The sequence below is a fragment of the Budorcas taxicolor genome, chromosome 9 (genome assembly GCF_023091745.1).
Source record: "Budorcas taxicolor isolate Tak-1 chromosome 9, Takin1.1, whole genome shotgun sequence".
NCBI classification, from domain to species: Eukaryota; Metazoa; Chordata; class Mammalia; order Artiodactyla; family Bovidae; genus Budorcas; species Budorcas taxicolor.
In genome coordinates this window covers 11024667-11168845 of record NC_068918.1, presented here as the reverse complement: position 1 = coordinate 11168845, position 144179 = coordinate 11024667, and the positions used below count along the sequence as shown (strand labels likewise).

The 144179-nt window shown below is 42.6% G+C and overlaps 1 pseudogene; it reads right to left on the bottom strand.

Annotated features, from left to right (window-relative positions):
* Nucleotides 1-46547: 46547 nt before the first annotated feature.
* Nucleotides 46548-120614, bottom strand: LOC128053560 (mitochondrial import inner membrane translocase subunit TIM44-like; annotated as a pseudogene).
* Nucleotides 120615-144179: the final 23565 nt, after the last annotated feature.

Sequence of the window (144179 nt, the reverse complement as noted above, 5' to 3'; positions counted from 1 at the left end):
TTTAAAAAGGTGACTCCTTCAACAGGGTCTGCCTTTGACTTCTTTGATTTTGATTGGTTTGGATCTTAGGGACCATGGCTCCAGAGAGCACTCCAGACATTGGGAATTGTCCTGCTTATAACAGGATAATTATATATATATAATTCAGATTATATATATATATATATATATATATATAAAATTCACAGTAGTCTTCCTAAAGTGCTATATTCTCTCAAGACTTTAAGTGCCTGTTCACGGCCAACAACCACCAAGAAAATGATCTCCCTGAGCCTGGAGGATCAGAAAAGGAATGAACAGGATGCCTGACTTAAAAATCGTGAACCTGAAGTAATAGCCTGTGACTATCACAGAAATTAAGCCAAAAAAAGAAAAAGTCTTGACCTGTGAATACAACAAACGTTCAACAGAAGCTTGAAAAATTTTGGAGCAGTAGCTGCTCACTAATGCCTTAAAACTTTTTTTTGAAAATTAATTTTTATTTATCAAAATAATAGTATTAAATGTTTTATTGGAGTATAGTTGTTTTACAAAGTTGTGTTAGTTTCTACTATACAGCAAAGTGAATTGGTTCTACACATACACATACCCCCTCTTTTTTGGCTTTCCTTCCCATTTAGGGCACCACCGAGCACTGAGTCGAGTTCCCTGTGCTAGCCAGTATGGTCTCATTTGTTATCTATTTTATACATAGTATCAATAGTGTATGTGTATCAGTCTCCCAGTTCATCCCACCTCTCCTTTCCCTCTTGGTATCCATACATTTGTTTTCTACATCTGGTTCTTTATTTCTGCTTTGTGAATAAGATGGCCTGTACCAATATTTTTCAGGTTCCACATACATGCATTAATATACAATATTTGTTTTTCCCTTTCTGACTTACCTCACTCTGTATGACAGTCTCTAGATGCACACGCGTCTCTACAAATGACTCAGTTTCATTCTTTTCTATGGCTGAGTAACATTCCATTGTATTTATGCACCACATTTTTATCCATTCCTCCATGAACTTTTAGGTTGTTTCCATATCCTGCTATTGTAATTGAAAAGTGAAAGTGTTAGTCATTCAGTCGTGTTTGACTCTTTGACATCCCATGAACTGTAGCCGACCAGGCTCCTCTGTCCATGGAATTCTCCAGGCAAGATTACTGGAGTAGATAGCCATTCCTTCTCCAGGAGAATCTTCCCAACCCAGGGATTGAACCCAAGTCTCCTGCACTACTGGCAGATTCTTTACTATCTGAGCCACCTGGAAGCCCACTATTGTAAATAGTGCTGCAATAAATATTGAGGTGCATGTGTCTTTTTGAATTATCTTTTTTTTTTTCAGTATATGCCCAGTACTGGGATTGCTGGGTCACACGGTGGTTCTATTGTTGGCCAATAAGCATAGGAAAAGATGCTCAACATCACTAGTTATTCAGTTCAATTCAGTTTAGTTGCTCAGTCGTGTCTGACTCTTTGCGACCCCATGGACTGCAGCACGCCAGGCCTCCCTGTCCATCACCAACTCCCGGAGTCTACACAGACTCACACCCATTGAGTCAGTGATGCCATCCAACCATCTCATCCTCTGTTGTCCCCTTCTCCTCCTGCTCTCAATCTTTCCAAGCATCAGGGTCTTTTCAAATGAGTCAGCCCTTTGCATCAGGTGGCCAAAGTATTGGAGTTTCAGCTTCAAAATCAGTCCTTCCAAGGAACACCCAGAGCTGATCTCCTTTAGGATGGACTGGTTGGATCTCCTTGCAGTCCAAGGGACTCTCAAGAGTCTTCTCCAACACCACAGTTCAAAAGCATCAATACTTCGGCGCTCAGCTTTCTTCACAGTCCAACTCTCACATCCATACATGACCACCAGAAAAACTGTAGCCTTGACTAGACGTACCTTTGTTGGCAGTGTAATGTCTCTGCTTTTTAATATGCTGTCTAGATTGATTGTAACTTTCCTACCACTAGTTATTCAGTTCAGTTCAATCACTCAGTCATGTCCTACTCTTTGCAACCCCATGAATTGCAGCATGAAATGCAAATTCAAAACTACAATGAGATATCACCTCACACAGGTCAGAATGGCCATTATCACAAAATCTACAAACAATAAGTGCTGAAGAGGGTGTGGAGCAAAGGGAACTCTCTTGCACTATTGGTGGGAATGTAACTTGATATAGCCACTATGGAGAACAGCATAGAGGTTCCTTAAAAATGTCCTTGATTTTGGTCGCATCTCAGTGAAACTAAGAGTCTGATCAAAGCGGGGAATTGTTTAAAAAAAGGCAACCGGCCCAAAATGGAGACACCATGCTAAGCCCTGGAGAAGGCAATGGCAACCCACTCCAGTACTCTTGCCTGGAGAATCCCATGGAAAAGGAGCCTGGTGGACCTCAGTCCACAGGTTCACAAAGAGTCAGACACGACTGAAGCAACTCAGCATGGACACACATACATAATTGTCATTTCAGTCTTCCCCAGAGTGTAATCACCCATCAGTCTAGAATTTCCTGGTCAACATTAGTGAGAAAAGCCACTTGATAGAACTCTTTTGTTCCCTAAAGGAAGGGGACCTTACCTGAAACAATCTGCTCTTTCTTTGGTCCTCCCTGCTTCCGGCATAGAAAACTTTTCCATTTTGTCCAGTTCATTGGAGTTCCTATTTGCTAGATGGGATGCTGCCAAATTCATGCATTGTTTTTAAAAAAGCCAAGTAGATCTTTAGGTTTACTCAGTTGATTTTTGTGTTTTAACAGCATCCATGGACACACAGGTGGCCATGATGAACTTGAATCTCACACTCTGATCTGTCTCAACAGAATCCATACATTTAGCACCACACTCTTATGCTCTGACTCATTATCAAAAATATCACAGCTATGAATTTGATTAAATGAATAGAAGAAGGTAACAGAAGAGACTAGTGTCTGTGTCTGTTACTGAACCCAGGTCTGGCTGCTTGCCGCTCAAAAGCCATTACAGAGGCCAGGTTGGCAGAAAGGGAAGTTTGCCTTATTTCGGATGCCAGTGGCCAGGGACTGGGAGAAGAGAGGATGTCTGTCCAAAGGCCGGCTCCACCCACTGACAATCAGTGGGCAAGAGCTTTGTGGGCTGAGGGAGGGGGCTACATGCAGAAGCAGCAGTCAGCTCTGACAGTTACCTTGAATTTGATCATCAGTGGTCTGACTAGCATCATCCTGATTGTTTTAAGTACAATTAATCTTCAGTTCCCTCATAGCTCAGTCAGTAAAGAATCTGCCTGCAGTGCAGGAGACTTGGGTTCGATTCCTGGGTTGGGAAGATTCCCCTGGAGAAGGAAATGGCAACCCACTCCAGTCTTCTTGCCTGAAGAATCCTATGGACGGAGGAGCCTGGCGGGCTATAGTCCATGGGGTCGCAAGAGTTGCTCACAACTGAGTGACTCTCACTACTACCACGATTCTTCAGTTCCAGAGTAGGTTTGTTTCCATTTCCTCGAGGCCAGTTCTTAGCACTGTGGCAGTTTATGTCACAGCCACAGCCTAGTCATCATGTAGCTGACTTCTTCCACCTGGTGGGGGTTTCAGTATCTCTAAGACCGCTCACAGGCTGTGGCTCAGAGTATTATCTACAGCCCCTGAGAAAAAACTGAAGGTCCTTGACTAGGTTTAATGACTAAACTATAATTATTTGGTCTCCTTTGACTGTTTTCCTTTGTTCCTTTGTTCTCACTTCTCTGATTAAACTTATTCTTTGGCTAAAGTTTTTCCACAGAAAAAAGGCAAGCTGAGGACATGGGGGGGCAAGGACCATAGGCTCCTGCTCAGTTTCATGTCCACTGACTGATACTTATGGGAGCTCCCAGTTCAGTGGCTAGCATGTACCAAGGGCTGCAGAAATCTCTGTTGGATAGAAATTGGATTGCATGATATAGGAACAATGGAGCAAATGAAGAAAAGTTATCGAACAACACAGTCTCTTCACTGCAACCAGGAGGAGAAAAATCACATCACTCTCTGGAATTTCTGGAATGATTTTGAGAGCTGTGTGTTTCACCAGGTCATAATTTCCCTGTTGGCTCATGGAATCAGAGAATCAGTCACTACAGCTGGGATGGGCGGTCATCCTCGCCACTCTTTATCGTCTCTCTGTTATTACACAATGGCATTGCAGCTGGCATGAGTAAGGCATGCTTACACAATCTTGAGTTTCTTGAAGAAGTGCCTGTTAATCATACATCAACTCCTCTCCAGCCCAACAAGTAGATTTAATCTTGGATATTTAAGTAGATGACATGTCAGCAATATAGACAGAAGTTTTATAAGGAAAGAAAGAAAAAGAAGAGGTAAAAATCATTTTCCAGGTAGCTTATTCAATTACAAGAGAGACAAATAGCCAATGTGATGACACCATCTTCACAGGGAAGTGAATCGGTGTATTAGACGAGTTTCTCACACCAAGGTCAGATAATGAAGTATACATATTGTGGGTGATGATTGAAGAAGAAATCAGTAATCATTTAAGAGTAGGAATGGTGCGAATAACCAAGGATTAAATAGGAAAAGCAACAGATTGTTGGCGGGGAAAGCACACTTAGTCAAAGGGCTTGAAACTATCCTTTTTTAGTTCTATTCTTTAATTTATTAGTTTTTAAAATTGAAGTATAATTGATTTTCAGTGTTGTGTTGATTTCTGCTGGACAGCAAAGTGATTCAGTTAAACATATATGTACTCTATTTCATATTCTCTTCCATTATGATTTATCACAGGATATTGAATGTGGTTCCCTGACAGTCGTGTCCCACTCTATAGTCCATGGAATTCTCCAGGCCAGAATACTGGAGTGGATAGCCTATCCCTTCTCCAGTGGATCTTCCTGACCCAGGAATCGAACCAGGGTTTCCTGAATTGCAGGCGGCTTCTTTACCAACTGAGCTACCAGGGAAGCCCCATCTGTGTGGTAGAGTAGGCCATTATTGTCTATCCAGTCTATAAATTTTAAGTCTAATCAGGTGACCACCACATGATTCAACAAAATGGGATTCAAAAACTCCTTATCTGCTTTCAAAAAATTCTGCACTTCTTAAAGCAGAAGATATTCAAAAAGAGCGTTGCTGACTCCCTTTCCACTCATGTATCCATTAACATAAGCCCCAGTGTCCACAGTGATTGTTTTCACAGCGAGAACATCTCTGTGATCTGTTTCATTTTTATTTGTTGACTTAATTTTACTCAGACTCTTTATGGACAGAATTTGAGGAGATGTGCATGCTAAGTTGCTTCAGTTGTGCCCCACTCTTTGCAACCCTATGGACTGTAGTCTGCCAGGCTCCTCTGTCCATGGGATTTTCCAGGCAAGATTACTGGATTGGGTTGCCATGCCTTCCCCCAGGGGACCTTCCTGGGATAGAACCCATGTCTCTTTTGCCTCTTCTATAGGCATGTGGGTGTTTTACCACTCGCACCACCCGGGAAGCCCAAGGTTAAAGAAAGCAAGCAGTTCTTATTCAGCCTACTCATATTCCTAGCATAGCCTGAAGCATGGTAAGCAGTTTAAAAATGCATGTTTAAGGAATGAATATAGGATCTACAGGCTTCCCTGGTAGCTCAACTCGTAAATCCGCCTGCAATGCAGGAGACCCCAGTTCTATTCCTGGGTTGAGAAAATCCCCTGGAGAAGACTTAGGCTACCCACTCCAGTAGTCTTGGGCTTCCCTGGTGGCTCAGATGATAAGAATCTGCCTGCAATGCAGGAGACCTGGGTTTGTCCCTGGGTCGGGAAGACCCTCTGCATGAGGGCATGACAACCCACTCTAGTGCTTTGGTCTAGACAATCCAATGGACAGAGGGGCCTGGCAGGCTGCAGTCCTTGATGCTGCACAGAGTCGGACGTGACTGAGGCAACTCAGCAGCAGCAGCAAGGATCTAAATGACTAAGGAAAAATCTAGCTAAAACAGTCATTACTATATTCTGGTTCCAAAATCATTCTTTTCATGAGGCTAACAATTCCTTGGAAGGCATGCAGGTTCTATTCCTTATATAATCTAGTATCAAGTGGAATTACTGGTTTAAGGAGCTTATGTCTCTACTGGGGCTGTAAGTAGCCAAATGCCAGTGAAATATCGTAGAAAACACCACCAGAACATTCACATATCAATACTGCTCTCTAGAAATATACCAGTTCCATCACCAAGTACCTTAACTTTTCCTTTCCCGACAAAGTTATATTAAAACAACAACAGTAACCTTAACTAGAAAATTCCCTTAAAAATGTAGCAGAATTTAGAAGAGGAATGAACGTGAGAGAACATCACATCGCTGAGTTTCAAATGTGCTAAAAATGCAGATTCCTGGGTCGCTCTCCAGACCTTCAAGATCAGAATATTCAGGAGATGAGGCATGAAAACGTACATAGTTTAAAAACTAAGTAATGTTTTCAGAAGCACTGCCGTCTCCTTTGTCATCTAAAGGACCTCTGGTCTAGAGGGGCGAGCTGCTGAGACCCAGGATGCAGAGTTCAGAGTTCCAGGCAACCAGGACAGAGTGGTTCTTCTGCCTCTTTCCCACCCACTGTTCAGCTGACCCCTCCATATTTTCTCTTGATGCTTGCTTCTTGATTTCCAGCATCCATTACCTAATGATTTGATCCTCCTTCTAAGCATACAAGTATCCTCCTCTGGTATTCAAGGATCAGTGCCATACACTGGCAAGAGATGAACTTGGCAGATGTGGGTTTGTGTCTTGGCACTCGCTGAATGACCTTGGTCAAGTTACTCCACTTTTAACCTGTGATTTCCACATCTGTAAACACTTGCGCAGTAATGATCTCACAGCATTACTATGTGCTCTGGACTGAAACTTTGTGTAGCCCTTTGCAGACTTGTATGTTTAAGTCCTGGCTCTCAATATAATAGCATTTGGAGGTGGGACTTTGGGGAGGTAATTAGATTTAGATGAGGTCATAAGGGTGGGACCTCCATAATGGGATTAGTGCCCTTAGAAGGGGATGAAGAGAATAAAGCTCTTTCTCGCTCCTCCATGTGAGGGTACCTTCAAGCCAGAAAGAGGACTCTCACCAAGAACCTGAATATGTTAACATCCCAAGCTCAGTTTTCCAGTCTCTAGAACTGTGAGTAATAAATATCTGTTGTTTCAGCCACTCAGGCTAAGGCATTTTTGTTGTAAGAGCCTGAGCTGGCTAATATACCATGAAGATCACACCAGAGAGTGCTTGGCACATATTAGATCCTCAATAATTGTTTTCTTCCTTAAGAGTTATTCTAAAAAGGGTTAGTACTTGAAATTTTAATTTTCTGTGCAACCACCTACCGCCCTACCCTGTGGGATGATGGATCTGGACTAAGATGGATGCCACGTGGCAAAAGTCCAGCACATTTCTGTAGCAATGCTTTCAGAGAGGCAATTTGGCTAAAGGGGGGCAACTTCTAGGGTATTTGTCTTGAAAATTCAAAGCAAGAAGATTGTTTTTGGATTCTGCGCTCTTCAGGTGGATTGAGGGAGACTTATGGAGACTAAAAGTCACCTTGTCCCCTGTTCAGTTCAGTTGCTCAGTCATGTCCGACTCTGCAACCCCAAGAACCGCAGCATGCCAGGCCTCCCTGTCCATCACCAACTCCCAGAGCCTACCCAAACTCCTGTCTATTGAGCTGGTGATGCCATCCAACCATTTCATCCTCTGTTGTCCCCTTCTCCTCCCACCTTCAATCTTTCCCAGCATCAGGGTTTTTCAAATGAGTCAGCCCTTCGCATCAGGTGGCCAAAGTATTGGGGTTTCAGCTTTAGCATCAGTCCTTCCAATGAACACCCAGGACTGATCTCCTTTAGGATGGACTGGTTGGATCTCCTCGCAGTCCAAGGGACTCTCAAGAGTCTTCTCCAACACCACAGTTCAAAAGCATCAATTCTTTGGTGCTCTGCCTTCTTCACAGTCCACCTCTCACATCCATACATGACCACTGGAAAAACCATAGTCTTGACTAAACGGAACTTTGTTGGCAAAGTAATGTCTCTGTTCCTGAATATGCTGTCTAGGTAGGTCATAACTTTTCTTCCAAGGAGCAAACATCTTTTAATTTCATAGCTGCAGTCACCATCTGCAGTGATTTTGGAACCAGAAAAATTAAGTCAGCCACTGTTTCCACTGTTTCCCCATCTATTTGCCATGAAGTGATGGGACCAGATGCCATGATCTTCGTTTTCTGAATGTTGAGCTTTAAGCCAACATTTTCACTCTCCTCTTTTACTTTCATCAAGAGGCTTTTGAGTTCCTCTTCACTTTCTGCCAAAAGGGTGGTGTCATCTGCATATCTGAGGTTATTGATATTTCTTCCAGCAGTCTGGAATCCTGCTTGTGCTTCATCCAGCCCAGCATTTCACTCTGCATATAAGTTAAATAAGCAGGGTGACAATATACAGTCTTGACATAGTTCTTTTCCTATTTGGAACCAGTCTGTTGTTCCTTGACCAGTTCTAACTGTTGCTTCCTGACCTGCATACAGGTTTCTCAAGAGGTAGGTCAGGTGGTCTGGTTTTCCCATCTCTGTATGAATTTTCCACAGTTTATTGTGATCCACACAGTCAAAGGCTTCGGCATAGTCAATAAAGCAGAAATAGATGTTTCTGGAACTCTCTTGCTTTTTCGATGATCCAGCAGATGTTGGCAACTTGATGTCTGGTTCCTCTGCCTTTTCTAAAACCAGCTTGAACATCAGGAAGTTCACGGTTCATGTATTGCTGAAGCCTGACTTGGAGAATTTTGAGCATTACTTTACTAGCGTGTGAGATGAGTGCAATTGTGCAGTAGTTTGAACATTCTTTGGCATTGCCTTTCTTTGGGATTGGAATGAAAACTGACCTTTTCCAGTCCTGTGGTCATTGCTGAGTGTTCCAAATTTGCTGGCATATTGAGTGCAGCACTTTCACAGCATCAGCTTTCAGGATTTGAAATAGCTCAACTGGAATTCCATCACCTCCACTAGCTTTGTTCGTAGTGATGCTTCTTAAGGCCCACTTGACTTCACATTCCAGGATGTCTGGCTCTAGGTGAGTGATCACACCATCATGATTATCTGGGTCATGAAGATCTTTTTTGTACAGTTTCTCTGTGTATTTTTGACATCTCTTCTTAATATCTTCTGCTTCTGTTAGGACCATACCATTTCTGTCCTTTATTGAGTCCATCTTTGCATGAAATGTTCCCTTGGTATTTCTAATTTTCTTGAAGAGATCTGTATCTTTCCCATTCTATTGTTTTCCTCTATTTCTTTGCATTGATCACTGAGGAAGGCTTTCTTATCTCTCCTTGCTATTCTTTGGAACTCTGCATTCAGATGGGGGTATCTTTCCTTTTCTCCTTTGCCTTTCACTTCTCTTCTTTTCATAGCTATTTGTAAGCCCTCCTCAGACAGCCATTTTGCCTTTTTGCATTTCTTTTTCTTGGGGATGGTCTTGATCCCTGTCTCCTGTACAATGTCATGAACCTCCGTCCGTAGTTCATCAAGCACTCTGTCTATCAGATCTAGGCCCTTAAATCTATTTCTCACTTCCACTGTATAATCAGAAGGGACTTGATTTAGGTCGTGCCTGAATGGTCTAGTGGTTCTCCCTGCTTTCTTCAATTTAAGTCTGAATTTGGCAAGAAGGAGTTCATGATCTGAGCCACAGTCAGCTCCTGGTCTTGATAGAGCTTCTCCATCTTTGGCTGTAAAGAATATAATCAATCTAATTTCGGTGTTGACCATCTGGTGATGTCCATGTGTAGAGTCTTCTCATGTGTTGTTGGTAGAGGGTGTTTGCTATGACCAGTGTATTTTCTTGGCAAAACTCTAGTAGTCTTTGCCCTGCTTCATTCCACATTCCAAGGCCAAATTTGCCTGTTACTCCAGGTGTCTCTTGACTTGCTACTTTTGCATCCCAGTCCCCATAATGAAAAGGACATCTTTTGGGGGTTTTAGTTCTGAAAGGTCTTGTAGGTCTTCATAGAACTGTTCCACTTCAGCTTCTTCAGCATTACTGGTTGGGGCATAGACTTGGATTACTGTGATATTGAACGGTTTGCCTTGGAAACGAACAGAGATCATTCTGTCGTTTCGGAGATTGCATCCAAGTACTGCATTTCAGACTCTTTTGTTGACTATGATGATTACCTTGTCCCCACTCACCCCTTAATACTGCCACTGATGGCCTGGTCTCCTACCACCAGACTTCCGTCATTAAAGTCTCTACCTGTCTTGCCTTGACCGTACTAAAGCCAGTGTGCTCTGCAGCAGGTCATCTTTGGTGTGGAGATGGTTATCATAGATATAGTTTCATTCATTTATTCAACAAGCAATCATCAGTTCAGTTCAGTTTAGTCACTCAGTCATGTCCAACGCTTTGTGACCCCATGGACTGCAGCACACCAGGCCTCCCTGTCCATCACCAACTCCCAGAGCTTGCTCAAACTCATATCCTTCAGTGATGCCATCCAACCGTCTCATCCTCTGTCGTCCCCTTCTCCTCCTGCCTTCAATCTTTCCCAGCATCAAGGTCTTTTCAAATGAGTCAGCCCTTCGCATGAAATGGCCAAAGTATTGTAGTTTCAGCTTCAGCATCAGTCTTTCCAATGAATAATCAGGACTGATTTCCTTTAAGATCGACTGGTTGGGTCTGCTTGCAGTCCAAGGAACTCTCAAGAGTCTTCTACAACACCATAGTTCAAAAGTATCAGTTCTTCAGTGCTCAGCTTTCTTTATAGTCCAACTCTCATATCCATACATGACTATAAAAATGACCATTAAAAAAAATGAGCTCAATTGAGCCACTCAGGCCACGAATTATCTCATGCTCAGTCATCCCCTTCTCCTCCTGCCTTTGATCTTTCCCAGCATAAGGGTCTTTTCCAATGAGTCAGTTCTTCATATCAGCTGGCCAAAGTATTGGAGTTTCAGCTTCAGGATCAGCACTTCCAATGAATATTCAGGACTGATCTCCTTTAGGATGGACTGGTTGGATCTCCTTGCAGTCCAAGGGACTCTCAAGAGTCTTCTCCAACACCCCAGTTCAAAAGTATCAAATTCTTCAGTGCTCAGCCTTCTTTATGGTCCAGATCTCACATCCATACATGACTAATGGAAAAAAAGATAGCCTTCACTAGATGGACCTTTGTTGGCAAAGTAATATCTCTGCCATTTAATATACTATCTAGGTTGGCCATAGCTTTTCTTCCAAGGAGCAAGCGTCTTTTAATTTCATGGCTGCAGTCACCGTCTGCAGTTATTTTGGAGCCCAGAAAAATAAAGTCTGACACTGTTTCCATTGTTTCCCCATCTATTTCCCATGAAGTGATGGGTCTGGATGCCATGATCTTCATTTTTTGCATGTTGAGCTTTAAGCCACCTTTTTCACTCTCCTCTTTCACTTTCATCAAGAGGATCTTTAGTTCCTCTTTGCTTTCTGCCCTAAGTGTGGTTTCATCTGCATATCTGAGGTTATTGATATTTCTCCTGGTATTCTTGATTCCAGCTTGTGCTTCTTCCAGCCTGGCATTTCTCATGATGTACTCTGCATGTAAGTTAAATAAGCAGGGTGACAATATACAGCCTTGATGTACTCCTTTCCCAATTTGGAACCAGTCTGTTGTTCCATGTCTGGTTCTAACTTTTGCTCCTTGACCTGAGTACAGATTTCTCAGGAGGCAGGTAAGGTGGTCTGGTATTCCTATCTCTTTAAGAATTGTCCACAGTTTGTTGTGATCCATATAGTCAAAGGCTTTGACATAGTCAATAAAGCAGAAGTATACGTTTTTCTGGAACTCTCTTGCTTTTTTGATGATCCAATGGATGTTGGCAATTTGATCTCTGGTTTGTGACTTTTCTAAATCCAGCTTTACATCTGGATGTTCTTGGTTCACATACTGTTGAAGCCTGGCTTGGAGAATTTTGAGCATTACTTTGCTAGCGTGTGAGATGAGTGCAATTGTATGGTAGTTTGAGCATTCTTTGGCATTGCATTTCTTTGGAATTGGAACAAAAACTGACCTTTTCCAGTCCTGTGGCCACTGTTGAGTTTTCCAAATTTGCTGGCATACTGAGTGCAGCCCTTTCACAGCATCATCTTTTAGGATTTGAAGTGGCTCAGCCTCCACTAGCGTTGTTCATAGTGATGCTTCCTAAGGCCATTGACTTCACACTCCTGGATGTCTGGCTCTAGGTGGGTGATATCACTGTGATTATCTGGGTCATTAAGACTTTTGTACAGTTCTTCTGTGTATTTTTGCCACCTTTTCTTAATATCTTCTGTTTCTGTTATGCCTGGGTGGTTTCTGTTCTTTATTGTGCCCATCTTTGCACGAAATATTCCCTTCATGTCTTTAATTTTCTTGAACAGATATCTAGTCTTTCCCATTTTATTGTTTCCCTTTATTTCTTTGCATTGATCACTTAGGAAGTCCTTCAAGGAACTCAGGGTGTAATCTGGGAGTAATCTCCGGATCCTAGAAACTGTGCTCTGCTTCCATTCCACCATCCTTGACATTACCCTTGTTTCATGCAACAGTACAAGCCAGCCATGCCCTGAAAAACAGACTCATATTTATCAATCCTTCCAAGCAGGTCCAACAGAGTGGAAATGAGGGTTTCCTTAGCGGCTCAGTGGTAGAGAATCTGCCTGCCAAGGTAGGAGACACTGGTTCAAGCGCTGCACCAGAAAGATTCATGTTTCACAGAGCGATTAAGCCTGTGCGCCACAACTGTGAAGCCAGTGCTCTCCAGACAGACTGCCATTACTGAGCCATGTGACCTAGAGCCTGTGCTCTGCAACAAGAGAAGCTACTGGGATGAGAAGCCCCCACGCAGCAATTAAAGCCTTCTTCTCACTTCTGCTCACTGCAACTAGAAAACAGCCCACACAGCTAAGACCCAGCACAGTCAAATATAAACACATAACAAACAAATAAATACGACTTAAATGTTAAGGAAAAAAAAAAAAAGGATGGAAACGAAATGTAAGACCGAATTTCACAGTCACGGCTGCCGGTAAGCACTTCAGCTTTTTCCTCTCCTGATACAGCAGTCATTCCCCGAGGGTAAGAGCAGGTTTCTTCTTTATTTTTAATTCAAAGCCGGTAGTGAATTTCAATGTCAGTTCATTTAAATGTATCTGAGTGCCAGACACATTATAGATAAGAGTCTCTTGAGCTTGAAGTCTAAAGGAACACACTTTGACAAATCACTCGGGGTTAGCAGGGAGAAGGGCTTAGATTTCTCCCCTGCAGGAGATGACAACAGCGATCCCACAGTCATCAGTGATGGAGTGAGTGCAGCTCAAGGTTAGACCATCACCTTCAGCACAAGGTGACGGATCAGTTCCAGGGTACTTTTAATGGAAGAAAGGGAATCTCCATTTCTGCTACTGGGAACAGGGCCACTTTCTTGCGCAAGGGCACCGAGGAAAATGGATCTCGGTTTACTCAGCTATAAGCTTGGCAGGTCCCTTTTCCCTGTCCTCCAGGACCACCGTGAGAATGTGGACTCAGGAGCATCTTACTCCAGGGCCGGCTGCCCGCTCGGCTGGTGTGATGTCCTTGGTGGCCGCTAGAGGGCGATGAGCTTCCGGACAACCACGGTGCCTGAGGGACCGCGGTGGTCCCCTGAGCCCAGGGCCCACTTCCCTCTGACCCAGCTCAGGTGTCATTCAGGTGTGTTTAGAACGCCCTGGAAACAGAAGGCATGAAAACAGTTAAAGACAGGATTTCCAGACAAAATACAGGACCCAAGTGAAATCTGAATTTTAGACAAATAACAAATACAAATGTTAAATCATTGTTTATTTAAAATTTAGATTTAACCACGTGTTGTGTATTTTTCTTCTCTAAATATGACAGCTCTCATCAAAGGCCAAAGGGGCCTGGGAAGAATGAAAACCTTTCTAGGGGATGGGAGGTGGGGGGCAGGAGGTGGGGTGGGTAATGCGGAGAGGCAGTTTTTACTGCCTTCCTATTTCTTGAATCTAGAACAAAGCTTTGCATCTCTCAGACTGGAAAGACTTATTCTCTCCATGGATGGCAGAAAAGCAGAGTTGCGGCCTGCAGCTGTGGCTAGGAGAAACATGTATTCTCTACACCAAAACACCTCCATGATCTTTTCCATGGACAAATGGATCATCAAAGTCCTTCCTGTGTTCAGAATTTCTCCAAAAGGTGTAAATATTTTTTTAAGAGAACATCCCAGCTCAGGCTGCCATAACCAATCATGGACTGAGTGGCTTAAACAACAGACATGGGTTTCTCACAGTTCTCAAGGTTAGACGTCAAATATTAGGGTGCCAGCAGGGCTGAGTTCATGGTGAGAGCTCGCTTCCTGGTTTGCAACAGCCACAATCTTACTGTGTCTTCACATGGAGGGAAAAAAGCTCTGTTCCCTACATCCCCTTATAAAGGCACTAATCCCATTATGGGGCCTCAGCCTCAGGATCTCATTGCACGCTAATCACCTCCCAAAGACCCACTTCCAAATACCATCGCCTTGGGGTTAGGGCTTCAACATATGGCTTCTGGGAGGATAAAAACATTCAGCCCATTGCAGAGGAAAAGAAGGAAAGCTCTGTCAGTGAACTTCCTGAAAGATTGCTGAGCAACCTGTGGAAAATCAGTACCAGGCCAGAAAAAGGTATAGATTTAAAAGCCCAGGTTGACAGGCAACAGGCAATGAAGGGAACCAGGGGTGAAGACAAAAAAAATGAGGACCCCCAAGAAAAGGAGGGTGGGGTTACGATTGCTACATTTCCGGTTGATGCTTTCGTCCAGTCCTGGAGTGCTTGTGGGATCTGAATCCGTGGCTCATAGCCAGTTAACAATAACTTCGGAGGCCCCAGTGCGCCATCATGAATTGCTATTCATCAGTGATAAGTCATCTCACACTGAAGGAAGTTAGTCAGTCTCAAGGAGCATTTTCATTTCTCTGAGCACCTAGAAAATAAGCGTTGTGTCCTAATAAAGGGGCCTGTGCTCACTGTCGGCCAGCGCATCTCTCCAAGCTTCGCTTCTTCCCTTGTTTCATCTTCAGAGGTTACAAAGATGCAGGAAATAACGAGAAGGTTCTTAGGACAAATGTCTTTATAAGCATCCCAAAAGGAAGCATTTCTTCTTTGCTTCCTCTGCCCCAAGGTCGGTATCAAGCAGAGTTCCTAATTGCTGGAAGAAACTGCATCTGAGAGGACATTTAAATGACCTTGAAGTCACAGCACGATCCTGCGCTCCTGCAGGTTGAGCATTTTTCCAAAACAATTGTTAAGCTGGTGACATTAATATCGAATTAAAGCAGCAGGGGGCACAATTTCTTCACAATGTGCTGGGCTTTTTTTGTATTATTAGGAAAAAAAAAAAAAAAAACCCCAGCTAAGCTGTTTCTTTGTGCTGTTTTTGAGATCAACCCTACCGGGTAAATAATCCAGATCTCAAAATGTCACACACGTATTCATTTTACACAGAAAAAGGCAAACTAAGCCATCTAAGAGGAATAGGTGAATTTACTGACAGTGCCCTGCTAATGATATCATTTCTGCACTAGTAATTCTTTATTTTTATTTTTTAAATAAACAATTACAGAGTGAGAATGTGTAGGACTGTACTGTACATGCAAAGTCCTGCAGGTGAAGGCTTTTTAAAAATTTTATTTCAAGTTTCTTCCTAGAAACTCCAAGCCTGGTGGTGACCCCCATTCTCTGGGCCTCTAGGCCCAGAAAATTAGAAGGAAGATTTCAAACAATTGATTTCACCAAGATCAGGGGTTGTGTTTGGTACCTGTCTTGCATTTTGAAACAGGTTGTGTATTTAGAATACCTCCAAATTAGGTTGACGGTATATTCTTTTCGATTTGCTAAAATGGAATAGGAATCAGTGCACTTGACTCGTAGCTGCGTTCATATGTGTATACATATACATACACTGTTCATGTACAGAGCCCCGCTGCCAGCTCCTGCATTGTCCCACACTCAATGCTATCTTGAATTAATCACCTTATTTCTTTTGGCGTTCATTTTATTATCTTCAAAAGCGAAAACAGCTTATCCCTATCACACAAGAATACTGAAGATTCTGAAAATCTCACCATGCGTGCATGCTAAGTTGCTCAGTCGTGTCCATCTCTTTGCGACCCCATGGACTGTAGCCTGCTGGGTTCCTCTGTCCATGAGGTTTTCCAGGCAAGAATACTGGAGTGGGTTGCCATGCCCTCCTCCAGGGGATCTTCCTGACCCAGAGATCAAACCTGCGTCTCCTATGTTTTCTGCACTGGCAGGCGGGTTCTTTACCACTAGAGCCAACTTTAATCACTGAAGAGGTCACCTTAGCAAGCTCTTTGGGCTTCCCTGGTGGCTCAGCAGTAAAGAATCTGCCTGCAATGCAGGAGACAAGGGTTTGATCCCTGGGTTGGGAAGATTCCCCTGGAGGAGTGCGTGGCAGCCCACTCCAGTATTTTTACCTGGAGAATCCCATGGACTGAGGAGCCTGGCAGGATACAGTCCATGGGGTCTGAGAGTCTAACACGACTGAAGCAACTGCGCACACATGCCTGTAAGAGCTCTTTAAAATAAGTCTTTCTAAATTCAGTACTAATAACAGCCCACACTCGCACAGAACTACTTCTGTTTCAAGTCTGAATTTTTTTTTTTTTGCCTTTATCAACTCATCAAATTCTTTTTCAGAGGGGTTAAGAAATTTGCCCAGATTCACTGATTTTGTAAAAGGTGCAGCAGAGATTCAAAGACACACACTGGCTTTAAAACTTATGGGCAAGATGTAGGATTTTAAATTTTTAATTTTTGGAATATGTAATAATTCACAGGTTTTAAAAGCCAAAATGGTACACAGTGAGAAGTTTTGATTCCACTCCATCCACCCAGTTCTGCCATCTGCTCACTCCCTTGCAGTACACACGACCGGTATTTTCTGCAATTACAAACAAAAACAAATGTGAAAGTTTATCCTCCCCTTCATGAAACAGAAAGCACTGCATTGTGGTCACTATGCTAAACTTTGCTTTTCCACTGAACCATTTGCCCTGGGACCTTCCCAGAACACAACAGAGAAGGTATCCTCTTTTGAATTCAGCTGCATAGTATTCCATTGTGAGGACCTACCATAGTTTACTTATTTATTTTTGAAAGATTATTAATTAATGCCTTTAGTTATATTTTTTTGGCTGCGCTGAACAGCATGTGGGGTCCTAGTTCCCCAACCAGGGAACAAACCCTTGTCCCTTGCATTGGAAGCATAGAGCCTTAAACATCAGACTGCCAGGGAAATCCTGCCGTAGTTTAATTAACCACTCTCCACCTACGGAAATGGTTTGCTTCTCATCTTGCTATGAGATGCTAAGTCGCTTCAGTCATGTCTGACTCTGTGTCCCCATGTACTGTAGCCCACCAGCCACCTGCCAGGCTCCTCGGTCCCTGGGATTCTCCAGGAAAGAAGACTGGAGTGGGTTGCTGTGTCCTCCTCCAGGGGCTCTTCCTGAACCAGGAAACGAACCCACACCTTTTACATCTCCTATTTGGCAGGCAGGTTCTTTACCACCATCGCCACCTGGGAAACCCTCTCATCTTACAGTGCTGGTCAACTCCACATCCCGCGCCTGTGCGTACCATTTTGTAACTGTACAGAGATTTCAGCAGGAAGAGTTCCCAGAGGAGGAGAATTGGGTTAAAGAGTGAAAGTGTTTGTAACATGTATTGCATAGATATTGCCACACAGTACCCACTCAAGATAACACTGTTTCTGCCTCTCCCAAAAATATTGAAATCACTCATTTTCTAACAGTCTCACTAACAGAGTATATTTTTGAACTTTTGGATTTTTGCCAATATAAGTAAGAAGAGCATCTTGACATATTTTTAATTAGCATTTTAAAAATTATGAGTAATATTGAGTTTATTTTCATTGGATTAGGGGCCATTTGCGAAGATCCCCTGGAGGAGGGCATGGCAACGCACTCCAGTATTCTTGCCTGGAGAATCCCATGGACAGAGGAGCCTGGTGGGCTACAATCCAGGGGGTCGCAAAGAGTCGGACATAACTGAGCAACTAAGCACAGCACAGCATACTTCTTTTTATGTGATTTGTCTATGTCCTTGCCTGTTTACCTGTTTTATCTCAACTTTTAGCAGTTAATATGTATTAGAAAAATAAACCATTTTCACACGACAGGAGTTGCAAATATTTTTCTTGCTTTGCATTTGCTTCCTATTTTGAGTTTCTGAGTGTATTTTTAAATTTGTATGTGCTTGAATTAAGATGTAAGACTTTATCTTATATCAAGTACTGTATGATCTCACTTATATGTGGCACTAAAAACACAGCAGAGTAATGAAAAGGTCAGAAAGAAGCGGCTCATTGGAGAAAACAAACGAGTGGTTTCCAGTGGGGAGAGCCAAGACAGAGGGAGGGGAGCAAGAGGTGCAAACTATTGGGCATAAAATAAGCTTCAAAGACATATTGTACAACACAGGAATGATAGCCAGTATTTTATAATAGCTATAAATGCAGTGTAACCTTTAACATTTATGAATCACTGTATTGTACACCTGTAACATTATACTGTACAGCAGCTATACTTCAATTTAAAAAAAGGTGTAGGACTTTAATGTTACAAGTTAACAATTATTCAAAGTTTAAATAGATTTTATTCAATAAGATTATATTGAGAACTTACTACTGTGCTTCCAACCTTGTACTAAATGTTTGGGACAAAGCTTCTCCCTTGGGAATGTTCCTAATCCAGTGGGTGAGATGGCTGGATAAGCCAGTCATTCCCATGTGCCAGTGGTAAAATGTCAGGGAAAAGAGAAATATGGGAAGGGGCTATAAGATTACAGATGGTTGGACTAACTGAGAAATTTGTGAGTGATTTCACAAAACAAGTTATTTTTAAGCAGGGTCTTGAGGAGTTTGGCAAATAAAAGGGAAAGTAGGGGGTAAGTTAAGTCCTCATAGCCTGTCTCCTTAGGATTAGGTCCATTGGTAGCATTTGAAAATTTTCTTCCCTCCTGACCAGATAGGTTAATACTTCTTGCATCAATCTGCCAAAACTCAGGTAACAATCCCAACTATCTCTTAATTGAATAGGCAATATAGTACTCTTACCTGAAGGAAACTTAACCATGATTAGAATTCTGCAAAAGGAGGTAAGCTTGCAGTGGCTTCAGACCCTTAACGTCCCCCTAATATCATCCTCTTCTAACCATTTGATGTCATCTCTGGCATTTTGGACTTCCCCTGTGACTCAGTTGGTAAAGAATCTTCCTGCAGTGTGGGAGACCTGGGTTCGATCCCTGCGTTGGGAAGATCCCCTGGAGAAGGGAAAGGCTACCCCCTCCAGTATTCTGGCCTGGAGAATTCCATGGACTGTACAGTCCACGGGGTCACAAAGAGCCAGACACAACTTGAGTGACTTTCACTTTCTGGTATTCCACCTCTAGAATGAGGAAAAGAAAAAAGGCTTCAAAAGGCATTCAAGGCTGGTGTGTCTGTAGTGTTTGATCGTGACAACTCTAATAGTTTTTTGTTTCTTTTAGGTGAGTCTCACAGTTTCTGCAGAGTTGGAAATTGTTTTCACAAGGTTCCCCAATCACCTTTTCCAGTTTGAGCAGGAGCTACAGTTGAATCACCAGCAGGGACAGACTGGAGTCAGCTACTGATCAGCCTTTGGGAGCTGAGAAGCGGGGACTGTGGCAGACACAGCTGTTGCCCACCCAATCCATTCTCCCCTCTGTCTCACCAGTGAAGTTCCTGTCTGGTTATGAGAGGCAAGGAGACCTGCCCAGCAGCGTATATGACCAGTCTGATCTAGTCTAGGCCAATCATCCCAATCTAGTTCCCCTCTTTCAAAACTGGATCTCTGGCTTCCCCTGAAGCTCAGGTTGGTGTGACCCTGTTAGGGCCAATAAGACACAAGCAAAAGTCTGCAGACAGGCTTCTGGAAAAGCTTTTGCTTTCCTAAAGTAAACAGATGCATGGCTGGAACCTGCCTTTACTGCTTCATCCTGCCTTGAATGCAGATGTGATGCCTGCCACCACAGCAGCTACCTTGGGACCAAGAAGCCTGCTGAACAGTGACACCAGCTCTGACATCATGTCCGTTACTTAACATAGCAGTTGCCCATGTCCACACTTCTTAGCATGTGAGGAATATAAACATCCTCCCCCTCTTAAGCTACTGTTGATCAGGGTTTCTACCAAGCTCTCATCTACCTGCCAATGCAGGAGATACGGGTTTGATCCCTGAGTCAGGAAGATTCCCTGGCGAAGGAAATGGCAACCTGCTCCAGTATTCTTGCCTGGAAAGTGCCACGGACAGAGGAGCCTGGTGGGCTATAGTCCTTGGGTGTCACAAAAAGTCAGACATGACTGTGCAACTAAACAACAGCAACTCCAAGCAGTCAAGCACTCCCTAGGCAGCGGCGTGGTGGCCACTTAGAATGCAGTAAGATCAGCTTGCCACACTGCTAAGGAGACAGCAAGCCCAGGTGGATTTAGGCAATCTTAATAAGATCAGCGTGTGTCAGTAATCTGCGTCTCTGTCCCACAGGACAACACCAAACCCACAGGGCCCAATGATGAAGCTGACATGAACAGGGGGATGCTGATCCTGAGGACCCCAAGTCGCTTTAGGGTCTGCATCTGTTTCTGAAGGCTAGGGGCCAGGTGGAAAGTCCCATGGCTCCTGGGGACCAGGGGAACAGATGAGAAACTGCCCTGTGGCTTCTCCCACAGGTCGGGCAGTGGATGGGACACGGCTCGGGGACATCTCTCAAGACTGCCTCTCTCGCTGAGTCCCTGAGAGGATGATCGATGCTCACTGAGACAAGTCAGGCTGCAGCGGGGCCTTGCCTCCAAGGCTTGTGTGGGGACCCAGCATGATAGCAGCCACGATGGAGCTGGTCCCCTACAAATTGCAGATAAGAGCCTTTCTGACTGAAAGAGTTCTCATCCCAAGGCAGCATGGGGGAAAGAACTTAAGCTTGTTAAACGACACAAGTTTTTCAGAGGAATAATGTATTCTGCTTAGAGTTCTATCTTTCTGTGAACTATTTCCCAGTATCTCATAGGATTAATTACAAGGACATTTCCCTTGTATGTCAAAGTACATCCTAGGCATTTGCAAGGACCAATTCCAAGGTCTTGAGTGTGTGTGTAAACACATGTGCATGCAAAACATTAGCAGCATACTCACAGACCCCATGCACTATGTTAACTTGCTTTCTGCAGCTGACTTCGGAAGCAATGTGTCTAATGACATGTTCCAACTTATCCCAGCCATGCAAACTGGCTTGTCTCACTCTGCTTTATTAAATACATGATGCAGATGTTGAAATGTGACATTCCAATCCTAACAACCCTTAAAAGAAACATTTTTATGCTCTCGCCTCTCTGTACCTGAAAGACAAGCTCAACTCACTGCCAAAGCAGAGGGCAAGTAACAAGGCTTGTTCATTTGCCACCCAAACTAGCCCTGCTGATTCTTCAGTCACACCTACCACATCGGGAGGAGACGTTACTGTTACTCATGAGTCAGAGTCCGCATAGCCTATCACCTCAACTTCCTGAAGTAGAATTTATGACTGGTTATGACTCACTGCCTGTTGCTTGCTCTTGGCTTTGACTGACCTTCCTTTCCCTTAGAGGCATTCCAAAATCATCCCTTCTCAAAACACAGCTCTCTGAGTTTCCAATGCTAACTATGGGTTTAATTTTCCAGTAGGACAATGACTTAAAGATAAATATGGGTGGAAGAAAATCCATAAATTGGGTATATGGATATCCATATACATCAACATATATACGATGACTGGAGCAGGAACTGCTAACCCACTCCAGTATTCTTGCCTGGAGAATTTCATGGACAGAGGAGCCTGGCAGGCTATGGTCCATGGGGTCACAAAGAGTCAGACATGACTGAGTAACTAACACACACACACACACACACACACACACACGACTCACCACAGCTCTCCACAGTGAGAAAAATGAGATGAGCTTATTATTGCTCAGTGGAACAGATGCTCTTTGAGTTTGGTTCAGTTCAGTTCAGTCTCTCAGTTGTGTCTCTGTGACCCAATGGATTGCAGCACCCGAGGTTTCCCTATCCATCACCAACTCCAGGAAGTTACTCAAACTCATGTCCATTGAGTCAGTGATGCCATTCAATCATCTCATCCTCTATCAACCCCGTCTCCTCCTGACTTCAATCATTCCCAGCATCAGGGGCTTTTCCAATGAGTCAGTTCTTCACAACAGGTGCCCAAAGTATTGGAGCTTCCGCTTCAGCAACAGTCCTTCCAATGAATATTCAAGACTGATTTTCTTTAGAATTGACTGATTGGATCTACTTGCAGTCCAAAGGACTCTCAAGAGTCTTCTCCAACACCACAATTCAAAAGCATCAATTCTTCGGTGCTCAGCTTTCTTTATAGTCCAACTCTCACATCCATACATGACTACTGGAAAAACTGTAGCTTTGACTAGATGGATCTTTGTTGTCAAAATAATATCTCTGCTTATTAATATGCTGTCCAGGTTGATCATAGCTTTTCTTCCAAGGAGCAAGCGTCTTTTAATTTCATGGCTGCAGTCACCATCTGGAGTGATTTTGGAGCCCAAGAAAATAAAGCTTGTCACTGTTTCCACTGTTTTCCCATCTATTTGCCATGAAGTGATGGGACCAGATGCCATGATCTTTGTTTGTTGAATGTTGAGTTTTAAGTCAGCTTTTTCACTCTCCTCTTTCACTTTCATCAAGAGGCTCTTAAGCTCTTCTTCACTTTCTACCATAAGGGTGGTGTCATCTGCATATCTGAAGTGTTGATATTTCTCTCGACAATCTTGATTCCAGCTTGTGCTTCATCCAGCTTGGCATTTCTCATGATCTAGATTCCCTGGTGGCTCAGACAGTAAAGCGTCTGCCCGTAATGTGGGAGATCTGGGTTCGATCCCTGGGTTGGGAAGATCCCCTGGAGAAAGAAATGGCAACCCACTCCAGTACTCTTGCCTAGAAAATTCCATGGATGGAGGAGCCTGTTGGGCTACAGTCCATGGGGTCATAAACAGTTGGACATGACTGAGTGACTTCACTTTCTTTCTTCTTTCTTTCTACTCTGCATATATGTTAAATATGCAAGGTGACAGTATACAGCCTTGACGTATTCCTTTCCTAATTTGGAACCAGTTATTCCATGTTTGATTCTAACTGTTGCTTCTTGACCTGCATACAGATTTCTCACAAGGCAGGTAAGGTGGTCTGGTATTCCCATCTCTTGAAGAATTTTCCACAGTTCGTCATGATCCACACAGTCAAAGGCTGTGTGGATGAAGCAGAATTAGATGTTTTTCTGGAACTCTGTTGCTTTTTCTATGATCCAACAGATGCTGCCAATTTGATCTCTGAAATATGAACTCCCCAGGTGGGTAGGTGCCCAATATGCTACTAGAGAATAGTGGAGAAATAACTCCAGAAAGAATGAAGAGATGGAGCCAAAGCAAAAACAATGTGCAGTTGTGGAAGTGACTGGTGATGGAAGAAAGTCCGATGCTGTAAAGAACAATATTGCATAGGAATCTGGAATATTAGGTCTATGAATCAAGGTAAATTGGAAGTGGTCAAACAGGAGATGGAAAAGGGAACATTAACATTTTAGGAATTAGTCAACTAAAATGAACTATAATGGGCGAATTTAATTCAGATGACCATTAAGTCTACTACTGTGGGCAAGAATCCCTTAGAAGAAATGGAGTAGCCCTCAGAGTCAACAAAAGAGTCCAAAATGCAGTACTTGGGTGCATTCTCAAAAATGACAGAATGATCTCTGTTCGTTTCCAAGGCAAACCATTCAATAGCACAGTAATCCAAATCTATGCCCCAACCACTAATGCTGAAGAAGCTGAAGTTGAACGGTTCTTTGAAGACCTACAAGACTTTCTAGAACTAACATCAAAAAAAGATGTCCTTTTCATCATAGGGGACTGGAATGCAAAAGTAGGAAGTCAAGAGATACCTGGAGTATCAGGCAAGTTTGGCCTTGGAGTACAAAATGAAGCAGGGGAAAGGCTTAACAGAGTTTTGCCAAGGGAATGCACTGGTCATAGCAAACACCCTCTTCCAACAACACAGGAGAAGACTCTACACATGGACATCACCAGATGGTCAACACCAAAATCAGATTGATTATTCTTTGCAGACAAAGATGCAGAAGCTCTATGCAGTCAGCAAAAACAAGACCAGGAGCTGACTGTGGCTCAGATCATGAACTCCTTATTGCCAAATTCAGACTCAAATTAAAGAAAGTAGGGGAAGCCGCTAGACCATTCAGGTATGACCTAAATCAAATCCCTTATGATTATACAGTGGAAGTGAGAAATAGATTTAAGGGATTAGATCCAATAGACAGAGTGCCTGAAGAACTATGGACAGAGATTCATGACATTGTACAGGAGACAGGGATCAAGACCATCCCCAAGAAAAAGAAATGCAAAAGGGAAAAATGGTTGTCTGAGGTTGTCTTACAAATAGCTGAGAAAAAAAGAGAAGCAAAAGGCAAAGGAGAAAAGGAAAGATATAAGCATCTGAATGCAGAGTTCCAAAGAATAACAAGGAGAGATAAGAAAGCCTTCCTCAGTGATCAATGCAGAGAATAGAGGAAAACAAAAGAATTGGAAAGACTAGAGATCTCTTAAAAAAATCAGAGATACCAAGGGGATATTTCATGCAAAGATGGGCACAATAAAGGAGAGATACGGTGTGGACCTGACAAAAGCAGAAGATATTAAGAAGAGGTGGCAAGAATACACAGAAGAACTGTACAGAAATCATCTTCACGACTCAGATGGTGTGATCACTCACCTAGAGCCAGACATCCTGGAATGCGAAGTCAAGTGGCCCTTCAGAAGCATCACTATGAACAAACCTGTGGAAGTGATGGACTTCCAGTTGAGCTATTTCAAATCCTAAAAGCTGATGCTGTGAAAGGGCTGCACTCAATATGCCAGTGCATTTGGAAAATGCAGCAGTGACCACAGGACTGGAAAAGGTCAGTTTTCATTCCAATCCCAAAGAAAGGCAATGCCAAAGAATGCTCAAACAGATTTGTGAAGGTCACTTGACAAAATGGCCAGCTCTTCCCAAAACCCCACAGGGAGGTTCACCAGGACATGAGGCAGCCCTGCACAAGGCTTCCCCCAGCTGCTCTCACATGGATGAAAAAAGAGAGCAGAGGGCAAGTCGATGCTGCTAACACGAAAGAGACAAAAGAGTGAAAATGAAAAGGAGCCCAGACAGGGTGGGGACCATACAGAGAGGAGAGGAACAACCTCCCCCGAACATTGTAATTGAACTCCTCCGGGGGCAACAAGAGGATACGTTACATCCGCAAAACAAGAACTGGAGACTCTTGAAATCGAAATCTGAAAGTGGAAATGGAAAAAGTCAGTAAAACTGCTAGGAGATAAACTTAAGGAAATAGACCAGGAAGTAAACCAACATGAAAGCAACACCACCACCGTCACAACCACCACAACAAACCCAAGAGAGCTCCGAGAAGAAAATAGAAAAGAGACCACAGGAAAGCGGGAGGGCCAAACTGGGAGGTCAGTCTCAATAATTAGAACTGCTTACAGAGAAGGGACAACATGGAAAGGAGGAAATGACATGAAGAAGTCATGAGACCACTGCTGTATTTAAAATAGATAACCAAAAAGAGGGGCTTCCCTGGTGGCTCAGTGATAAAATCCACCTGCCAGTGCAGGAGACGTAAGAGATGAGGGTTTGATCTCTGGGTCAGGACGATCCCCTGGAGAAGGGCGTTACAACCCACTCTAGTATTCTTGCCTGGAGAATCCCACGGACAGGGGAGGCTGGTGGGCTACAGTCCATAGGGTCTCAGAGAGTTGGACACAACTGAAGTAACAGCCCACAAGTGTGCAGTCATGTATAAGTCAGAATTTTCCCAATATCTCAATATATAAAAAAATTTTTTTTCTCAGTACTATTTCTGGACCATATATTTGGGCCAGGAGGAACTCTAGGCCTTAAACTGTAAGATCTCAGTAAGCAAATACCTATGTTAAAAAGATTGGAGGACTTCCCTGGCAGTCCAGAGGTTAAGACTTGCCTTCCAACACGGGACGTGTGGATTCAATCCCTGGCTGAGGAGCAAAGATCCCGCATGCCTCATGGCTAAAAAAACCCCCACCAAAACATAAAGCAGAAGCAATATTGAAACAAATTCAATAATGACTTTTAAAATAGTCCACATCGGAAACATTATATTAAAAAAAACAAGATTGGATTCCCAGAGAATTTGTTGGCCTAAAATATTTCTGAGTCCATAATTAAACACAGAAGCCAAATCACCCAAACAAGGTTACTGGACAAAGGCGGCATTGAAACACTATGGGGAAACCCAGGAGGACTGCACGTAAGAAGGTTAGGGAGCCCCCTGCCACTATCTTAGCACTGGGAATGCACAGAGGGCAAAACAGGTCCTTTCCTCACCAACCTCATGTTCTAGGAGGGGAGACGCTAAACAAGCAAACATGTCTCCCTTACCTGGTTTGTTCATTTCACAAACATATGACATGGCTGTGTGCCACATTCTGTCCCAAGGACTTTCAAGAGGAACTTAGTTAGTCCTCCCAACAGTCCTATAAAGCAGGCATACTAACATCTCCAGGGCTTCCTCAGTGGCTCAGTGGTAAAGGATCTGCCTGCAGTGCAGGAGACACGAGTTCGATCCCTGGGTGGGAATGATCCCCTGGAGAAGGAAATGGCAGCCCGCTCCAATATTCTTGCCTGAGAAATCCATGGACAAAGGAGCCTGGCGGACAGTAGTCTGTGGGGTCGCAAAAAGTCGGGACTAAACAATGACAGCAAATTAACATCTCCATTTTTCAGAAGAGGAAACTGAGGCAGAGAAAAATAAGTCCCTTGTCCAAGGTTCCACAGCTGGTAAGTCACAGGTGGAAGCTGCACACAAAGGCTGCCACCTTCCCAGCCATTGGCCTGCCCTCCCAGGGCAGAAGAAGCTGGAGAGTCTTGTGGGGCACGGGCTGCTTTCAACATGACTGTTGGGGCAATATATCTGAATGGCTCTCCATGGGCTTTGGAGCTCAAGCTTCTCTGCAAATTCTCATGGTTAAGAGGAGTCTTTTCTTACTTTCCACCCTCATGATTAATTTCAAAAGGAACAGGAAGTTTCTTGTTTAACAAGTGATGTCAGACTCCTTAAATTAGTCAAGGCCACAGTTACCAGGAGCCGTGTCCACAATCCCCTTGCCAGCAACGGTTACCGTGGTTTCTTGGGAATTATTTTTTTTTCTCTCACGACTATAAATTAGATTCCGCCAATGCAATTAACTCTTGCCCCATTTCATACATGTGATAACACACCTTTGCTTCATTTTCTGGTGTGAATGGTTTATCACTATGTAACTGTTTTTATGCTTATATTCACATACCCTCTTTGGATGTTTTTATAGTTGCTATTAAACATCGAATCTGTAGGAACCCAGGAAAATATCCTAGGCATTATCTACCCAGATAGATTACCCAAAGGTTTCATCTTCCCTTTACTTTGGCCTTTACAGTTCATCTATCAGTGTTCTTATGATGCTTGCTAAGTCACTTCAGTCGTGTCCGACTCTGTGCGACCCCATAGATGGCAGCCCACCAGGCTCCCCCGTCCCTGGGATTCTCCAGGCAAGAACACTGGAGTGGGTTGCCATTTCCTTCTCCAATGCATGAAAGTGAAAAGTGAAAGGGAAGTCACTCAGTCATGTCTGACTCTTCCTGACCCCATGGACTGCAGCCCACCGGGCTCCTCTGTCCATGGGACTTTCCAGACAAGAGTGCTGGAGTGGGGTGCCATCACCTTCTCCCTTATGATGCTTACTAGTGTCTGAATCTTTATTTATATGGCTTGGTAAAGAAACTGAAGAATGAAAGTCCCCAACATGTCCTCAGTCTTCCTGTGCTTTCTTCAATTATATTTTAGAATTAATTTTTACTGGAGTATACTTGATTAACAGTATTGTGTGTCAGATGTACAACGAAGTGAATCAGTTCTGCATATACATATACCCAAAGAATTGAATAGAGTTCCCTAAGCTATACAGTGGGTCCTTATTAGCTGCCTATTTTAAATATGTGTGCGTCTATGCTCAGTCACTTTGTGTCTGACTCTGAGACCCTGTGGACTGTAGCCCACAAGGCTCCTCTGTCTGTGGGATTTTCCATGCAAGAATACTGGAGTGGGTTGCCATGCCCTTTTCCTGGGGATCTTCCGAACCCAGGGATCGAACCCACATCTCTTGCGTTGCAAGTGGATGGAAAGCCCGTATTTTATATATGCATGCATGCTAAGTTGCATCAGTTGTGTCCGACTCTTTGGAACACTATGGACTGTGTACATTTTATATATAGTAGTGTGTATATGTCAGTCTCAATCTCCCAATTTATGCCTTACCCTCTTTCTCCCTGGTAACAGGAGAATCTTAAATGTATGGTGAGAGCCTCTCTTGGCAATCATGAGGAACTCCACCCATGGCAAAGGTCATGAGGAAGGAGGCTTCGGCATACGCAAAGGCGAGAACGAGCCTCAGGAAACCCCCTGTTCCCGAGCATCTACCCCCCAAACCAGAGTCTGTTTTATGCTCTCACCTACACCTCTGACTTTACGGGAGGCTCTCCCCCATCACCATTTCTCTCAGAGAAGGAGTTAACTTGCAGCTCCAGTTAATAAAAATTCCTGGGCGTGACAAGAGTGTTTCAACTTACAAACTCCTCTGAAGGTTCTCTAGCCTGCCTGAGCAGGTTCGTCCAGCCACATGTGATTGTTTACAGCCTCCCAACCGTGAGAGGCATGAGATGCTTTAAAACTTTCTAAATACAGACCCTTTTGAGAAGTTAGAAAATTATTAGTATAGTATAGTGGGTTGATTAGGAATTATATTGGTGAAGGGTTTTTCATTTGTTGAGCCAATATTTGCTGCTAAATCTCCATATTCCCTGCCCTTATAATGAATATAACTAGCATATAGGAGAAATAAGTATTAACCTTTAAGATTAATCATGTTAAACCTTAGGCTAAGTAAATTCCTTTCTTGATTGTAACCCACTACACCCTCACGCTATAGGAATGCAACTTTATTTGGAGGGTGGTGCCTGGTTTAAGAAAAAATCACCCCCGGAAAAAATAAGTTTTCTGGTTGACTGACCATTATCAGAAAGGGCCATAAAATGTCAGCAGGCCTCGTGGCCAGAAGATGATGTAAAACCCATAAGACCTTTGTATAATTTTATATGAAGCACCTGATTGTGACAAGGGTCAGGTCTGCTGACCCCGCGTGACTCTGTATTCATCCCTATGTATAACAAAAAGTATATAAGCAAACCTGAAAAATAAAGAAATGGGATCAGTTTCTGGAAAGACTGGTTCCCCCGTGTTGTTCTTTCTTGCTCCCCGTTTTTCTGGCTGAATTCCCATCTGGAGCATGGGTGCTCGCCATGTCTACTTACTTGCCCCAGCTTTTAAGTTCCACGCGAGAAGGAGTCCAAGGAGGGGCACCTTCCAATATTCAAGTGGCACCGGTGGCCCAACGTAGATGGTACAGATTCCTTGTCTTGGAATTTTATTGGTATCCCATGTAAACCAAGTTATTCAGCCTCTTTTTCTCCACTAATATTTCCTACTACACTATCCGTTTCTAATCTCTCTATATATCTGTAATTAAATAAGTTTTTTCCTAGGATGCCTACTCCATCTCCCCTTCGAATTACCCTGGATCCACCAGGGCTGGACCCCAACAGATGGAAAGCCCCTATTTTATATATGAGTGAGTGCTAACTTGCATCAGTTGTGTCCAACTCTTTGGAACACTATGGATTGTGTATATTTTATATATAGTAGTGTGTATATGTCTCAATCTCCCAATTTATGCCATACCTGCTTTCCCCCGGTAACAGGAGAATCTTAAACGTATGGTGAGAGCCTCTCTTGGCAATGGTATGAGCACAGCTATGGCAGCTGGGAGCCCCAGGCAAACTTATCTTTTCACTGTTAAATGCCATACATTTTCATTAGGTGGTCAATAGAAATGACATGATGGCTCAGAAGCTCAACCCTGATATTTAAATTTCCTGTTCTCGACCTGAGCGAGGGCTTATATCAGAGCCGTGGAGAGGGGTGACGTTTATGACACTGCAGCTCTGCTCTGAGATTAGACCCTGATAATTCAGAGGTTAGCCTGTGGGCCAGGGGTGATGCCAACATCTTCTAAGTGGCATCGCGGTCATTGCAAAGCTTGCAATAAGAATGACAAATAATATCTTGCTTTGCAAACTGCAGCTCCATTCTCTGTAGCATCACACTGTCGGTGGTTTGTGAAGAGGATCTACTCTGTGTCAGGCCCCCAGCCCACGGGTGGGAGGAGGGGAGGGACTTCCGGGAGGATGAAGAAATAAAGAATCGGAGGAGGTAGCGGAAAAAGGTAAAAGTCACAGAAGCGAGGTGTGCTCATCTGAGTTCTCCACGAAGGGTTAAATTAGGTCTGGTAAAGAGAGCAATTTGTGAACTTCATCTGATTTAAGTTTTCAGTCAGCTGATAAAAGTCGACTTCACGACTTCCCTGTTGGTCCAGTGGTTAAGACTCCATGCTTCCCGCTGCATCTGGCGCAGGTTCTGTCCCTGGTCAGGGAACAAAGATTGCACATGCCTCGCAGCATGGCCAAAAATATACATAAATAAATAAAAATTAAAAGGTTAAAAAAAGCCCTTGACTTTATAGCCTTTAGGTCAAGGTATTTCTATGTTTTTTAATCCAAAATTCCAAACAAAGGAGAGACCAACCAATTCAGAATCTCAAGCGGGACGTATACTTTACCATGAAGCTGTATAGGTTTCTCAGAACTGCAAGAATAAATATTTATCCCAAGAACGTTTGGGATAGCTGAGTGCCAGTACCACAGCATCCCGTTTCTGAACATATGGATCCAGACAAATTCCGTCATCCTTGAGACAGTTCTTACCTTTAGCAAATGTATCAACTAGTGAACCATCAGGCAAGAGCCCCAGCCGATCTTTGAACTGCCAGGAGGGACCCTGAACCAAAAGTGCTACAGCCCGGCCCCTCTGCTCCTAAGACCTGCACTTACAGGGCTGGTTACCACTCAACGAAGAGCTCAGTCACTGTCATGCCCTCGGACTGTACCTGCTCTTTCTTGCTCTGAATTACAGTTTCATTTTCTCAATGGCAGCCTTGCTTTTGCTTTTCATCTGATGGAACAAATTCCAGATCTTGTAGAAAGTCTTTTGCGTTAAGCAAGGTCTTCAGTGAGATGTAGCTGGCTGAGTTAGGACCTCGGATGCAGAGATCCTTTCTTCTGGTCTGGGGGAAGCACTTGGCCTCAGAGTTGCCCATGGTCAGGAATCTGAGTCTTATGGGCAGAGGCATCCTCCTTTGTTACAGGTTTTCCACGGCCGGCTGGGGGTGGTGGTGTGGAGTCAGTTTTGAAGCCTTCATTTTCTTCTTCTCCTCTGACTCCTTCCTGGCTGTGTATGTTGCAGGCAGCTGGGAAACGTTACTTGGTAACACAGAATCCACAGGTGCTGTATTCCAGCCAGTTCACCCTTCAGGTACAGTTCAGTCTTCTCTGGCCTTTACAGATGGAAGAATTGCAGAGAGATTCTTGGAAACAGTTGATTGTACTTTGGATTCTCCTTTCTCCCCTGGTAACAAGATCTTGAGTCACAGTTAACTTCAGCATCCCCCAAACACCTTTGTTTTAGGCCAGTTATATCATCATCTAGATCGATTTTTTTCTTTTTTATAATTTTATTTGTCTATTTATTTATTTTTGGTGGCGCTGCATCTTCCTTGCTGCACAGGCTTTTTCTCTAATTTTGGCCAGGGGGCTGTGCCAGGGTCCAGCCCCAGTGGATCCAGGGTAATTCGAAGGGGAGACGGAGTAGACGTCCTAGGAAAAAACTTATTTAATTACAGATATATAGAGAGATTAGAAACGGATAGTGTAGTAGGAAAATTAGTGGAGAAAAGGAGGCTGAATAACTTGGTTTACGTGGAATACCAATCACCACCTACGTAGACCACAGGCGTCTTTCCATTCTCCCGAAGGAGAGGAGGCACTGAGGCCTCCCCGGTCCGATCTTAGAAGCCCAGGCAAAATTAGCAGGCTTGGTGAGTACCCACGTACCAGATGGGAATTCAGCCAGAAGGGGAAAGAATGACATGGGGGAATCAGTCTTTCCAGAAACTGATCCCATTTCTTTATTTTCAGGTTTGCTTATATACTTTTTGTTATACATAAGGATGAATACAGAGTCACGCGGGGTCAGCAGACCTGACCCTTGTCACAATCAGGTGCTTCATATAAAATTATACAAAGGTCTTATGTGTTTTACATCATCTTCTGGCCATGAGGCCTGCTGACATTTTATGGCCCTTTCTGATAATGGTCAGTCAACCAGAAAACTTATTTTTTCCGGGGGTGATTTTTTCTTAAACCAGGCGCCACCCTCCAAATAAAGTTGCATTCCTATAGGGTGAGGGTGTAGTGGGTTACAATCAAGAAAGGAATTTACTTAGCCTAAGGTTTAACATGGTTAATCTTAAAGGTTAATACTTATTTCTCCTATATGCTAGTTATATTCATTATAAGGGTAAGGAATATGGAGATTTAGTAGCAAATATTGGCTCAACAAATGAAAACCCTTCACCAGTATTCCCCTTAGGATCTATTTAGTTTTAAGATAGTGATAAAGTTACATTTTTGCATAGCAAGGACACAGTGATTTATAACAAAGTACAGTGATCTATAACAAAAGAGAAAATTCATTAACTCAAAAAGTCTAGTGTTGCTAACATCAAAACCTACTATATTTCCTTTTCTATATTCCAAATACATTAATATATTCCCAGGTGCCAAGGATATGGAGACCTGGCGTCAATCATTGATTCAACAATGAGAAAAGCCCTATGCTAATTAAGACTTTCAAAATACTCCAAACTCTCTGTGCTGTTTATGGTTGAGAGGCTGTCATACAAGCTAGTCTGTCAGCAGAGAGGTTTGACCTGAGACACCCTTGTCACACCCAGGGCAGGCAATGAGCAGTAATTATTGGCACAATAAATGAAAAACCCTTCACCAATATAATTCCTAATCAACCCACTATACTATACTAATAATTTTCTAACTTCTCAAAAGAGTCTGTATATAGAAAGTTTAAAGCATCTCGTGCCTCTCACGGTTGGGAGGCTGTAAACAATCACATGTGGCCAGACGAACCCGCTCAGGCAGGCTAGAGAATCTTCAGAGCTGTTTGTAAGTTGAAACACTCTTGTCACGCCCAGGAATTTTTATTAACTGGACCTGCAAGTTAACTCCTTCTCTGAGAGAAATGGTGATGGGGGGTCAGCCCCCCGTAAAGTCAGAGGTATAGGTGAGAGCATAAAACAGTTAAGTAGGCACTCTAGTTTTGGGGGTAGATGCTCGGGAACAGGGGGTTTCCTGAGGCTTGATCCTGCCTTTGCCTTTGCCGAGGCTCCTTCCTCATGACCTTTGCCAAGGGCAGAGTTTCTCATGCTGGCTCCCGGCAGGGCTGCTCTCTAGTTGCAGTGGGAGGGCTTCTCATAGCAGTAGCTTCTCACACTGCAGAGCACAGGCTCTGGGCTGTGGGGCTTCAGTTGCTGCTGCACGTGAGCTCAATAGTTGCGGCCCACAGGCTTAGTTTTTCCGAGGCATATGGGATCTTCTCGGACCAGGGATTGAACCCATGTCTCCTGCACTGGTAGGCAGATTCTTTGCCCCGGAGCCACCAGGAAAGCCCCTAGATCAGTCTTGATTGGAGATCATTTCTCAGCCCTAATTTTGACTTTGCAGTAATGTTTTCCACAGGCTTAGCTTTGGACAAAAACCCAACCTGTTCTGTTTCTACAGTTCATACACTGGACCCATCTCATGTACCCATTTTTTTTAAGGGTGAAAAAAATGATTGCTTGGATTACAATGTTTTTAAATTGAAGTATGAATGATTTACAAATATTGTGTTAGTTTCAGGTATACAGTGAAGTGATTCAGTTATATATGGATAACTGAATATATACATTCTTTTTCAGATTCTTTTCCCTTACAGGTTATTACAAGATATTGAGTAGAGTTCCTTGTGCTACACAGTAGGTCCTTGTTGGTTATGTTTTATATATAGTAGAGTGTATCTGTTAATCCCAAACTCCCAGTTTGACCCTCTGCCCTCCCTTTCCCCTTTGGTAACCATAAGTTTGTTTTCTGTGTCTGTGGGTTTCTCCCTCTTTTGTAAATAAGTTCACTTGTATCTTTTTTAAGATTCCACATATAAGTGATATCACATGATACTTGTCTTTCCCTGTCTGACTTGTTTCCCTTAGTATGGTAATCTCTAGGCCCACCCATGCTGCTGCCAATGGCGTGATTTCATTCTTTTTATCTGTGGGTCGATCTCTATGAAGGTGACACAGTCTTCATCTTCAATTCACAGCTCCTTTGCTTCTGCTGAAAACTTGTTTGCTACTCAAGTAACTTGAGCAGATCTCCAAAGACTTATTTCTAGGGGGCACTTGTGCCTACATTCACCGATGTTTCACCATGTTTCACCATGGATATCCAAGTTTATCTTTCCAATCGGATTTTCTAACCACAGCAGTGTTTTCGGTGGCTGCAGTCGGACACGAACAGCAAGACGAGGGAAGCGCACTTGGTAAAGTGGAAATAAGATAGGACCCAGGGTGTGGGATTCTCTGGGTTGGCTTCCTTTCCAGTCTCCCAAACCACATAGTTGGTCTCATATTCTTGGGCTGCTAGAGGGCCTGCCAGTCGCCTTGACTGCCTCCAGTGCCCGCTCCTGGGAGTTCTACTATTGCAGAAGGCTGAGCACGTGTGTACCCCCCAGTCACCAGCACTTCAACAAAGTAGCAGCTGTAACAGTTGTCTGCGCCCATGAAAGCAGCCGGGGCTCCCAGCGCCCCACACTGTGAGATAATCTTACTGGGCCTTTTCCTTCTTGATGTCTTTTGCACAGGAGCAGTGTCCAAAGTGCCTGACTGCCATCGTAATCACCTTCATTAAGAGGGCTTCTCCAAAGATTTCACACTTTGTCAGTCTACAATTGGCCTCTGGATTACCTGCTCACATTCACCCCAACCGGCTTCTCTCACAGTCTTGCCCGTCTTAATGAAGACAGTTAGCTCTCTAAACTTGGAGTTTGCCTCTGTGGATGTGACCAGCCACAGATTGAAAATATTCAGGAAACAAAAAAATCCAGAAAGTTCCAAAAAGCAAAACTTGAATTTGTCACACTCTGGTAACTACTTGCATAGCATTTACATTATATTAGGTATTTCAAGTAACCTAGAGATGTTTTAAAGGCTACAGAAGGATGTGTGTAGCTTATATGCAAATAGTATGCTGTTTTACATGAGGAATTTGAGCATCCTTGGATTTTAGTATTCACAGGGTGGGGCTGGGGCACTGGAATTGATCCCTTCAAATGAGAATAACTGTAGTCCTACTCGGGTGATGAGGCTCTTTACCAGAGTTATTCTTCATTTTTCTCTTTTTCCCATGCTGTATCCAGCACAGCCAGAAATGCTTTCTGGTCCAAACCAGTCATCTCTGGGGAGGATTTCTGTAATCTTATGTGGTTTTCCAATTTGTATTTCTAGTGTCCCTCCCAGATTCAGCTCACACATAGTTCAGTGTGTGTGTTAAACTACAGCCAGAGGATCCTTTTAAAAGGCAATGTGGATTCTGAATCTCTTTTGTGACAACTCTCTAAATGCACTGACCAATCCAAAGTCCTTCCTAGGGTCTCCATGCCCCACATGCTTGTTCCCCTGGGTGTCTCTCTGACACAATTCACACACTCAACTCCTCGCTCACTCTGCTTGACACACTGGCTGGTCCTCGCACATCCTCTGCCTGCATCTGCCCTTGTACAAGCCTGCCCTGGATCCCTTGCACCTGCTCTTCCCACTGCCTGGAGCTTCTGCCTCTAGACAGCCCAAGGCTGGCCCCTCAATTCATTCCCTTCTCTCCTATAGAGAGCTCTACCTGGAAGGTCACTCCCATCACCTCATCCTTCTTTGTCTTTTATCATAGCATTTGTGGTGATCCAGTTTCATATTATATATTTTTATTCATTTATTTATTGCATCTGCCTAATAAACTAGGACCCATGAAAGCAGGAGCTCTATTTTGTTGTCTTCAGGATCACCACACTGAGACAATGCATGGCATCTCATATGTGCTTCATATGTATTTGTTGAAGAAACGGCAAAGTGGAACTTAAGACAAACCGTCCTGATTTCTCTGCTTTATTTTACCCAAGGACAATTCTGCCAAAGGTAAGGATAATCCAGTGTGCAAATAACGTGGCAGTCCATTATCAGAAATTGACTGTAATTTAAACTCAAGCCCTGTTGCGTCCCTTTGTGGCTCCCTGTTCAGTTCAGTTCAGTCGCTCAGTCGTGTCAGACTCTTTGTGACCCCATGAATCACAGCACACCAGGCCTCCCTGTCCATCACCAACTCCCCGAGTTCACTCAGACTCCCGTCCATCGAGTCCGTGATGCCATGCAGCCATCTCATCCTCTGTCGTCCCCTTCTCCTCCTGCCCCCAATCCCTCCCAGCATCAGGGTTTTTTCCAATGAGTCAACTCTTCACATGAGGTGGCCAAAGTATTGGAGCAGATAGTTGTAATAATATTTTATAATAGTCTGCCAGGTAAAACTTTAAACTCTAAATTCTTTCCCTCTAGAGTCTCTGAGTAACAGTCCCAGGCCTGGTCACGCAGAGGATGTGCAGGAGGTGATTTACTGGAACGGCCTATATGCCAACCTGGGACTAGCACAGTGATGTCAGTGTCGTATTTGCTAAATTATGTTGCTAATGAAGGCTTTCCAGGGGGTCTCAATGACGGACTCCTCATTTACTTCCAGAGCTGCAAACTCAACTCCAGCAGCCCTTGAAACAAGCTTGGCAACATAAAGGCATAAATCCCTCTTCCATTGAGCAAACAAATTATGTCACGACTCATGTTTACCCCGTGTAATAGCAAGTGAAGGTGAGCATTTATTATTTACTTACTTGGGTTCTTTCAGTTTTTTAAATCATTCTAGTTGGACTATAAAGCTTTATCAACTGTCTTAGACTGACCTACATAGCAGAGTGGAGGAGTTTTTTAGTGGCAGTTAGAAAGCTTAGATTTGTTTCCAGCGATGTGCAAACTTGTGGAAGCAGCTTGTCTCCCTTCTGTCCCTTTTTATAATGGAGGATAATATAATTGAAAACTTCCCCAAATCCCATTTTCAGGAAATAACAAGTCTCATCGGCTTCCCCTTCTCTAGCAAAAGAAACAGACAACTCAAAATATAAATAGAAAATATGGAATAAGATTTGTCTGTGTACAAATGTACAAATGCATGTGTAAAGAGTGTGTGTCTCTAAATTCTGTCAGTATTTGTAAGTTTCCTGCATGTCTTCATGCATCGAGCACATAAATATTTATTGAGCATCTATTATGTTCCACTTCCTTTGCTAAATAGAGCCAGGGCTAGGCCATGCAGAGGACAGGTAGGGATGTATACATGTATTGCTTTTATCAATTAAGTTACAAGAATATGTTTTCTCTGACAAAAATCTGCTTGAGTTTGATAAAAGTTTGAGGGGAAGATAGAAGGGGTTATCAATATTTCAAGAAAAGTCTTATAAACCAACAACTGTAACAAATTGGATAGTTGGGTTGTATCTACATCACTACTGCAGAATCAGATGGCAGAAGTTCAGAAAATATTTGCAGCTTTTGAAACTGGCCTCTGATATTCCTCTTAATAGCATTTATTTCATATCTGTGGTTTGTTTTGTAAATCTCTTCCTGAGGTTCTAGGGACCTAATGACCCCCCCATTGCCAGAGTTTTCATTACCCAGACAGAGCAAGGCCTAGCAGCTCAGGAATGATGAGGTCAAAGGTCCCATGCCTTCTGGAGGAAATGTTTACCATGCTTGTTTGGAAAGTAATTTGTAAGTATGCATTCTCCATCTCACATGACATTTGTGGAAAAACTTAATTCAGACTTCCTTTAAAAAATGGAAAATAATTTGAAAAACAACAGACACGTGTATCTGAAAAGACACCAAATCACTTTGCTGTACATGTGAAATGAACACATTGTTAATCAACTATGTGTGTGTGTGTGTGTGTGTGTGTGTGTGTTAGTCGCTCAGTCGTGTCTGACTCTTTGCGATCCCACGAACTGCAGCACGCCAGGCTTCCCTGCCCTTCACTATCTCCTGGAGTTTGCTCAAACTCATGTCCATTGAGTCGATGATGCCATCCAGCCATCTCATCCTCTGTCACTCCTTCTCCTCCCGCCCTCAGTCTTTCTCAGCATCAGGGTCTTTTCCAGTGAGTCAGTTCTTCGCATCAGGTGGCCAAAGTATTGCAGCTTCAGCTTCAGCTTCAGCATCAGTCCTTCCGATGAATATTCAGGGTTTATTTCCTTTAGGATTGACTGGGTTGGTCTCCTTGCTGTCCAAAGGACTCTCAAGAGTCTTCTCCAGCACCATAGTTTGAAAGCATCAAACTTTAAGGCGATGTTCTAAATTAAAAGAGAAACGAGATGTTGTAGCACTGTGCTCAACTTGCACATATAAGAACTTGCCTGTTCTTATATTTTCTTATATTTTTAGTTCTTTAACTTGAATTTATTCTGCTAAACATCTTCTTTAATCAAATCTGCAAACTTGCTAGAAAAAGCAATGGAGCTTTTTTTTTTTTTTGGTGGAGCTATCCTCTCTCACTAAAATGGTCCAAAGAAGATTATATTCAGTTTTATTCTCAAAATCTCCACTTACCAAAGGCTAGCATGCTAAGAAAACAGATGGTTTGATCTAAAGCTTCTTTGTTGGAGGCAGGCTAATGTTTTAAACATCATGCCAAGATTTGATTTGAAATTTTAAAATTGTTGTTTTCCCAGATTAAGCTTGGGACACTATCAAAATTCTTAGACAGTCTTCATGAGGGGAAAGCAAAATTTGTGCATGAGGGCCAATTTAAGAAAAATAAGAATGTTTAAAAAAACACATATTTCCCAATCAAAATGAAAATAGCTTTATTGATCCCCAAGGAGAAAAAGTCTCTATTTCAGGACATATGGTACCTATTGCATTCAATAGAAGAATATCAGTTTACAAGTTCTCCCTTTTTTATGAAACAATTTAAGAAAATATTTTTATTATTTACAGTTGTGATTTCCTTTCTTTTTTAGCTGCTAAAATATTGATATATTCAGTTCAGTCGCTCACTCGTGTCCGACTCTTTGCAACCCCATGAATCGCAGCACGCCAGGCCTCCCTGTCCATCACCAACTCCCGGAGTTCACTCAGACTCACGTCCATCGAGTCAGTGATGCCATCCAGCCATCTAATCCTCTGTCATCCCCTTCTCCTCCTGCCCCAATCCCTCCCAGTATCAGAGTCTTTTCCAATGAGTCAACTCTTTGCATGAGGTGGCCAAAGTACTGGAGTTTCAGCTTTAGCCTCATTCCTTCCAAAGAAATCCCAGGGTTGATCGCCTTCAGAATGGACTGGTTGGATCTCCTTGCAGTCCAAGGGACTCTCAAGAGTCTTCTCCAACACCACACTTCAGAAGCATCAATTCTTTGGTGCTCAGCCTTCTTCACAGTCCAACTCTCACATCCATACATGACCACAGAAAAAACCATAGCCTTGACTAGATGGACCTTAGTGGGCAAAGTAATGTCTCTGCTTTTGAATATGCTATCTAGGTTGGTCATAACTTTCCTTCCAAGGAGTAAGCATCTTTTAATTTCATGGCTGCAGTCACCATCTGCAGTGATTTTGGAGCCCCAAAAAATAAAGTCTGACACTGTTTCCACTGTTTCCCCATCTATTTCCCATGAAGTGATGGGAACAGATGCCATGATCTTCATTTTCTGAATGTTGAGCTTTAAGCCAACTTTTTTATTCTCCTCTTTCACTTTCGTCAAGAGGCTTTTGAGTTCCTCTTCACTTTCTGCCATAAGGGTGGTGTCATCTGCATATCTGAGGTGATTGATATTTCTGCCGGCAATCTTGATTCCAGCTTGTGTTTCTTCCAGTCCAGCATTTCTCATGATGTACTCTGCATATAAGTTAAATAAGCAGGGTGACAATATACAGCCTTGACATACTCCTTTTCCTATTTGGAACCAGTCTGTTGTTCCATGTCCAGTTCTAACTGTTGCTTCCTGACCTGCATACAGGTTTCTCAAGAGGCAGGTCAGGTGGTCTGGTATTCCCATCTCTTTCAGAATTTTCCACAGTTTCTTGTGATCCACACAGTCAAAGGCTTTGGCATAGTCAATAAAGCAGAAATAGATGTTTTTCTGGAACTCTCTTGCTTTGTCCATGATCCAGCGGATGTTGGCAATTTGATCTCTGGTTCCTCTGCCTTTTCTGAAACCAGCTTGAACATCAGGAAGTTCATGGTTCATGTATTGCTGAAGCCTGGCTTGGAGAATTTTGAGCTACTTTACTAGCATGTGAGATGAGTGCAACTGTGCGGTAGTTTGAGCATTCTTTGGCATTGCCTTTCTTAGGGATTGGAATGAAAACTGACCTTTTCCAGTCCTGTAGCCACTGCTGAGTTTTCCAAATTTGCTGGCATATTGAGTGTATTACTTTCATAGCATCATCTTTCAGGATTTGAAATAGCTCCACTGGAATTCCATCACCTCCACTAGCTTTGTTTGTAGTGATGCTTTCTAAGGCCCACTTGACTTCACATTCCAGGATGTCTGGCTTTAGATTAGTGATCACACCACCGTGATTATCCGGCTCTTGAAGATCTTTTTTGTACAGTTCTTCCATGTATTCTTGCCACCTCTTCTTAATATCTTCTGCTTCTGTTAGGACCATACCATTTCTGTCCTTTATCGAGCCCATCTTTGCATGAAATGTTCCCTTGGTATCTCTAATTTTCTGGAAGAGATATCTAGTCTTTCCCATTCTGTTGTTTCCCTCTATTTCTAATATTTCTAATTATATAATAATATATTTCTAATATATTGATATATTAGCATCATCATAAAGGAGCAAACTTAAACTCATCTTTTTAATCTTTCATCTTTTATAATTGGATAGAGTTTGAGTTCATGAATTTTGCTTATACACAACATTTTGTGTTATCTTTTAATTCACCTGCCAAAAATATTTTTTTCCCATTTATAATAAGAAAACTGAGATTCAAAAATACAAATAATTTTCCTAAGGTCACAGAATGTTAGTGATGGAGTTAAGGCTAAAATGAGCTTGTCATACCCACTGCAGCTCTTACTAGTGTCTATCCTATGTCAAGCCCCATTTGACACTGGAAATAAGAACACAGTAGTAATCAGATCTAACATTTACTGGATGCCAGGCACTCTCCTAAATATTTACATGCATTCCTTCACTTAATCTTCACAAAAACTCTATGAAGTAGGAATTCTTGAATTTCTCACTTTGCAGATGTGGACATGAGGTCTAGAGTTTCAGATAAGGTCATATTGCTAGGAATGGGGGCTTTTGGGTCCTGACCATGTAACAAACACAGACCTGTCAGTGCATATAGGTTACGGGAGCTGGCCACAGGCGGGGCTGGAGCTGTGACTGGCTGCCGTGATATTCGGCTGCTCTTTGTACCATCGCTGCATTTTTTCCATGACTCTCAAGTTGCCATGGTGTAAACCCGACTCAGAGAAGCTGATGCAGAAAGGATGTCTCTGACTCACAGAATCCAGGTGAGGGCTGAACAGCCAGACCACCCACCACGAGAAGGACAAGGATGCCGCTGGTCTCAGGCGCCGCTGGAACCAAGAACTTCAGTGCTCATTGAGTGTTTGCCATCTCTTGCTTTTGTTTCCTTGTGCCCTGGCTCCATTCTTTTTTGCACTACCAACGGTTTTTATCAAATGGTAAGAACCCTAGTCACCAATAGTTTACAAAATTCATCATTTGACTTTCGCCAACAGAGAAGGTCTGACTCTCTTTGGTCTAGTCGGAAAAAAATTCCACCAAAGAGCTCTGATTGGCCTGGCTTATATAAGATGCCACCCCTGGACCAAGCAAATGTAGCTAAGGAGACACATCCTGTAAGAACTGACATGTATTGTTGTTCTGTTATTCAGCTGCTCAGTGGTGTCTGATTCTTTGCGACTGCATGGACTGTGGTACGCCAGGCTTCTCTGTCCTTCACTATCTCCCAGACTTTGTTCAAACTCATGTCCTTTGAGTCGATGATACCATCCAGCCACCTCATCTTCTGTCTCTCTCTTCTCCTGCCTTCAGTCTTTCCAAGTATCAGGGTCTTTTCCAATGGGCTGGCTCTTCGAATCAGGTGGCCAAAGTATTGAAGCTTCAGCATCGGTCCTTCCAGTGAGTATTCAGGGTGGTGCAGTTTGTGCCTTTCACAAATTGCCTGCCTGAAGGATGCGCAGGATTGAAATCAAGCCAAGACTCTGCTCACCACACCATGCAGCCTGGAGCAGAGGTCTTCCCAGAGCAAGGGTTGCCCTCTATTTCTCTTAGACACTGGGACTTACCCAACTGGGCACCCATTGTGTTGAGTCTTTTTTATTATTATTATTGAGCTATAATTGACACATATCATTATATTAGCTTCAGGTGTACAATGTAAGGATTTGATACTTACATATCTTGTGAAATGAGCACCACAATAAGTTTGGTTAATATCTGCCATAGCTATAAATGTTTTATCTTGTGATGAGAACTTTTAAGATCTACTCTCTTAGCAACTTTCATATATGCACCATATCAACTATAGTCACCATATTGTACATTATATCCTCTGGACTGACTTACTTCACAGCTGGAAGTTTGTACCTTAAAATCCTTTCACCCATTTCAATCTCCCCCACATCCACCACCCCGGCAACCATCAATTAGTTCTCTGTGGATAAGCCCTTCTGCCTTTTTTCCACACAAAGGCACTGATTAGGTTTGTGGCTGCCCTTTGTAAAATATGACCGCTTCCAAGGAAATACTATATTGGTAGCTGGACAAAGAAAAGGCAAGTATCAATTTCAGGACAGAGGAGATACTCAACAGAACAGTGAGGAAAATTATTTCCATTTCATGTAAATTAAAAAAAAAACAATTCCACAATTAAGTCATGAAAAAAGATGATAAATAGAGTCTATGATGTGAGCAAAACCCAACTCCCCCTTCAAGGCCTAACAGATCTTGGAGAGTGTCTCGTTACTTTCCTAGGCAAATACATGTCCTCTCTTTGAGAATTCAGAACCTCTCTTGCAATGGATTTCAATTAAACAATTTCATGGTTTTTATATGAAAAGACAGTCTGACATTTCATAGAGATGCCTATTAATCTGATAGTCTCTGCTAGCAAAGTGCTACAGAAAGCAGCTCTGGTTACATTAAAATGATATTTTTAACACCAGGTTTGTGAAGGTGTAAAAGCTTTATTTTCAATTTTTTCTTACTTTTTAAACAAACTAGTGATTTCTCATGGATCACAGCAAGGTTTTCTCTGGAATACAGTCATCCCACCTCTACCCAACAGCTCCAGCCAGTTCTCCAAAGCCTTGGTCCTCATGGAGGTAGTACGACTGGATGTGTGTCTAATGATGGACGGAGCAGGCTGCCCTCAGAGCATGACCAGACTGCCTTATTCTGGGCAGGTCAATCCCCAAACCAAGGGCTCCGTAGATTTCTTCTGGGATGACCAATTCCCAACCTATTAGTAATCTTCTTCCCAGAGACAGTCTCAGGAGGGTTAGCTTCACCATCATCGTCAGGCAGAGGGCAGCAGAGGAAGAATCTGATATTTCAAGAAGATGAGCAGTTTCATCAGCTGCAGTGTCTCCCCGGCTTAAGCAGATTCTGAATTTTAGACTCTCCGTGGCCACTTCCATTTTCCTTGGCCCCTTTCTGTTCCTTGTTCTTCCTCCAATTACCCATCTTGGAGAGTCCACACTCAGGCATCTTTGAGTCACCATCTCCCCGCCCCCCACCACAAGTTCCATTCTGAGTGCACGTCTCTTAAACCCAGTTTGTTCATAAGTCCAACAAAAGTTACCCTAGGTACCCAACTAGCACAATCACAATATACACATATATACACATTATATATACACTATAGTGCTGCGCTGTAATTGGTTTATAATACTTTTCACACAATACATAAAAAGCAAAAGTAAAGAAAACATTTTTAACCTTATAGTGCAGTACCTTGAGAAGTACAGTAGTACAGTACCACAGCTGGCACACAGGGGCTGGCATCCAGTGAACAGACGAGCTATGGACTAGAGGAGGAAGAGGAGGTGGGAGATGGCAGAGCTGAAGGATCGTCAGCAACAGGAGACGGAGGGCAAACTGCAGTCTCACTCACGCCTGATGTTGATGGCACGTTGATGGTTCTGGTTCCTTGCTAGAGCCAGATACACACTTGCATCTTTGATAGTTAGCAACTTCAAGGTTCATATGTAGGAGACTTACTGTGCCCACATCATCCTGCACTTCCTTTCTGCCTCCTCTTGCCTACAGGTCTTTCTTGGTTCAATTAATTAGTCAGAACCTAGAGAAATGAACAACCATGGAGCATCAGAGGAGGAGGGGAAAGCTGTACCAAAGCCACCTTGGGGGAAGATGGGCAATACTCACTCTCATGAACCTCCTTCTTGCCTTCACTTCTCTTATGTCTTTATTTGCTTCTCAAGCTTCACTCATCCTCTCTTCTCTGCTTATTCCGTCATCTCTCTTCCTTCGCCTTCCTATGACCAGACCATCGTTACAGAGCTATTTTGTCAGGAAAGCTAACTGCCTGCTCAGTACATTTCAAATTTGATCATCATTTCCCTAATGAAAACCGTATACTCTTCATCCAGGGACTCAAGAGATTTCCTTTGGAATATGGGGTTGGGGTCCGTGGCCTCCATCATTCTGCCGCCTTTGCGCATGTGTGGCATCACTTTGGACCAGCAGAAGTCACACCCACCACTGCTGGGGGGAAGCTTTAAGGGCCTGAATAGAGAACAGCTTAAAGCAGAGGCCACACAATGCACATGCCTGCATTAAACATGTGGATGAACAAGAAATAGACATTCTGTTTTATGCCATGGAGGGTCTTGGGCTGTGTGTTACTGCAGCTAATGTTGCAGCCTAGCTGTTACAGAACAGGACCTGATGATGACCATGCAGACAGAATGACATGTTTCCTACTGAGTAACCCTCGTGGAAAATTTCCGTCTGCAGCATGAAACTGCAGCTTGTGACTCACTGAGCTCAGGAAGGCAGGCCAGCAACAAAGGCTACTTCTGGCGCTGAGTGTTTTAGTTTTACTCATGTGTGTTGGTCGCTCACTTGTGTCCAACTTCTTGTGAACCCACAGACTGCAGCCTGGAAGGCTCCTTCCTCTGTCCACGGAATTCTCTAGCAAGAATACTGGAGTGGGTAGCCATTCCCTTTTCCAGGGGATCCTCCAGACCCAGGGATCGAACCTGGGTCTCCTGAATTGCAGGCAGATTCTTTACCCTCTGAACCATCAGCCAGGCCCTACCCTCATCCTAATATCAGAAAACCTCCAGGAATATCCCTGCCTTAGACCCTTAGCCCAAGAGAGAAGGAAAACATTCTCTCCTAAGTGGCTTATAAAATCATTCTTTCTTATCCCAGGCCTGACTGTTTCCCAAGATGACTGATTCCAGGAGTTTCTTCTCTTTTCAGGAAACTCCATCCTCACCTTCACATACTGTGATCTGATCTGTGACTCCAACAAGACCATCACACAAGTGTACTGGAAAGAAGAATCTAGGCTCTGCTGTGGTAAGAACCCAAGACTGCAGACGCATAGTTCAGGTTCTGAAAGGGTCTTTTGTGTGCTCTGCATACTGGTATCAGGAAAAGTTTTTTGGTTTTTTTTTTTGCTCTCTTGTACTTTGGTGTTTTATTATTTCGAAATATGGCTTATATACAGGATAACCAGGGCACTGTTAAGACCAAAAAAAAAAGAGCTAGAACAGCTTGGCTGATGTGGCCAGTGGGCCCAGCCCCCACGGCTTGGCCCTGGGAGGGAGTCTCGGGGCTGGGGGCCTCTGGGCCCTGCCTGGTTTGTGCATCTGTGGCCCAGCAGCCACCAGCCTGCCAGGGGCAGGGCAGCAGTGCAGACTGTCCCCTCCCCACCCCATTCAGCAGGGGTTGCAGCCGGCCTGGTAGGGCAGCAACAGAGCTGACGGTCTTGTCCCCAGAGATCTGGTTGCTGCAGGTGGACACCAGTACCCAACGTGTCCTGAGTGAGGGTCAGTCCCAGAGGCCTCAGTTGTGGCCACCCTGCTCATAGGAGCTGCTCTGTGCTGGAGGCTGAGATGTCCGGGAGCCGCCAGGTGACAGAGGGTTTCAGCTCATCCTGGTCTGGGCAGAGCGCCCACATGTACAACATTAGCGGTACCTTGTCCAGGTCGTTCTCAACCACCTCGCCTTTGGGGTTCTTGATCACCGTCACCAACTGGGCCTGGAAGGTGGTGATTAGCACAGGCCTCTGCATCCATCATCTTGCTGTGACCTTGACTGTCAGCAAGTCCTTGACCTTGACTATCAGCACTGTGGGACACCCAGCCTAAGGCGTTGTTGCTCTTGGCACGCTTCATCTTCAAGAGCCGATCAGGCACCACATTGCTGTCCCTGAAGTCCTTCAGCTGCTGCTCCCACTTGGAGTCCTTGTGCAGCGACCCCAGTGCCTCCTCGTTGGCCTCAAACACTTCCTCTTCCTTGAACTTCTCTCGGGCCGCAGGTAGGCCCGGTCTGCCCGGGGACACTCGGGTCCATCTTCTGCTGGAGGGACTCCACGCCCTGGCAGGCGGCTTTGAAGGCAGCGGTCCAGTCGAGCTTCTCCCCGCCTTCGGACAACAACTTGGCCGCCAGCTCTGTGGTCTCGGATGCTTCTTCCACACCCTCCTTGATTTTCCCGCCAAGGTCACTTTGACTGACTTCATCAAGACTCTCCTTCCCCGTGCCCATGATCTCCCCCAGCTTCTTTCCTGATTGCCTCTTTCCTTCTCAGAATTTCTGATTCGATGGTTCTGTATCTCCTTCTATGGGGTCGCACAGAGTCGGACACGACTGAAGTGACTTAGCAGCAGCAGCAGTATCTCCTTCTGGCTTCTTGACCTTGACTCGGAACTTGTTAAAATTTTTTTAACTTTCTTTCATTTCTTTGTTTTCGGCTAATTCCTGTTTGATATTACCGAGCCAGCCAGAGAGAAAGCCTTCTCTGTTTCCCAAGGCACAGGATTTGGACAGGGTCTGCTCTCCGCTCAGCTGGTAGCAGCACCAGGTTCTGGCTGGACCGGAGGTGGACTCTGCTGTGGACCATCTCCGCGGGCACGGTACCAGCCTGCCCGCAGCAGCGCCGGCACCCTGCTGCAGGATCCCGTGTGGGGAAAAGCTTTGATTGTGTTTTTAGAGCATTTACTTTTTAGAATTGGAGAAGGAAATGGCAACCCACTCCAGTGTTCTTGCCTGGAGAATCCCAGGGACGGAGGAGCCTGGTGGGCTGCCGTCTATGGGGTCACACAGAGACGGACACAACTGAAGCGACTTAGCAGCAGCAGAACTTTATTCATTTCAGACCTTTTCTCTTTCTTGTCTGGTGAAATCCTATGCCTTTAAGGGTCCAGCTCTCTGTGAAGTCTTCCCTGACTTCAGGAAGTGTGGATCTCTCCATTCTGAGAATTCCACAGCACTGCTCTCCATATCTTCATGACAAAATTACTTCCCTTACTATATTGTGATTTGCCATTTTTAAAATGTCTCTCACCAGTTACTTAAAGATGCCTTACTGAGGACAGGAATTGGGTATATGATTCCTGGGTCCCTCCTAGTGCCCAGCAGGGGTACATGGGACACAGGAATTATAACATGTATGTCAATCATATGGATGAGAGGCATCAAAAGACACCGTCATTTCTCCACTTATTCTTGGGTTGTGCATGTGTGTTTCTGTATTGTGGGAGTATGGAATACAGTTATGACCATGTAGCCATCAGATATGAAGGGTGTGTCCATAATGGTCCATAGAGAATCTGTGAAAATAGTTCTTGGGCTGAAATATACAAAGGGCTTGAGAACTGTTTATGCAGGCAATCACACCCTGAAAAGGAAGTGTGAGAGCCTTATTTGCCAAATAAGGCTAACATACCATGTAGTTATAACCCCATGCTTATCCCTACACCATTGCTTTTGTATTTAAAATCAGAACTTCTAAAAACATTTTCTTTTTTTTTTTTTAATGTGCATTAAGGGCACATAATACATGATTATATACTTAAACTGACAGTTGTGATTTTTTAGTAGAAAATAAAGGAAATGGTCAATATTTTTTGGTAGTTAGTTTTAAGCCCGTGTGATAAATCAACATTTTAAACAAATTTATTCATCTGACTTCTTGTATTCTGGTTTCATCTCATTGTGTGTGTGTGAGAGAGAGAGAGAGAGAGGGAGAGAGCAAGAGAGATGAGCCTTGTAAACCTTGCTGAGAAACAACCACCAGCAAAGCAGTGGCAGATTCTAACTGAGTTATCACAGAGTTGCATTACTACATCCTTCCCCCTAATATAGGCCATGCTATTTTGTCATTTGTCAACTCCCTGAAAATATCCTTTTCCCCCCCACAAGTCAAAAATGTCTTCTTTAGGGCATACAGGATAAGTTGTAATAACACATTTGATAGCTCTAAGTAATTCTCTGCTACCAATGTACACAGTGAATGTTATTAATGGGAGAGTTTTTCCATGGGCCCTGAAAATAGCCAATAACTCAACCTGTCAGCATTTTGATAACTACAGCCTTCAATTTAACATGAAGAAATATCAGATTCAGTTTAGTAGTCTCAAAAGCAATGAATACAGATGATGAAATCTCTTCTTTCAGGCAAAGAGACTGCAAATTATACATAGACACTTATTTCGAATAATGTCATTTCAATTTGCTTCTCAGTTGCCTGATATTAGAAGCATTTATTCAGGAATTGGATGAGAATTTAATCATCATTTCAGAGCTCCAGGCCCATCTCAGGGACCGATGGAATATCGTTATCAGCAACTGAGCGGCAATTCTTCCTACCCCCTTCCTGCATTTCCTTATCTCCTTTTTCTTCTTACTTTCCAAGTTTTATTTCTTTGTTTAAAAATTTTTCATTGGAATATAGCTGATTTACAACGTTGTGTTAATTTCAGATGTACAGCAAAGTGAATCAGTTATACATACACATATACCCTGCCCTCCTTTTCAGATTCTTCTCCCATATAGATTATTACAGAATATTGTATAGAGTTCCCTGTGCTATACAGTGGGTCCTTATTAGTTACCTAGAGCTCTGACAAACCTAGATAGCATATTTAAAAGCAGAGACATCACTTTGCCAACAAAGGTCCATATCATCAAAGCTATGGTTTTTCCAGTAGTCATGTATGGATGTGAGACTATAAAGAAGGCTGAGCACCAAAAAATTGATGCTTGCAAAATGTGGTGCTGGAGAAGACTCTTGAAAGTCCTTTGGACAGCAAGGAGATCAAATCAGTCAATCCTAAAGGAAATCAACCTTCAATATGCATTCGAAGGACTGATGCTTGAAGCTCCAATACTTTGGCCACCTGATTCAAAGAGCTGACTCATTGGAAAAAGACTAATGCTCGGAAAGATTGAAGGTAGGAGGAGAAGGGGGCAACAGAGGATGAGATGGTTGGATGGCATCACCGACTCAGTGGACATGAGTTTGAGCAAACTCCAAGAGATAGTGAAGGACAGGGAAGCCTGGCGTGCTGCAACCAATGGAGCCATAAAGAGTCGGACACAACTTATTGACTGAACAATAACAAGTGTGTATATGTCAATCCCAGTCTCCAAGTTTATCTCTCCTCTCCCTTACCCCCTAGTAATCATAAATTTGTTTTCTAGATCTGTAACTGTACTTTGTAATGGGATTTTATTTTGCCTGTAAAACCAGCTCTGATGTAAAAAGCAAGCCCACCCTTGGAGATGGTCTATTGTAGAAAGGACCAGTGATATGTTGGTAAATGCTTATCAGTGTAGCTGATTTCCAGCCACCAGCATGTTAACACTGAGGGCAGCCTTGGGAAAAGAGGCCCCAAAGCACCTTATTCTGCAGCACTTCCATTGTACAGTGACAACATAAGAAAATGCCATCAAGAGCATAGATAACAGTAAAATGTACTGACATAATCAGAAAGTGGAAAGGTGTGAGTATTTATTACCTTTTTTATATAATTTATGTAATTGTATTTTTAATATAGTTTTTATAATGGCTATACTGGCTAACAAAATTCCTGATAATTTAATAATTTTTTCTCATGATACTATGGGCTTCCATGGTGGCTTAGATGGTAAAGAATCCTCCTGCAATGCAAGAGATCTGGGTTCGTTCGATCCCTGGGTCAGGAAGATCCCCTGGAGAAGGGAATGACTACCCACTCCAGTATTCTTGCCTGGGGAATCCCATGGACAGGGGAGCCTGGCGGGCTACAGTTCATGAGGTCACAAGAGAGTTGGACATGACTGAGTAACTAACACTTTCACTTTTCATGATACTATAGGAGCTGGCTTCAGCTATTGAATAGGACGCTTTACTCAACCTGCCTTCAGGACCCAAACCCTCCCCATCCAGCCCTGAACCCATACAGCATCACTTCAAGCACTTCTTTTGCTAGCATCTTCAATCAGGAACATTTATTTGCTTGGAATGGCCAATTGTTTTGGTTAGTGGCAAAGAAGTGCAAAGATTTGTAAGAAAGAGTAGATAGACCAGAAAGAAGACTGGGACATCCTTTAACTCCCCCAAACCTAGAAACTTTTACTAAGTATCTTGAGTTACAGATGGACAGCCTGCTTCAATTTTATATTCTTGTATTTGGCTCACCACCTCCCAATGTCTTATAATTCAGTTTATACACACACACACACACACACACTCACAGTTTTATATTTTTATATTCTCTTGAAAAATCTGAAAGTCTCGGCCAGTATTACCATAGGACTACAAGCCCCTGGGTCTGAATAGTGACCCTTAAATGGCCTTGAGCTCTCCAATTCAATCTCTTCAATTTGCCAGTCCCTGGGGAGTGAATGAGTGGTCCCATTATAACCATGGCTGCCCCCCCAATCCCTGCTGCCACCCCGCATCCTGGCCATCTCTACACATCACCACAGCCCAAGTCCAACTTGCTTTCAGTCATTCATTGTCTGGCCTGTATGTCTCCTTCTCAACCTTCTTGATTGCACAAACAGCCTTTGAAGTCTCATTTCATACCAGAATTGTCTCGACTTTGGATGAAAGTTACTGATTCTTCTACCATTACTCTGGGCTTGTTTCAGTGGTAAAGAATCTGCCTGCCAATGCAGGAGCCACAGGTGATGTCTGTTAGCGAGTTTGAATCCTGGATTGGGAAGACCCCCTGGAGTAGGAAATGGCAACCCACTCCATTATTCTTGCTGGGATCCCATAATCCCATGGACAGAGGAGTCTGGTGGGCCTCCGTCCATGGGGTCGCAGAGAGTCAGACATGATTGAGCACGATGATTGAGACCATTACTCTGCTTGTTCTGCCTTCACCAACTGAAACAAATTTTTTATTTTTAAAAAACCACCAAAACACTTTTATGTGCCTTGATTTTATGAATATCTTATGAATGTACTATTTTCATTGCCCTGTTCTTTTACAAGTCCCTTTTAGATGGTCTGTTCTTGAAGGGCAGTGCTCAGGAATCATAGCCATTTAGCTTTCTTTGCATCTCACTTAGTAAAGAATCATGGACAGCTTTCTAAATGTTCTTTCATAGCTTCAAGAATGGGGATATTCACGGTGAGCTGATTGATGCATGCTTGTGAGTGGCAGCGTTTGAAACAATCACTCTATCTTAGAGCAAGTTCAGTTCAGTTCAGTTCAGTGGCTCAGTTGTGTCCAACTCTTTGTGACCCCATGAATCGCAGCATGCCAGGCCTCCCTGTCCATCACCAACTCCTGGAGTTCACCCAAACTCATGTCCATCAAGTCAGTGATGCCATCCAGCCATCTCATCCTCTGTCGTCCCCTTCTCCTCCTGCCCCAAATCCCTCCCAGCATCAGAGTCTTTTCCAATGAGTCAACTCTTTGCATGAGGTGGCCAAAGCATTGGAGTTTCAGTTTTAGCATCATTCCTTCCAAAGAACATCCAGGACTGATTTTCTTTAGAATGGACTGGTTGGATCTCCTTGCAGTCCAAGGGACTCTCAAGAGTCTTCTCCAACACCACAGTTCAAAAGCATCAATCCTTCGGTGCTCAGCTCTCTTCACAGTCCATCTCTCACATCCATACATGATCACTGGAAAAACCATAGCCTTGACTAGATGGACCTTTGTTGGAAAAGTAATGTCTCTGCTTTTGAATATGCCATCTAGGTTGGTCATAACTTTCCTTCCAAGGAGTAAGCGGTCTTTTAATTTCATTGCTGCAGTCACCATCTCCAGTGATTTTGGAGCCCCAAAAAAGTCTGACACTGTTTCCACTGTTTTCCCATCTATTTCCCATGAAGTGATGGGACCAGATGCCATGATCTTGTTTTCTGGATGTTGAGCCTTAAGCCAACTTTTTCACTCTCCTCTTTCACTTTCATCAAGAGGCTTTTGAGTTCCTCTTCACTTTCTGCCATAAGGGTGGTGTCATCTGCATATCTGAGGTTATTGATATTTCTCCCAGAAATCTTGATTCCAGCTTGTGCTTCTTCCAGCCCAGCGTTTCTCATGATGTACTCTGCATATAAGTTAAATAAGCAGGGTGACAATATACAGCCTTGATGTACTCCTTTTCCTATTTTGAACCAGTATGTTGTTCAATGTCCAGTTCTAACTGTTGCTTCTTGACCTGCATAAAGGTTTCTCAAGAGGCAGGTCAGGTGTGTGGATCTTAGAGCAAGAGCCCTCATTAAAGAGTAAGTTATGGTGCTAATAAGAGTGCTTTCAAATTTCTAGCAGTCTCCATGGCTTAGCAAATTACGTCTGCATCAGAGCTTATGCAGAAATTGTGCCAAGACACACTCTCAAAAATCCACAATCATTGTGCCTTTCTTTAAATGTCTTCTAAGTTGTGCATATATAATGCATAAACAAGTTCTAGCTATTTTGTGAATTAAGAGTAATGAAACAATATTTCAACTGCCTTATCCTCGCAAACAGAAACAACCACTAGCTTTTATTTCTAAACGTTTAATTCATCACCACAGCCACCGTCATCTGGACTACAGATGGCAGACATACTTTCTGGAAGTCTATTTCCAAGTAAACAGCATTTCCTTCAACGGTTCTGTAGAGAGAATACACAGTGTTTATATTCCTCTCAGCTCTTCTCTGCATTTTGCCCGAGATTATAAGCACATTTGGGAGGAGAACCAGCTCACTGAAGAACAAGTGTATTCTGTCAAATTGGGTTAGAAAGGAACACTAAACTCAGAGTAGAGGGAAAATCCTTATGAAGAGATTCTTTTGGTTGGGTTGGGGTTTTTTGTTTAATTTGCATATCGCTTACTCAGTCTTTTGTGAGGGCACAGTTATCATTTCCAGTTCTGTTTTCTTTGTTCATAAATTCCTGACCAGACATAATTCACTTAATTAACAGCTCTCTGAGTCAATTGAGTTTGCTGCCTTTGGGGACAGACGCCAGAGGGCCAGAAACTCCTGAGTGAGCTGGCGAGGCTCCAGAAGTGCATAATCACACACTTGGGCTGTTTCTGAAGAAACAGAACAGACCGGACGCAAACGACAGCAGCAGAGAGCGAGGCCGCTGTGACAGGAGGGGAGTCTCCCTCTGTCTTCAGTCTTGGAAGAGCTTGCTTTCCATGTATGTGTGAGCCCCAGTGACACACACAGACACAATGAGCTCAAAAATCAGAGCAGGCAGATGTCGGTAGCCAGCTCACTGGAATTTCTGGAACCAGTAATTTCAACCACTTAACATGAGCATTTGATCACTGGAAGTATGAAACATACAATCAAAAATAAAAAAAAATAGAATAGATAAAATGAAATGAATGGAAACCATCACATTACTGGGTTCACTGTGCTTTCAGGGATTTACACCTGTTTATAGCATGAGTACTAAGTTTTTATTTCTGAGGTTTGCTGTTACTAGTGTTGATTTCTGGGCTGCAAGATAACTGGGGCAAAGGTTGTTGGGGATCCTATTGAATGATCTGGCTGTGTGCTTTTAGAGAGCAATTCCATATTTCATATGGTGGATATTAAAGTGGGACAGGTGCCTTGGGGCCTGAAATGTTTATGACTGCTAATTACTGATTTTTTCTGTAGAAAAAATATATATGAAATTTTATTACCAGTACCATTTGAATATAAAGTAAATATAACAAAACATATTTACTAATCTATAACCCACTTGATTTCAAACAGTATTCTATACACAAAGTTACTATATCAATTATTATAATAGTTCAGTTTAAAGTAAACTTTAACTTTATGTTTATGTTTAACTTTAATAATTACTAATATTTAGTTGTACTTAACTGTAGCATATCTAAATGTTTATTTGGAAGTGGTAATAGATCAGAGGTCTTCTGATTATTTTTTATTTTTGATTTATTCATTTTTAATCTGAGGATAATTGCTGTACAATATTGTGTTGGTTTCTGCCATACATCAACATGAATCAGCCATAGGTATATATATGTTTCCTGCCTCTTGAACCTCCCTCCCACCTCCCACTCCACCCCACCCCTTTAATCAGCATTTTATGTCCTCTATATTTCCTTACTCCTGGGTTGATCTGATAGTTGACCAATAAGGAGTACCCAGAGGGAAAATTAATACTTTTTACAGGTAGATAGCACCATATCACCTGTGGTAAATGGTTGAATGTTGCTGTATGTTACCTTTTCTTGTGTTCCCTCCCATAAAGCATCCTGATTAGACAGGTCAAGCTCCACTTCTGAGTCAGAGAATCTTACAGACCAACTTCATTTATTCAAGCAACTGCTCTAGGAAAAGCAAAATGCTAAGCAGTGAAAGCAACCTACAAAATTTTGAGTAGTAAAAGGAAAAAAGTGGAAATGAAAGCAAAAGTCACTCAGTAATGTACAACTCTTTGTGACCCCATGGACTGTAGTCCACGGAATTCTCCAGGCCAGAATACAGGAGTGGGTAGCCTTGCCCTTCTCCAGGGGATCTTCCCAAACCAGAGATCAAACCCAGGTCTCCCGCATTGCAGGCAGAGTCTTTACCAACTGAGCCACAAGGGAAGCAAAGGAAAAAAGAGTGTAGAAATACAGATTATACGCTGTGATTTTGCAAAGAACTAACTGCGGCTGAGTAGTCCTGGCCTCAGAGCAGGGCTAGAAGCACAGTCCTTTTTTTGGCCCACTTGTTGTTTTTCTTTTTATTTTTTTTTTCTCTCTCTTTTTTTTTTTTTAATATTTTTATTTATTTTATTTTTTTAATTTTAAAATCTTTAATTCTTACATGTGTTCCCAAACATGAACCCCCCTCCCACCTCCCTCCCCATAACATCTCTGTGGGTCATCCCCATGCACCAGCCCCAAGCATGCTGTATCCTGCATCAGACATAGACTAGCGATTCAATTCTTACATGATAGTATACATGATAGAATGAACAATAAAACTGCAATAGGCAGCCGGGCCCACCTGCCATGTGACAGTGACCCCCCTCATCAGCACGTCTGATTTCCAGAGGCTGGAGTCCGAGGCAGCCTCGGCAAGTACACAGATTAATATATTTGCCCAAAACGGAAGAGTTTTTGAGCTGTCAGCCCTGGTTTTGTTCTTTACATAAGGTCTTTGAACCGAGATGGTAAAATTCTTGTCACTTCCATGTACGTTGTTGTTTTGGTACAAATGAAGACATGGGAGAGGGTGGTAATCATTCCTAAACTACTGAAACAAAGCAAGGTGGAGTCTATTATTCCAAGGGCCCTGGGAATTGAATTTCTTCAGAAACATTCGAGAAAGAAGGAAGCTAAATGTTAAAAGGCCTTAGTGTTGATTAAAAAGTGAGATCAGAAACAAACCAAAAATAAATAAAATGGATTCAGTATTTTACAATTAGGAGATTCTACACAGTGACACACAAACTTTTACGTTTTTGTATTCTCTTGAAAAATCAGAAAGTCTGGGCCAGTGTTAGCACGGGGCCACAATCCCTTGGGTCTGAGTACTGATCCTTAGATGGCCTTGAGCTTTCCAGTTCAAGTCAGTTTCACCAGTGCCTAGGCAGTGAGTGACTGATCTCATTACAACCATACCCCCTCCTCCCCCCATGTATCCTTCCTGCCTGGACAAGAAGACATTTGAGTCTCTGTCACAGAATTCCTCATGAGAACTCGGTCACTTCAGTCATGTCTGACTCTTTGGGACCCCATAGACTATAGCCTGCCAGGTTCCTCTATCCATGGGATTATCCCAGCAAAAATACTGGAGTGGGTTGCCATTTCCAACCCAGGGGATTAAACCCACGTCTCCTGCATTGGCAGGCAAATTCTTTACCACTGAGCCACCATAGAAATCCCATAGCATTCCTCATAGAAAATTTTCAGATCCTCTACTAAAACTATGTGACTATGAACAAGTCACATATCCTTCCCATCCTGTTTCCTCATCTCTGAATCAGGGATGATAATACCTGTAACAGTACACATATCTCGTAGTGTTGAAGTGTAGATCATACAGCCTGCAAAAGAGCTTCTCATGTGTTAGCTACTGTTGTTCATTTATTATTAAATAATTTTATAATTATATGAGTATTAATGATTGATCTAAAACCATTAAATGATGAGTCAAATAAGTTTCTAATTCTGATTTTTTTCTTCATTGTATATATAATGTCATCAGCAACACATCAAGAGTAATCAATGAACTGTAATTTAGAGGTGTAATTTGCTGATGGGGTCAGAAGCAGGTTTACTATAAAATTGACAAAATGTCAGAGCCCCTCATTTTTAATGGACCATTTCCAAGGCCTGGGAGAGAACCTAGAAATGAGTTCACCTAGTCATGTGCTTTTCTAAAATGTGTCAAAGTAAGATGGATTCACTGGTTAAGACAGTTGTCTCTTTCCACTCATTTTTCCTTTGTCATACTTGCCCTGTGATATCAGGGATTTTAGAGTGGCCTGCGGAGAAGGCAATGGCACCCCACTCCAGTACTCTTGCCTGGAAAATCCCATGGGTGGAGGAGCCTGGTGGGCTGCAGTCCATGGGGTTGCTAAGAGTCGGACATGACTGAGCGACTTCAGTTTCACTTTTCACTTTCATGCACTGGAGAAGGAAATGGCAACCCACTCCAGCGTTCTTGCCTGGAGAATCCCAGGGACGGTGGAGCCTGGTGGGCTGCCGTCTATCGAGTCGCACAGAGTCGGACACGACTGAAGTGACTTAGCAGCAGCAGCAGCAACAGAGTGGCCTAGCTTTTGGGAGATACAGATAAAGGGAGCTGAGCAAAGGAAGCATATGTTTTTGGTTTAATGGAGTATATTTATGTAGCTTGTGGTCTCTTCTGGCATTGTTACTTATTGCAAGGTATCCAGGTATAAAGATGACTTCCAGGAAAACCACTGTTGTCCACCAGGCTGACTCACCAACGGTAATACAAACTGTAGGGTCAGAGATGAGGCTGCAACATGAAAGTGCTCTAACCACTCAGCCCTAGATATGGGGGCCATGTGGGGGAAACAAGGTTTGGAATGTATGGGCCGAAGCTAGTCTGCAGAAATCTCTTTTAATTATCAGACTCGCAAAGCAAAATTGTTAGTGGAAGATTTGGTTTGCTACAATACTTACCGAAATAGGAGTTTTGTCAGAACAGATAAAATCATTCAGAATATACAATTTTAAATACTCTATATGTTTCTTTTTTGTGGAAATCATGCAAATATGAGTTTATAAGAATTCTTAACCTTATAGAGCAAAACTGTGGCAGTACCTCATGCATCTGAAATGTCTGTGTGGCATTCTGTGCTTTCTGCAATGCATTAACTTGTTCCTCAACAAGCTTTACTGTTGTTGTTACTCAACATCTTGTCCTGACAGTAGTTCCAGAAGAAACTACCTATAACACTGACATTGGCATAGTGAGTCTGCACACAAATTGTCTAAAAGCAGTAAGATGACCCAAAGAATAGAGGGTCCCAGTGATAAAAATTCCTACATATATCCATCAACAAGTTAATGTATGTAAGATGGAAATTGTTTGATAGATAACCAGTAAGGACCTACTGTTCCCTACTGTATAGGGAACTATAATAAATATTTTGTAATAACCTAAAGGAAAAGAAGCTGAAAAAGAATAGATATATATGTATAATTGGACACCTTGCTGTATACCTGAAGCTAACCTGACACTGCAAATCAACCATACCTCAATTTTTTAAAGTTGTTTTATTACCAATTTATATAGCTCTATAGAAGGCAGGAGCAATTAAACTGTATTTGAAATGCACTTTTGCAAACCTTAAATTCAGATTGTGTACATTGTTCTGAATTGTGGACTATGCCAAAATTTAAATAAAATGAAATTAAGTATCCTACTGCAAGCCAAAAACCTATTCTGAAAGAAAGAAGACTGTTCACTTCAGTTCAGTTGCTCAGTCGTGTCTGACTCTTTGCGACCCCATGAATCGCAGCACGCCAGGCCTCCCTGTCCATCACCAACTCCCGGAGTTCATTCAAACTCACGTCCATTGAGTCAGTGATGCCATCAGCCATCTCATCCTCTGTCGTCCCCTTCTCCTCCTGCCCCCAATCCCTCCCAGCATCAGAGTCTTTTCCAACAAGTCAACTCTTCACATGAGGTAACCAAAGTACTGGAGTTTCAGCTTTAGCATCAGTCCTTCCAAAGAAATCCCAGGGCTGATCTCCTTCAGAATGGACTGGTTGGATCTCCTTGCAGTCCAAGGGACTCTCAAGAGTCTTCTCCAACACCACAGTTCAAAAGCATCAGTTCTTCGGCACTCAGCTTTCTTCACAGTCCAACTCTCACATCCACACATGACCACAGGAAAAACCATAGCCTTGACTAGATGGACCTTTGTTGGAAAAGTAATGTCTCTGCTTTTGAATATGCCATCTAGGTTGGTCATAACTTTTCTTCCAAGGAGTAAGCATCTTTTAATTTCATGGCTGCAATCACCATCTGCAGTGATTTTGGCGCCCCCAAAAATAAAGTCTGACACCGTTTCCACTGTTTCCCCATCTATTTCCCATGAAGTGATGGGACCGGATGCCATGATCTTCGTTTTCTGAATGTTGAGCTTTAAGCCAACTTTTTCACTCTCCTCTTTCACTTTCATCAAGAGGCTTTTGAGTTCCTCTTGAGCCTCAAAATGGTCAAATTCTCCTACTGGGTCTGAAGGAAATGGAAATCTCTTGGCAGCAACATCGTAAAAAGATAGATATATTGACTAGAATGAGAATGCTTTCAGAAGGAAAAGCAGTGAAAGAAAAAGAACGTTAAGAAGGGGAATTGTGTGTATGTCAGCCCTCTTCTCCCAGTTCGTCCCGCCTATGTCCAGTCTGCTCTCTACATCTGCATCTCTATTCTTGCCCTGCAAATAGGCTCATCTGTACCATTTTCCTAGATTCTACATATATACATTAACATATGGTATTTGCTTTCCTCTTTCTGACTTACTTCACTCCACATGACAGACTCTAGGTCCATCCACATCTCCATCACGTGACCCAGTTTTGTTGAGTTTTGCTTTTATGGCTGAGTAATATTCCATCGTATATATGAACCACATTTTCTTTATCCACTCACCTGCGGATGGACATATAGCTTGCTTCCATGTCCTGGGGTACACATGTATACATGTAGCTGATTCACTTCACTGTATAGCTGAAACTAACATTGTAAAGCAATGTTGTAAAGCAATTGTAAAAGAACATTGCAAAGCAACTGTACACAATGAAAGACATTTTTAAAATAAATTTTTTTAAAAAGAGGAGAGAAATTATAAGTCCACCAGAGCATTCCAGATAGTCAGCAACCGCTTATCTTGAGGAAGAAGTTGATTTTGTTAGGAACCATGTCTTCTTTCCTCATGTTGTTACAGAAAGCAATAAAATGTTCAACATTGTTAATGACAGCAGTTTTTCAGAACTGTGATCCTCATAATATGTAGAGAGAAATGAACAGAATGCAAAATAAACAAAAAGTCTTAAACAGATATTTTGAGAAGAAAAAAAAATGCACCTTATTTTGAGACCCGGACTAGCCTAGCCCAACAATAAAATTGCATGAATCATTTTAAACTGTTTTCAGTGAGACAGACACAACTGACGCAAGACAAGTGCCCAGTCTGAATGACCATATTGCGAACTCTCAAGTCCTGGAGATGACAATGAGTACAAGGAGGCTGTGTTTACTTGTTTTATATGCAAGTCAAGCCAAACAAAGCACACTGAATCAGCATTTTAAGACCAAAGACAACTCAGCATTATTCCTGGAGTGCTAAACCAAAGACAACTCAGCATTATTCCTGGAGTGCTAAACCAAAGACAACTTAGTATTATTCCTGGAGTGCTAAAAAGTAGTTACAGTTGTTAAATTTTAAGTGAAAGTTTTGTCCTTCAGGGTCATAATGAAAAGTTAAATTCTTAAAAATAATACAAATTTAGTGTGAATCATGTTGTTCTTGAATTTAATCCATTGTTGTGTCAGGACTTAGGAAAAAATGTTGAAGTGAAAAAAAACAAGTGTGACTTACTTTTCCAAACATTTCAAAAAATTTTGAAATAATGGGAGAATCCATACAAAATGAAGTGGAAAACCAAACACCACCTACCATTCCATTACTGTAGATTCTACCCTGGTTACTTGGCAATAACAATGCACACTTGTTACAAAAGGAAATCCTATGAGCAGTTTTAAGCTTTTTTTTCCCCCTCTGGCCAAACGAAAATCATCTATTTGTGAGTTTCTTAAATCAATAAAATATGTTCTGGACAATTGCAACCTGTCATTGACAACCATTTGCCATCAGTTGTGTGGCAGCATAGCAGTTATGAGAGATGAGAACCAAGATCTGTGTGAATATGTAACATGTGTTTCTCCATCTCTTCATCTCATCAGACAGAAAGTTGCTTCTTAGGACCAGAAGTTATTAATTACTTTGGCATTTTATAATAGTTTTGTTTTCTTTCCAGATCCATCTGACTGATGGAACAAATGAAACACGTATGCTATCCTGGATCACTTTGGAAGAGTAAGTATAGCAAGATGGTCCATGTCTAATAGCACTGGAGCTAAGAACATAGATGAGGCAAGACTGGCCCGTTTATGTTGGGGGCTGGAGAATGGGTTCGCTATATTGTCTATTTATTTTTATATATGTTAAAAATTAAAAATAAGTTAACGTTTTTTGGTTTGGTGGTAAAAGGAAAAAGCTGATTTCCTGTTCATTCAAGTTATGTACAGACCCAGATTTATTCATTAACTCACTTCCTCTAGCAGAAGCTACAAAATTTGGGGGGAAAAGCTCCTTATGTCATTTCTCCCTTTTCTATAGATTTCATGCTCAAAAGCTGATGGGCTATAAGAAAAGCAATAAAGATGAACAACAAAATAAATAGACATATATGGGGGCACTGAGAAGCAAATTGTAGGGAAAAATTTTCAGAGCATGATAAAAACACCAATTCATTACAAGATAAACTTCTAATAGAAGTAATAAACAGGGTATTTGATTGTTTGCTGTTCCATCCAATTAATGGAAAAGAATTATATGAACAATGAAGAAATATTTATAAGATTTGTTTCTTGGATAAGAAATACTAATATCAACGAAGATAATCTGAAATTCACACCACATTTTCATCACTACAGAAATCTTCCTTGTCCCAATTTTCAGTCAACCTCCCCACCTCCATTCCCACAATAGACAACCAATCAGTATTCTCATTTCTGACTTACAGCTTAGTTTTGACTGTTCCAGGCTTTAATATAAATAGCATAATATACTGTTCCCTCTTCTGTGAATGTCTTCTTTCAAGTCAGGGTACTATTTGTAAGATTAATCCCTGTTTTATACATATCACAAGAGGGACCGTGCTGAAAACAGCCTCCCAATGACTCCCTTTCCTGTTACCTCATCCTTTTATAATGGAAAATTGCTACCCCTGCCATCACGTGACAAGGTCTATATACTACCCCATGAGACAGACTGCTTTTATGACTTGATTGACCAATAAAATGTGATGGAAGTGATATTCTTTGACTTCTGAATCCAAGCCTTAACAGAGCTTATAGCTTCTACTTTATGTCTTGGAAGAAGAGGGTGAATGTGCGTGCTCCGTCATGTCCGACTCTTCACGTCCCCATGGACTGTAGCCTGCCAGACTCCTCTGTCCATGGGATTCTCCAGGCAAGAATACTGGAGTAGGTAGCCGTTTGTTTCTCCAGCAGCCATATAAGGAAGTTCAGGCTATCCTGCTGAAGAGACAGGCCACATTTATAGAGAATGGCCCTAGAGGATGGGAAGACCACCTGGATAAAGGGCCCCATGGAGGTAGGTGTCCAGCCCACTGCCAGCATCAAGCCACCAGGAGGTGAGTGAGGCTCTCTTGGTTCCATCCAGCAACTGAATATAAATGCAAGTCAGCCCAGGCAGAAATGCCACTCTCTTAACCTACAGAAATAATACACCATAGTTGTTTTAAGTCATTATATTTTGAAGTGATTTGTTACACAGCCCCAGATAACTGATATACAGTGGTTTGTTCCTTTTCATTGGTCAGTAGAATTTCATTGAATGGGTATACCATCATATAATTCAGCAATTCATTTCCTTAGTTGTTTTTTCTCCCCTAATTTTGACAGTTATGGAACAGTTGCTATGAAAATCCTTATACAGTTTTTTTTTTTCAAGTGGACCATTTTTAAAGTCTTCATTGAATTTGTTACAATATTGCTTCCTAATATTTTTGGTTTGCTTTCTTGGCCCCGAGGCACGTGGGATCTAGTTCCCTGAACAGAGATCAAAAATGCATTCTCTACATTGGAAGGTGATCTACTGGATCTCCAGGGAAGTCCTTTGTACAGGGTTGTTGTTGGTTTTATTTTTTCTTAAGTGAGTGTATTTTTATTTCCCTAAGAGTTGAATTGCTAAATTATATTTTAAATATATGTTTAAACTACCAGATTGATTCCCAAAGTACTTGTCTTTATACATTTCCAGCAATAGTGCATGAGAGTTGCATTTGTAACTTCCCCCAATACTTAGTATTGTCTGTTTATTCTATTTCTAATTTTAGCTATTCTAGTTACCGTAAATTATGCTTTTAATCTGCATTTCACTGATGTTTAGCATCTTTTCATGTGTGCATTGGCCACTTTTATCATTATAATCATATAATTTCTTTTGTGAAGTATGTTTTGGTTTTTGCAATTTTTTTAACAAGATTACTCATTTTTCTATTAGTTAGCAGTTGGAATTATTTATATATACTGGGTATGAGTCTTTTATGAGATATTTGTATTGCAAATATTTTCTTCCAGTTATAGCTAGCTTTTTCTTTTATCACCTTAATGAAATCTTTTGATGCATGGGAATTTTGTATATGATGGACTATACTTTATAATTACTATTTTTCATCTACAAAACATGTGCCATCTGTGTCACAAAGATCTTCTATGTTTTCCTCTAGAAGTTTTTGAGTTCTAAGTTTTGTGTGTGTGTTCTTAAAACCTTATTCTTTTTTTAAAGAATTCTTTTCCATTATGGCTTATCACAGTACAATTTGATCTTGTTTATCCATCCTATATATACCAGTTTGCATCTGCCAATCCCAAACTCTCAATTCAGCCTTCTCCCAGCCCGCCCACCCAGCCTTTTCTTTTCTGCTCTCTGTGTCTGTGAGTCTGTTTCTGTTTTACAGACAGGTCCATTTCTGTCATATTTTAGATTCCACATAGAAGTGATGTCATACGGTGTTTGTCTTAGAGATCTCTTTCTGATTTACTCCACTTAATATGGTAATATCTAGGTGCATCCCTTGCTGCAAAATGGCATTATTTCATTCTTTATGGCTGAGTAGTTGAGTTTTAACTTTTAGCTCTATGTAGCATTTATATCGGAGAAGGCAATGGCACCCCACTCCAGTACTCTTGCCTGGAAAATCCCATGGACGGAGGAGCGTGGAAGGCTGCAGTCTATGGGGTCGCTGAGGGTTGGACATGACTGAGCGACTTCACTTTCACTATTCACTTTCATGCACTGGAGAAGGAAATGGCAACCCACTCCAGTGTTCTTGCCTGGAGAACCCCAGGGAAGGAGGAGCCTGGTGGGCTGCCATCTATGGGGTCGCACAGAGTCGGACACGCCTGAAGCGACTTAGCAGCAGCAGCCAGTGTTCTTGCCTGGAGAACCCCAGGGAAGGAGGAGCCTGGTGGGCTGCCATCTATGGGGTCGCACAGAGTCGGACACGCCTGAAGCGACTTAGCAGCAGCATTTCTATAGAAAAATATACCTGAATGTACATGCATAGCCATCTGCTTCTCTGACTGAACCCTGACCGATACACAGCCCCAGCAGCAGAGAGGCTGACACTGCAGTTTAGACCTGGAGCAGAACTTTCTCTTTTTCTCAGTTCCACATTTTTGTTGTTGTTGTTATTGTTAATAGGGTGGTAGTAGTACATGAACCATGTTGGCTGAGACGGCAAAGAATCTGCCTGCAATGCAAGAGACCCCAGGTTGACCCCTGGGTTGGAAAGATCCCCTGGAGAAGGGAATGGCAACCCACTCCAGCATTCTTGCTTGGAGAATCCCACAGACAGAGGAGCCTGGGCGGCTACAGTCCATGGGGTCGCAAAGAGTCGGACCCAACTGAGCAACTAACACACTTAACACACACACACATGCTGTCCTTTTGGCTTCAGCCTGAGTGAGGTTTCCCGTGTGTCTGTGTTAGGTCATTCTGTTCTCTGGACTCCCAGCCCCTGATCTTTCCTCACGGGGTTAGAAATGGAAACACTGACTTCCTCTACAGTTTCTCTGGAGTGTAGCTATTTTAGTCTATTCAGGGTGCTTTAGCAAAACACAATAGACTGGGTAGCTTATAAATAACAGAAATTTATTTCTCCTGGTTTTGGGGGCTGGGAGTCCTAGATTAGGGTATCATCATGATTGATGGGGGCTTTCCTGGTAGCTCAGATGGTAAAGAATCTGCCTACAATGCAGGAGACCCAAGTTAGATCCCTGAGTAGGGAAGATCCCCTGGAGATGGGAATAGCTACCCATTCCAGTATTCTTGCCTAGGAAATCCCGTGGATGGAGGAGCCTGGTGGGCTACAGTCTGTGGGGTGGCAAAGAGCTGGACGTGACTGAGCACCTGTCACTTTCACGGTCAAGAGAGGGGCTTCTTCTGGGATGCAGACTCTCCTTGTTTCCTCCCATGGGGGAAGGGAGCAAGGAGTCTCCTTGGAGTCCCTTTTACAAGGGCACCAATCCTATTCTTGAGGGTAGAACTCTCATGACCTAATCACGACCTGATCATGTCCTACTGCTAAGTCACTTCAGTCATGTCCGACTCTGTGCGACCCCATAGATGGCAGCCCACCAGGCCCCCCCGTCCCTGGGATTTTCCAGGCAAGAACACTGGAGTGGGTTGCCATTTCCTTCTCCAATGCATGAAAGTGAAAAGTGAAAGTGAAGTCGCTCAGTTGTGTCCGACTCTTCGCGACCCCATGGACTGGAGCCTACCAGGCTCCTCCGCCCATGGGATTTTCCAGGCAAGAGTACTGGAGTGGGGTGCCATTGCCTTCTCCGGATCATGTCCTAGGTGGGGTCCTAATCAGACCCCACCCCCCGATACCATCCCCTAGGGGTTCTATGTATAAATTTGGAGGGACACACACATTCAGACCATAGCAAGTGACTCCTTGCATACTAGAAGCTATCTGAGCAGCAATCAGATGTTACAAGCTCAAGGAATTGAGGGTTTTAAATTACGAATTTTATGTGTTTTAAACAACAAGCTTTGGGGAAATAAAAGAAACATGAGATAATCCTTCTTTTCCCCATCTTAGTCACAAATCAACCTGTCTTCACTATAGATGGGAACTTTTTATAGCATATTAGCCTTGGGGTTTAGTATAATGGTTTAGTTTGATTAATGAATGGAATTAGTCTGGAAAAAAATATCGAGGTTGAAGGCATTATTTATTGCCAGATATATTCTGTTTTATAAACAGAAATGCAAGTGAACTTCTTGTTCCCCAGACCTGGGGTGCTAGGGAATCATTCATCACAGCTGTCTTCCCTACAGCTATGAGTTCCCAACAAATGCTAGCATTCCAGGTCTGCATCGTCCAAAACCCCATCCCTCAGATAAGAACAACGCTCACACTGATTACAAGCTCAACATATCTGCATGTAGCTCATCTCCCGAGAAAGAAATGCTTTCTAAATGGTTAGTACAATTTTCTTTATTGCTAGCCACTAGGCTTCTGTCTTATCTTAACAAAAGACAGAAAAAGGAAGTTCGAAGATAAGCCATTTTTCACATAAAGAACAGCCTAGAAGCATTTACAAATGGGAGCAATTTAGACCATATCCCTTCCCATGATTTACAGCAAAAATCTGGAAGACCTGGGTTACTGCCTCCACAGCTGCTCCCTGCTTCTTCTTCTTCTTTTTTTTTTCCCCCAGATGAAGGAATCAATAAACTCAAATGGAATTCAAATGGAATTAATATCATTGCCTGAATCACTCAATTCGCATAGAGGACTTCAAGTTAAATGGTAGCCTTTTGTCCTAGAAAAGAAAGTTAATCAAACTATCTTGCAGCTCCTCAGCAAACTGTGTGATTTGTTCCTAGAGCATGTCTTACACAGAAGTAAAAACAGTTTGCCAGTTACCAACCTCACAGCATTCAGCAAAACTCTCCAGTAATCCCACATTTTAAAATATATGTCTTTTCTTGAGCAATCTGTTAAACCATTGCTTCAGTCCTTCAAAAGTAACCATAACTTTACCCCTTTTCACTTCACATAGGCTCAGCATGATCAATGACTCTTCAAATATAAAGAGGTATCGTTTACCATCTCAGCAGAGACCACCCACCAGTGAAGTGAATCTGTTCGTTCTTCTCCAGGTGTGCTGTGAGGTTAAAATGCCCAAGACGTAATGAAGCAAGTGGTATTATTGTATTAGTCCTTGAAGTCTGAACAGATATTTTCTTTCTAGGGCAATTCTAACAACTCATAATTAAATGTCAGAATACTAATAAAACACCAGAAAATTATTTTAAAATAAAACAAAAAGAGAGAGGAAAAATTTGGATGTCAACCTTTAGCAGATAAGAAACTTAGGTCCATGTGGATGTTTGGAAAGGTTTCTAAAAGTTTTTTCAAGCAAAGCTGAACATCCAGCACATTCACTACCTTACTGAGCATTTGGCTTCTGTCTAGTTGAGATCTTAAGTACAACTTCTCTCAGTTTCCCCAGGGAAATGACTTACCTTAGCTCCAGGCTGAGTATAAACGAAACAGGCTGGGACGTGGAACCTGGAATCCTTTGCTGCAATGCTTGCACTGGACACACAAAATAGAAACTCTAAAGGACTAAAGACGAATGCATGTGCAGTTGGGGCAAATCATGGACAAGATACAGAATGATCAACACCCCCACCACTGCCCTCGCCACCCACAGCCATTTCTGAAGAGCCGGGAGCAAAAATAGTGTTTGACGCAAAACCCAGAGACTGCGCATGCGCCTGGCACTCAACACCGCTAAAGGGGAGTGAGACCACCTAAGCCACCCCTCTACCCTACCCCTGGACACATTCTTACCCTCGCCTCATATAAGAAGCAAGCTCTCCCTCTTTTCGGGGAGTGAGCAAGGGAGACTTGTGTATTCTTGCTCCCCTCTGCTATAACAGGAGCCCCAGTAAAACTTTGCCTGAGTTTCTTGTTTGGTCTGGAATCAATTTCTATTGATTGAGGAAGGCCAAGAACGCTGGTGGGTCTTACAGGAAGGAATGGGGCTTGTTCATGAATCTGTGTTTTCCCTCCTTCATGTAGCGCCATAGAAGTCAGGACATATGCTGATGTTTATCACCCAACCAACACATCCCCCAGGGTCAGCACAGACACTCCCAACTGGGAGACTGATTTATGTGCGGTATGTGTGGCTACAGTCATGGAGAGCGCTTGGTAAGAGGGTTATACCTTTTCTGAAAGGGTTGGAAAATTAGTATGAGAGGAAAGAACAGCACAAACTACTCTTTCACCCTTGATCCCAGATCTCAGGTAAAGGCTGAGACTGTGGAAGGAAGAGAGAGCAGGGTCAGGGATCTTCCAGGTCTCTGTCACAGCCTGAGGCTGTGGACCACTTCTTTCTTTCTTTTGCATCCATACATTTACTAAAATTAAGGCAAGTTTAAGTTAGACTTTGTTCCATTTTTTGCTTTTTCTAATTTTTAAATTTTTTAAACTGGAGGATAATTGCTTTACAATGTTGTGTTAGTTTCTGCCATAGAACAGCGTGAATTAGCCATACGTACAAGGAGACGACAAAGGACAAGATGGTTGGGAGGCATCACTGACTCAATGGACATGAGTTTGAGCAAGTTCTGGGAGATGGTGAAGGACAGGGAAGCCTGGTGTGTGGCAGTCCATGGGGTCACAAGGAGTTGGACACAGCTGAGCAGCTGAACAACAATACATATATCCCCTCCCTCTTTTTCACTTTTATTACATTTATTTATTATTAATTGGGGGATAATTGCTTTGCAGTATTGAGTGGGTTGCTGCCATACATCACCATGAATCAGCCATAGGTATACATATTTCCCCTCCCTCTTGAACCTCCCCCCCATCTCCCCATCCCACCCCTCTAGACCATCACGGAGCACTGATCGGAGCTCTCTGTGCTATACAGCAGCTTCCCACTAGCTATCCGTTTTGCACATGGTGGTGTGTATATTTCAATGGTACTCTCTCAGTTCATCCCACCCTCTCTTTCCCCTGCTGTGTCCATAACTCCGTCCTCTAATCTGCACCTCTAGTCTGGCTGTGGGACCACTTCTGTGTTCTGTAGCATCATGATCTCGTTTCACGTTGATGTGGGGTCCTGACAAGTAGCATCTTAATAGCCTCACATAGTATCCGTCCTCAAAGGCTGAGTAGCCTTCACTTACCTTCTGCAACCCTTTAGAAGAGGTCTGCTGAGTCAGAATTTTCTCTGGGGTGTCCATCAGACTAAATCAGCCCTGAAGAGCAAAACAAATACAACACAGAGAGACCATCAAAGAGAACAAAAACAGAAAGCACATATAGAAATGAAAGATAGCAGAGAAATACGAGTCAGTATCCCAAAATTGATGGGCTTTACAAGTCTCTGATGAGCTGTTTATAAATAGAGAAAACCAGCCCATACTTATTTTTAAAAATTCAAAATGAACCCAAAGTGTCTTAAAGTATATAGTTTAAGGGATTAATATTAAGGATCCATTACAAATCAGTGGATTGATAATTAGTGTGAAAGCAAAGACTTAGTATTCACTATGAACTTTATTGCTCCATAGGAGCCTCAACTCTTAGTTCCAAACATATGCCAAAATATGTACTGTTTTGTTATTAAAAATAACATTGTTCATCCTATTTACATGATTCACATAACTACTGAAGGCCATTTGCTGCTGGGTATGCTCTGGGGAGAGCTTCCCAGGTGATACTAGTAGTAAAGAACCCGCCTGCCAATGCAGGAGACATAAGAGACATGGGTTCAATCCCTGGGCCAGGAACAGCCCCTGGAGAAGGGCATGGCAACCCACTCCAGTATTCTTGCCTGGAAAATCCCATGGACAGAGGAGCCTGGCGGGCTACAGTCCAGGAGGCCCCAAAGAGTCGGACACGACTGAAGCAACTTAGCACTCAGGCACAAGCTCTGGGTATTGAGCATAGATTCATGCCATCTGAGTCTAACCTATTTTCTCTAGAGAGATCTGCTTATTTTTTATTCCTTTCAATTTATACCATAATTTATGATTTAGGCTATGAAGTCTTTCTACCTTGCTAGTTATTGCTAACATTCACCTGTCACCTGAAAGTTTGACGGCCTTCTGCTAAGGGGAAGGTATACCGGGAAGGCAGGCTCATTTTGACATCCAGCATTGGAAAGATATATTTTCTGCATGAAAATCAAATCACTCATCCAAACTCATAAGAGTTTTTGTACAATTCACACAGTCTTGTTCATGTTGTCGTTCATTATTAGAAGAATGGAGACCTGACCATATAACTTGTTGCATTTCACTCAGATTTTGGAATGCTTGAAGAAATGTTAATTTTTTGAGATGTTAAGTGAGAAAAATGTAGCTTTTTAATATAAAAACATATGTGAGCACTTTTTAAGCTTGAATGATAAAAACAGTGTAAAAGTATAAAAATCATAATTGATGATAGTTTTTCATTATATAAGGTAATATCCTTATTATGGAAAATGTAGAAAATATAGAACAGTATAGAGAATATAAAAATTACCTTTAATATCATAGCTGAGGTTTACAACTTCAAATATTATAGTATTGTCTTCTCATTATATTTGTAGCATTAGATAATCTTTTTAAATTGTGATCATAGTATTTGTACAGCTTTGTAGATTCACTGTAGATCCGCATCATTACATATTAAATATTCTTCTAAAACACGACTATGAATCGTTAGATAATAATCTATCATGTGTTTGTACTATTATCAGAAACAATCTCCTAATGATATTCCAAGGAAGAAATGGAAAATATAAACTTTTCTCTATCTCATCTGAGAAAATGTTTCACATAATTATGTGAAGTAGGAGTGAAGTGATATATTAATATTTGCTAAATGTTTAGTTGGGCTCCCCTGGGAGTTGAGACAATAAAGAATCCACTTGCAAAGCAGGAGACCCAGATTCAATCCTTGGGTCGGGAAGAGATGGGAAGGGTTAGCCACTACAGTATTCTTGCCTGGAAAATTCCATAGACAGAGGAGCCTGGTGGGCTACAGTCCATGGGGTGCAAAGAATCGGACACGACTGAGCGACTAACACAGACACACACACACATATTTAGCTGTAATTCTTAATAATATTTAGTATTGTCTCTGTATTTGTGCAATTTCCTTATTTGAACATATTGTACTAACATTTGTATGATCTTTATATGATCAGGATTTGCTCCAAGTGCTTTCCACAACATGTTAATTTTATTGTACAGTTGGTATGTATTTTTTCATTTATATACATATTTTACATGTATATATGTTTTATATGTTGCATATGTAATGTATGTTACGTGTATATATATATTTCTTACATATACATGTACACACTGAGGTGGGCATGAGGACTGGTGAAGCAACACTTCAAATGCTTTGTTTTCCTCTTTGTTGTTGTTTTGTTTTTGTCTTTTCAAAGGAGAAGATCTGCCATTTCAAGGATGCCTTACACTTTTCTGCCTACAGAAATCTTGGTCACCTTGATGTAGGTGTCTTCCTTTAGGAAGGGAAGTCACTTGAGTGATGTCCCCTTGATGATGTAAATATAGATGATTCTCATTACTCATGGTAGTTCTACAAAGTCACTGCAAAACAGACTTAGTGAATATTGAACAATTGCTCCTAGGGTAAATACAGAGTTAGGTTCCTAAGAGCCTCTGGTCACAACATTTTCATTAACTGATCACTGCATATCTTTCTTTTATGTACATTTCTATTTAAAGACAAGTTATTAAACATACATTGTTAATTAACATTGAACTCACAGCTGACATCACTTTAACTGATGCCTGAAGGAAGCTTATCTAACACACATATCTTATCCATGACACACAGCACAGCCTTCTAGTATTTAGGTACACAAGTTAGCACTTTAGCACTACACTTGGGGGCATTTTAAATCACCAACAAAATGCACAAAAATGCAAATATATATATATATATATATATATGTGTGTGACCAAATAGACCACACAAGAGTGATTTTACCTCCCTATGCAGGAGACAAAAGAGACATGAGTTTGATCCCTGGGTTGGGAAGATCCCCTGAAGGAGGAAATGGTAACCCACTCCAGTATTCTTGCCTGGAAAACTCCGTGGACAGAGGAGCCTGGTGGGCTGCAATTCATGGGGTTGCAAAGAGTCAGACACAACCAAGCACACACAGACGGAGAAAGGAACTGAAACAGGAAAGGAAAACGGGTATTAGGAAAAATGTTTTCCACTAACGTAAGGAAAGGGTGCAATAAAATACTCTGGCCAGACCACATCTGATTAGAAATAATACACTAAAGTTCCCTGGTGGGCCAATGGGTTAAGAATCTGCCTGCCAGCGCAAGAGACATAGGTGAGATCCTTGAGACATAGGGAAGATCCCACATGCTGCTGAGCGGCTGGGTCTGTGCACCCCAGCTCCTGAGCCCACCCTCTGGACCCACAACTACTGAAGCCCACTTGCCTAGAATCTGTGCTCCGCAACAAGAGAAATCACCACAATAAGAAGCCAGTGCATGGCCACTAGAGAAAGCCTGCCCAGAGCAAACCCAGTGAGGCCAAAAATAAATAAAGATTAAAAAGAAGAAGAAGAAGAAATAATACCCATTAGGATACAGATCTAGTGTCTGGAGAAATTTGCAAATTTCTTTGTTCAAAAGAACTTCCTAGGGACAAAAGAATGGAGAAGTCCCTTCTTTCCCTGTTGTGGTCCAGCATTATCAAACTTTACCTTGTGGATGGCCAATGATTCTAGTTGAGCTTTGCTGCCAGGAAAGTTGGGAAGGACTCTTGAAAGAAAACTAAACATAGAGTCCCCCGGACTGGAAATCTGTGCTCAGTATAGAAATCCTAGTTTGGCACAGAGAGGAGTTGATCTGAAAAGTGTAGCAGAGACTAGCACCTTCTGATCTCAGTCACCCTGGTATTGGGGCATTCTTCGGGAACAATGATAGCTCAGTTGGTAAAGAACCCGCCTGCAATGCAGGAGACCCGGGTTTGATCCCTGGGTTGGGAAGATCCCCTGGAGAAAGGAAAGACTACTCAGTCCAGTATTCTGGCCTGGAGAATTCCATGGACCGTATCATCCATGGAGTTGCAAAGAGTCAGACACGACTGAGTGACTTGCACGTTCACTTTCACTTTGGGAACAATGACCAAGTGAATATAAATAACAGGGTCTTAGCAGTGGTACCCATGATTAGGACAATTTCCTCCAAAGTATGGTATTTTTTCCCCAAAGTATGGCACTTAAGGAATGGTATTATTCTCCCTAAATTACTTATTATAATTTTTGTAATTTTTTTTTTAAATTCTTTAATCTTTTTATTTTTATCTCTTGATTGTGCTGAGTCCTTGCTGCTGCACACGGGCTTTCATTAGTGGCTGTGTATGTGCATGAAAGTCGCTCAGTCATGTCCGACTCTTTGTGACCCCATGGATGATACAGTCCATGGAATTCTCCAGGCCAGAATCCTGGAGAGGGTAGCCTTTCCCTTCTCCAGGGGATCTTCCCAGCCCAGGGATCGAGCCCAGGTCTCCTGCATTGCAGGCGGATTCTTTACCAGCTGAGCCACAAGGGAAGCCCAAGAATTCTAGAGTGGGTAGGCTATTCCTTCTCCAGCGGATCTTCCTGACCCAAGAATCGAACCAGGGTCTCCTGCATTGCAGGCAGATTCTCTACCAACTGAGCTATTTCTGTGAGCAGGGGCTAGTCTTCATTGTGGTGTGTGGGCTTCTCTTGTGGGGCACAGGCTTTCAACACAGGATTCAGTAGCTGTAGTACGGGGGCTCGGTAGTTACGGCTCACAGGCTCTAGAGCAGGGCTCAGTAGCTGTGGCACATGGGCTTGTTTGCTCTGAGGCCTGTGGGGTCTTCCCAGATCAGAGATCGGACCCATGTCGCCTGCCCTGGCAGAAAGATTCTTATCCACTGTACAGCCAGGGAAGTCCCTCTTTGTCAGTGTTTTAAAAGTACCAGAATTCATTGAATTCTCCTGTTTTCTTCCTAAATTTCTGGCCAAGATTTCCTGCTCTGATTAACCAGGGATTTTGGAACATTCTTGGGAATATCCACAGCAATTGGTGCAGATTTCTTCTCTCCTTCTGGTGGGGGAGGGTGTTGCTGCTGCTGCAGCTAAGTCGCTTCAGTCGTGCCCGACTCTGCGCGCTGCTTCCCCATAGACGGCAGCCCACCAGGCTCCCCGTCCCTGGGATTCTCTAGGCAAGAACACTGGAGTGGGTTGTCATTTCCTTCTCCAGTGCATGAAAGTGAAAAGTGAAAGTGAAGTCGCTCAATCGTGTCAGACTCTTAGCGACCCCATGGACTGCAGCCCACCAGGCTCCTCCATCCATGGGATGTTCCAGGCAAGAGTACTGGAGTGGGGTGTGATTGCCTTCTCCAGGGGCACGGTGTTAGGTTTTTCTTTTTGCAAAAGAATCCATCTCCTTTTCTATCTTGTCTTTCTTTTCTCTGCCACATTTAATCCCTTAAGTTCCTGGAACAGGGTCTCGGGTCCACTTCTTGATGAACTCTTTGCATCATCCACAACTCTCAAAATTAGGCCTTTAGAGCCTGACCTCTTCTTTGAGCTCCTGACTCCAAAGAAAACGGCTGACTTTGCATCTTAGCCTGAATATTTAAGAGAGGTTTTAAATCAGAACTATCCAAAATAAAGCTTTCTTTCTATAGTCTGTTCACACTTGGTTTTCCTCCTGTCTTTCCCATCTTGCTTTGAAATGACGGTCTATTTGTTTATTTTTGGCTTCCCTGGGTCTTTACTGCTGCGCAGACTCTTGCTTTCCCTACCTGTGGCAAGCGAGCAGGGGCTAGTCTCTAGTGTGATGTGTGGGCTTCTCATTGTAGTGGCTTCTCTTGTCACAGAGCACGGGCTCTAAGGTGTGCGGGCTTCAGCAGCTGTGCCGTGCGGGGTTAGTTGCTCTGAGGCATGTGGAATCTTAGTTCCTAAACCAGGGATTGAACCCAGTGTTCAATCAGGCAGATTCTTAACCACTGGACCACCCGGGAAGTCCTATCTTTCTTATCTTAGTAAAGGGCATCACCATTCATCCAACTGCTCAAAAGGAAAAAAACTAGGAGTCATCATTGATTCCTTTCTTTACTTCATCTCTCATATCCAAACCATGGGATATCCCAATGGTAGGATGGGATGATCCCAATGGCTTCCCAAAGGTCCTTTTGCTTTTACTCTGTCTCCTTCTACCAAACATACAGAAATGATTTTTTTTAAATTGGGCTTTGTCACAACTCTGTTTTAAATCTTCTAGTGACACAAATACACCACTCCGAGCATCACCGTCTCTGCAAGGCATTTCCCCACCACCTCTTCAAACGATAATTGACTGCTCCAGCCACCGTCCGTCACATGATCACGTTATTCTCTTTCTCATACTCCTGTCAGTATTATTTTATTTATTCTCTTGTTAATTGTGTGTTGTTTGTACCCTCAAGCCCCTCCCCTCTGAACATAAAGATAGGGTAGTTTGAGTTTTTTGTTTAGGGAGTATCACAATGTCTCCAAGCTTGATGCTTGGGAGATAGTTGGTTTTCAAGAGACAGTTGCTGAATGACTGAAAACCTTTAAAAAAAAAAAAGCCCTATACATAAAAACAGAGTTTAGAGCAAAGTCACTCTCATTGAATGGGAGGAGCTGGGGGAGGGACTGAGTGGTGATGGCGGTTTTACTTACTTGGCCCTATTCCAGCTGCTCCCGAGGCTACTTGAAGAACAGAGTGAAAATCAGGGGCCATGTGGGGAGGGAAGGAGCCGTCAAGTGGAAACTGTCTTGGTCAACAATTTTAAAAAGAGTTTTAAAACCCTGCTGAAATAAATCAGCAAAAAGAGTAGCACTTAACTCCAATGTTTATTCATGGCTCCAAACATTACTTGCAAAATACCTTTCTCTCATGGATAGCGCAGCCTCAAATAATCAAAAGCAAACCTCCCAACTCCCTTTGCTCTAGCCAAAACATCTTTGGTAGCTAGTTCTACGTAAGCAGAATTGCTTCCAGCAGCCAGCAGCCCATCACTAATCCTTAACCAATCATAAGACAGTCTCCAAAAATTGTTAGTCAGTCAACAGCATTGGGAGGGCAATGTTATGAGCATGTCTTCTGGGATCAAGTTAATTTATTTTATCGTTGACATTGTCAACAATTTACCACCTAAGAAGTTCTCTGGTTGAGAAAATTGCATGTAGTAAATTTCTTATCTGAACACTAACAAGGAGATTATATAATGAATTAAAAATAAGATGTATAATTTTAAGAAAAGTTAGTTTCTCCTATCAACTAAAATAACATTTTAAAACATATTGATTTGTACATAGCGTTACATTTCCCAAGGTATTTATGTCTTGACCTTACCTTAAATAAACGTATGATATTCTGATATTCTCAAGGGAATATGTCTCCTTTGAGAAAAACCTCTACACTCAGCTAAGCCATGATGGCATGAATCCTGGACAGATGGCTAGTCTCCCTCACAAACCCCAAAGCTCTAATCAATTTCTGCCTTAATGAAAGAACTAACGACTTTAGATTGTAGACCTCCTGGTTGCTCTGGAGAAACTGATATTTAGGAGGAGAAATAAAAGATTTTTAAGGTACTTCATGGTTTTTAATTTATGTAAAAACTTCATTTAAAAATTATGTTCACAGAAAGAGACTCACAGAGAAAAAGTTAGTGGTTACCTGGGATAGAGTCGGGGCGGGGGGCAAGATAGGGGTAGGGTACTAAGAGGTACAAACTACTCTGTATAAAATAAATGAACTACAGGATATATACTACAGTGCAGGGAATACAGCCAGTATTTTATAAAAACTTTAAATGGAGTACAACATACAAACTTTTTGAATCACTATATTGTACATCTGAAACTAATACAATATAATAAATCAACTCTACTTCAGTTTTAAAATTATGTTTATATCCAAATGACATTTTTACTTATGTACTGTAAATGCAAGAATAAACAGGTATTGGAAAATGGACTCGTGTCTTGTAAGCACAAGCACAATACAAACAATTTGTTGACAGTTGAAAGTAAGGAAAGAGAAGGAAGGGAGAAAAGGGTAAACCCTCGGTATTAGGACTTTTCAGGACAAGATTCAGGAAAAGCCATCTCAAACAGGCGTTTAATCCTTAAAGAGGCATTTATTGGCTCTCAGAACGGAAACACCCAAGAGCAGAGCTGGGTCCAAGCACAGCTGGAACTGGGGGCGCAGAGCTGTCACCGGTTTAGGTCTTCGACGTCTCTCAGCTTTTCTTGCACCGTGGCTACCTAAGGATGTTGGGCTCCGCTCGGCAGAGCGAGGGCAGCTTCCAGCGGGCACTGTTGACACCACTGGCTGCGTGAGTGGAAAAGAGCACGTGCTTCCCCCGGGCCTGCGAAAGGGTCAGAGGATCCGATTGGCTTTTCCTAAGCCTATCGCTGCATCCCGGGGAGCAGTCCCTGTTAGAGAGGACTGGGAAGAGGTGGGAGACCCCAGCCCCAAGCAAGTCAAAGTTAGAGGACCAGGACTCAGCCCGCGGGGCGGCTTGGGGGCTGGAGGTGGGGGGAGGGGGCGGGTGCAGCTATTGCCAGCTGGAGCAAGGCTGTGTGAACTTGATTCTTCCGTGGGTAAGTTTCTTCACCTGCACCTCATGTCCTCATGGAGAAAAAATTCCCATTTCATAGTGTTGAAAGGATCACACAAGATAACGTTTAAGCAAAGCGACTCAAAGCATTTTGAAGACGAATTATTTTCTCTCCATACAGTTTTTTAATTTTCATTTTAACTTTTAAATATGATTTTTAAAGGTCACTTTCCATGTACCGTAATAACACAGAATTGGCTTTATATTCCCCAGGTTGTACAATATATCCTCGCCCCCATCTTAAACCCAATAGTCTGTACCTCCCCCTCCTCCCCCGCCGCTATATTGCCCCTGCCCCCCTCCCCATTGTCTGGTAACCGCGTTTGTCGTCTACATCTGTAAGTCTGCTTCTTTTTCGTTATATTCACATATAAGTCATTCTTAATCTGTTTGGAGTTCCGGCTTTGCACAGGCAGCAATGACCATCGTCACCAGTAGGTGGCAGTCGTGTGCTGGAAGGTAATGAACTGGTTTTTTAGGGAAAAAGAACTGACTGAAATGCTGATTAGCAGTTGGAGGACTCACAGTGGGGACTGTGAATACGATTGCTGCTGCCCTGAAACCAGCCGTTATGACCTTGATCAAGGTCTGCATTGCTCTCTGGCCTGGATCAACTCGAATGAAATTTGGAGGCTGATTCTGCATTTGGCTTTAAACATTTTTGTTTGTTTCTGTAAAAAGTAAATCTTGTATTTCACAGTAATAATCTCAGAAGCCAAAAACTGCTCAACAGTCTTGGTTGTTAGTATATACTATCTAAAAATACGATGGTGTGAAGCATAATCCATTCACTTATTGCTAAGTCTTTGCTACCTCGGGAGGCCTAAAACAGTTCATGTAATTCTGTAAGGTAACTAATGGGCCCACAGAGATGCTCTCGAGTTATACCCAGCTCGGAAAATCCACCTAGGAGGCCTGCGATTCAGAAACATCGCTATTAAAAAAAGTCACACTGAGCGGGCTTCAAAAGTATTTTCCAGTCATGTAATTATGCTTTAATGGCAGGTTCTTAAAATGACTTGGGAAAGAAGAAGGAGTTCAGAAAATTTCAGGTCTGAAATTTGTTAGAAGTATCTGGGGCAGCAGGAGAAATCAGGAAATGGTGACATTTAATTGGGCTTAAGAACGAAAATGACAACCCTCCGCTTTTGCTTGAATCAAACCTTATAACAAGGTTGAAATAAGATGATGTGATAAAAATGAGCATTTATCTGATATATATATTGGAGGAGGATATTGCATTTTTAACACAGACTGTTTTTTTACTACAAGGAGTTATGTGCTGGGTCCATGTTAGTATAAAAATCCTTGCAAAAGGGAGACCCAATTGAAATTCTAAGAGTGTTCACACATTTCTGCATTCCATGGAGATGTGGAACAGCCTCTACTGAACACTTGACCTTTATTTCTCTGCATGCTTCTTTTTCAGGATAAAGCCTCTTGAATTCTTAAACCTGGCGGGTGGGGGTGAGGATTTGTTGGTGAGGTATGGATCAGACATGTTCTCAGGCTTCCTTCGTTCTTTATGAAACCAGACTGTGCTTTGCAGTGCCTTATACAAGGGGAGAGAGAATTAACTAAGGTATCATTAACCAAAATTTCAGAAATGAAGACCTGATTGAAACGGAAAGGTGTTTATTTGGGTTTTTTTAGGACTGTATCCCAGAAGACACAGATTCAAAAAGCAGGACCTTCCTTGGTGGTCCAGTGGATAAGACTCCATGCTCCAATGCAGCGTGCCCAGGGTTCGATCGCCAATCCAGAAACTAGTTCCCACATGCCACAACTAAGATTTCACATGCTGCAACTAAGACCTGTAAATAAAAAGGTCAAAAAAGTAAGTAAAATAAATTTATAAATATTTTTTAAACGATTCAAGACACGTTTGGGTTGTGTTCTGCTGAACTACACCATGGAGTAGGGGAGGCTTATACTACAAGGTTATGGTTACATGAGTTGTTTATCAAGAATTTTCATTGGAGGTGGCAAGAAGGAAGGGTGCTTGTTAGTTAGGGATTTGTTGGAGTCTGAAATTATTTACAAGGGGAGATCTTGAGACCGTAAGGTTACAGTTGGCAGGTTTTGTTCTGACTATGGTTGCTGGTATCCTTGGGTCTGGTTTAATTCAAAGAAATTGCAAGTTCCCATTCGTTGCAGAGACGTGTCTGACTAAGTCCTTAATGGCCACCTGACTCCAGTTTTGTCTGCCTGAACTGAGGTCACTCCGTTGTCATTGCAGTTTGTCATCAGTATTTATTTTATTTGTTGCTGTAGAAGTATCTGAAAGAATGAGAGTTGCTTTGTGTTAACCTCTCCATTTTTCCCTCCCCCACTTAAATGAGAGGCTAGGACTTGACAGTCTCTTGCTTCTGGGTACTTATTGCGAGGTGGAACAGAAAGCCCAAGTTACATTCTGGACCCATGAGGGCTTAAGACACAGCATGCTGGGCCCCATTCCCAGGGTTTCGGATTCAACAAGTCTGGGGTGAAGTCCGGGAATTGGCATTTCTAACCATGAGCCTCCCTTGAGTATTAGATGCTGTAGGCCAGGACCACATGTTGAGAGCTACTGTGTTCAGGTAGCCTCTCTCCCCTGCAGCCCATTATCTTTCTGAAGCCTGAAACTTGAGTTTCTTTAGAGTATAGTGCTAGGGAGCTGACTGTGGCTCAGATCATGAACTCCCTATTGCCAAATTCAGACTTAAATTGAAGAAAGTAGGGAAAACCACTAGACCATTCAGGTATGACCTAAATCAAATCCCTTATGATTATACAGTGGAAGTGAGAAATAGATTTAAGGGATTAGATCCAATAGACAGAGAACCTGAAGAACTATGGAAAGAGGTTCATGACATTGTACAGGAGGCAGTGATCAAGACCATTCTCAAGAAAAAGAAATGCAAAAAGGCAAAATGGCTGTCTGAGGAGGCCGGACAAATAGCTGAGAAGAGAAGAGAAGCTAAAGGGAAAGGAGAAAAGGAAAGATATACCCATCTGAATGCAGAGTTACAAAGAATAGCAAGGAGTGATAAGAAAGCCTTTCTCAGCAATCACGATCAATGCAAAGAAATAAAGGAAAACAACAGAATGGGAAAGACCAGAGATCTCACAGGAATTTTATGCAAAGATGGGCACAATAAAGGACAGAAATGGGTATGGACCTAACAGAAGAAGAAGATATTAAGAAGAGGTGGCAAGAATACACAGAAGAACTGTACAAAGAAGATCTTTATGACCCAGATAACCACAATGGTGTGATCACTCACCTAGAGCCAGACATCCTGGAATTTGAAGTCAAGTGGGTCTTAGGAAGCATCACTATGAACAAAGCTAGTAGAGGTGATGGAATTCCAGTTGAGCTATCTCAAATCCTAAAAGCTGATGCTGTGAAAGTGCTGCACTCAATATGCCAGCAAATTTGGAACACTCAGCAATGACCACAGGACTGGAAAATGTCAGTTTTCATTCCAATCCCAAAGAAAAGCAATGCCAAAAAGGTTCAAACTACCACAGTATTGCACTCATCTCACATGCTAGCAAAGTAAAATGCTCAAAATTCTCCAAGCCAGGCTTCCATAGTACTTGAACCAGGAACTTCCTGATGTTCAAGCTGGTTTTAGAAAAGGCAGAGGAACCAGAGATCAAATTGCCAGCATCCACTGGATCATGGAAAAAGCAAGAGAGTTCCAGAAAAACATCTACTTCTGCTTTATTGACTATGCCAAAGCCTTTGACTATGTGGATCACAATAAACTGTGGAAAATTCTGAAAGAGATGGGAATACCAGACCACCTGACCTGCCTCTTGAGAAATCTGTATGCAGGTCAGGAAGCAACAGTTAGAACTAGACATGGAACAACAGACTGGTTCCAAATAGGAAAAGCAGTATGTCAAGGCTGTACATTGTCACTCTGCTTATTTAACTTATATACAGAGTACATCATAAGAAATGCCAGGCTGGATGAAGCACAAGCTGGAATCAAGATTTCTGGGAGAAACACCAATAACCTCAGATATGCCAATGACACCACCCTTATGGCAGAAAGTGAAGAAGAACTAAAGAGCCTCTTGATGAAAGTGAAAGAGGAGAATGAAAAAGTTGGCTTAAAACTCAACATTCAGAAAACGAAGATCATGGCATCCAGTCCCATCACTTCATGGGAAATAGATGGGAAACAGTGGAAACAGTGAGGGATTTTATATTTTGGGGGGCTCCAGAATCACTGCAGATGGTGACTGCAGCCATGAAATTTAAAGACACTTACTCCTTGGAAGAAAAGCTATGACCAACCTAGATAGCATATTAAAAAACAGAGACATTACTTTGCTGACAAAGGTCCATCTAGTCAAAGCTATGGGTTTTCCAGTAGTCATGTATGGATGTGAGAGTTGGACTGTAAAGGCTGAGTGCCGAAGAATTGATGCTTTTGAACTGTGGTGTTGGAAAAGACTCTTGAGAGTCCCTTGGACTGCAAGGAAATCTACCCAGTCAATCCTAAAGGAAATCAGTCCTGAATATTCATTGAAAAGACTGATGCTGAAGCTGAAACTCCAATACTTTGGCCACCTGATGTGAAGAACTGACTCATTGGAAAAGACCCTGATGTTGCGAAGGATTGAAGGCAGGAGGAGAAAGGGACGACAGAGGATGAGATGGTTGGATGGCATCACCAACTTGATGGACATGAGTTTGAGTAGGCTCCAGGAGTTAGTGATGGGAAGCCTGGCATGCTGCAGTCCATGGGGTCACAGAGAGTCAGACACGACTGAGTGACTGAAGTGAATAGTGCTAGGCAGTGTGCATGTATGTGAAGGTGTCTGTTGAGAAAACATGGAACCTCTTGGAACTGAGGGACAGAACATTCTCAAAGCCCAGGAAAAACATGAAGGTCTACAGATCCTGAACCCCTTGAGGATCAGTGCCATTTCCTTAGCCTTGCTCCAGGACTGGCCTGAGCTCAATGAGGATGGGGCTTGATGGGAAGCTCCTTTGTCCAGAACCAGGTGAGCCAATTTCCTGGATAAACCTTGGACGGTGATGATCCAGAGAACTCATGACACACTGAGAAACTTTATTGTCTGGGCACCTAATAACCCTGGGAGAAAGAGGACACACAGCTGAATTTCTTACCAGTTTGTCACCAAGCCCAAGCTCATACTGCTCCCCTCACAGCTGGCCAGTACATCAAGAGGCACAGTGTTGGGACAAAGAATAGCAACTTTATTGGGACAGCCAGGAGACTGAGAATACAGTGGACTAGTGTCCCAAGGAACCACTTGAGTCAGAATTCACACTTTTATACTAAAGGGGAGAGGGTGTGGTTTATTGTTGCAGAGTTCTTGATCCTGGAATCCTTCGTTCTTGCAGCTGTCCATGTAGGTCTGGTCACAATGTTCCTATAAACCTCCAACAAGACAAACGTTCTCTGCTCTGCAACTTTTCTTCTCTGTATGCATGGAAAAAAGTTACCCCTTTCTATCATGTATATATCACGATATAGGCAACATACTTTTACAGAAGGTGCAGAGTCAGCATGACCAAGCACAGGCAACAGCGCATAAGGGTCAGAGCTAAAGGAGTAGATCCAATCGGAAGACAGGTTTGTTCTGCTCTTACAAATTCGGTGGTATAGGGAATGGCAGTCAGATCTAACTTGATTTGAAGAGAGCAATTAGCTATTTCTTACTTACCCAACTTTGAGTCAATGTCACACCCAGTACACAAATTTCTGACTTATGACACATAATCCACTTTAGTATTTGAAGCCCCAAAGTAAGTTCTGCCCCTGCCAAGCTCTGGATCCACTTGGGAAGAAATAAGGCAGGTTGGGACCTGGGACCCTTTGCTGCAGTGCTTGCTCCTGGACAAACCTCTCCTCCAGCAACAAAATACAGAGAAACTACATGGGGCTAAAAACAAGCGTGTGCACGTGCAGTTAGAGCAGATTATGGACAAAAGGTACCAAAAGACCAAAAAACTCACCTGCCATTTCTGAAGAGCTGGGAGCAAAAACAGGGTGTTGGGAGCAAAAGCAGGGTACTGAGCGTGCCCCCTGCACACACGGCCAGCAGAGGAGTGGGCAAGACACCTGTTGCCTCTCTGGCCCGACTCCTGGACTTATCCCGACCCTGACCCCTACCTTGCTCCCTTGGGGAGCAAGCTAGCAAGGGAACTTGTTGTTTGATCTCGCTCTCCTCTGCAGGGGTCACAATAAAGCCTTGACTGGGCTCTAGTCAATTTATTTTGATCTAGGGGAGGCCAAGAACCCTGGTCCGTATCTGGAGGAGCTGGGCTTCTTTCAACAGCTGTGCAAATCTTGCCCTGCCCAACACTGGGAGCTGAAATCCAGTCAGGCTGTGGACAAGCAGATGACTTTTCCTAATTTTCTAAAGTGCACACACAATTTCTGCATATTACATCGTGAATATGTCAGGCAAGTGTATTCTTCTAGGTTCTTGTCTCGTCACAACAATGATTCGGAGCTACGGACATTAAAGCCCTTCGTGCCTCACAGCTCGCGGGTCTTGAGCAAACCGTGTCATAGCTCTTAGACAAATCAGTGTTACAGCTCTATCTTATTTAGAAGATAGCAGGAGAATCCATCCTCCAAGAAGAGAAGCAAGTGGAGGAGTGTGTGCGTGGGGGTGGGGGGGGGGGTAGAGAGAAAGAGAAAGAGGGAAGGCACGCGGCAGAGAGAGCGAGCGCGCTTGGCTCCTCCTTTTCTATGTTTTCTCCCCCCTGGGCCTGCCCTCTGCAAATTGGGCTCAGCCAGGAGTGCTGCTCAACCCGAAGTCCTCACTCCCGTCCTGGGACCTTTCTTTGACCTTCCTTTGTTCTATTTTTGTGGGCTTTTCCTTTTCTTGTCTTTTAGCCCCCGCCATTTGGGACTCCTTCTCCCTATTCTAGCTACCTAACAAATATATTACACTTGAGGCATTTTCCTGTTGACTTTCACATGGGTTCTACCTTTCACCACCTCAACAAATAGCCCTGTGCATTTCTCCTCCTAATTTAGATATTTTCAAGTTAGATATTTAGAAATGGAATTACTCAACTACCTGACATTTTCACTTGACTTTTCTCACAGAAATTCTGCCAATTAGAGACGCATGTGATATTAGAAGCAGTTCGGTTTTAAAAAAAAATGCAAAGGCTTCTGAGAGTGTTCGGACCTCACCCATGAGTACAGATCAGCCCATACAGGTTGCTTTTCTTTAATTTCTACTTGAAAAAAAAATTTTCTAGTTGAGATATACTGTCCTGAGCAAATGAAAGAAAAATTAGAGGGGAATGAGTGGAGAATTACTAAAATAGGTACATTTGGAGTAGGGATTAGGGTGCAATGCCTAGTGACTTCAATTACACAAAGGCACTGCTTTCCTAACGGTTGAACACAGGGACATAAGAAGTTAAAAACTTTTGAGGATTAGCTTGTATCTCAAAATTATAGGCTAGTCCATTTCCATTTCCCACTAAGAAAGAGGAAAAAACACCCACATTGTTTTCCTTGGAACCCAGTGCTCAGGTAATGTGAGTTAAGTCTCAGTATAAATTAAAAAGACTTTGGGGGTCACATGGCAATTTAAATATCTTTGCAATATTGTTTCTATGGAGAAGGCAATGGCGCCCCACTCCAATACTCTTGCCTGGAAAATCCCATGGGTGGAGGAGCCTGGTAGGCTGCAATCCATAGAGAATGGATTTCTCTTTCCAACCAGTTGATTTCAGTGTATGCTTTTGGTACCTGACCACTTAATAGGAAGGTAAATTATGTGGTTATAAAGCTCAATCTTGAAGGACCCTGGCTTTTGGACTTCAGTAAGCACAACTAAAATAGCTGAACCAGGAAGAAACCATGCTCCAAAATCTCTAAGAGAGGTTTCAAATGTATTTACTACAATTCTTGTGCTGGTGTGATTTGTGGTCATTTTAAAAGCTAGGCTTTTAATGAACTTATTTGCAAAGCAGTGTTAGACTCGCAGACATAGAAAACAAACTTACGTTTCTCAAAGGGGGTGGGGGGATAAATCGCGTTCAGCATTCACATGTGCACACTACTGTACATAAGAGAAGGAAATATCAGGACCTGCTGTATAGCACAGGGGACTGCACTCAATCTGTTGTAATAGCCTGAACTGGAAAATAACCTGAAATCATATCTATACATGCATAACTGAATCCCTTTCGCTGTACACCTGAAACGAACATAACATTGTAAAGTAGCTATACTTACAAAATAAATAAAAACTAGGCTGTAACACCGTGATGTATGCTGTCTTCTTTCCCCTGTAAAACAAGGTGAACCTGCAGGGCAGCTCTGTGGAAAATGGCTTAAGAAACACAGCCATTCCCGGACCCCTCTGGAGCGGCGGGAGGGGCTTGCACCGTCAGCTGCAGGAAACTTAAATTCCTGACCTGGTTTTTGAAGATATTCAAGGAGAAAGCAGGGCCACTCATACCCCGTCTAGCCCAGCTACTGTTCCTTTTATCATTTCAAGTTGGCCACATTTGTTTGAGCAGCAGGTAAAGCGCCTTTCAAAAGACTGTCATCTCCAAGGGAAGTCATCTGTTTTACATTAATTGTCCATTAGTCTCCAAGCCTCCATCCATTAAAATCCTCAGCCGCTCATTGCAGATATTGTGCCCGAGTCCTGCTGTCAGCTTTCAATGCAGAGCTGTTTTTTCCACGTCTGACTTAATTGCTGTAAGTGCTTTTTCCTTTGAGAGACCTTGGGGCTCACCAATTAATGCTAACTTTCCTTCCTTTCTAGGTTGAACAGATAAGCCTCGGTGAGGACAGTTGGGCTGCTATTTACTCTAATTTGTTAGCTACGTTTCTGCCTTAAGCTCACAACTGGTATTTTTACATCTGTACTGCTCTGTTTCCCTGATTGCTTATGCATATGTTTTGAATGGACTTCGTTTTCTAGAGCAAAAATGGTCCATACACTTACAATCCATCCATGCTATTGTGATAAGGGGTGTAAATTCTGTTTTCTCCTGACTACTTTAAACATGTAATTTTTTAATGCACTCTGAAGAACAGCTTGGATGTAACTGACATCGTTGATGGAAAAATTAAGCTTTCATCCTTTCAAATTGCAACTCAAGAGGCAGCACACAATAATTTAATTACTGAAGCTGCCTTATTATAACTGACTCACCTACCTTTAGCCTCATGGATGCAGTTTTGAAAAAACATATTTAAAAGGAGGAAGAGCATAAATCATGAAATGACCAATTTTAAAGTGGCTTTTAGAAATTTTTTGATAGGAATGGAGGGAAATGAGAGTATGCGAGACAGAAAAATAGATTATCTTTAACATACAGAAATACTAGAAAAACAAGTTTTGATTTATCTTTTAAAAATCATATCATATTCCCACTTATTATTGCATTTTATACATTTAATTAACATTTAAAATAGCCAACCCATCAATATAAGTTCCTTTCAAGATATCGTGGTAATCTACCTACGAATTCAGATTTTAAGTAATGACTCTTGTCATTAATCGATTTTATTGCAGGCTTTTTGGGGGCCTTCCATTATCCATGCCCGGATAATCCCACGGACAGAGAAGCCTGGCGGGCTACAGACCATAGCGTGGCAAAGAGTTGGTTGGATACGACTGAGCACACACAGGCTTTTTAAAACTTTATCAGGATTTTGTTGTCGTTCAGCCGCTAAGTCAAATCCGATGCTTTGCCACCCCGTGAACTGCAGCACACCAGGCCTCCCTGTCCCTCACTATCTCAGGATTTAATTTCATCTTATAATTGGATTTGCTAATAAACATCCCTGTTAATATCTGGCAAGTACTCGTGTATTGAGTTGCCGTACTTTATTTACACGATACCAGAAAGAAGAAAGAAGAGGAGCAAGATGGGGAAGGGGAAAGAGACGGGGCCGGAGAGGAGTAGTGTGGAGAGAAAGAGGTAAATGCATCCAGACTGATGTAAATTACAAGATTTAATGAAAATCAAAGATGCGTTTTCTACTCCTAGAAGACTGTTGAAAAAAATATCTGCTTTTGCCCTCAGCGAACAATTTAGCATAAAAATAAGCAACCACCTGGGAAGCATCTCAAACAAGTAAAATCTGCCTGGGAGGCCCTCCACCTTCCTTGCAAGGGGCCTAACCTGGTAGCAATCCCTCCCACAAGCTATCCTCTCCGCTAATCCATCTGAGGTGATGGGGAGGGGCAAGCCTGTATCACATCTCAGATAGCCTTGGTTAGTACTACGGTATCAGCAAAGTGAGCTACTGAGGTTGAGGATTTTGAACTTTTCAGAGGGTTCTCACTCAGTCAACATTTCTGAAAGCAGACTGGTATACACAGCCTGGTGAGCAGAGTTATATCTTTCTAAATCAAGATCTTTGTTTTCTTCCTGGGTTACCTCCTCTGATTCATTCTACAAGTTTTGTTTCTATATCATGGGTACAAAGGATGGCCACATTCATCCATCTTTACAGAGAGAAATCTTTCAGTTCAGTTCAGTCGCTCAGTCGTGTCCAACTGTTTGCGACCCCATGGACTGCAGTACACCAGGCCTCCCTGTCCATCACCAACTGCCAGAGTTTACTCAAACTCATTTCCATTGAGTCGGTGATGCCATCCAACCATCTCATCCTCTGTCGTCCCCTTCTCCTCACACCTTCTGTCTTTCCCAGCATCAGAGTCTTTTCAAATGAGTCAGCTCTTTGTATCAGGTGGCCAAAGTATTGGAGTTTCAGCTTTAACATCAGTCCTACCAATGAACACCCAGGATTGATCTCCTTTAGGATGGACTGGTTGGATCTCCTTGCAGTCCAAAGGACTCTCAAGAGTCTTCTCCAACACCACAGTTCAAAAGCATCAATTCTTCGGTGCTCAGCTTTCTTCACAGTCCAACTCTCACATCCATACATGACCACTGGAAAAACCATAGCCTCGACTAGACGGACCTTTGTTGGCAAAGTAATGTCTCTGCTTTTTAATATGCTGTCTAGGTTGGTCGTAACTTTTCTTCCAAGAAATAAGTGTCTTTTTTTTTCATGGCTGCCGTCACCATCTGCAGTGATTGTGGAGCCCCCCAAAATAAATTCTGTCACTGTTTCCACTGTTTCCCCATCTATTTGCCATGAAGTATGGGACTGGATGTCATGGTCTTAGTTTTCTGAATGTTGAGATTTAAGGGAACAAATCACAAGCTAGTCTTTTCTAGGAGATTCCCTCCATAGGCCCTCTCCTCTTCAGGTGATCCTTGAAAAATCCTGTCAACTTTTCCCTCAATTTTTCATGAATAAAATTTAGGAAAATGCCAAAACCACAATCTAACAGATTCAAAAATGTATTTATCAGGGATTAAAAAAAACTCACACACATCCCTTTGCCCTTCAGAATCATGCTTCTTAATGCTACTTAGCTTTTACAGTATGGTTTGTATGAGCCAATGGTGATTAGATTAGAGATGCCAAATCCACCAACTCAACTAGTAGCTTTGTACCTCCTACAATTCTGTGTCATCATCTGTTACATCATATTCTTTGTTACTGTTTCATTTGCCCAGGAATGTGATGGTTCTGTGTTTCTGAACTTCCACCTTAGTGTTCTGATTGAAAGTCTGGAACGTTGTTCACCCATGTGGGATCTTGCTGGAAAGGATATTCTTCCCCAGGTCTTTGCCTGAGGGTTCAGTCATGCCTTTGTGTTAACTCTCAGGTGTCTTTGTATCAAAATTTTTCTTATTATGGTTGAATCTGTCCCCCACCCATGGCAGACACACCATAGGGTGATTATCTGAGTCACACCTGTAATTCCCTCACCATGCAGTTGTGGGTAGATCCTCTGATCTGCTTCTAGTCAATAGAATATGGCAAAGATGCAGGATATCACTCCTGTGAGTGTCTTATTTTATGTGTTAAAGGTGAAGGGATTTTACAGGTACAATTAAGGTCACTAATCAGTTGACTTTAAACAAGAGAGAATTTATCCAGGGTGGGCCTGACATAATCAGGTGGGCCCTTTATAAGAGGCTCCAGGCTTTCCCTGAAGTTACAGACTTAAAGCAGCGGAGACTGTCTTCTCTGCACTGCATGCTTTGAAGAAGCAAGTTGCCGTGAATTCTACAGCCACAAGGAAATGAATTCTGCCCTTCACCTGAAGGAGCTTTGAAGTGAATCGCTCTCTAGGTGAGCCTCCAGATGGTTAATGGAGTCCAGGCAACACCTGATTTCATCCTTCGGGAGGCCCTGAGCAGAGAGCCCAGTTACACCCATCCCAGATTCCTAACCCAGGACGTGTGAGATAGCAAATGAGTGTTGTTTTAGGTTGCAAAGTGGGAGGTAATTTGTTGTGCAGCAACAGGAAACTAATACCCACCCTTACAATAAAGATGCTGTACTGTTTTTATTACCCAGCATCCCTCGCATCACTCCTTACACAGGTAAACCTTAATCCATGGACTACATACACAGTCCTGCAGCACTTTGTACTCGAGTCACACCCCAGGTTGCACAGATGGCTTATACATGACCTTCGTGTTTCCTGTGTGCTTTGCTGCCAGATAACCTGGAAACAGATCTGGTGCCCATCATGGGGGATAGTTCCTTCAAGTTCCTGGACACATCTGGTCCCTTTGCTCTCTTTACATCAGCAGCTCTGGAACATTTTGGTCTCATGGCTCCTTTTTATCCAAAATTATTTAAGACCCCCATAAGATTTTGCTTATGTGGTAATGTTTATCATCCACTGCATTTGAAATTAAAATGGAGTGATTTTTATTTTTATTTGCAACTTTTAATTTTGTATTGGGTTATAGCTGAGTAACAATGTTGTGATAGTTTCAGGTGAACAGAGAAGGGACTCGGCCATACATATATACATGTATCCATTCTCCCCCAAACTCCCCTCCCATCCAGGCTGCCACATAACATTGAGCAGAGTTCCATGTGCCAGTCCGTAGGTCCTTGTTGGTTACCCATTTTAAATATAGCAGTTTGCACATGCCCATCCCAAACTCCCTAACTATCCCTTCCCCCCATCCTTCCCCCTGGCAATGAACCATAAGTTCATTCTCTATGTTTGTGAGTCTCTTTCTGGTTTATAAGTTCATTTGTATTATATCTGCTGCTGATGCTGCTAAGTTGCTTCAGTCGTGTCCGACTTTGTGCGACCCCATAGACGGCAGCCCACCAGGCTCCCCCGTCCCTGGGATTCTCCAATCAAGAACACTGGAGTGGGTTGCCATTTCCTTCTCCAGTGCATGAAAGTGAAAACTGAAAGTGAAGTCGCTCAGTTGTGTCCGACTCTTAGCGACCCCATGGACTGCAGCCTCCCAGGCTCCTCCATCCATATATAAAGATATCATATGATATTTCTCCTTCTCTGACTTATTTCACTCAGTATGACAATCTCTAGGTCCATCCATGTGGCTGAAATAATACCATTTGCAGCAACATGGAGTGATTTTTAAGCATGAGAACACTCAAGCACACATTCATTACATTAGCCATGAGAACAATGGTGTCGTCCGTCACCACAAAGCTTCTGGAAAACCCCACTGTTCTCTTGTGAGAAAATGAAAGTAAATAACTAAACAGCATCACAGTGTTATTATACATGGACCTGCAGACCTACAAGGGTCTTGAGGACCCCATAGAGCCCTAGACCACACTATGAGAACCACTGCTTTACATTTTCAGTTTTTATCTTTGTTCTGTTTTACAGAGGATCATGTTTTTTTCCCCAACTTTATTGATAAAGAGTTGATATATATCACATCAAATTACATTGTTGTAAGCAAACTCAGGAAAAGGAAATGGCAACCCACCCCAGTGTTCTTGCCTGGAGAATCCCAGGGACAGAGGAGCCTGGTGGGCTGCCATCTATAGGGTTGCACAGAGTTGGACATGACTGAAGCGACGTAGCAGCAGCAGCAGCAGCAAGCAAACTCGAATAAGCCTATAAACGAAATGAGGTAAACACTTAAAAAAATGAAAGACCCCAGAACCCAGCTATATGATGGTGCTGGTTATTTCTTCCTTGTCCCCTGAATACACCGTCAGTGCTTCGCTGCTCAGTTCTGTGGCCTGGAGGCTGGCCTCCACAAGCAGCATCACCAGCTCCCAACGCTCCATCTTCCAGGGCAGACCAATGGGAGACCAGGGGGAATGTGAGGATGGGGAGAGCGAGCCTGAAGTCACGCAGTTACCCCCTTCCCTGCCACATTGCTGGTCATTGGCAGCCCCTCACCCCTGGCTCTAGCCCTTAGTTAGGCTCCAGTAACAAAGTGCCTTCTTTTTTCCCTTCAGGGCCTGGGAGGCAGAGGTCTCACTAGGCCTGTGGGCTTCCCTAATCCTTTCCACATTCCATCCACTGTTTTAATCTCTTTTGATTATTCTGTTTCCTCAGGGATCCTGGCTCTAGGGTGACTTGAAACAATTCCCTCAAGCTTAAGTTTATCTCACTGTAAAATGAAGGGTCTCAGCAACATTTCCCAAAGAGGTTTCTGCACATCTGTCTCACCATATTTTAAGCTGTATTCTGTGATCAAATACATCTGGAAAACACAGAATATCAGTTCAGCTCAGTTCAGTCGCTCAGTCGTGTCTGACTGTTTGCGACCCCATGGACTGCAGCAAGCCGGGCCTCCCTGTCCATCACCAACTCCCAGAGTTTACTCAGACTCATGGCCATTGAGTCACTGATGCCATCCAATCATCTCATCCTCTGTCATCCCCTTCTCCTCCCGCCTTCAATCCTTTTCAGCATACGGGTCTTTTCCAATGAGTCAATTCTTTGAAAAACGTGGCCAAAGTATTGGAGTTTCAGCTTCAGCACCAGTCCTTCCAATGAATACTCGGGACTGATTTCCTTTAGGATTGACTGGTTTGATCTCCTTGCTATCCGAGGGACTCTCAAGGATCCTCTCCAACACCACAGTTCAAAAGCATCAATTCTTCGCCGCTCAGCTTTCTTTATAGTTCTACTCTCACATCCATACATGACTACTGGAAAACCCATAGCTTTGACTAGATGGATCTTTGTTGACAAAGAAATGTCTCTGCTTTTTAATATGCTGTCTAGGTTGGTCATAGCTTTTCTTCCAAGGAGCGAGCATCTTTTAGTTTCATGGCTACTGTTTTTGTTTGGAAAACACAGAACATAATGAACCACACTTTATGGCACCATATCAAAAGCTCTGGGAGGTTGTGAAGTCACAAGCCTGTTTAGCCAGTATTTCCCCAACATCACCGTGGAGCCACTGCTTCTGCATAACACCTGGTAACACCTAGTGACCTCTGGACTAGGTCGTCTCTGGGTCTGTCTCATTCTAAGGAAAGCTCTGAATGCGTATTAGTAACAGTGGGAATATTTGCTAGTTCTCTGTCCTGAAACCAGAAACACTCCCACCGCTGCTGCTCATTTTACTCCAAGCACGTTACTGGTGACAACCTGGCCCCAGCCTCACTCTCAAAGGCTCAGGAAAAAGCCCGCAGTGAGAGGCTCCCTCCCTTTCCACTCCTCCTTGTCCTCCCCCGTGCGCCCTGGATTGGGTGATACCAGTGGGAAACACGAGATCAAGGCCAGTTTGTGGGAGGTTCCTGAAGATGCACTTCTATTTCTGTGCCCTCAGTTCCAGACTGAGCTGCTCTTCTGAACATGACATTGACATGGTAAAGAAAGCCGACCCTCATTAAAATCAGGATTGGAAGCAGGATGTCAGAAATAGCTGAATACAAATTTGGATGGAAAACAACGGCACCTGAGCACAGTTGAGGGTGGTGATGCAAAATGAGGTGTGAATCCTCTAGGAACCCCCTGAAGGCCAGCAGTTGCTATGAACAACGTGGGCTCCTGGCAAGTTTTAGGGTCCCTCTTGGCTTCCCTTGACAATTAGTAGCTCTCCTCATGACGGATCTCCAGAAAAGCCAACAGACACCCTCTCCTACTCTTATTGCCAAAGCCCATGATGGCATCAGCCCATCCCCCACCAATGGCACTAACGTGAGGATCCATTCCCAGTTCCGGGGTTAAATTCTGACTGAACAGAGCCAATTTGTACGTCTCATTTTCTTTCCAAGGACATGTTTCAGAGTGGGCTTATGACTCCCTTCTGGCCAGTGGGACACATAAGAGGGGTAAGGTATTGAAGGGGCTTTAGGGAAAGTGTCCTTGTTTACAAGAAAATGAACATCAGGCTCTGCGTTCCCTTCCTACCACTCAATGTTGTTTCATTTTTGGGTGTCACTGCACCTATCTTGCTTCCCCGAGGAGAAGAGTTTGAAAATACAACTGATGCTGAGCACAGCAGAGCAGAGTCTGAAAGGACCTGGGACAGGTGGCATCACTGAGCTTCTGGACGTGCAAACATTCCCTTCCATGAAGTTTAAGCCAGTTTGAGCTGATGTTTTCTGTCTTATGAAACGGAAATCTTTCTGACAAGTGCTCCTTTTAATGGAACCACTTATGGCCATTATTTTCATCCTCGAATTCTTCCCGGGAATTCCCCCATGAATGTTCGAGAGGCAGCAGAAAATGAAGCCCTGCATTTCTGCGTCCACTGACCTGCCTCCTCCGATGCCCAGATATACCATGCCAGTGATGGCGCTGTCCCTGCAGGATGGCATGTCAGAGCAGCTCAGGAATGTAGTCCCTGAGGACAGCACTTGTCTGGGAAGGCCATCCATGGAGGGTTTCCCCATAGAGATTTTGAAAAGAAAAATACTTGGGTGAATGCCTTGCTTCCAGCAGATTCCCAGATGGAGTCTTTCCTGGACACCTAGCTTTAGTTACTGCGTTGACACATACAGTTGCATGTACGCGTGGTTGTCGTTTTGTCTCTTCTTTAGAACTATTGGGAGGTAGGACTTTACCTTTGACTTGTGTCCTTGGTATGTAAGACACTGTACCGTAAGTCATCCTCTTTCAAGAAAGACTCTCATTAATGGGTACGTGCGTGCTAAGTCACTTCAGTTGTGTCTTACTCTGCAACCCTTTGGACTGTAGCCTGCCAGGCGCCTCTGTCCATGGGATTCCCCAGGCATGAATACTGGAGTGTACTTCTGTGCCCTCCTCCAGGGGATCTTCCCCACCCAGGGTTCGAACCTGCATCTCCTACATCTGCCTACGTTGGCAGGTAGGTTCTTTATCACCAGCTGGGAAGCCCTTTCTCACGAATATCCCTCCCCATTTGTAACATAAGGAAAGAGCAGAATGATATAATGAATCCTTTGCCCCTCTATCAATCAGGATTCAATCAGAAAATGGAAACCTTTCCAGGTTTTCCAATTAGAGTTGCTATAGGAACTTAAGCTTACTCACAATTAAACGACGGGGTAAGTAAAGGTCAGAAGGTTGCACTGGGGACATCCAACAGGGCAGGGCAGATTCTCAAGAGGAACTGGTGTTCCCCTGGTGAGTGTTCCCCAGGATCTAAGCCACTGTCTGTAGCTGGCACTGAGAAACACTGACTTCATTTTCTTTACTGCCTTGGACATCTCATGGGGTTACCTCTCACCAGTCAGATCCAACCTGGAACCAGGTGGGGAAGGAAATTCTAGGGTAAGAGTTTCCTGAATTTCTTTTGAGACACAGGGAAGAACGGGTGTGAGGTAGAAAGTAGACGGGCTCCTGGACTGAGCAGCTGGAGTTTGTTGAGTGGAGTAAATTGGAGTTTGTTTTCCCTCAACACTTCAAGCGAAAAATTAATGGCAGGAGTGGAGAGTATCTGAGCTCTGCTGAAATAAAAAGATAAGAAAACCATATTTTTCATTCTTGAGGTCAAAGAGATGTCCCCAGCTACACATGTGTAGAAAGGCTCCTTGGGGGTCAAAAAAACAAAGGAGGAGAGGGAGCACTAACAGATGATAAGTTCTGTCCGTCATCTCCCAAGGGGCCCCCACCCCCGCCCCCGCTGGAGTCCACTTGGCTTGAAGATGCTAATGTGTATCAGGAAGGGCCCTGGTCAGGTTAGACGTAATGAAATGAAACAAAGCAAGATGACTGGCCAAAAGGAGAGACCCAGAAAAACTGCCCCCATGTAAGTGATTTAAATCTCCTCTCTGGTACACTTCTCACTAAGGAGGGCACCTGCACTCTTCTCTGGGTGTGTATTTCTGCTTTGCTTCTGCTCTAAATAAACTGCTTCTTCTTTCTCTTTGCACATACTATGCTTCCAATAAACTCTGCCTGCTTTACAATACCTTGTGGAATTCTTTCTCCAAAGAAGACAAGGGCCGAGGTCCTCTTACCTGTAGACATCAGATGTATGCATCACAATGAAGGTGAGCTGTCCACACATCACTCGGCAACACTCCCTCCATACCTCAGATGAATAGAAAAGAAAATCAAAACAAAAGCAAAGAACAAGTGAGAAACAACTGTCTTTAAATTATGCCTTGGATAAGATCACTCTGGTAAAAAAAAAAAAATTCACTATGCAGTTAACTGGGGCTTCCCTGGTGGCTCAGCTGGTAAAGAATCTGCCTGCAGTGCAGGAGACCTGGGTTCGATCCCTGAGTTGGGAAGGTCCTCTGGAGAAGGGCATGGCTACCCACTCCAGTATTCCTGCTTGGAGAATTCCACGAGCTGAGAAGCCTGGCAGGCTACAATCCATGGGGTTCAAGGAATCAGACAAGACTGAGCAACTAACACATGCGCTTATGCAGTCGATTGATGGTGTGTGTGCTCAGTCATGTCCCACTCTTTGCAGCCCCATGGACTGTAGGCCGCAAGGCCCCTCTGTCCGTGGAATTTCCCAGGCAAGAATACTGAAGTGGGTTGCCATGTCCTACTCCAAGTTAATTGGTGGAGGTATTTTTTTGCTATTAAATTATTTCTTGCTCAAAACTCACTCAGGCACCTGGGAGCCAGATATAGTAGCAGTGATGTCACCAGTACTTTCTTTAGAAACTTGAAATTTGGAGCAGCTTTCTAAAATCTGCAGCTCTAAAAACCCATACAGTTCATGAAACAATTTCCCCTCGGCTGGCAGTAGCTTCAAGTCACAGTAAAGTGACAGAAATGATTTCCATCAAGAACTTGGCAAACTTTCTCCTCTTGTTTCAAGAGGGAAGAAACAGCATTGGAGGGAAGTGGCAATGTTTCTAGATTTCCACACACATCCACACCTACAGTTTTCCCCTCGTTGATCCTCCTGTTTAGGCTAATGGATTTTCTTGAGGAGCCTGGGATGAAGGGAGAAAGAAAAAGAAATTGACCAGAAGGTAAATTTAGCAAAACAAAATCATTGTATTAATGGACCAAAGACTCTGGTGTTTCTAGGGGGAACCCCCAGGCTTTGGTTAAGAATAGAGGCCCAGTTACAGACCAAGCCTTCCAGAGAGAAATCTGCAGTCCCTTTAGTTCAGGGATTCTAGAAGCTTCCTAGGTTTTGCATTTCCTGCAGCAAACACACCAACACAAAAAAAGCATCAGAAAGTCAGAGGCCCAGAGATGCAAATTCAGGTACATCCTAAAGGTCATGATTTGCTGGAAGTTTTGGCAAAATTGGGAGGAGGACAAAGTGAGTACTTATGGAAATGAAGTTTGGGGTGAACTACTCATATTTTCCCTACCCCACCCACACATTAGCAGAGCATTGAAAAAGGACCATCCGCATATGTATGTGGTCCAGAAAGTGTTAGGCTGAGTAAAGAAGGCCCAACATATGATCCTGAAGGTAAACAACTGTCACTGCCCAGCAGCTAGTCCTCCACAGAGTTGGAGCCCTGGTTCTCAGGGCCTGATTTTTGCAGATTGGGAGGCAAGAGGGCCCCTGTTCCCATCCATTCTTCCCACTCTGGCAGGCGCCCCTTCCACCAGCAACTCCAGCACAGGCTGGTTGGGGTCCACTCCTCAGGGATGTTTCCTTGAGCCTGAAAGAAAAGTTCCAAAGACTGAACAGTGGGCATGGAGAGCAGGCCCTTCACATGGATGGTGACACTCCATCCTGCACCTTCAGTGTCTTGCGGAGCGGATCTTGGGCAGTGAAGAGCTGGATGAAAAATGCTGACTGATGGCTGGGACACAGCGGTTAAGAAGTGCTTCATTTTCTCTTGAGGGTCTATTTAGGAAAATTTATCATAAGAAGTACTGGAATGACTTAGATTGTTTCAGAATAGGAGCAGGCTCTACCACAGCCTCCAATTCAATCAAATCCATTTAAGAAACTGACATTCGAGTGAAGGTTACTCTGAAACAATCCAGTCCCATCAGCCTCATAAAGACCCTTGCATTATCATCAACTAATATAGCTTTTTTAGTCTAAATGCTGGCCATGTGGCCATTTGGGGGGTGAAGTGTGCTATTTCCTGTGAAGAGCAAACAAATGACTCCTAGCCATAAAAAGCCATTTCTACCCTTTAGGGAGGTAGACAGGGTCATGTGACTTCCCTCAGAAAGGATTCTAACACTTCTAACATTTTCAAAATGTAGGTGATAAAACAGATGGATTGCATTCACTGACTTCCTTAATTTACTTTATTGGATTATTTGTTTGGTGCTTAAACTTCAGCTGCTGCTGCTGCTAAGTCACATCAGTCGTGTCCGACTCTGTGCGACCCCATAGATGGCAGCCCACCAGGCTCCTCTGTCCCTGCGATTCTCCAGACAAGAATACTGGAGTGGGTTGCCATTAAACTTCAGAGGCAAATCTAAATTCATTCAAGGGTCTACAGCTTCTGAAATAATTTTAGAGCATTTTAAATTGTGTGCTTTTTTTCCAATACATAAAATAACTTTTACCTTAGACATAGTTGCCTTTTCAGAGGTCTATACAGATTTCACAGAAGGGGTGGGGTAGGGGAACAAGAGGACAGAGAATTGAGCAATGAGATTTGAATCTTAGATCCCCAGGGCTTCCCTGGTAGCCCAGTGGTTAAGAATCTGTCTGCTAGTGCAGGAGACACAGGTTCAATCCCTGATCTGGGAAGATCCCACATGCCTGGGAGCAACTAAGCCAGTGCATCACAGCCACTGAGTCCTCTCTCTGGAGTCCAGGAGCCGCAACTACTGAAGGCCTAGCACCCTAGAGCCCAGGCTCTGCAGCAAGAGAAGCCTCCTCAATGAGAAACCCGTGCACCACAACTACACAACTAGAGAGTAGTCCCCGCTTGCTGCAACTAGAGAAAAGCCTGAGAAGCAAAAAAAAAAAAAAGACCCAGCACAGCCAAAAATAAATAAATGAATTAAAAAAAAATTTAAGTCTTAAATCCCCATCTCCATCCTTGTGTAGGCAAAGAAAATGAGTTTCTTATGTGTTGCTGCAAAACGTTCATCTATGAGCCTCGAGGGGATCACAGGTGTCCCCGTGTTCAGGAGCCATCCGTCACTGAGCACTGGAAATCTATCCAAATTGACAAACAAGAAATTCAAACATTGGTGTGACCTGGTCTCTGAAACTCCCGTTGTCAGTGTAAAATTCATTGCCCAATGATGGGGGTGGAATGGGAAGCTGTTGTGGGTTGGTTAATAAAAATTCCAAGTACATCACGTAAACTGAAGCTCCTGAGCCAGGACATACTGTTCTTTTCAGAGCCAAGAGGATGAGGAAGAGAAAGACAAAACTCTCAGCGTGGGGCATTGTTCTCTCCTCAGAGCCAGTCTCCCAGACTTGTCTCGTCTGCCTTGGCACCGACATTCTTATAACAATGGTAATGTTGTTTCCTTCCCTTCCCACATTCCGTCCACAGCCTCACCAGCCACTCAGTTATCAGGTCTTCCTGGCTCTTGTCTCAGCTTGACCCTGCTTCATGCAGCCTAGCCTTACCTGCTCAGTGTTCAAAGAATGTTGTCGGCCGTATCAATAAACAAAGCATGTTGCAGCCACTGAGCCATCAGCTTCTGCGGCCACCCACCACGGTGCACCCTGTGAGAACTCAGGATGGAGAAAAACAGAGTCCTGGCCCTAGATAGCATATCAAAGGAATAATTTCATTAAGCCCAGAGTCTTGCATCTTCCCATACACAGAAAAGCATCAAATCAATTAACTTGAGATGTCTTTTTTTTTTCCTATGATTAACAGTAATCTTTTGATGTTCAACTACCTGGTTTTATTCCCCTCTCTTTCCCAAGTTCCTATTTATCCTGGCTCTGCCCTTACCTCTTTGGGACAGTTCCTCAGAGCTATCTGAGAGCCTGGCTCCTGGGCTTAAGTCTTCAGTATGTCTGTCAAATAAAACACAGTTCTCAAATTTTAGGGTGTGCATTTTTTTGGTGGGCACTAACAATTTTAGTGGCTCCATATTGCCCTGAATACCTTGTATGATTGTATACATATATGTGTTTGTAATATTTGATGTCATATTTGACATATACCAAGTGTGATTTATGAATATGATATTTAACCTCTCCACAATGACTTTGAAAACCTCCAATAGGAGACCTCATTCTATACTGCTAATCACTGGGTACTGTTTTTCAGGATTAAATCGTGTTTATCTCCAGTCGCATCTCTTATATGCCTCTTCTTACTCCATTTCACAGCAGGTGAATGAATCAAGCCAGATGACTTAAGGTCCAAGCAGGACTTCTGCTCCTTGTGTATAATTTTGCCCTTGCTGTCATCTCTGCCTGGTGTATGTCGTCACCATCAAGCTGAAATATACCTACTTCTCTTTCACAACATAGCTCAGAACCTCTTTTAAGTGTTTCTATGAGCCTTCCAGCTTCAGGAGCTGGTTGCTTTTTCTTGGACCTCCAGCTCCTGACAGTTTCTGCACTGATTTGTTTTCATGTTTAACCATCCCCACTGATTTGAAAGCTCACCCAGGTCCTCAGCCATGGCCTGCTAGTCTTGGTCTGCATTTCTAAGTCCTGGCCAAATCCTAGCATGTGTTGTCATTGTTGTTTACTTGCTAAGTCGTGTCCGACTCTTTGTGATCCCACGGACTGCATGCAGCACCCCCGGCTTCCCTGTCCTTCACTATCTCCCAGAGTTTGCTCAAACTCATGTCCATTGAGTTGGTGATCTCATCTCATCCTCTGTCGCCCCCTAAGTTCTCATAAGTATCTTTCGAACTAATGTGTCAATAGAGGGTCCTGCCTTACCTGACGGAAGTTCACTTCCAGACCCTGGCAGTCTAGCCCATCACCACTACATTAAAAATGGGCTGTGTCAAGCAGTAAAATGACTTACGGGAAAGAGAGTTTAAAGGAGTCCAGAAAAGAGCTTCTGGGCCAAACCAGCTTGTAATCGTAGGAGCTGCAGGTCTGACATACAAGGGAGAAAACTCTGAGAGACTGCTCCAAAAAGATAAGGGAGGACCCAGGATACATACAAGTTTTTGCAAAAAGACCAGGTAGTCGGAACATTAACAGATTACTATTAATTAAAGAAAACCAGGTATCTCAAGGGATTTAGTGCTTTTTCATGCATGGAAAGATGCAAGAGTCTGGGCTCAGTGAAATCTTTCCTTTGATATACATCTCAGTTCTCTGGTGCCTGTAACCTGTGCTTTCTCACCCTGAGTTTTCTCAGGTGCACGGTGGGGGTGGGGTGGGGGTGGGGTGGGGGTGGGGGTTGGGACACGGCTACTGGCTACCGTGTCTGATGATTTGCTGGCGGGCATTCTGTTTCCATTCTGAGGTTCCCTTAGGGCTCACCTTCTGTTGATCAAAGCGGCTGATGGCTGCAACACCCTTTGTTTACTGATGTGACAGGCAGCATTGTTAGTCTACAGATATTAGCAAAAATATTTTTTAAAAGGCATCTTGGTTATCCTGAAAGCTCTGTTATTTATTTATACAGAAAACCTTTCTCTACCCAGTAATACTGGATAAACGAGGTGCTGCTGGAATAATAGGCTTTTGTCATTGGTGTAGCTGGCAAAATTAACCTTTTGAATGTCTTTCTCCCATGGCGTGGCCAAGTTAATTTTTATAAAGACTTCAGGCACACATTATGAGTCTGAGATTCAGGGCTATGACTGGAGAATATCCTCTTGTTCCCCAAATGCACAACTCCGGGAAATCTCTGGATATCTGGTGAAATATACGATGTTGTACAAAACATGAGCTATCATTAAGATTTCCTTTTGTCCTTAAGAGTCTGCTAATTATGAGTATAAGTGACATAATTCCTCAGACTATATTACATCTCATTTCCAGAGGCTCTTAGAATTCATATGCCTACATTTGCTAGACCCTGAAAGAGAAGAGTAGCGTGGCTGGGTAGGTGTATTAGATGGTTCTGTGCCAGCTATAAGCCTCCATGGGGAAATCTGAGCAGACGTTTCAGTGCTATGCACTGGGTGAGGGTCAATGTAACAGAGCTTCCAGGAGGTGCCTCCACTACCCGGGGCTTCTGAGTAAAAGATGCTGCCCTGATCTGGTAATGCTCCATAAAGACAACCACAAGTATCATGAAATATCAGCGGGAGCTGCTCTGAGATCAAGGGCAAGCCATGGCGCACTGATCTTTTGCAAAACCTTAGGACACAAGGTCAAATGACCTAGGCCTTCTATTATTATCATATGATGGGGCTTTTTTCTTCTAAATCCATGTTTTTTAAGTGAGAAGTAATTATTGATTTGAAAACTGTTCTAGTCAAAACAGACTGTTCATATGCTATTTTTCTTGTCCCATTAGAAATTAAAATTTTCTATCCCTTTCAATTATGTCTGGGACCAACAATAGGTTTTCTAGAACAGATGTAGCTACTAAAGAGGGGGAAATATACTATAACATAAGTGAGGAAATGTCACTCTTTTACAAAGTTTGGAGTTTACTATTAAAAATTAAGAACACTAATGGAATTAAAATTTTGAGTTTTAATGAGAGTAGGAGTTCTAATTGGTAGCAATACTTTATGTTTTCTTAAATACAGTTTAAGCTAAATAAGACAAACTTTTCACTTTTCAAATTAGTGAAGATCTGAAAGTATAACAACACTCCATTGCTGAGTGTTAGGGAGACAGGCTCTCTTACATTAATGGTAAGATACGACTTGACAGAATCTCTCTGGCTGAAAACCTGGCAAAACTCTTCAAAATTAAAAATTTGTGTTGCACTAGGTGGGGCTGAGGAAATAAGCCTCAGTGCATGGTAGAAGAGAGGGAGCTGTGGCAGCCTGAGCTGACTGAGGAAGTCCATACAAAGTGAGCCGGCTCCGGGGGCCAGGGTACAGGAGGGTGAGAAGGACGTCCAAGTGGGTGGACGAAGGTCACAGCAGACCGCTGCAGGGCATCAGGGCCCGAGAGGATGGGGAAGCCATCTGCATGGTGAAGGGCAGCTTGACACAGGGTTTCAGAGCCCAAGTAGGGAGAGGGGAGGGGTAATCCAGAAAAAGGAATTAAAACCCAGTGGAGAGCCAATGTAGAGTGTCCGCATCTTAATGAAATGAGGAGGGAGTCGGTGCGTTGGCAGAGTATCATTACCAAATATATTGAGTGTAACATGAGGCAGGATTCTCACTGTTGGAGAGTGGAGTTACAGATATGAGAAGGGAGGAGACTAGAGTGAACCCTGGGGTGCCGGATTATAATTGAGGATATTGCTGTGAACCCTTGGCTTCTAGTTTGTAAAGATAGTTGTACAAGTAAGTATGACATAAATGTGTGTGTGTGTGTGTGTGTCTGTGTGTTTGTGTGTCTACACATAGGTTCCAGCTTTGTCCACTGGAAAGGTCTGGGAACTGTGACACCTTAACAGCAGTGAACACACCTGGTGCCTAGATATTGATTTCTAAACACCCATCTGTACTCAAAGGGACTAAAGATTCTTGAACAAATGGCTGATAGCAGGGCTGGAGCAGAGAAAGTAAACACAGATTCTAAACATCTTGTTATACACACACACACACAAAGAAAACACACAAGGAAGTGCTCCAATAATGATGGGGTTATGTATGAAATAAGCAAGCCAACTTAAATGGTTTCCCACTGACCAAATCTGGATTATTTGAACATCAAAATAAGTATTGATTCTAGTGGATTATAGCCTATAAAATTCATAAGTTCATAATGGTATGAATGAATGAACTGCATTGAAAATGTGAAGGTGTATGGATACACACATGATTTCAAAATACCTCCCACAAAAATATTTATTTAAGGGGAAAAAGAGTCACTTGCCTGGTCGACATCCTCTTAGACAAGCAAATAGAAACTAATGGGGGAAATTGAAGTCATGCACCATCTGATAGAAGGAAAAAGAAGACTGCATGACACCCCTCTGACAGCAGAAGTGTGCACACTTGAATCTGATTTCAGGAAACAGCAGACTAACCTCAACTGAGGGACGTTCTGCTAAATAACTGACCTGAAATCTTCAAGAGCACCAATGTTGTGAGGGTCAAGGAAAGTCTGAGGAACTCCTAAAGAGAAAACTAAGTGCAACACGTGATCCCAGACTTGATCCTTTTGCTATAAGAACATTTGGGACAACTGTGAGATTTGAATGGAATCTAAGATGGAAGGTATACTGATGCTAACTTCCCGAATTTGAAATTTATAGTTGTACAAGTGAATATCCTTGTTTGCAGGAAATACGTAATAAATTATTTGGGGACTGGGGCATCATGCCAGCAACTTATTTTATATGTTTCAGGGGAAAAAAACCTTTGCAGTATTCTTGTAAATAACTTTTCTGTGAACTTTAGTTTGTTTCCAAGTAAAAAGCTAAAGAATACACATTGAAATTCTACTTTTGTAAGTCACATGTGTAGATTTTTGTCCTATAGATGTGTACTTTCACATGTGCAAAATATGTGTATGATAAAATTCACCTATGCATTGAAACGAAAGATAATATACAGTGAGAACACAATAAATAAAACCTTGTTCTCGTTACTGCCTCTGTTCACCATTCCAGCTTCCACTGAGATCACAGTGGGATGAGGAGGTCATCCTTATAGGAAAGAGATTGCTTGGCATGAGTAGGACATCAGTGTGGAGGGTTGGGGTGGCCCAGAAAAAAGTGTGGTTCTCAAAATCAAATGTACAGAAACCAAATGCACTCTTCACCTAGCCTATTAGCTAAGTGGTAACTTAGAATACACTTTTCAAAAGTTCATGTTGGAATTCAACATGAAGAGAAGTGGGAGATTTTCCGTCAGTTGTTCCTAACTCTGGCCGCACCTTGCAAAGGGAGCTTTAAAAATCCACCCATGGACTCACACTCGGAGATTCTTATCTAATTGGTCTGGAGTGGAGCCTTAGCATGACTGATTTTTTGGAAGCCCCCTGGGCAGTCCTATTGTGCAGCTGTGATTGTGAACCACCTTCTGTGAGTTAAAGATACACACCCAGCTTTGAGGACCCTAATAATGAGATCTTGGAATGTTAAATCAGTGCTTCGCAACAGTGTTCATTCAAATTCCAACTTCACAGATTTTCACCATGTGTGTGTATCATCTACCCTATTATTAAATTTTTTCTTCCAGTTTTACTTAATTCTATTGTAAAAAGAATTTTTAAAGAAATGCATCACCGCTGGGTGGGGACACTCAAGACTGCTTGCCATAAAGGGAAGGTAAAGATAAAAATAAATACTTAAATTCCTCTCAAATGTTATTACATTCTTAATATTTAATGTAAATGAGACAATAATGATAAATCAAATCCATGTGTACAAAAAATGAATATCTGAAATATAGTTTATCCCATGGGATTAAAATGATTTGAGCAGTCATTCGTAAAAGGCATCATTTGGTTAGTTTTTATCTAGGAGTTTAAAGGAGAAATGAGTTTCTAGGCCAGTGAGATGATTGGATTTTCAGTTTTACAGTTAACAAGTTCAGAAACACTCTATCAACACGTCGTACAAAACTATAAAAACAGTGCAAAGGATTATCAGAGCATGGATTTCTAAGCCAAATGTTGTAAGAGACTTCTGTTCAATGAAATATGGTTTTAGGAAGCAACTGTAAATGAGTTCCAGATGCCACTAGTGGACTAGGGGCCAGAATCACTCAACCCTCTTTGCTCCCCTCCCCACAAACCCCCAAGTCTAACCACCTCCACTTAAAATCAGCAGGGCTGGCCACCAGTGGGAATCTCTCGCCAGACGGTTACCTGCTAACCAGTTTTTACTTGAGAGCATACATTTCAAACACACCTCTCTTCCTTTCCTCTTGTTCCTCATAATTTATGAGTCTTCTTGACTGCACACGTGCTTTCTCTAGTTGCAGAAAGTGAGGGCTGCTCTACCTTGCCATGCAAGGGTTTCTCACAGCGGCGGCTTCTCTCGTTGCAGAGCTCAGGGTCTAGGGCATGGGCTCAGTCGCTGTGACCTGCGGGCTTAATTGCTCTGTGGCATGTGGGAACTTCCTGGCCCAGGGATCGAACCTGTGTCCTCTGCATTGGCAGGAGGATTCTTAGCCACCGGACCACCAGGGAAGTCCCCGTCTTTCCCTTTTAAAGAAACACTATCTCCTGAAATTCCAGGCAATATTTTTAAACAGGGTGGGCTTTCTTCTCCTGCTTCTGTTGCTTCTTTCTTTCCAACCCTGACTCCTCCCTAGGGACCAAGGGTCTCTCCCTCTGTCTCTCTAATCATGCTCAAAAGACCCTTTCAGGGAAGAGTTTCTGAAGGCAAAGCTAGAGATAAAGCTTGTAGGATGCCTGATAAACTCTGGACATCCTTCTGATTGATTGGTAGTGAGGTAAAGATGTTTTGAAAATCTTAACCACCAACCTTCTGGTTCTAACTAATCGGAGTCTATGGGTTTGTGGTCAGTATGCAGTTAACCTGGTGGGAGTTTCAGTATCTGCAAAACAGCTCAAGGAAATGGCTCAGGATATTATTAATGGCTCAGGATATTATGGCCCTTGAGGAACTTAAAGGTCCTTACTTTGTTTTATGGTTAAACCATTATTATTTTGTTTTGCTTGACTTTTTGTTTCTGTATTTTTTTTTTCATTTCTCTGATTATTTTTTTCTTTTTGAAATTCAGGGAAAGCCTAAAAGACTAAAGCTTTTTTGCAAAGAAAAAGCAAAGGACACAGGTTGTTGTTGGCCGGGGGAGGTCTGTCCCCAGGAAAACCCACTTGGTTTAGGAGTGTCTTGGATCCCTGAGTCACTGCTTGGAGTGGAGCTGCCCTGGAGAAAGCCACTTGGCTCACAGTGGCATTTTCATTGATTAAGAAAAAATTTTTGAGCCACTAAGATGCCAAGGTTTGTTTATTCCTCTTGAATGGCCTCTTCCAAGTACAAATATTCACCCTTATAAAACACTGGGAAGCTAGAAAGCAAAATGAAGACAGTGTCTACATTTCAGTGGTGGGCTTGTCAGTTTTCACTTACTCATTCCAACAAAGGTTTCCCGAGCCCACGTGCACAGTGCTGTTAGAGGCACAGCATTTCGGTGACAAGCATGGCGCTGTCTCCACTTTAGGGAGCTCACAGGCCTTTCCTGTGTCAGAAGACAGGGCAGGTAAGACAGTCTTCAAACAGAATGGAAAACATTTGCCAAAAGAAGGTCCTAAACACCTAAAGGAGAAAATCCTACACCCGTAACCTGACGAGATAGAAGTAACTGGGTACACCCTCCATATACCTTTGATGGAGCGTATTTTGTACAAGTTGGTACAAACTAAGATGAGAAATACAGAGCCCCCAAGACGTTCTGTCACGCTTGAGCAGACCCAGTCGCGAACATGGCTTGTCAGAGATTTCATTAGATTGTATAAAAGTGCCACCTCTGTTTAGGACTAGATGTTTGTAATCTTTCTGCTCTATTTGCTGCATGAACATTCATTATTTTAGATCAAAGCAAATGGAGGAAGCCACTCACACTCCCCCAGTGTCTCTCTCATTAAAATTAATTATTTTCCCAGTTCAGCCCTCTTTGTTCACAATTGTGTCCAGTGAGAGAAACAGGTCTTGGGAAACCCAATTATGTCGGAGGCAGTTTCAGAATCAGATAAAAAGGGCTGGGGGCTGGGGCTTAAGAAATGTCGGGCAGGGAGTAACTTCACATTTCCAAAGCACTGCCATATTAAGAATTCTCCTCTTTGGGATTAGTTTTGAAAGCACTTTGCCTTAAATACAGGCATTTTCCAATTCTAATTTCTAAAACTGAAAAGAATGAATTTCATTCAGAAAGGAATAAACCAGCTTTCTGCATTGCTTTATAGCACATGAATTTAATTACCACATCAGCCAATAAAGGAATCCCAATGCATTCTGTGAAGTATTTTGCTAATATTGTGCCGCTATGGGTTTCACTTGTTTTATTTAAAGAACCCATAACATAGGTATAAATGATTTCTTCAAACACAGGGATTTGATTCTCAGCTCACTGGGGAATGAATATATTGATCATTGTCAATGCATAAACCATACCCAATTAAATGTTTCAGCAGAAATAATCTCATCGAAATGAAGTCCTGACAGCTCAATTTCATGTAGTTTATTTTAATTCTCATTTATTAATAGAACATGAGAGCTTTGTGTTCCAAAAACAATGTCTTGAAAATTTCAAAGGAATGGTAAAAAAAAAAAAAAAGAAAAATTACTGCTCTTTTTTTCTTAGACTCATCTTGACAGGATAGGAGAGTGTCAGCGTTAAGTGGATATATGAGGAGTCCAGGAAGGCTCTGGAAAACAGCATTCCACAATACACTGTGGTCTTCTGTGCTGGTAAGCTGTGCGCCTAGTGGTCTGTTTGTCTATACTTGGAAACAATGGCAACCCCCCTTCCTAGGATGTGCAGCTGGTGACAGAGTCCCTGGAGGATGCTTGTTCTCCAGGGAGAGAAAGAATGGTCTGGGTGCGGTTTTTGAAGGATCTTACTGAGTTCAGGCTGCTGGGAAGTACCTTAGGAATGTGGGGGCTAGTAGTGAGAAGGGAGGACTCGCCAGGGCTGCTGCCTGCATGCATTATCTGCTGATGACTGAATGCTACGTCCCCCCAAATTCATACGTTGAACTCTAATTCCCAGTCTCCAAAATCACTGCAGAGGTGACTGCAGCCATGAAATTAGAAGACATTCCCTTCTTGGAAGGAAAGACATGACAAACTGTTTTGCTGTTATTGTTCAATCACTCAGTCATGTCTGACTCTTTGTGACCCCATGGACTGCAGCACATCAGGCTTTCCTGCCCTTCACTAGCTCCCAGACTTTGCTCAAACTCATGTCCATTGAGATGACAAACCTAGACAGCATATTTAAAAGCAGAGACTTCACTTTGCCGATAAAGGTCCGTATAGTCAAAGCTATACGGTTTTTCTAGTAGTCATGTACGGTTGTGAGAGTTGGACCGTGAAGAAGTCTGAGTGCTGAAGAATTAATGCTTTCGAATTGTGGTCCTGGAGAAGACCCTTGAGAGTCCCTTGGATTGTATATCCAGTCCCTTGGCCTGCAAGGAGGTCAAATCAGTCAATCCTGAAGGAAATCAACCCTGAATATTCATTAGAAGAACTGACACTGAAGCTGAAGCTCCAATACTATGACCACCTGATGCGAAGAGCTGACTCATTGGAACAGACCCTGATGCTGGGAAAGATTGAGGGCAGGAGCAGAAGAGGATGACAGAGGATGAGGCGGTTGGATGGCATCACCAACTTGAGGACGTGAGTTTGAGAAAGCTCCAGGAGTCGGTGATGGACAGGGAAACCCAGTGTGCTTCTGCCCATGGGGCCGCAGAGAGGCAGACACGGCTGAGCAACTGAGTAACAATGATATCCCCAGTGTGATGGTGTGTGAAGTGGGCCCTTTGAGAGGTAGTTAGGTCATGAGGGTGAGGCCCACATGAATAAGTGCCGTTAGAGAAGAGACCCAGAGAACCCTGTCCATCTTCCACTATGTGAGGACAGGGCAAAAAGAGCACTGCTTGTGAACCTGGGAGAAGGTTCTCACCAAACACCAGACTTTCCAGTACTTTGGACTGCCCAGACTCCAGATCTGTGAGAAATACATGCATGTTGTTTAAATTACCAAGTCAATGGTGTTTTTGTTATAGCAGCCTGAGTGAGCTAAGACTCAGTGCAAATGTCCACTACAAATATGAGCAGTGACGATGGTTTTCTTACCTACTTTTCATTATAAGTATTGGTTCATTTTTGCTATGAAATATAATATCACCACTGTATAAAATGTAAACCATATGAATTAGCCAGAAGAAAGAAAAGTTTAAATCATGTGTATTCCCACTGTTTCAAAGAAATAATCATGTCAATATTTTGGAGTTTGTTATTTCAGACTTTTTCCTGTGCATGTACTTAACAATTTATAAAAAGTGTATATTTTAATTTTTTAAATTTGATTTTTAATTCAGTCATTTCAATAACACCTTTCCATAATACCATGTATGCACGTGTGCCAAGTCGCTTCAGTCATGTCCAACTCTTTACAACGCTATGGACTGTAGCCAGCCAGCCTCCTCTGCCCATGGGATTCTCCAGGGGAGTGGGTTGCCATGCCCTCCTCCAGGGGATCTTCCAGACCAAGGGATTGAACACTTGTTGCTTATGTCTCCTGTACTGGCAGGCAGGTTCTTTAAGACTAGTGCCACCTAGGAAGCCCATTACTATTTCTGCATCTACATAATTTTAAGTGCTGCAGCCTACTGTTCTGTTACCCCTCGTCCAAGGTAAGGAGCAGTGGCTGCACTTTGCTGGAGCAGCCGTGAAGAGATACCCCATGTCCAAGGTAAGAGAAACCCAAGTAAGACGGTAGGTGTTGCAAGAGGGCAGACACACTGAAACCATAATCACAGAAAACTAGTATATCTAATCACACTAGTACCACAGCCTTGTCAACTCAATGAAACTAAGCCATGCCGTGTGAGGCCACCCAAGACGGGCGGGCATGGTGGAGAGGTCTGACAGAATGTGGTCCACTGGAGAAGGGAATGGCAAACCACTTCAGTATTCTTGCCTTGAGAACCCCATGAACAGTATGGAAAGGCAAAATCATAGGATATTGAAAGAGGAACCCCCCAGGTTTGTAGCTGCCCAATATGCTACTGGAGATCAGTGGAGAAATAATTTCAGAAAGAATGAAGGGATGGAGACAAAGCAAAAACAATACCCAGTTGTGGATGTGACTGGTGATAGAAGCAAGGTCCAATGCTGTAAAGAGCAATATTGCATAGGAACCTGGAATGTCAGGTCCATGTATCAAGGCAAATTGGAAGTGGTCAAACAGGAGATGGCAAGAGTGAATGTCAACATTCTAGGAATCAGTGAACTAAAATGGACTGGAATGGGTGAATTTAACTCAGATGACCATTATATCCACTACTGTGGGCAGGAATCCCATAGAAGAAATGGAGTAGCCATCATGGTCAACAGAAGAGTCCAAAATGCAGTACTTAGATGCAATCTCAAAAATGACAGAATGATCTCTGTTCGTTTCCAAGGCAAACCATTCAATATCACAGTAATCCAAGTCTATGCTCCAACCAGTAACACTGAAGAAGCTGAAGTTGAATGGTTCTATGAAGACCTACAAGACCTTTTAGAACTAACACCTAAAAAAGATGTCCTTTTCATTCTAGGGGACTAGAATGCAAAAGTAGGAAGTCAAGAAACACCTGGAGTTAACAGGCAAATTTGGCCTTGGAACATGGAATGAAGCAGGGCAAAGACTAATAGAGTTTTGCCAAGAGACCGCACTGGCCATAGCAAACACCCTCTTCCAATAACACAAGAGAAGACTACACATGGACACCAGATGGTCAATACTGAAATCAGATTGATTATATTCTTTGCAGCCAAAGATGGAGAGGCTCTATACAGTTGGCAAAAACAAGACCAGGAGCTGACTGTGGCTCAGATCATGAACTCCTTATTGCCAAATTCAGGCTTAAATTGAAGAAAGTAGGGAAAACTGCTAGACCATTCAGGTATGACCTAAATCAAATCCCTTATGATTATACAGTGGAAGTGAGAAATAGGTTTAAGGGGACTAGATCTGATAGAGAGAGTGCCTGATGAACTATGGACAGAGGTTCGTGACATTGTACAGGAGACAGGGATCAAGACCATCCCCATGGAAAAGAAATGCAAAAAAGCAAAATGGCTGTCTGGGGAGGCCTTACAAATAGCTGTGAAAAGAAGAGAAGCGAAAAGCAAAGGAGAAAAAGGAAAGACACAAGCATCTGAATGCAGAGTTCCAAAGAATAGCAAGGAGAGATAAGAAAGCCTTCCTCAGCGATCAATGCAAAGAAATAGAGGAAAAGAACAAGTGGGAAAGACTAGAGATCTCTTCAAGAAAATTAGAGATATCAAGGGAACATTTCATGCAAAGATGGGCTCGATAAAGGACAGAAATGGTATGGTCCTAACAGAAGCAGAAGATATTAAGAAGAGGTGGCAGGAATACACAGAAGAACTATACAAAAAAGATCTTCACGACCAAGATAATCATGATGGTGTGATCACTCACCTAGAGCCAGACATCCTGGAATGTGAAGTCAAGTGGGCCTTATAGAAAGCATCACTATGAACAAAGCTAGAAGAGGTGATGGATTTCCAGTTGAGCTATTTCAAATCCTGAAAGCTGATGCTGTGAAAGTGCTGCACTCAATATGTCAGTAAATTTGGAAAACTCAGCAGTAGCCACAGGACTGGAAAAGGTCAGTTTTCATTCCAATTCCAAAGAAAGGCAATGCCAAAGAATGCTCAAACTACTGCACACGCTAGTAAAGTAATGCACTCATCTCACATGCTAGTAAAGTAATGCTCAAAATTCTCCAAGCCAGGCTTCAGCAATACGTGAACCATGAAATTCCAGATGTTCAAGCTGGTTTTAGAAAAGGCAGAGGAACCAGAGATCAAATTGCCAACATCCACTGGATCGTGGAAAAAGCGAGAGAGTTCCAGAAAAAACATCTATTTCTGCTTTATTGACTATGCCAAAGCCTTTGACTGTGTGGATCACAAGAAACTGTGGAAAATTCTGAAAGAGATGGGAATACCAGACCACCTGACCTGCCTCTTGAGAAATCTGTATGCAGGTCAGGAAGCAACAGTTAGACCTGGACATGGAACAACAGACTAGTTCCAAATAGGAAAAGGAGTATGTCAAGGCTGTATATTGTCACCCTGCTTATTTAACTTCTATGCAGAGTACATCATGAGAAACGCTGGGCTGGAAGAAACACAAGCTGGAATCAAGATTGCCAGGAGAAATATCAATCACCTCAGATATGGGGATGACACCACCCTTATGGCAGAAAGTGAAGAGGAACTCAAAAGCCTCTTGATGAAAGTGAAAGAGGAGAGTGAAAAAGTTGGCTTAAAGCTCAACATTCAGAAAACAAAGATCATGGCATCTGGTCCCATCACTTCATGGGAAATAGATGGGGAAACAATGGAAACAGTGTCAGACTTTATTTTGGGGGGCTCCAAAATCACTGCAGTTGGTGACTGCAGCCATGAAATTAAAAGATGCTTACTCCTTGGAAGAAAAGTTATGACCAACCTAGATAGCATATTCAAAAGCAGAGACATTACTTTTCCAACAAAGGTCCATCTAGTCAAGGCTATGGTTTTTCCAGTGGTCATGTATGGATGTGGGAGTTGGACTGTGAAGAAAGCTGAGTGCCGAAGAATTGATGCTTTTGAACTGTGGTGTTGGAGAAGACTCTTGAGAGTCCCTTGGACTGCAAGGAGATCCAACCAGTCCATTCTGAAGGAGATCAGCCCTGGGATTTCTTTGGAAGGAATGATGCTAAGCTGAAACTCCAGTACTTTGGCCACCTCATGCAAAGAGTTGACTCATTGGAAAAGACTCTGATGCTGGGAGGGACTGGGGGCAGGAGGAGAAGGGGATGCCAGAGGATGAGATGACTGGATGGCATCACCAATTTGATGGATGTGAGTCTGAGTGAACTCCAGGAGTTGGTGATGGACAGGGAGGCCTGGCGTGCTGCGATTCATGGGGTCGCATAGAGTCAGACACGACTGAGCGACTGAACTGAACCGAACTGTTCTGTTATGAAGCTAAAACCCAATTTACTTAAACAAGACTATTGACATTTGGTTGTTCCTCTTTTAGTCTATTATATGCCATTCCATAACGTTGCTACTTTCTTTTCTTTGTGTACATTTTTCAATTATTTCCTTAGAACAGATGTGCCAATAAAATGGACATTCTTTTTTTTAACACTTTTGGCACCTATTGCTAAATTGTCTCCTGGGTGAGCAGCCTCCAAGATGAGGCCCAGTGATGCTCACTTTTGGTTCTTTTGTCGTGAAGTGTGTGGGCTTGAATGTGGCCTAGACGGACATCTCTGACCAGAAAGAACCGATTACCAGCAGGGAGGTGGGTCCTCCCGGTCGTGGAGCCTTGAGATGACTCACTCCTCCAGCCAGGCTTGTGGCTGCAGTTTGAAAGGGTCCTTGGGCTAAGGGACCCAGTTAAGTTGCACCCAGATTCCCAAGGAACTTGTGGGAAGATGTTTGTTGTTTTCATCAGCTAAATTCAGGGCAGCTTACCTGTATCCCCTCATGTCAGTCCTAATCAGGAGCCTCAGCGGTAGTGGGCGTGAGTGTGTTTCTCACGTGGTCTTCAACGTTGTGATTCTGGTCCTTGCTGAACTGGTCACATTTCTTCCATCACCACCAAAGTTTAATATTTAAATAAATATGTATAGTTTCTTCGTAATTTCTTTATTGAATTGTCCATTCATGTCCTTTGCCTATTTTTCTATGAAAGGTTTGTCTTTTTATTGAAGATATGAAGAGTGCTTTCTGTATTTGGGAGATTGCAGATGTCTACTCCACCCCTCTGTGTACAGACGCTACACACACACACACACACACACGTTTTCTTTATACCATCTATTTTAATTTGATATTGTTGTTACAGAAATCTTTTGCAGTTTCATGCCATCAGATTTTTATATAGCAGATTTTGTTCTTTCTTTGATATTGTACTTTACACTTTCTTTCAGTAACTTTATAATTTCAACATTTGTGCGCACCCTTAGTCACACAGTCGTGTCTAACTGTGACCCCATGGACTGTAGCCAGCCAGGATCCTCTGTCCAAAGAATTCTCCAGGCAAGAATACTGGAATGTGTTGCCATTCCCTTCTTCAGGGAATCTTCCTGACTCAGGGGCTGAATCCTGGTCTCCAGCATTGCAGACAGATTCTTTACCAGCTGAGCCAGGAAAACCAGGGAAACATTGGAGTATTTGTAAAAACCATAAGTCTTTCTAGAATTTAATTTGGCATAAAACATAATATTTTTATATTTTATAAATATATTATAAAATTTTAGCCTTTTCCCACAATAATTAATCAGCTGTCCTATTACCATTTAATAATTCTTTTCCCAATTATTTTAAATATTGAGAAAGTATAATCTGTTTTAATATCATATTAGTCAAATCATCTCTTATTACCATTTTCTATATAATTGTCATTAGATATTTTATGTATTTATTCTTATAAATTTTTAATTTTTAAATAACATAAGAATTAACATCTTTATAAGGTAACTATTCCCATCCAGAAATATAGTATATCTCCATTTATTCAGTCTTTCTTGTGTGTATGTGGGGGGGGGGGTGTGGGTGTGTGTGTGTGTGGGTATGTGTGTGTCTGTGTTTGTGGGTGGGTGTGTGTGTGTGTGTGTGTGTGTGTGCTCAGTTACTCAGCTGTGTCTGACTCTTTGCCACCCTATAAATGGCAGGCCAGCAGGTTCCTCTGTCCATAAAATTTTCCAGGCAAGAATACTGGAATGGGTTGCCATTTCCTACTCCAGGGGATCTTTCTTTCTTTTGGGTACTTCAGCTAAATTTAAGTATTTTCTTTAAAATGATCCTGCACATTTTATTTTACATTTATTCCTAAGGATTTTGTTCTGTGCTTTATTTTGTTGTTGTCGTTGTTATGGTAGCAGTGGTGTTGGTGGTTCCTCTGACTCATAGAAAGCATTTGGTTTCTGCTTCTAGAATAAAGGAATGAATGAATAAGCAAATAAGTGATAAATTGGCCAAATTTTTGATAACACATACTGAAGCAAAAGTATGAAAGTTTCATAATAAGTGTACATAACTGCTGTACACATCTATTGAAAGTGAAAATCACTCAGTCGTGTCTGACTATTTGTGACCCCCTGGACCATACAGTCCATGGAGTTCTCCAGGCCAGAACACTGGAGTGGATAGCCTTTCCTTCTCCATTGGATCTTCCCAACCCAGGGATCAAACCCAGGTCTCTCGCATTGCAGGCAGATTCTTTACCAGCTGAGCCAGAAGGGAAGCCCAAGAATACTGGACTGGGTAGCCTATCCCTTCGCCAGTGGATCTTCCTGACCTAGCAAATCGAACCAGAGTCTCCTGCATTGCAGGTGGATTCTTTACCAACTGAGCTATCAGGGAAGCCCACATCTAGAATACCATTAAAAATCTGCAACATGAGAAGAAAAAAAAACTTACGAAAGGGGAAAAAAATCCTTGCTGTGCAAAGAATTCTTTCCAACAGAAGAGATAACACCAGAAGTGGGCAAAAAACATTAATGGGTAATTCAGAAGAGAAGAAAGGCAAATGGCCAATATCTATATGAAGAGAAAAAAAGCATGCAAATGGAGACAAAATGAGCTATCACTTACAAAATCATGTTGAAAAAAATTTTGATAATAAAAGCCAGTTTTGTTTAGAGAAACAAGCAGTTTCTTATATTCCTGGCAGATAGGGTTTTAAACTGGGACAATCAACCCCTACTGAGGGCAAATATACGTCAAAATTGAAAATGAGATTATGAGTAGAGGCAGCAATTTAATCCTAACTTTATCTCAATTTAAATATTTATTTTTAAAATAATTACACAAGAGAGTACATTTGGAAGAAATTAATAAGACTAACCACCAGGGAACCTGCTGCTTGGATAAATCACCTGTATTCTCATACCAGTCCATATCACTGTGGAGTGTCTCTTTCATCATCTTACGCTTTCTCTTCTTCCTTCCCTTTTCTTTTTCCCTCTGAGCAAAAATAAAAAATAGTGTTAATTAAGAAGATTAATAAATGGCAATTGAGATCAGTGAAGGGTTAGATACTGTCTACATGCCCCGAAATGGATATTCCTTAATTCTTGATACCATCATTTAAGTTACGTTTATGTCTCCCCTTTTTGTAGGAAATTGAGTCTTCTTCAGCACTGCTTCTCACAGTGAGTTAAGCACATACACGGTCTCTCCATTCACAGGGCAAACTGGAAGCCAAGCCTGGGGATTGCCTTGGCGGGCATGTCTGGACTCACCCAGAACAGGCAGGAGAAAGTACACTTCCTAAGATACAAAACATATGGGAAACCTTTACACATTTATGACCATTCTCTGAGTTTGCACCAGTTCATTTTCTTTTTGTGCTGTGGTTTCCTGACCCCGGGGGTGAGACACACCCTAGGACCCACTGCTGCAGAAACAACTCCCTCTGTCCCATCATAGGTCCCAGAAGAGATGCTGAACAGGTGACAGGACCTTTTTCTCTTAATCAGAGATCCAGAATCTTGATCGTTGATTCCATGTTTCTTCCTCTTCCTCTACAGTAGGGTTTCTCCATCTCAGGAAATTCAGACATTTGGGACCATTTTTTTTGGACTCATTTTTTTGTTGTTCAGCATTGGATCATGTTTTGTTGTTCTGAGCATTGGAGGATGTAGGATGTAGTGGGCTCTACCCACTAGATGCCCGTAGGGATCCCCCACCCCGGCCAATTGTGACAATGAAAAATGTCTCCAGACATTACCAAACGGGGCCTGAGGGCAAAAGCATTCCTAGCTAAGAACCAGGGCTGTGCACCCAAAGTTTACACTTGCTAAACTCATTTGTATGCAAAGCATATACTAGGTTTTTGGTGTGGGTGTGTGTGTGGGTGTGTGTGTGTGTGTGTGTGTGTTTTGCTAGGCATTCTTTAAAAAAAGGTGGTTGTCAGGGTGGGGGTGCCTTCCCAGGTGTCCCAGTGGCAAAGAATCCACCTGCCAATGCAGGAAACACAGGTTCAATCCCCGGGTCAGGAAGACCTCCTGGAGAAGGAAATGGCTACACACTCCAGTATTCTTGCCTGGAGAATTCCATGGGCAGAGAAGCCGCCTGGTGGTTACAGTCCATGAGGTCGCAAAGAGTCAGACATGACTGAGCGACGGAGCATGCATGCTTAAAAAAAAAAAAAAGGAAGAAAGGAAAGGGGAGAAAGAAGACAGGAAGAAAGCAGACCGAGAGGAAGAAAGAAAGAAGAGGAGGAAGAAACGAAGAACGGAGAGAGGGAAAGAGGAAGGATGGGAGGAAAGAAAGAAAACGGTCAACTTAGGCCAGTATCTCTGGGCACTTACATTTCAAACAAGATGCTACACAGATGTAAAAATATACATAATGCTTGATATTATGGACTTGCATTTCACTCAAAGAAAACTAAGGTCAAGCGTCAACCCCTCTCTAGCCAAAAGAAAGATAACTCTTACATTAATACATGTCACATGAACCCAAGTAGAGACCAGGATCATATCCAAATTTTATTCACCTTGCAAACTAGTTAAAAATGCAGGACCAAAAGTTGAGGTGACCAGGTGTCCAATTATAGTAATCCCACTAACAGTTGCTTGGAGAAAGCTGTGTAAACATTTTAAACTTTCGGATCACTCATGTCCCAGGGCTCTGGTTTGTGGAGTGTTTTCAGTTGCACCAGGTACCACCCTACTGGGCTTCCCAGGTGGTAAAGAACCCGCCTGCCAATGCAGGAGACATAAGAGACATGGGTTCAAGCCCTGGATCAGGAAGATGCCCTGGAGAAGGGCATGGCAACCCACTCCAGTATTCTTGCCTGGAGAATCCCGTGGACAGAGGAGCCTGGCAGGCTATGGTCCATGGGGTGGCAAAGAAGTCAGATATGACTCAGCTACTAAACAATAAGATGCATGTGCGTGTGTGTATAAACATATATATATATATTCATATTCATTTTCAGATTCTTTTCCCTTTTAGGTTACTACCCAGTATACTTCCCTGTGATATATAGTGGGTCCCTATTGGTTGTCTATTTTATATATAGCAGTGTGTATATGTTAATCTTAAACTCCTAATTTAATCCCTTCCACCCTTTCCCATTCGATAACCATAAGTTTGTTATCTATGTCTGTGGGTCTATTTCTGTTTTGTAAATAAGTTCATTTACATCATTTTTTAAAAGAGTCCATATACAAGCGGTATCATATGGTATGTCCTTCTCTGTCTGAATTACTTCACCTAGTGTGATAATCTCTGGGTCCATTCAGGTTGCTGCAAATGGCATTCTTTCATTTCTTTTTATGGCTGAGTAGTATTCATGTATATGTATATTTCCTATAAATATATATGAGCTTCCCTGGTAGCTCAGCTGGTAAAGAATCTGCCTGTAATGCAAGAGACCCTGGTTCAATTCCTGGGTCTGGAAGATCTTCTGGAGAAAGGATAAGCTACCCATTTCAGTATTCTTGGGCTTTCCTGGTGGCTCAGCTGGTAAAGATTCTGCCTGCAATGCAGGAGACCTGGGCTTGATCTCTGAGTTAGGAAGATCCCCTGGAGAAGGCTTCCCAGGTGGCACAGTGATAAGGAACCTGCCTGCAATGCAGGAGACCGAAGAGTCATGGGTTCAATCCCTGAGTCAGGAAGATCCCCTGGAGAAGACAATGGAAACCCACTCCAGTATTCTTGCCTGGAGAATCTCATGGACAGACAAGCCTGGTTGGCTATAGTCCATGGGGTTGCAAAGAGTCAGACGTGACTGAGCACGCACACACACATATACACCACACCTTCATTCATTCATCTGTCAATGAACATTTATCTAGGTTGTTTCCATGTCTTGGTTATTGAAAATAGTGCTGCAATGAACAATGAGGAGCACGTACCTTTTTAAATTAGAGCTTTCTCTGAATATATGCCCAGGAGTGGGATTGCAGGATCATATGGTAACTCCACTGTTAGGGTTGTTTTTTTTTAATTATTAGAAACATTTTTAAGGAACCTCCATACTGATCTCCATAGTGGCTATACCAATTTACATTCCCACCAACAGTGTGTAGGAGGGCTCCCTTTTCTTCACACTATCTCCAGCATTTATTATTTGTAGACTTTTTGATGATAGCCATTCTGACTAGTGTGAGGTGATACCTTATGGTAATTTTGGCTTGCATTCCTCTAATAATTAGTGACATCGATGATTTTTCTTGTGCCCTGGATTTTCACTTTGCCCTGGACCCCACAAATTCTGTAGCCTGTCATGCTGATGAAGGAAGTTTTCTCAGGGGTACTCATAAACTAAACTAATCTCATTTATTTCATCTGCAACCATCCCTCCCCTGTCCCATTCCTATCTCTGAGGTTCTTCTTTGAACACCAATAATAGTAACTACAGGTACATCTCCTGGGCATTTGGCCTGTATCTGTCACTAGATACTTAATAGCTATTATGTCAGTCCATCTTCAAAACATCTCAATAAAATAGTGCTATTATGACATCAATTTCACAGATGTGGGAATAGTTGAGAATGTGCCCTGTAGTCCCCATTATCCACGGTTTTTGCTTTCTGTGGTTTCAGTTACTCATGATCAACTGTGGTCTGAAAATAATAAATGGAAAACCCTAGAAATAAACAATTCATAGATTTTAAATTACATGGGTCCCCAGTGGATCTAATGCCTGATGATCTGAGGTGGAACTGATGTAATAATAATAATAATAGAAATGAAGTGCATAATAAATGTCATTTACTGAACCATCCCCCCATCCCAGGTCCATGGACAAATTGTCTTCCATGAAACCAGTCCCCAGAACCAAAAAGGCTGGGGATCATTGTTGACAATTCTGAGCAGTGTAGTGAAATCTCACACCATCCTGCCCCATCTCACCTCAGATCCCCAACATTCGAAATCACCTGCTCCTGACATGCAACCGCTGACATCGTCATGGCCCATTGATTCAGGATCACCAGAAGCAGATGGTCCTCCTTCTGAAGGTCAATAGTAACCTATACTATGTCACAGGGCCTAAAGCCTCATCACAGAGGCATTTTTATCATCTCACATCATCACAAGAAGGATGAGTAGAGTACAATAAGATATTTGAGAGAAACAGAGGCCAAATTCACATGACATTCATTACGGTACATTGTTATAATTGTTCTATTTTATTATTAGTTATTGTTGTTAATCTCTTAATTGCACTTAATTTATAAATGAAATTAATTAGATTAAATCATGCTAAGTTGATTCTGTCATGTCCAACTCTTTGCAACCCTATGGACTATAGCCCACCAGGCTCCTCTGTCCATGGGATTCTGTAGACAAGAATACTGGAGTGGGTTGCCATGCCCTCCTCCAGGGGATCTTCCCGACTGTGGGATTGAACCTGCGTTTCTTAGTCTCCTGCACTGGCAAGCAGGTTCTTTACCCCTAGCGCCACTTGGGAAGCCCCTTTTTCCTTTATTAGCTCCCAATCCCTTGAGCTCAACCTCTCCAAACTACCTCTCTTATGTAGCTTCTGTCTCCCCTTCAGTTTAGTTCAGTTCAGTCACTCAGTCGTGTCCGACTCTGCGAAAGCATAGACTGCAGCTAGGCCAGGCCTCCCTGCCCATCACCAGCTCCTACTCAGACTCATGCCCGTCGCGCTGGTGACGCCATCCAACCGCCTCATCCTCTGTCTCCCCTTAAAGGAAGGCAATTCTCAAAGAGCAGGCCCCTGTTGTGTTCACCGACATGCCCCTCACATCCGCAACATGTCTCCAAGTTCCTAGGAGATGTTCAGTGTCTGCTGAAGTAGCCTGTGAGTGAATGACTCATCACTGCTCATTTCCCTTCCACCCAGTCACGTGCATCACTACCTCCCAATGACGATTCCTCTTTCACAAGCTGAGCGGAGGCGAGGCCAGCCTTACGGTGGAGAAAAGTAAGAGAGCTTGCAAGAGGGAAACCACTCCCAGATGAAGGAGACTAGACCCACGCCTCCCTCCACACACGTCTTGGATAGGACTTCCACCCTCCACTTTGCCACTCCCAGCGACACTTCCTTCAAGTCACTGCCAACCTTCTGCTGCACCGGTCTTACTGCGCCCTCAAACCCAACACCCCCACACTGCCTCTCATGGAGATTTACGTAAACACAGACACACCTCGCCCTCTTAGAAGAGAACAAAATAAGTCATCTCTGATGAGAGAAATGGTGACTACGTGGGGAATTTAAGGCCCTCAACATTTGTAAGTGCAAATATGTTCATCATATAAAATTTGCTAGCAGGCATCCACACATCCCAAACTGCTTTAGGGAGCACGTAAAATTTTATGGTGTGTTTGTTGCCAAGGCAGAGGAGAAATTTCCTACACTGCTCAGTATAATCTGGCCACCCTTTCAGAAGAGTGCAAAAGTAAGGTGGTTGACTCGGGGATGCCCTGGGTGTCTGCCCACACCAAGGTCGTTTTCAGGGCACTCCCAAAGCCACAGTCTTGATTTTGTCATCACTTTGATCTATTCTACCAGTGGCATCTCAGATTCTGACCCAGACACCCTTGGCTTATCCACAGATTCTCCCCACCTCTCTCACTCTGACCACTTCTACTAAGTCTCCTGTCCTTCTTGGCAAGACCTCCCAGTTCCTCCCCCGCTCCTTGGGTATGTGGAATGCAGAATCGGTCCCTGCCCACAGCTTCTGGAACCACACTTGAAGCCCTTCCATCTCTTTCTCTCTGACTCCTCTGCTGCACCTGCACTGCACCGTCTTGCCAGAACCATCTTATCTTCCCCTTCTTCTCTGGTTTCAGCTTCCCACGTTCTCTAAGGACAACATTAACAGGCCAGGCAGCTAACTGACTGCTCTCTCTATTGGGTCACTGGCCCCCACCGCTCCACCAACCATCACCCACCAACAGCAATACAGACAACTCCATCACTTCCTTCAAGTCTTTCAGGACAGTGAGGACTTCCTTGAAGAGCTGATGTAGCATTTGAAGTCAGAGCTCCCCCACCCCATGATAATCTGATTTTCCTTATCCTGATCTAGTATTTCCACAAAACCCATCACCTATCAGCGGTTCCATTCTTCTTACTAATCTGTTACGCTTATTCTTTTTATTTGTCCCCCTCTCCAACTAGAATATTTCCCAAGGGCTTGCATTTTTTTCTACTTGCTCATTGGTATATCCTCATGTCTTTTTGTTTTTTAACCGTTTATTTTTTTCTGGCATGGCCTTGCAGTGGCTTGTGGGATTTTAGTTCCTTGGAGGATTGAATCTGGGCCCTCCTCAGGGAGAGCCTGGAGTCCCAACCACTGGACCCCCAGGGAATTCCTTATGGTCATCTTTCAAAACAGTGTGGTCACATAACGGATGCTCAATAAACATTTCTTAAATACACAAGTGAGCGAACAAGTGGTTTCCAACGTACCAGTGGGCCCTCACCTTCACAAGGCCTCTCCCACCACGGTTCCCCTTTTCTGCAAATGTGCGTGACCCTCAGGTACTGTTCTCCGCCTTGCTTTTGGACCCTGTTTCATCATGAAATACGGAAGGAAACTGACCCCAGATCTCCTCCTTCAAAAGCATCTACACACCCAGCCTCCTTCTCTCCTTTTAAAGTCTGACCCTTCCGCCCGGCCGCGCTTCTCAGTCTTCTGCCCTACCCATTTTTATTTTTTAGGAGGGAAGACTTGCTCAGTTCCCCCATACTGGTGGGGTTTTTGCACACTGAAAGAAGTACCCTTCTATCTGTGAGAAGAATTAAGAAAGAGAGAGGGGACGCTCCTGTACCCTGGGGGAGGGAAGATCTAACCAGGAAGTGGGCAGAGCTTTGCAGCTCAGAGTTCGTGCACCTGAAGCAGGATCCCCGGATTTAGCCAGGACGATCGTGAACGTTTGCCTGGGCAGGTTTAGGTTGTAGATTGCTGAGTGCAGGGTTGCTCAGCCCCGGTGAGGCCGGTCTCGGAGAGACACCCCTGAACCCAGTGAGTCAGGAGAGGCTCCAGGCGAAGAGGCAGGACCTAGGTCTCCAAATATCTTTTCCTTCCAAGGCGGCGGCTTCACAAGAGTGAGGGAGGGTGGAACCCGGCCAGCAGCCTCCCAGGACTGGGAGCTTTCAACCCAGCTCCCCGCGCCCCACAAGGTCAGGGACAGCGGCAGCCGCTGGAGAAGCAGCGCCACCTCGTGGCCACGGCGGCACCGGCTGCCCTTGCTGATGGAGCCGGCCGCCCCATTCTCTTGCTTCACACCATTGTCCAGCGGAAGCATGGAGGAAGATGCTTCATGGAGGGGGCTGACCTTAAACGAGATTCAGGGGATCTGCATGAAGAACATTTATCACACTTTCAAAGTGATGATCTCTTTAGGCCTATATATTCATCTCCTAGGGCTGACACAACAAAATACCACAAACTGGGTGGTTTAAAGCAACCACCAGGTGGTCCAGGGGCTGACTCCATCCTCTCGATGCTGGGGGTCCAGGTAAGATTCTTGGCCCGGAAACTAGATAACGCTGAGCTGTAACTAAGCAAGCAAACAAACAACCAAACAAACAAACCAAAAAACCCACCAGCCACCAAAGGGTGGTTTAAAATATACTGTCTCCTAGTTCTGGAGGCTAGAAGTCTGAAGGCCAGAAGTCAGCTGGGCCATGTTCTGTCTGAAGGCTCTAGGGGAAGATCCTCTCTCTTTTCTTCTAGCTTCTGGGGGTTGCTGCCAAACCTTGGCATTTCTGCCTTCAGTTCAGTTCAGTTCAGTCGCTTAGTTGTGTCCGACTCTTTGCGACCCCATGAATCACAGCACGCCAGGCCTCCCTGTCCATCACCAACCCCCGGAGTTCACTCAGACTCACATCCATTCAGTCAGTGATGCCATCCAGCCACCTCATCCTCTGTCATCCCCTTCTCCTCCTGCCCCCAATCCCTCCCAGCATCAGTCTTTTCCAATGAATCAACTCTTCTCATGAGATGGCCAAAGTACTGGAGCTTCAGCTTTAGCATCATTCCTTCCAAAGAAATCCCAAGGCTGATCTCCTTGAGAATGGACTGGTTGGATCTCCTTGCAGTCCAAGGGACAGACCCATTATTCTGACCTCTGCCTCTGCCTTCACTGGGATTTCTCTCCTGTGTGAGCATGTGTCTTCACATCTCTTTCTCTTTGTAAAGACACTGGTTATTGGATTTAGGGCTCAACCCCATCCAGTATGATCTCATCTAAACTGATTACATCCTCAAAGCCCCTCTTTCTAAATAAGGTCACACTCATGGGGTCCAGTGATTAGGGCTTCAACTATATCTTGGAGGGATAGCATAGTTTAACTCATAACAGCCTGTATGTTGGTGTTTTTGCAATGAGAATGCATGACTTTTGTAATCTGAAAACATACTCTGAAAAAATAACACGAGAAGATTTTTTTAAAGCTATCTGTCTAGCAAAGATGAAGAATGATGACTTACTGATAGGCTAGGAGGGAAGAGGGACTCCCACATTGAGGAGGGTGGAAGGATTGGTTCAATCTTTGTTAAAAGCAGTGTACAAATAAGTTTAAAATTTTTCAATGAGCATACCTACCCTTGGGCCATTTTCATTTCAGGTGCAAGGGTAGGTATGCTCTGAAGGTCATGCCTAAAGTGAAAATGACCTGAACTTTTCACCGCTGAGAATTTAAATGAAGGAAATAGACAAATGTTCAGAAGAATGGGGGTGAGGATATTCACTACAGTGTGGTTTTATGAAACAAGTGAAAAATGGAAACTACTTAATATAGGCAGATGACTGGGGGTGAGTTGGGAGGGCATTCTGGGCAATTAGCAGCAGACACACAGATGGGCTGGAAGGGCTGCAGAGAACAGATCCAATGAAGTGCACTTGGATCAACATGATTAGAGTTTAGGGATTATGATGAGTAAAGAGGGATGGAGAAATCAGGCAGAGGTTTGCCACGCTGAGTGTGCCAATTTATGTGGGTCATATATGGAGAGAAGGACTTTAAACAGGGGAGATAATTAATTGGGGATTGCTTTAGAAACAAGACCCAGATGTGTGGATGATAGCAAACAGATGAAGAGGGAGATGAGAATGAATGAAGGCTGGGGGATGATCACAATAATCCAGGCCACCTTGAGGGTCTGGGACAGGAATAAGGGGTCCGGAGAAGTCAGTGGATATGACAGATACCAAGAATGGGAATCAACAGGACCGAGCAATTGCTAGTCTCCTGAGGGCAAAGGGGTGGTGTGTTTGGCTTGAGCGATTCAGTGGATAGTGGTGTCAGTCACCGAATTAGAGAATTGAGGAGGAGGAGGAGCAGATTTGGGGAGAAAGCACATTTAGGGACAGGGTGGGTTCTGGGTGCCCGGGAGCCATCTAAGAGAAGAGCAGTTAAGCAATTCCGCTGCAGGTACAGAGCTCATGAGACAGCTCCAGGTTAAAGAGAGAAGTGAGGAGTCTGCTGAAGTCATGGAGTGGGTGGAATGCCCATAAGGTCATGTGCAGTGAGGACAGAGGGGAACTCAAGGCCAAATCCTAGAGTATCACTTGATGTTCTCTTGTTGCAAGGAGAGAAAACAAACCCAATAAATGTAAGCAGTAGATAATGAAAGAATGTACTGGAAGCCTGATGGGTGGATCACAAAATAGTTGAATAACCAGGATGCAGGGAGGAAGGGAAGGAAGGGGGAGAAAGAGGAAGTAAGCAGGCTTTCTTTCTCTCATATGTAAGCTACGTGTCTTCTCTTCTTGGGGTTCAGTTGCTAAGTCGTGTCTGACCCCATGGACTGCAACACACCATTCTTCCCTGCCCCTCACCTGGAGTTTGCCCAAGTTCACATCCATTGCGTCAGTGATGCCATCCAACCATCTCATCCTCTGTTACCCTCTTCTCCTTCTGCCTTCAATCTTTCCCAGCAGCAGGGTCTTTTCCAGTGACTAGTCATCAGGAAGGGCAGGCTGGGGCTCTCCTGCACTGCTATCCATAGGCAGAATTTCTTCTTTTCAGGGAGGCTTCAGCTTGGATTTTAAGGTCTTTCAACTGGGCCACCCTGATCATATAGGATAATCTCTCATATTGAAAGTTAACTGATTATGGAGTTTAGCCACATCTACCAAACACCTTCACCATAACACCTAGATTAGTGTTTGATTGAATCACTGGGGACTGGAGCCTAACCAAGCTGACACAGCAAAATATTCTTCACAAGCATATGCTAAATATTTAACATACTCTCAATACCATTTCAAATATTCCAGCCAGAACACTCTTTTTGAGGTTCTATGCTTTTTCTTTTTTCTTTTTTCTTCTGCAGGTGAAGATGCTAAAACTCTGAATGAATGAACAACTTGCTTAATGCTTTGCAGCTAGTGAAAGGTGAAGCTGGAGTTTGACCCAGATAATCACTCTACAGCCAACCAGCTGAGCCATTTTCCTGCTGTCTCCTTGGAGCAGATGAGGAGTAAATGCCTGGATAGCAGAGACCAGCTGCACACATTCTGTGTTCTTGGGACCTAGCCTGATGGATAATAGGAACTCACTAGTTGAGTCAACTAGTTAAGGTGTAACATTTAAAACTGTGTATACTCGAGGGAAGATGGTTGAAATCCATTTAACAGAGTCTTCAAAGTGCAAACTCCCAAAATAAACTTTCTTAATTACTATTTAATAGTTCTTGGGTTATCTAAAGGAATTAAGCAGTATTTAGTTCTGAGCTGAAGTTTTAAGTAAAATACTTTGAGAGTTTTTTTTTTCTAAATTAGCCCTTTAATTTTCTATGATGTGGCTTTATCCCTTTATGCATGACATGAAGCCAAATTCCATATTTAATTAAAACTCAATACTTTCATGAGAATACAGGAGGTATTTTTATGAGTTCTTTCTTGGAAAACTAAATAGAACATGTTTAAATATATTTAGTGACAAAACTCAAATTGGGGTTTTTCAGTATTTAACTCCTTTTATTGACTATGGAACCAAACAACAAAATTGCAAAATGAAATCTGTGTAGCTCATAAAATTTCTTTCAATCAAGGAAAGTAAATGAAAACCAAAATTACTCAAAATTCTGGAAAATCCAAGTGGAAAAACACTTCACAAAAGAAGTGAGAAGTGGGGCACGTAAATCCTGTTGTATTCATGAGGCTTCTTTTAAAACTCAGTGATAGCTGATATTCTAGAAGAATAAGAATCTGAGAGAAATTTGACAGATGTCCATTTGTTTGTGGGTGCTCAGCTGTGTCCAACTCTGTGTGACCCCATGGACTGTAGCCCCCAGGCTCCTCTCTCCATGGCATTTTCCAAGCAAGAATACTGGAATGGGTTGCCATTTGCTACTCTGGGGATCTTCCCCACCCAGGGATTGAAAACTTGTCTTTTACATCTCCTGAACCGGCAGGCAGGTTCTTTACCCACTGCACCACCTGGAAAGGGGTCTTGGATATTATCTAATCCCATCCAGGACATTTGGACAGAGAGACTAGACATAGATGCCCAGGAGGATAAATTAAGTATTGAATACAATGCCCAAGGGCATAACAGGACAGATCCAGCCCTGGATTGTGAGTCCCCTGCCCGCCTAGGACGCTGGCTCCTACAGGCAGAAGTTTGCAGGCAAGTGTCCACAGCTCCTGCCCTACCAACCCATCATCGACTCTTCACTCATTTAATCTGTGATTATTCTTTCCTCTTTGCCTCAGATTCCCAGGCCTACCCTCGCCCTTCAAAATGCCGCTCCTTAATGTAGAACCCAGTTTACCTGCTTACATTCCAGCTCTGTTTTCCTCCTTTGGTTTTGAGGGTCCCTGCCTGCTTTGGCTGGGAAGTCGGTGCTTCCTCCCCTGAACCTGTAGGCAGAGCCCTCGCTCACAGGCAAGGGAAGTGAGACGTTCAAACACAGTGCTATGTCTTGGGTTTGAGATTAGGTTTAGTGAGGAAGCCTACTTGTGAGCTCATGCTCAAGGTACTTTCAGAAGTGGACTGCTTCGTTCTCAGCATCTTGTGCTTTTAAAGCCACAGAATCCCGTGTTCAGGGCGGCCTTTGGATCCATGTCCTGAGCTAATCTTGTGACCCGTGATTGACCTGGAGAGCGTCCTTGTCCAGGGGTTGGTCTCCACACCAGGAACTGCCATCCATTCAACTTCAGAAAATGCTGGCTCTTAGAAACTTGTTTACATGGAGCTAAAAATCTTTCCCTCCGAGGCTTCCATCAGGGAGTTGACAATGTTGACTCTTACTTGAGCCCTGGGCTCTTGGAAAACTGTCTCTTCTCCCCTTGTGATATTCCCTTTTCTCTCTTTATTCAACCAAGATTTGTTGTTTATTTTTTAATTGGAGTATACTTGCTTTACAATATCACGTTAGTGTCTGCTGTACAACGAAGTGAGTCAGCTATACATGTACCGATACGTATACGTGTACAGCTGATACGTGTATCAGCTATACGTATAACATCCCCTGCGTCCCCCCATCCCACCCCTCTAGGCATCATAGAGCACCGGGATAAGCTTCCTGTGCTTTGCAGCTGCTCCCACTAGCTCTCTGTTTCACACATGGTAGTGTACATATGTCAGCGCGACTCTCGCAGTTCGTCCCAGCCTTCCCTTCCCTGCCCTGTGATGTCCATCCGCCATGTCTGTGTCTCTATTCCCGCCCGGGAAATAGGTTCATTTGCACCACTTTGCTAGATTCCACTTTCGTATACGATATTTGTTTTTCTCTTTCTGACTTACTTCACTTTGTGTGACAGACTCTAGGTCCAACCCCATCCACAGAAAATTGAAAAATAGACAACTATCTTATGACCCAGCAACCCTGTTACTGGTCATATACCCTGAGAAAACCATAATTCAAAGCAACACACGTACCCCGGTGTTCACTGCAGCACTATTTACAACAGCCAGGACTTGGAGACAGTGCAGAGGAGCCTTTCCTGGACATCCTTGATCCCAAATAGACCCTCCCCTCTACCGCCAGACCCCCGTCTCATCACTCCATTTACTTCAACCATAGAAATGATCAGTTTCTAGATTTTTCTAACTTGTTTATATTGTATGTTTACATTCTAGATTAGAACCTTCACAAGGGTAGGGGCCTTGTCCATCTCACTCAGAAACCCCAGAGACCCCAGATGGTTCTTGACATGGTGAAGTGAGCAGTGAATATTTCCCTGCAGGAATAAGTCATGTGATTTAAGCTCATATTAGATTTGAGGGACATTGCCCCCATGTGGTATCCTAAAATTTTTTTCACCAGCACAGCTAGTTCATTTATCTTTATTTTCTTGTTGACTGAGTCAGAGATGTTCCACCTTCTTCTAATCCATGTATGACTTTGATGAAGGGGGTCAATTTGGAAGGCAAAATGAAATCCATTCCTTTAATGGTCTAATTTTTTTTGAATAGGTGAGAATATATGAGTTCTGAAATAAGTCAGACAGAGAGTATATGAGTGTATATGTTCATATATTATATTCTGTTCATCAGTGAAGCTTCTATTGTATGATAGGTGCTGTGTTAGGCACTGGGATGTGTAAAATATGTATTTCTAAATAGTTATATATATAATTATGCATATAGTGAGATATAGACATAGATAAAAATCTCTATTTAATATAAACAAATACAGATGCTCTCTCAAGACCCAACTGCTCATGAGAATAAAAAAAAAGGGGGGAGGGGATCAGAATCTCAACCAAGCTAAGCAAGCTAACAGGATTTGGAACAAGAAGGAAAGATGTGCCAAATGTGTTCTGATTTAATCTCAGTTGCTAATCCCTCAGTCCCACGTCATAGGGTTCCTTCAAGCAATGGGTGAGATGCCTCCATAAGCCTCTTACCACAGAGTCTGGCAGAGAATACATGTTCAGTGAAAGCTAGCTGTTTCTAAGGATGGTTTCTACTCATTGCAAAATGGCCTTGCCGTTGTGACTGCTGGGTGAAAGGACTTGGCCTCTGGAGGTCACAGAAGTCCTATGGAGGCCCCTGGGTAGGGGGACAGCTTCCCTCCATGACTTCCAAGGCCTGCACTGCAGTCCATCCAGCAACCAGCCATGCATGGGGGGTTCTGATTTCTCCACATCCTTGCCAACTTCTTTCTTTTTTTCTTTCTCTCTCTCTCTCCCTCCTTCCTTCCTTTCTCTCTTTTTTCCTTCCTTCCCTCTTTCTTTTCTTCCTATTTCTTTCTTTCTTCCTCCCCCTCCTTCCCGCCTTCCTTTCTCTCTTTTCTTCCTATCCTTCCTTCTTTCCATCCTTTCTTTATTCATAATAGTCAAACTAGTAGAGGCAACGGTTTCTCACCCACGCTCTGATTTGCGTTTCCCTAATGGCGATATTGTCGAGCAGCCGACCATTGCCCTGTCTGGATACAAACCCTGAATCTTCATTTCATCCTCAACTTCATTTTGCCCTGTGTATGCCTCATTTCCTGTTACTTCAAATTGATCTCCCAATTTCATTTGTTCTTAGCATCCCCTTGTGACTGTCCTTTATTGATGCTCTTGGACACGGTAAAATCCATGATCTCTACCTGCCCACAAGTCTATTTGAGCTCACCATTCTGGCCGTTGTGACCTGACCCATTCCACGATACCCCATCTCTATCAGAACAAAGGTAGATAAAGGGTTTAGGAGCAAAGGACAGAACTGAGAAGGAAAGAAGCAGGTCACTGCCCAGAGCCTCAGAGACAATTTCAGAGTTTAGGGGCAAAACTGACATGAACAGTTTGTTTCAGCCTCAGGCCTCCTTCAGATATTTCTCATTAAATGTGAAAAGAAAATTACTGAAGAAAGAAATGCAACCAAGTAGATCACAGGTTAGAGTTTCTCAGACCTGGTTGAGGATGAGAATTATTGACAGCACTTTTAAAAATCCTGATTCCTATACCTCACCTCAGAGGCTATGATTTAAATGATCTGAAATGAGAGTAACAGATCAACACTTGAAAAACTTCCCCCTCTCTCTGCTCCCCGTGATGTCCATGAGCAGTGGAGATTAAGAAGCACTAGACTAAGGGGAACCAGGACTACAGTTCTTCCCTGATTGTGGTCAGCAAAGGAGAGGACACCTGGGTGAGCAGAACTTAAATAAGACAGCTGCAGTTTGAGAAGAGACTTCCCTCAGCCTCACAGAAAAATACAAGGGAAAATATTCAGCTCAGAAAAGCCATTAGTTAGGGACTTTCTTGGTGGTAAAAGAATGAAAAGCCTGGCTTAAAACTCAACATTCAAAAAACTAAGATCATGACATCTGGTCCCATCCCTTCATAGCAATTAAATGGGGAAACAATGGAAACAACGAAAGATTTTATTTTCTTGGGCTCCAGAATCCACTGCAACCACGAAATTAAAAGATGAAGCCATAAAATTGAAAGATGCTGACTCCTTGGAAGAAAAGCTATGACAAACTTAGACAGCATATTAAAAAGCAGAGACATTACTTTGCCAGCAAAGATCTCTATAGTCAAAGCTATGGTTTTTCCAGTAGTCATGTATGGATGTGAGAGTTGGATCATAAAGAAGCCTGAATACCAAAGAACTAATTCTTTCAAACTGTGGTGTTGGAGAAGACCCTTGAGAGTCCCTTGGACAGCAAGGAGATCAAACCAGTCAATCCTAAAAGAAATCAGTCCTAAATGTTCATTGGAAGGACTGATGTTGAAGCTGAAGCTCCAATACTTTGGCCACCTTGATGCGAAGAACTGACTCACTGGAGAAGACCCTGATGCTGGGAAGGATTGAGGGCAGGAGAAGGGAGTGGCAGAGGATGAGATGGTTGGATGGCATCACTGACTCAATGGACATGAGTTTGAGCAAACTCTGGGAAATGGTGAAGAGCAGGGAAGCCTGGTGTCCTGCAGTCCATGGTGATGCAAAGAGTTGGACATGCCTTAGTGACAGAACAGCAACAACTGGCAGTCTAGAGGTTAAGACTCTGCTTTCCATTGCAGGGGCTGCAAGTTTTATCCCTGAACAGGAAGCTAACATCCCACATACCACTCAGCCAAAAACCCAAAACATAAAAAAATAGAAACAATATTGTTACAAACTCAATAAAGACTTTAAAAAATGGTCCACGATGAAAAGAAAATCATTTAAAAAATTAGTTACAATAGAACATTATGTCCATCTTAGCCATTTTTTCCTAGAATGTTTTCTCTTTAGCATATAGCCCAGGAAAATCACATCAGTATCTAACGGTATATTCATAAGCTTTAAAAAATATACCATTTACACAGTTTCATTGCTATGCCTTGCTCAGCACAAGGTTGGAAAAATGGCCCATGTTTATACAGCTTTTCATACCCATTAATCAGAAAAAGGTTCAAGGCTTAGCAAGGACCTGCCTGAGGTACGCTGGAGTGTGCTTGTACCAGCTCCAGAGATCTGATTGTTAGTATTTCTCAAATCCACGTCCAGTCACACTGCAATGTGGGAGTATTTATAATATGAACACTGGTAAATGCTGCAAGTCAAGATTTTCCTTTTGAACTTCTGATTCTGGTTCGCAGCACACCTCTGGACCTGAAACAAAAGTCTGATGCTCACTCTTTGATAAACTCATACCAAGTATTCCCCTGCATCTTTTGCTTTCAATGGAATGAAATGCTACTGCTGACTGTGCAGGGGTGTGGTGGGGAGTCCGTACACCAGGACACCGAACCTGGGGCCATCCCAGAGTCTGAGCCTGGTGGGATGAACAGCAGATCCGTCCGTTTAGTCATGCAGCTCATCTCTGTTCCACTTTTATCCACAGTGGTTGATCTTCATTGGCTTTGCATGTTTTATCCTTTAGGGAACTTACATTGGTTAGAATTCTATATCACTTAATAATTAGACAGTTCTATCGACAGTAATTCTAGATGCTCTTTTAAGTCTTGCAAATTAAAAAACATAGACCATGACACAGGAAGCATCTGAAAAGAAAGCATGAAAGGATGTTCTTCCATCAAACTACCGAAAGTGAAATTCCTTTCTCATTAGTAAAGACTATGCAATTTTTGTTACTAAGTTAATGTATAGGCTATGTACTGACCATGTATACATATATTTATATATGTATATGTACACACACACACATATGTGTATGTGTATATTTTAAATTTTGCCTGGTTCTTTTAACTTTTTATATTTTTTATTGAAGTATAGTTGATTTACAATGTAAAACATTGTAACACATATATTGTATATACATAAAGACTAACGTTTTTGCTTGAAGTAGTGTCCTGGAAAATTTAGAGACAAAGCCAAAGTCATCTCAGTTCGGATCATATGCGCGTCAGTCGTGTCTGACTCTTTGCGACCCCATGAACTGTATCCTGTCAGGCTCCTCTGTCCATGGGGATTCTCCGGGCAAGAATCCTGGAGTGGTATGTCATTGCCTTCTCCAGGGGATCTTTCCAACCCAGGGATTGAACCCGGGTCTCCTGCATTGCAGGCAGATTCTTTACTGTTTGAGCCACCAGGAAAGTTCATATCATAAAATTCTTAAATATCTTGTTTTCAGAGGTCAATTTCTATCCTATCCCAGGACTGGTAGTTTTGCTTCCTATTGATCTAAATCATTTTAATGTAGAAAGACAGGTCCCTTCTGTTACCAGTTGGTGAGCACTCCTCACCCTCGGCCACAGCATTTAATCTTCATCTGACATGGTATGTGTAGTTAGGTTCATTATGCTCTGAAGGGCTAGAGATGCTGAATTATTATCTGTTGCCTCACACCATCAGCCCACCTAATTATCTCTATTTTCTTGGCTTATTATTTGTTAATGTTTGTCATCGTTCAGTACATATGGTACTGCTGGTGATGGGAAATGGGGCAGTTATTCACCTCAAGATGGAATGTAATTAAAGATTTCTAAATTGTTTTCTAAATGTCTAATCTATGCCATGTGGGGTTTTTGAAATGATGGTTACTTCCAAGAAAAGTTGACAGAAGTCTGAATTAGCATCCACCTCACAGGGTTGCCAGAAATGCCTATTTTTGGTCTAGGGTCAATGAGCACAATACATTTATGAACAGAGCAGAAACTTCCCAGTACACGAGGCAGCATCTCTCTTCGGGGTGATCCTGTCTATATGCCACCGCAGTGTAAAGGAGATCTGTGCAAACCCTTGAGGTTAAAAACGTCCTCCAGTGATTCCCACAGTTTACCAGTAGGGGCGCCAAAAAGCCAGTCATCCAGCTACAAAGCCAAGTGTGAAAAGTTTCCAGGCAAGAATACTGGAGTGGGTCGTCATTCCCTTCTCCAGGGAATCTCCCTGACCCAGAGGTTGAGCCTCGGTCTTCTGCACTGTAGGCAGATTCTTTACTGTCCGAGCCACCAGGGAAGTCCCGCAAAGCCAAGAGGCAATCAAATACATTGACGGACGTATTTCACATAGAATTTGCCAAGTAATTCTGCAAATGACCCAGAAAATGACGCTCTTAACGCCAGACAGTGACAACCTCATTTTCCCAGAATCAATTGTTCTCTTCTCCCATGTTCTTTTTTTTCCCTTCAGAGCCCAAGCACATGAAGTCTTCATGCCTTTCTGGCATGTTTACAGAATTTCCAAACATTTGTCTGTTTAAATGTCTAGATCCTTTTAAGGAGCAGAAGAAAGAGTACTAATTAGGTATGCTGAAGGAAGATTCAGTTCTTTACAACTGATCTGGGAGCTGTATGCGCCATTCCAGCTATGGAGAATCAATCCTTCTCAGGGAACTAATGAACCCTAGCTTCTGCATTAAATTGCTGCCTGTCATTTAAAATTATACACGGAGGTATACATACCTGCATGTGGGGGTGAGTTATTTATATGTAAATAGTACATATACCCAGCTTTTCTAAAAAGGTATTTATTTGCTCCAATATACCCAGTTTTTCTACAAAAGAATTTATTTGCTCCAGACTTTAACATCTGCACTTAAAAAAGAAAAAAAGGTTTTATCAGAGCTCGAATTTAAAACTCTTTCTTCAGTCAGCACGTGAGAGGAGCATGTAAATCTTTGAGGAGATACGTGATGCAAAAATAAATGTTCATTAAATCATATCTGCGTTTCTGATCCCAAGCTCACACCTGCTTCCAAATAGTGAGAGTGGCTCCCCGCTCCCTCCCCACCAAAGGGTATTAAGGTGTGGGATTCTGTTTTCATTTTCTCTCTTCATCAGCACTGATATCCAGTTTCCATCACAGCTGTCAGGGCTGCTGAGCAGAGCCACATGACAGGATGCGTAGACTCGGCAATGGCTCAGATGAAAACAAACGCATTAATACAAGAAGTAGCTGCAGTCTCTGCAGCTGAGGAAGGTGGAGTCTGGAGTGAAGGCTAGCCACCTCCGCAGGAAAACTTGGGTGAGTCAGCACACTGACGGGAAGCTCGTAGTCCCAGGATGGGGGAGATTTAGGCATCCCGAGCAGAGTTGTTTGTTTTGTTAATTCGCTTGTCAGTTAGTTTCCACTCCTCTCACCACTCCTTATCCTCACCGTATTTTTAAAACAAGGTCTGCAAATATTCTCTGTCGGGAAGATCCCCTGGAAAAGAAAATGGCAACCCACTCCAGTATTCTTGCCTGGAAAATTCCATGGACAGAGGAGCCTGGTGAGGTAACAGTCCATGGGGTCTCAAAAGAGCTGGACATGACTTAGTGAGTGCGCGCTAATGCACGCGCAGGACATATATAGCGGGAAATGCTGGTCAGTGCTTGCTCCAGGGTTGTATATATTACACACATATACATAGAGAGATAAATTTGTAAGTGGTAACTGTCAATCATGCTCTTCCTCTGTGGATATAGTCATGTGATTGGCCTCAGCAGATATGCATCTGCCCAAATTTCCAGGCAAATATTTATCCCATTATTTATAATATTTGTGGAATGTGGAGACCTAAAAATGAGACTGAATAGAAATATTTAATGTAACGCCCCTAATGATAAAGCCCAGAAAAAAATTTAGAGCAACAATGAAAAGGTCAATTTTAATAGCACCAGAAATCTCAGAGTTTCGCATTCAGCTGGCACAGATGTTGCAGTCTTCATCGCTATAATTTTTAAATCTTTGAGACTAGAGTGACAGGTTGGTGTCAATATACAATAGAACATTTATGAAATATTAGGGTCTGTCCTACCTAAAATTTTGTAAGAGGTAAGTTTGTCTTCCAGGGTCCCAGCCTCGGTTTGGAAGAAATTTTTCTTTGCACCCTTGTAACATCTTCTGTCTTCAAGATTTATTTATTTATATTTTACTTTTGAAAAACTAATCTTAGAAAAGGAGCTGATAAATTCACTCATGATAAGGTGTAAAAACAACTGGAGATGGACGCTCAGGGGTTATGCCTTAAGCCAACACTAAAAAAATTCTGACAGTGGAATTTTTAACCAAAATCATGAAAAGAACCAAATTTTAAACTTAAAATATTAGAAAGGGACTGACAGCTTTGCCCTCAGGTATAAAGAATACCCATAAATGAAATACCTTGGCTAAGTTCTTTAATTATAAATGAATGTAACCTAAAAGTTTGCCGTGGTTTAAAATTTTATATCAAAATTCCATGGTTAGCTAAAGCCACTTTAGAAAAATCTCTTTTTCCAGTGAGATGCCTGTGACATGTTTGTTCAGATTCATGACAGCAGTATTTGTAATAGCAAAAAATCTGCAAACAACATAAATGTCCATCCATAGGCGCATGGTAAAATGATTGCAATGTAAAGAAATACATCTATGCAATCATTTTTCGGTGTTTAAAAATTCTGATAAAATACATATATAACATGCCACATTTTAACCATTTTTAGGTATACAGTTCAGTGATATGCAACCATTTTAAATCCAAGTTGATCTCTGTGTGCTAGAATGATTAATACCCTCCAATATATATGGTTAAATGGAAAGAGTACAACGCAAAGCAGTATGTGTTGAATGAATCTACTTTGTTTTTAATTTTTTTATTTAAAATACATTTAAAAATAAATGCAGAGAACAAGTTTCACCCTACTCCTGAAACTGGCAGTTCTTTTTTTTTTAATTTATTTTTTTATTGAAGGATAATTGCTTTACAGAATTTTGTTGTTTTCTGTCAAACCTCAACATGGATCAGCCATAGGTACACATATATCCCCTCCCTTTTGAACCTCCCTCCCATCTCCCTCCCCACCCTACCCTTCTAGGTTGATACAGAGCCCCTGTTTGAGTTCCCTGAGACATAGAGCAAATTTCCACAGGCTGTCTTATTTTTTTACATCTGGTAGTGAAAGTTTCCATGTTACCCTCTCCTCCCCTCTCCCCATGTCCATAAGTCTATTCTCTATGTCGGTTTCTCCACTGCTGCCCTGTAAATAAATTCTTCAGTACCATTTTTCTAGATTCTGTATATATGCATTAGAATATGATATTTATCTTTCTCTTTCTGACTTACTTCACTCTGTATAATAGGTTCTAGGTTCATCCACGTCATTAGAACTGACTCAAAAGTGCTCCTTTTTCTGGCTGAGTAATATTCCATTGTGTATATGTACCACAACTTCTTTATCCATTCATCCGTCGATGGACATCTAGGTTGCTTCCATGTTCTAGCTATTGTAAATAGTGCTTCAGTGAACAGTGGGACACATGTGTCTTTTTCAATTTTGGTTTCCTTGGAGTGTATGCCTAGGAGTGGGATTGCTTGGTCATATGGCAGTTTTATTCTTAGTTTTTCAAGGAATCTCCATACTGTCTTCCATAGTGGCTGTATCAAATTACATTCCCACCAACAGTGCAAGAGTGTTCCCTTTTCTCCACACCCTCTCCAACATTTATTGTTCGTAGACTTTTTGATGATGGCCATTCTGACCAGGGTGAGGTGATATCTCATTGTAGTTTTGATTTGCATTTCTCTAATAATGAGCTACGTTGAGATCTTTTCATGTTAGTCATCTGTATGTCTTCTTTGAAGAAATGTCTATTTAGGTATTTTTCATATTTTTTGATTGTGTTGCTTGTTTTTCTGCCATTGAGTTGTATGAGCTGCTTGTATATTTTGGAAATTAATCCTTTGTCAGTTGTTTCATTTGCTATTATTTCTCTCTCATTCTGAGGGTTGTCCTTTCACCTTGCTTACAGTTTCCTTTGCTGTGCAAAAGCTTTTAAGTTTAATCAGGTCCCACTTGTTTACTTTTGTTTTTATTTCTGTTACTCTAGGAGGTACGTCTAGGAGGTACGTCATAGAGGATCTTGCTTTGATTTATGTTATCGAGTGTTCTGCCTGTGTTTTCCTCTACGAGTTTTATAATTTGTGGTCTTACATTTGGGTCTTTAATCCATTTTCAGTTTATCTTTGTGTGTGGTGTTAGGAAGTGTTCTAATTTCATTCTTTTATATGTAGCTGTCCAGTTTTCCCAGCACCATTTACTGAAGAGGCTGTTTTTGCCCCATTGTATCTTCTTGCCTCCTTTGTCAAAAATTTTGTGCCCCATAGGTGCATGGGCTTATTTCTTGGCTTTCTATCTTGTTCCATTGGTCTATATTTCTGTTTTTGTGCCAGTACCACACTGTCTTGATGACTGTAGCTTTGTAGTATAATCTAAAGTCAGAAAGGTTGATTCCTCCAGTTGCATTCTTCTTTCTCAAGACTGCTTTGGCTATTTGGGGTCTTTTGTGTTTACATATGAATTGTGAAATTTTTTGTTCTAGTTCTGTGAAAAATGTCATTGGTGATTTGATAGGGATTGTATTGAATCTGTAGATTGCATTTGGTAGTATAGTCATTTTCACAATATTGATTCTTCTTACCCAGAAACATGGAATATCTCTACATCTGTTTATATCATCTTTGATTTCTTTCATTAGTGTCTTATTTTCTGGGTACAGTTCTTTTGTCTCCTTAGGTAAGTTTATTTCTAGATATTTAATTCTTTTTGTTGCAATGGTGAATGGGATTGATTCCTTAATTTCTCTTTCTGACTTTTCATTGTTAGTATATAGAAATGCAAGTGATTTCTGTGTATTGATTTTGTATCCTGTAACTTTGCTAAATTCACTGATTAGTTCTAGTAATTTTCTGATACTATCTATCTTTAGGGTTTTCTATGTAGAGTATCATGTCATCTGCAAACAGTGAGAGCTTTACTACTTCTTTTCTGATCTAGATTCCTTTGATTTCTTTTTCTTCTCTGATTCCTGTGGCTAGGACTTCCAGAACTATGTTGAATAATTGTGGGGAAAGTGGACATCTTTGTCTTGTTCCTGATCTTAGGGAGAATGCTTTCAGTTTTTCACCATTAAGAATAATGTTTGCTGTAGGCTTATCATATATGGCCTTTACTATCTTGAGGTAAGTTCCTTCTATGCCCATTTTTGAAGAATTTTAATCAAAAATGGGTGCTGAATTTTGTCAAAGGTTTTTTTCTGCTGTATAATCTCTTCAAAAATTTTCTCATACCCTGTCTTTTTCTCAGACCCTTATAATTTGAATGTTGGTGTGTTTGATATTGTCCCAGAGGTCTCTGAGACTCTCCTCAGTTATTTTCATTCTTTTTACTTTATTCTGCTCTTCAGAAGTTATTTCCACCACTTTATCTTCCAGCTTACGGATTTCATGCTTCTGCTTCAGATATTCTGCTATTGATTCCTTCTAGAGTATTTTTAACTTCAGTAATTGTGTTGTTTGTATGTTTATTCTTTAATTCTTCTAGATCTTTGTTAATTGATTCTTATATTTTCTCCATTTTGTTTTCAAGGTTTTTGATCACCTTTACTATCATTATTCTGAATTCTTTTTCAGGTAGTTTGCCTATTTCCTCTTCATTTATTTGGACTTCTGTGTTTCTAGTTTGCTCCTTCATTTGTGTAGTATTTCTCTGCCTTTTAATTATTTATTTATATTTTAACTTATTGTATTTGAGGTCTCCTTTTTCCAGGCTTCAGGGTTAAATTCTTTCTTCCTTTTGGTTTCTGCTCTCTTAAGGTTCATCCAGTGGTTTGTGTAAGCTTTGTATAGGGTGAGATTTGTGCTGAGTTTTGTTTGTTTGTTTGTTTGTTTTTCCTCTGATGGGCAAGGCTGAGTGAGGTGGTAATCCTGCCTGCTGATGATTGGTTTTGTTTTGTTTGTTGTTTAGATGGGGTGTCCTGCACAGGGTGCTACTGGTGATTGAGTGATGCCAGGTCTTGTATTCAAGTGGTTTCCCTTGTGTTAGTTCTCACTATTTGACACTCCTTAGGGTTATTTCTCTGGTAGTCTAGGGTCTTGGAGTCAGTGCTCCACCTCCAAAGGCTCAGGGTTTGATCTCGAGTTTTGTGTGGTTCTATATATACTTTTCTGCTTGTCAGGTACTCCTGTCTACTCTCAGCTGGCGTTCTGCATGCACTTCTTGTCTGAAGGTGTATTCCTGATGTATCTGTGGAGAGAGATGTGCTCCACATCCACCTACTCCTCCGCCATCTTGTTCCCTCCTGAAACTGACAATTCTTAACATTGATCATGTTTCCTACAATAAGTGTATATGTAAAAAAATTCCAGGTATATCTGAGGTCCTTTACTCCTTATCCCTTGCACCTTTCTCACCTCTTGAGAATCGTGAGTTTAATCTATTTTTATACCTTTTCACATATCTATAAGTAACATGAATATATTATTATTATTTTGTATGCCCTTTAAAATTTGCTTAAATGTTTTGACCTCTTCTGGAGAAGGCAGTGGCAACCCACTCCAGTACTCTTGCATATGACCTCTTCAACTTGCTTTCTTATTTATCACCCTGAAGCTTGTCTTCTTCATTCAGCAGTTTTTGAGTAAGAATGCCAATGTGCTTTTTGTTTAACAAGACATATGTGTATGCTTGGTTTTAGAAGACAGTTTCCTGGTAGCACATTTAAGACCCTGTTAATAGCATTTACATTTTGCAAGAAACATGGAGATCAGTGTGTGTGTTGGGGAGTGGAGGGGAGTAGGATTTTTCTTTCATTTTCTATCCTCTGAAGTGTTCGAAATTTTATTATAGTTATTTTTTTAGTGAAAATAATTTGTTGAAAGATGTAAATTTTTTAAAAAAATTATTTATTTATTGTTGGCTGCACTGGGTCTTCGTTGCTGTGTGTGGGCTTTCTCTAGTTGAGGTGAGTGGAAGATACTCTCTGGTTGTGGTGTGCAGGATTCTCACTGTGGTGTGTTCTCTTCTTGTGGAGCACAGATTCTAGGCCCTCGGACTTCAGTAGTTGCTGCAAGTGGGGCTCAGTAGCTTTAGCTCTCAGGCTGTAGAGCACAGGTTCAGTAGTGGTGGCACATGGTTTAGCTGCTATGAAGCATGTGGAATCTTCCTGGACCAGAGATTGAACCCATGTCCCCTGCATTGGCAAGTAGATTCTTAACCACTGGACCACCAGGAAAATCTAAAAGCTGTAAAATTTTGATCCTATTCATGTGACAAAGGATGTGAACGTATCATGGCAGCCTAGATGGGTTAAATGATTTTTCCCCACCCACACACCATGTTACCACGTGAAATGGGACTGTCAAAGACATGGTGTATTACAGTGAAAGTGGTAGGACTTTTATAGAAATTATAGATCCTAGCAGAAAGGAGGCTGAGAGATTACACAGAAGAGGCCACTCAGCTCCCAGCTTGTTGAGTTTGTGCAAAGTGAAGCAAATATGTCTGCTGGAAATGCATTGAATAGGAGCAGAGAAGGTGACTGAAAGGGACACCCAAACAGGTAAACATCACAATGGGAATCCGGGAATCCATAGATTGGATTTCATCTATGAAATCTATTTATTTCATCTATTTCATCTGGTTCTGTCAGTAACAACCACATATTGTGACCAATTTGCTTGACTTTCTCATTGTAGTATTTCTCCTCCATAAAGTGAGAAGATACAGATTTCTTCATTCATTCAATATATGTTTATAAAACCTCTAGGTGTCAGGCAGTGTATTATGTACTAGAAATATAAAAATGAACAAGATGAAATTCTTAGCCTCATCTTATAGGTTGCCTGACATTCTAAGAGTCCAGCCACCAAAGGCTAAAAATAGAATGCCAACCATCAGAGGCCAGTGAGTTCTAACTGTTTCCCTGGGAAGACTTGATGGTGCCAAGTCAAAGGCCAGATGACAGGTGAGAGAATAGTTACTCCAAGGGTCTCAGCAGAAAAAACAGAAAAAAATGGGGCCAAAACAGAAAAAAATCCCCACTTTTCTTGGGACTTGGGGGAACTCAGCTTCAGCTGAGGAACCACAGAATGAATGAGAAGAATCCTAGCCAGGCTGATAGAGGGAACCTTGAATCTAAAAGTATTAGTCACTCAGTTGTGTCTAACTCTGTGACATAGACTGTAGTCTGCCAGGCTTCTCTGTCCATGGGATTCTCCAGGCAAGAATACTGGAGTGGGTAGCCATTCCCTTCTCCAGAGGAGGAAATGGGAGGGGGGACGCAATAGTGAGTGAGTTGAAGAGGATATTTGATTCTTTTGAGGATATTTTGATTCTTTTCACTTCAATCAAGTTAAAGGAGAATATGGGATTTATTCTACATCTTAATAGTTTATAGTTTGAGATTCCCTTAAATATTTAAGTGTATGAATTTTAAAATGGCTGACCACAAAAACTGTACCCAAATGGGTCATAGAGGAGACAGAGTCATTTGGGGGGGGGGGGGGGGGGAGAATTTCCCTTTTCATATTATAATTGCCTATCTAGTGACTACAGAGATACTGTGAGTCACACAGAGGAGATTCCTATGTGCTGGAGGCTGAGAAGTGGCCTGGGCATTGTCTAGGGTTCTGTCCACCAGAAGTGGAGCCAAAGTTGTAGATGAGAAAACAATAACACCACCAAAGCACTTCCCACCTTGGGATTAAACTTTGAGGCCCATCATTTAAGAAACTAAATTAGTATCTTATCAAATGGGGTTAATGAAGGTTTCCCTGGTGGTTCAGTGGTAAAGAGTCTGCCTGCCAATGCAGGAGACATGGGTTCTAGCCCTGATCTGGGAAGATCCCATGTGCCATGGGGTAACTAAGCCCATGCACCACAACTACTGAGCCTGGGCTCTGGAGCCCTGGAACTTCCACTACTGATCCCACGTGCTGCAACTACTGAAGCACGTGCACACTGTAGGGCCCATGCTTTGCAAGAGGAGACGCCACAAAGGCAATGAGAGGTCTGTGCATCAGAACTGGAGAGTAGCCTCTGCTTGCTGCAACTAGAAGAAAGGCTGCACAGCAATGAAGACCCAGCATAGCCAAAAATATATAAATATTTTTAAAATAAGGTTAATGATACTTACTTTAGAGAGCTACCATGAGAAAGAGTAAATTTTAAGATGTGGACACTTGGTATAAACCTTTATAGTTTACAAGCTTTACAAGCATGAGGCTACCATTATTTTTGTTGAAGTTTTGGAAGACATAGGTAGTATATTTCCAGGAATTATTTCATTCCCTGGACTTACAAGGTGAGTCAAAATCCTAGTTGGCTCTCTCTCAAGTCTCATTGGTGGACAGTCACCTTATCTCCTACTCTCATTCCTAGGGAGTGGATTATGTGACCTAGAGAGGTCTGAGGACATTTAGGGACTT